The sequence below is a fragment of the Chionomys nivalis genome, chromosome 23 (assembly GCF_950005125.1).
Source record: "Chionomys nivalis chromosome 23, mChiNiv1.1, whole genome shotgun sequence".
Taxonomy (NCBI): Eukaryota; Metazoa; Chordata; class Mammalia; order Rodentia; family Cricetidae; genus Chionomys; species Chionomys nivalis.
Genome location: NC_080108.1, coordinates 12,307,992 through 12,443,775, shown reverse-complemented (window position 1 = coordinate 12,443,775; position 135,784 = coordinate 12,307,992). Strand labels below are relative to the sequence as shown.

At 46.5% G+C, this 135,784-nt stretch overlaps 1 protein-coding gene across 2 annotated transcripts; it reads left to right on the top strand.

Annotated features, from left to right (window-relative positions):
• Nucleotides 1-31,778: 31,778 nt before the first annotated feature.
• Nucleotides 31,779-135,213, top strand: Sh3gl3 (SH3 domain containing GRB2 like 3, endophilin A3). 2 transcript variants are annotated; one of them, XM_057756158.1, is made up of 9 exons: nt 31,779-31,944; nt 90,851-90,919; nt 95,608-95,680; nt 98,316-98,459; nt 101,618-101,751; nt 104,474-104,632; nt 114,589-114,692; nt 115,713-115,822; nt 132,189-135,213. In XM_057756158.1, the coding sequence occupies exons 1-9, from the start codon at nt 31,900-31,902 to the stop codon at nt 132,392-132,394; spliced, it is 1,044 nt and encodes a 347-aa protein (XP_057612141.1). In that variant the 5' UTR covers nt 31,779-31,899; the 3' UTR covers nt 132,395-135,213. The 2 variants fall into 2 exon arrangements, with proteins under 2 accessions (XP_057612141.1, XP_057612142.1); XM_057756159.1 differs by lacking the exon at nt 31,779-31,944 and having other exon boundaries at nt 90,871-90,919; nt 98,323-98,459.
• The last annotated feature ends 571 nt before the right edge of the window (nt 135,214-135,784 follow it).

Genomic DNA, 135,784 nt, shown 5'->3' with positions numbered 1-135,784 from the left:
CAACAATGCCAGTCCCCATGAGCCTATAGGAACTGTTTTCTTCAAACCACCAGTTTCCCTCTGCTTCTGAGTTTTACATTATTTAAGATTCTATGTGTAAGTTGAACAGTCCCACATCTGTCTTTCTGTGCCCGACTTCTTTCATTTACTCCCACACCCTTTGGGTTCACCTACATCATTGCAGATGCCAGGATGGCCTTCTTGGGAGGCTGAATAGCCATTGTCTATGTACCCCATTTTCATGATCCACTTGCCCGTCAATGATTCCAGTATTTCTATGATGGTAAATAATGCTAGGATAAAAATAGGAGATAATTTTTCGAAGAGAGAGTGTTGGTTAGACACGATTATCAACTCAAGTTGATTGACACATGCCTAGGAGGTGGGGCTTATGTAGGGGAAGTAGGTCACTGGAGACATTCTCTTGGGACTATATTTTGTTTCAACTTCCCTTAACTTGCTACTCTTCCCTCTACAGGTTACCTCCTGTCCACGACAGACTGAATCACCTCTGCCTAACGCTCTGCCTTACTTGGGTTCAAGATCTGCAGAGTCAAGAACTATGGACTGGAGCCGCTGACACTGAGGGCTGAAATAAATATTTTCTCCTTTATGTCAGGTGTTTTTGTCATAGTGACTGCCCTAGTTAGAGCTGATGTCACTGTGATGAAACACCAGACCAAAGCAACTGGATAAGAAAGAGGCTTACACATCTTACACTCCCACAGCACTGCTCACTGAAGGAAGTCTGGCCAGGAACCCAGTCAGGGCAGGAACCTGGAGGCAGGAGCTGATGCAGAGGCCATGAAAGGTGCTGCTTACTGGCTTACTCCTCATGGCTTGCTCAGCCTGCAGTCTTATAGAACCAAGAACCACAAGCCCAGGCATGGTACCACCCACAATGGACTGGTCTCTCCTCCCTCAATCACTAATTAAGAAAATGCCCTACAAACTTGCCTGTAGCCTGATTTTTTTTGCCTAGCAATTTGTTTTTATACTAAAAAATTGTTCTGCAGCTACATAAGGCCATTTTGTGCAGGTGTATAATGACTTTTTAAATTTTTTTTTCTCTCATACAATATACCCCAACTACAGTTCCCCTTCCCTCCACACCTCCCAGTGTCCCCCATCTTTCCTCTCCCCCAGCTTTACTCCTGCTCCATTTTCTTTCAGGAATGAACAGACTTTCCAGAGATCTCAACTGAACACGACATAACAGGATATAATAAGACTAGGCACAAACACTTATAACAAGGCTGGGTGAGGCAGCCCAGTAGGAGAAAGAAGAGTCAGAGACACCCCTATTTCCAATATTAGGAGCCCCACACCATCAAGCTACATAAGCATAGTGTATGTGCAGAGGACCTAGCTCAGCCCCTCCAGGCTCCGTGGCTGTCACTTCGGTCTCTGTGAGCCCCTCTGAACCCTGCTTAGCTGATCCTGTGGGCCACATTCTCCTGGTGTCCTCAATTCCCCTGGCTCCTACAACCATTCCCCCTTCTCTTCATCATGGATTTCCCTAGCTCCAAGGGAATGGACCCAATGGATATCTCTAATTCGGGATCTCCTTTCCACTAATGTCTGGCCATGGGTCTCTGTGGCTACTCCCAACAGCCGCGACAGCCTGATCTTACAGAGACATTTTTTAAATTGAAGTTCCCTCATTTCAGATGACTTTAGCTTGTGTCCTGTTGACATAAAACTATCCAGAACGTGACCAAGAATCTAATAAGAAAGTCTGGGAACTTTCTCTGGGGGCTAGATCTTGTTCTGAACTCTTTCTTGCTTGATTACCCTGTTTGCCACAGGGCCAGTAGCCTCTGTTGCATGCTTCTACTGCCCTGATGTCCTCTCTCACCATGAAACCAGAATCAATGATGCCAAGGACCATGAATGGAAACTCCTTGAAACTGTGAGCTGAGCAAATTATCCCACCCCCTTCTTCTGTGTGTGACAGGTATTGTGTGACAGGGTTGCAGAGGCTGACTCGTACACACAAAGACTTTATGTCTTCCAGACATTGGACAAGAAGTAAGATGGTCTAGTCACACAATGGTTTGTTGTTTACTTATTCACTTATTATTTATTTATTATGAGGGATTCCCTTTTGGTTTCCACAGTGGTTCTATCAATTTGTGTTCCCACCAACAGTGTGCATGGGCCCCTTTTGTGGGCATGTGAATCATACAGAGAGAGCTCATATACCACCACTCACCCCATGCAGGGCATCCTGACGGCCTGTGAGGGGAGGAACTCTCTCAGAATTAGATTAATTGCACTGAGTACCTCAGTCAACATAGGTGTGTGAACTTGGCCTCCTCCCTTACTGACAAACTCTGGTAATTTCTCTGGAAGCTAACCATTGCTGTTGGCAGCGTGGTTTTTCTCCCCACCTGGCTAATCAGGTTGGCTCCTGATCAGCCCTGATGAATTTCTCCTGCGCTGTGGAATGTAGGCTGCCAACGTGCTGCAGGAAGTCTGGTGGGTACACGTGCCATGAAAAGTTAAAGAAGACACTCGGGGAAATCAAGTACTCCTTTCCCTTTGTTCTGCTCATGGGATCTGGATCACTGTTAAAAGATTTAGGACACGTAGAAAATTGAGGGCAGACTTCATCCTGGGCAGAGTTTTAGTTAATAAAAATCTTTGTGAAAGTTCCCCTCTTTGAGAACCCGAGCCTGTGCTGGGATATTGCTGCCATTTGCAGTATGAGGGTCACACTGGGTCAATAAATTCTCCAGGACACCAGCCAGAAATATTTCTTTTTTCTAAGTTGCCAGAGAAATGAAGAGGCTATGGGTACTGGGGATCACATAAGAAGGAGGAGAACCCATCCTGAAGGAGATGGCTGACCCATTTACAGCTACAAGGTAGTGGTGTCGCTTGGCAATGTGGGGGTTGTGCTTATTAAGTTCTGGTGTTTTCCATGCAATGAATAAACATCTTTAATAGAAAAGCAACAGGCTCCGCCCCTTTCCCAACAGTCGGAATGGACTAAACCCTGAGGAAGTGGACAGAAACCCTTGAAAGTGTGTGTGTGGGGGGGAGCAAGGTTTGGTGATGTTTTGAGACAGGAGGAAGACTGACTATTGGCAGAGAGGAGAAGAATCGTGCCAGCTCACAGTGGATTCTAGGTGTTAGATTTTCCACTCAGCCTAAAGTTTCTTCTGGAACTGTTTCCCACTTGAGCGAGGAGCATTGAACCAGGGCCAATTTTCCCTTCAGTCCTCATTTGGGACACAGTCTGGAGCCAGGCCCTTCACTGCCACTGTCCCATGGCAGAGTGACGGTTCAGTAGTTCGTGATGGTCATGCTACTGGCCACACGGGTGGCTGTCTGTGTGCAGATTCAATTAAAGAGCATCTTCAAACAGTGTTTTAATGGCTCTCTATCCCGATTCCACGTTTTGAGCTTTACTGATTCCTTCTCCATGGAACAAATTCTTCTCTAAGCTGTTCCTACCCAAAGCCTACGTGATCAGACTCACCAGAACGGGTGACGTTTGTAGACAGTGCAATGTGCAACTCTCCATGGAAGTGCAGTCTGGGACTCATTTAGGGCACCAATAATATTATGCAGGGCGTTAAAAGTAAGCAGGAGTTTTCTTTATGTTTTAAAATGTTAAATCTTACGTAATAATTTACAAATTCTCTCAATCCTTTCAATGTCTCTATAGTAGCATCTCTGATTTCTAGTTGAAGAACAAAAATGAGAAATGTTAAGCAGGGCTGGAGCAATGGCTCAGTGGATAAGAGCACGGCTGCTCTTGCAGAGGACCCAGGTTCAATTCCCAGCACCCACAGGATGGCTCACAAACTCCCATAATGCCAGTTCCAGGGGGATCTAAATCCCTCTTTTGGCCTCTGAGGGCACCAAACACACACACAGAGCATAGGCATGTGTGTAGACAAAACATTTATATACATAAAATTAAATAAATAAATTTCCAAAGGAAAAATGTTACATAGAAGACATATGGTCCTGAGTAGACCTAGGATTTGACTGCACAGTGAATGTCGAATAATTAAGGCCCGGGGGATAGAAGAGATGGTCGCAAAGAATGAAAACACAGAACGCACCCTGGGAAGTCTTGATTTCTCATTTTGGGAGTGTCAGGAGCAAGAAGAGGCCACAGGAAAACCCGAGAAAAAGAAGGGAAAACTGGAAGTAGGGCAAACTGAACATTTCAAGAAACAATGAGGAAATTCAGTAGACAGAACGCACGGAACACGGTGATCAAATTAAAGCCCAGTAGCTCAGCTGTGATAAATGGAGATGTCAAACTAAAAGTTCAACCTCTTGGTTAAAAGTGTTCTCTGAATACATAAAATACTTCTGGTGCTATTTACAGGAGTCAGCTTAAGGATGATATAATATTAAAATATTAATGAAATAATGGAGAAATTATATCAGAAGAAACTTATAAAGATCTAGAATACGAACAGCAAAATGGAATTAAACAGGAAGATTATTAGTGGAATAATAAGAGAAAATTAAGGGACTGGAGAGGTGGCTCAGCGGTTAAGAGAACTGTCTGCTTTTTCAGAGGTCCTGAGTTCAATTCCCAGCAACCCATGGTGACTCACAACCATCTATAGTGAGATCTGGTGCCCTCTTCTGACCTGCAGGCATACATGCAGGCAGAATAAATAAATCTTAAAAAAGAAAGTCTAACTGGGCAGTGGTGGCACATGCCTTTAATACCAACACTCAGGAGGCATAGGCAAGTGGCTCTCTGAGTTCAAGGCCAGCCTGGTCTATAGAGTGACTTTCGGGACAGCCAGGGTTATACAGAGAAACCCTGTCTCAAAAAAAAAAAAAAAAAAAAAAAACCAAACAAAAAACAAAAACAAAAAACAAAAACAAACCATACATTAAATAATAGCTGAATAGAATTAATTTTTTAAATGAGCAGATTTGGAAATTTCTACTTTTTGTTTCAAAACTATCTGGAAGTTCCAACGCAGTCTCTCCTGTCTTCTCATTAAAATAGTTTGAAAGACAAATAAAAATGGAGGAAAAAATATCACCACCAACCATATCTTGAGAAAAAAAATGTGCAGAAAATTCAGTAAACGTGCCAATGTAAAGATCGCACTGCTGAGGAGACAGACACGACTGGCCCAAAGGCAGCCTGCAAACACCGAGCAGTCAGAGCTTCCGGAAGGTGCAGGTGGCTACATGCTATTGATTGCTGAGGCTAGTCGATTTAAAAGACAAGAGGTTTATTTATCTTACCGTTCTGGAGACTCAAGACCATGGCAACTGTGCTGATTGACTTCTGGTGAGAATCCATATTGTGCCATCAAACCTGAGTTCTAATCTCTGGCCCTGTGTGTGGCTGTGCGCGTCAGTAACTCCAGCTTTGGAAGGAAGAGACAGGCCGACCCCTGGACAAGCAGCCTAGTCAAAGGGGTGAGCTTTCTGTGCAGTGAGAGGCTGTATCAAGGCAAGAAGATACATAACTGTGGAGGATGGGGCTTGGTGTTCAGCTCTGGCCAATCAATGCATGTGGGAGCAGCAGCAGGTGCAAGTGCACACTCATATATACACCACACATACACACACCACACACACACACACACACTGACATATAAACGCACATGCACACACTCACACATATAAACATACACACATACAGTCATGTATACACCACATATACACACCACACGCATACACATTTATACACATATACACTCATGTATACTTCACACACATGTATATACATGCAATACTCATACATATATACACACTCAGACATATACACACACGTACACACCACACACACACATAGACATACACACACTCACATACAGTATACACACAATGCATAAACATGCAAAATAGTAGAAATGACAAATGTTGGGTAAATATAAAATACATCTTTTTATTTTAAATATAATTAAGAGAAAATAATAAAGATGTGGGTTGGGTTGGTAGCATACATATAAAACTCATGAGCTGGACATGGTAAGACACTATGAGCTGGACATGGTAAGACACTATGAACTGTATGATAAGACACTATGAGCTGGACATGGTAAGACACTATGAGCTGGACATGGTAAGACACTATTAGCTGGACATGGTAAGACACCATGAGCTGGACATGGTAAGACACCATGAGCTGGGCATGGTAAGACACTATGAGCTGGGCATGGTAATTCACTATGAGCTGGGCATGGTAATTCACTATGAGCTGGGCATGGTAAGACACTATGAGCTGGGCATGGTAATTCACTATGAGCTGGGCATGGTAATTCACTATGAGCTGGACATGGTAAGACACTATGAGCTGGACGTGTTAAGATACTATGAGCTGGGCGTGGTACTACACTCTGAACTGGGTAGGCGTGGTAATACACACTGTGCTCTCAGTGCCTTGGAGACTGAGGCACAATAGTTGTTGTGAGTTTGAGATCAGCTTGGGCTACATAGTGAGACCTGGTCTCAAAAGAAGAAAAGGGTCAATAACAAAGTAATATAACAAAACCACAAAGCAGAGCCATGGAAAATAAGAGAATACTGTAAGCTTCCTATAAAGATACAAAGTTACACAAAATGATATAGGAAATGAAGAAAACGGGAACAAAGAATCGACGGGAGAAATAGAAAAGTAGCCAACACCAAATGGTGTAAGAACTCCAGTTAATTACGCAGAGATGGTGGCTGGAGAGATGGCCCAGGGGTTAAGAGCATGTGACGTCAGACCCCAGCACCCACTGTAGACACCCCACAAATACCTGTAATTCCAGCTTCAAGGGCACTGATATTCTCATCTGACCTCTGCAGGCATCTGCTCTCGTGTGTGCACATAGACTCACACACACACTCACAAACACATAAATAAAATCTTAAAAAATAAAAGTCAGAGATTGTTCAGTTCAATAGAAGGAAGACTCAGCTGTGTTATCTATAAGAAAACTACAATTATTTATTTGTCTCTGTTTTATTTTAAGACAGGGTCTCATGTAACCCAAGCTAGACAAGAACTTGGGAGGGAGCTGAGGATGTCTTTGAGCTTCCGGTCCTCCAGCTGCTGCTTCCACACCCCAAGTGCTGGAATAACAACACATGCGCCACCAGACCCAGACTTCGTTTTGGAGACAGAGTCTCGCTATGGAGTCCAGATTGGCTTAGGACTCTAAATCCTACTGCTTCAGCCTCCCGAGTTGTGGGAACACATATGTGCCATCACGCTTGGCAAGAAACTACTTTAAAATAATGATTTTATGGGCTAAAACTAAAAGGTGAAAAAGGCCGTGGGTAAAGGCGCTAATAATAACCCAGAAGTTTGCCCCGTTGCCACACGGCCAAATGAGGGACAACTCAGTCTTGTGCACAAATTTGCGGTTTCCCTAGTAACAACAACAACAATAAAGTTGCAATGAAGTCATAGCCACTAATTTCATGGCCTCTTCTCTTGAGAATCCCCTGAGAGGCTCATGTCCTCTGTGTCACACAACAAAGGAATCAAACACATCCTCGGGTGACAGGCCATTCCCAGCGTGGGTTGCTTCCCAGCAGCCTCCAGTCCAGGGGTCACTGTTGTCTCTGGGTAATCAGCTTCCCTTCCAGCCGAGGTTAGTGCTTGGGGTGGGACTCCTCCCCTTGAAGATCGCAGGGTCTAACTGCCAAGGCAGGTGCCTCTTGGCTCAGGGCTACGATACAAATAGGCATAGCAAGATCGATCCTGCGCCGCAGCTCCACGGTCCCCAGCAGCTGTGCCCTTTTAACTCGGAAGGCAGGACGGGGCGACTTCCAGCCAGTCACACGCTGCGGCTTCTGCCGTCCTTCTCGTCTACCCTGAAGAAATTTTCACATCTGCAGGCAATTAGCAGGAGCGAAGCCGTGGTCTAGGCCCTCTCCGTCGAGAGCACACACATGCACCAAACACTTTAATACTCAGGAATGTCGGACAAATTCCTCTTCAAAATGTAATTTATTCTTGCTGAAGTTAATCTATGTATATAATTTTCAAAGTCAAATGACGCGCTGTGGCTTCCAGGGAAGTAAGGAGTCCCGTAGCCTCGCTTTCCTGAGCCGCTTTCTGTTCTCCATTCCCACTGCTTAGGAGTCAGGCTGCCCAAACTCTCTTGTCTTGGCCTTTTCAGTACTTAACATTTCTGCACAGCGTGCTTGTGCTACCACTGCAGTTGGACTGTAGCAGGTTCCCTGCTGGCGCGTGTGGTTGGACTCTTGGTCCTTAGCTGGTGGCCTTGCTTTGGCTGGATGTGGACCTAATAGGAGCCTGAGTCTAGTTAGAGGAAGTGGGTCACTGGGGCGCGGGGTTTGGGGCTTTAGAGCTGTACTTATTACTTTTGTTGTTGTTGTTGTTACTGTACAAAACACTGTGACCAAAAGTGATCTTTTGTGGAGAAAGAATATTTTGGTTTATGGTTCCAGAGAGAGACAGATAGACAGAGAAAGAGAGAGAGAGAGGGAGCGAGAGAGAGAAAGAGAGAGAGAGAGAGAGAGAGAGAGAGAGAGAGAGAGAGAGAGAATAAAGGTGAGGAGACAGGGAAATAGGTGGCAGCAGCAGGGAATTGAGAGGTGACATTGACATTTTTAACCACATGTAGAAAGCAGAGAGAGTGAGCCAGAAGTGGGCCAAGGATCTAAACTTTCAAAGCCTACCCCCTCCGTGACATACTTCCTCTACAAGGCTGTTGTTCCTAAGGCTTCTATAACAGTGGTTCCCAACCTGTGGGTCTCGGCCCCTTAGGGTCACACATCAGCTATCATGCATAACAGATATTTACATTATGATCCTAACAGTAGCAAAAGCACAGTTGTGAAGTAGCAACAGAAATAATTTTAGGGTTGGGGGATCACTATGACATGAGGAACTGTCTTAAAGGTTCTCGGCATTAGCAAGGTTGAGAACCACTGCTCTAGAGCCTCCCCAAACACCACCATCAACTGGGGAGCAAGCATTCAAATGGGGACAGTTCTCATTCACACAGCTACAATAGCCCCCACCCCACTCTCTGTGTCCTGACTTGGGGTGCGCTGTGACCAGCTGCCTCAATTCCTGCTGAGCCTTCCCCACCACGCTGGACTCTGCCCTTTCTTACTCTGTGGGATGGAACAAGCCCTTCCTGCCTTAAGTTGCTATTGTTGGACATTTTGTCACAGCAGTGAGAAAAGTGACCAATGCAATTACTCTTTATGATTTCAATTAAAATGAAAAGCATAAAACTTAGAAATTGCCCTTGACTGTCTATTACATAGTATAAACCACCATACACTCCTCCCTATGCTCTCAACTGAGTTATAGCCAGGGCTTTTATCCATTAATATTTATATTGTCATTGTGATTAATACAGATACTGTTCACAGCTAAGATGTGTGTTATGATTTTATTTCTTCTATCATACCATTTTAGTAATTGCCCAATTTGTATTTACTTAGTTTTATAGAAACTGCCATACATGTAGCCCCAAGCATTCTGGAAAAAAATTTGTCATCCCTCTTTTGCCGTCACAGACATCCGGTCACCTGGAACTATGCATTCAGTGGTTTTTCTTGAGAATGGCTATCCATAGTCTCAGACTAAGACATGGAGAATGGACGAGGACCCTCCTCCTGAGGATCCGGCTGACTTTCGCCATCCCATTCCCAGCCAGGATCCCTCCTGTCTTCTGAAAAGTGAGGGAGGGTCATTCCCTGGCTGTGCATGCTGGACCGAGAACCTGGAGTGTGGAGGCCCAAAAATGTGAGCCTATTTCCTCCTTAAGATCAGAGAGCTTAAACTTGTTCAAAGCTGTTGACAACAAGCATGGCTACACACCCTGACCTAGGGTGTGGTTACTTGGTGTTTTGTACTTTAAGATGGCCCATACAAGTAAATCCACTCCACCCTGACCAATGGTCAGGATATTCAAGTAAGTTTCTGCTCCTTCTTTTGAAATAGAAGGTTTGACCTAGGGAGGGGCTGCCTTCAGGATACTTGTTCTAGGGTGGTCACTGCCTGAACAACAGAATGCTAATGACTTGATGTCTCAAAATTCTGAAGCAAGTAACTGCTCCAGTTGTCCTTTCTATCATGCTAAAGAGGACTTTTGTCTTCTCCTCCCTGTTGTATAAAAGTGTATGGAAAATTAAACTTAGAAGGATTTCCGTATTCACTGGAACTCCCTCCCGGTACTATCCTATGCTTCTGTTGTATTATTTTCACTGGCGTCTTTGTTCTCTTATTTTTCTAATCCCCATGCCCCTACCCTGGTGAGTGGTATCTTTGCTGAAGCTGCTCTCCGACACTGGAGCACATCTGTGCCATGTCCAGGCTTTAATCCTGTCCTGCCCACACTTCTGCATGGCCTAACTAACCTATTCTTTCCCTTCCCCCTGCAGGTACCCGTGCCCCCAATACATACCTTCCTCAGGTTCTTGACACACTCAGCTTCCTTTGTGCAGTTACGGCTTCAGCAGATCATCTATGCTGGCATCATACAGCCAACTACTTTTCATGTTCTCAGATTATTTTGGACATGTTGAGTTTGTCATCTCTTCGCTTGGTTTCTGTCTTAGTCTTTAGCACCTTTTGTGTGGTTGTGGGCATAAGCTGGTCTATCTAGTTTTCTTGTTCAAATGAAAGCTTCTTCCAGAAGGACCGTAACCATGAGAGTGATGGAGTTGACCTGTTTGAAATAGAAGGTAGCTGGGAGGCATCTGCCCTGTTCCCCCTCCGCCCAGAGGAGGATTACTTGTGAATCTTTCCTTCAGTTTCTTTTTTTTCTTTTCTCTCTCTCTCTCTCTCTCTCTCTCTCTCTTTCTTTCTTTCTTTGGTTTTTTTTTTTTTTTTTTGGTTTTTCGAGACAGGGTTTCTCTGTGATTTTGGAGCCTGTCCTGGAACTAGCTCTTGTAGACCAGGCTGGTCTCGAACTCACAGAGATCCGCCTGCCTCTGCCTCCCAAGTGCTGGGATTAAAGGCGTGCGCCACCACCGCCCGGCTTTTCTTTGGTTTTTTGAGACAGGGTTTCACTGTGTAGCCCTGGCTGTCCTGGAACTCACACTGTAGATAAGGCTGGCCTTGAACTCACAGAGATCAGCCTGCCTCTACCTCCCAAGTGCTGGTATTAAAGGCCTGCGCCACCAACGCCAGGTTCCTTCAGCTTCTTACACATACTTCTGGGACATTCCTGCTTCTTGGTCTCTTCACTAGCTCTCCCATGCCTGTCTGCTGTCCATGAACAGAAAGAATTCCCAAGTCACAGATGCTTTACCTTCATCTCTCTAAAACAGTAGCCCTTAGCCAAGACCTTGCCTGCATGGCTGCGGTGTGGACCTTTGGAATGGACTTCCCTGCTTCACCCATCTGGGCTGCTGGAGAGATTCGGGAGCTTCAGACCCATGTGATAGAGAGGGAACTAGCCGCTGTGGCCATATGGCTTCCAGGTGGGTTATCCGAGACATCCCAGCCAGCCTGTGCTGCTGGCACAACTCCCGTATCTTATTATCCCGAGGAGTGCCTGTCTTCTTCTGAGAAGAAGAGACTTCTATTACCAGCAGCCTTTTCAATTATCTCAGCCTTTGGCAAGTGTGGGTCCCAGGAAGATGGGGGGAATCATAAAATTTAAAAAATGCAAACAAACAAGGTTAGCTATATTGATAAGTATTTTGTGCCCACACCCCATTATTTTATAGAATGAGCTTATATTTTAGCTTTTTTTTTTTTAACATTTATTTATGGGGAACCATAGTGGGCATGCGGAGGTCACAGAGCCACTGGCATGAATTGGTTCTCGCCTTCTACCATATGGTTCCTTTTGTCTCTTCTAACTATCTGGGCAGGTCTCCTTAATTTGACAAACCCTTTGTGTGCTATAATTTGTTATAGTGTATCACGTTCTATAAATCAAATTTTAAACAGTGAAGGGGGGGCACTTCAAAGACATAAATTTGATACCTTGGGTAAATTCTAAGAATTTGTCAAATTTGGCCTGAAAACATGAAACTAAAGTTGAGGGATCTCAGGAAACAGCTAAAGGATGCTATAAAAAGTGCGCAAGTAGACAGGCCTCTAAAGTTATCCAAAGAATCTCTGGGAATGGATGGGGGCCATTTGTGTAGGCTGTGCCTGGGACAAGGTGCCCCACTGAAGAGGGAAGATGTGCTCCCATCCTCAGGGTAGATTTGCTCCCCTCCTCAGGGAAGATTGTGCTCCCATCCTCAGGGTAGATTTGCTCCCCTCCTCAGGGAAGATTGTGCTCCCCTCCCCAGAGAAGATTGTGCTCCCCTCCTCAGGGTAGATTGTGCTCCCCTCCTCAGGGAAGATTGTGCTCCACTCCTCAGGGAAGATTGTGCTCCCCTCCTCAGGTAAGTACTCATGAGAATCCCACAGATGCTGGAAGGGCTGGGGCAGTTCAAAGGTCAGAGGCTCATTCAGCATGTGAACAGAGCGAAGAGTACAACTATGAATTTTAGAGAAGTGTATCACTAAGTAAATTGACCTTTTGTCTTTAAGGGCTGGACTTGGGCCTCCAGCATGGTGGAATCCAAGCCAGGTAGCACCTGGCACTTCCTGGTTAGCTATTTTTTTTGGGGGGGGGGTGGGTCTTGTAAAGGACAGAAAGCCAAGACCGGAGGAGCAGCACTCCGAGAATCTACTTTAGGGGTCAGAAGGTTCTAGGTAGTCAGAAGTAGTTGAGGATGTCAGTCCGTTCCATTGTTTGTAAAAGATGAAACATCTAACTTCGAAAATTACTGAAAGCCAGACCCATGCATGGAAACCAGGAGGAAAATACCACAAAAGCCCAGGGTCAGTTGCGTAGAGAACTCGGACTCCAGGGACAACATTCTCTTCAAGGTGTCTCCAAGGTGCAGGAAGAGGCTCAGCTTCTTTCCCCTGGCAGTCTGTGGGTGAAGAGGGCGCTCATACGTCCCTGGGGACAGAGACCAAACAGAGGGGAAGAGGAGGTGGGGCTCATTTTCCTTAGCATCAGAGGGAAGGAAAAGGGGAGACTAAGGGCTCCCAGATTGCACTCAAATAGAGATGAGGGGGCTGGAGGGAGTCAACACCAGATGGACTCAATTTTCTATATAAAAATCAGGTGAGGTCATCCCACGAGCGTGTGTGTGGGAGGGGTTGGGGCAAGAACGGAATGGAAACCAGGAGAGAACGGCTGTTTTTGAAGTTTTTAGCCTTAAATACTCTACACAAGGGTGGCCAGGATTTGTTTGTTTTCAACAGAAAGACCCATGAAGGGGAAAATTCAAGGTATTTGTTCATTGCCATGGATTTAAACATTTGGGATTTAATGTTGGTTTTTTTTTTTTTTTTTAATTGCTGCTACATGCAGTAAAACAATCGTTCAGAGTTAGGGGTGGTGTGGGATTCTTCTTTGCGTCCCGAGAAGCGCTCCGTGAACCTTCAGAAGTGCTCTGTAGACCTTCAGAGTTGCCCCTTGTGCGTCCCTGAAACCCAGGCAGAGAAGTCTATTCTCAGCGGGATCCAGAGCTCACCGTGGCTCCTTTAGTCTCGCCAGGCCCTCCCAGGGGAAGCCTGCATCCTGATTGCTAACAACCTCCAACAGTTTCCTCGCCTAAAACTAAACGAACTTTAATCTGTTCCTACTCAAAAAACACTTGGGTAAGATCTTGGGTTTTTCCTTTGAATTTTGCTTTCCAGGAGCCTGATCGGAGGGAACTCACAGGCTGGATGGGAGAGCAAGCGTTTCTGTTGCTCCTCCTCCATTATGTCAGCTCTCTTGGCCCCTCTGTTCCTCTGTATGGACAAGCAGAGGGAGTGTGGAAGCGAGGGTCAGATGTTAGGGAAAGGGTTGAGACAACATATTCTCACGACGCCATGAAAGCAATGAAAGAAGGGACACAGAACGGCACAAAATACTCCAGTCTCCAGATACGTATCTGATAATGCCGAAGGAATAGCTCTATATACATCTACTCAGCAGTGCCAGTGGCATCCATGCTGGACTCTGTAGACTTTGGCTGTTTAGCTTGTTGGTATTAAGCCATTGAAGGCTTCCGCGGGTTAATGCGCCATAAGGCTTAGCTCTGCTAGTCTAGCCTGAAGAACATAGTAGGTAATCAGCAGATGTGAGATATATATATATATATATATATATATATTCAATGAATGGACCCTGGCATATTTTATAGCAAAGGATTCTCAAGTTATCTGAGTTTTGAAAAGTGGGTTAATCATATTTCACTTGGTGAAGCTTATATTAGGTTTTTTTTTTTTATGGCTGACAAAATACCTGTCAAAAGGAAGGAAGGCTTGTTTGGGCCCATGGTTTAAGTGAGACACAATCCATCGTGGTGGGGAAGGCATGGTGGAAGAAGCTGATCACAATCCCTAGATAGTCAGGAAGCAGAGAGCTGGCGGGAAGTAATGCTGGATGACCAAAGCCCAATCCCTGCTCCCTCGTGAACAACTCCCTACAGTCAAGCTCTACCGCCTAGATGTGTTACAGCCTTCCAAAACAGCCTCGCCAGCTGGGGACCATATGTTCAAATACATGAGCCTATGGGGGGCATTTCACATTCAAAGTATGACATTCCGTCCCTGGGCCCCATGGGCTCATGGCCATCTTGTCATGCAAAATTCATCTCTTTCAAACGTCTCTGCAGCCTTCTGAGACTAGAGGTAATCTAGTAATGGCACAGGGTAAACATTTCCATTCCAAAGGAAAGAATGGGCAAGGAAGAAGCAGCGAGCCACAGCGAGACCAGCACCCACCAAACCCTCCAGTTCCATGCCTGGCATCTGGAGCTATCATGGAATCATCTGGGCTCCAAAAGTCTTGGCTATTCCAGGCCCCCCAGCTCTGTTACCTATAACACACTAAGTCTTTCTCTTGGGCCATCTCCACTTCATGCCTGTAGCTTTCTTTATTGGATTTCCCAGAGCCTTGGTGTCACCAACACCCTGGAGGGTCTCCACCTTCCCAGCTTCAAGCAACACATTGCCTGGGTACAGTGACTCTCTGGAACTTTGGTGCAAATCTCTATGAACCCCTTGCTCCTGCGTCTTTCAAGTGTCAAACAAACAAACAAAAAACCTGTACCGTGTGAACAATGTTGCCAAGCTCCGTTGCTGGCCCAGATAGAGCTGGCCCTGGAATGCAGATGTGGTGGCCTCTGTATTTTATCAACTGGGTCTGAGAAGACCCTTTCCTAGGCAGAGGACTCCTTCCAAGTCATTCTCGGCTCAACTCTCTCCTTCCAAATGAACCTGCATTTTTCGTAAGTGGGCTCCTAACTAGGCTTTTCCCCTAGGGAACTGGAAGCCAGTTCCCCCACCCCCAAGTGCAGAGCACCAGGTTCTTCTTTGGTAGGGCTAATTTCTTTAACAACCCCAGCTGCTTCATAGCGCCCACTCTGCCCACAACATTAAACATGCTAAACATGCTTATATTCTTCTCTACTCCAAACAGCTCATTTTCATGCTTTTATGCTTCAATCTCTCTCTCTCTCTCTCTCCTCTCTCTCTCTCTCTCTCTCTCTCTCTCTCTCTCTCTCTCTCTCTCTCTCTCTCTCTCTCTCTCTCTCTCTCCATATCCCTTCCTCCCTCTCTGTAGTCCTGGATAAAGAAGAGAGTGGTAACCACGCCAAAGCTTGAATTGTTATGTCTTTAAATTTCCTCCACCAAATTAGTTCACTGCTTTAACAAATGATTTTTATTGGCTTGTGGTGTGTGTGTGTGTATGAATACACGCCATGTGTACGCATGTCCATGGAAGTCAGAAGAGGACATTGCATTCCATGGAACTGGGGTCTCAAGGCATTTGTGAGACGCCAGACATGGTGCTGGGATCTGAGCTGGAAAGGCAGCGAGGGCTCTTACCTGCTGAGCCATCTCTTCAGCTTCAAGTCCATTGCTTATTTTAATTAACTTTACTGAAGTCCGCAGAATGTCGCAGAAGTCATCCAGATTCTTTGCCATGACGAAAGCCCAAATGGCCTCTGATCCAGTCCCCAGGAGAGCTCTTGTTCCCATCTTTACAGCCCAGGCCTCTACTGCCTGCATTTCTCTCAGCATCCTTGTTGCTTGAGGTTCCAGTCAGTATGGTCCCTCAGTCTCTGCTTACAGCCTGCGAGGGCTTTTCTAGCGCAGAGTTTGGAACTCTTTCATACTCCTCCCACAAACAAACAAGTTCCGAGGGGCTCCACGGCCAAGCTGATCAAAGTGACAGCCCAACTCCTTAGTACCAACTTTCTGTAGTAGTTCCTTTGCTTGTTTTGGGGACTGGCAGAAGCACGTAGGAAGGTTTTCTGTGGCTCACAGTTTAGGAAGGGGTACAATTCATTCTGCTGAGGAAGGCGCGGCCCTGGGAGCTTTATGTAGTGGGTCACACTTCTAACACAATCAGGTTGAAGAGACCGTGTCCTTTGCTTTACAGAGGCTTTTCAGTTCCAGAAGGTCCCATTTATTAATTCTCTCAGTGTCTGTGCTGCTGGGGTTCTATTTAGGAAGTGGTTCCCTGTGCCAATGCGTTCAAGTGTACGTCCCACTTTCTCTTCTTTAAAGTTCAGTGTGGCTTGGCTTTATGTTGAGGTCTTTGATCCTTTTGGACTTGAGTTTTGTGCATGGTGATAGATATGGGTCTATTTTTATTTTTCTACATGTTGATACCCAGTTATGCCAGCACCACTTGTTAAATACGCTTTCTTTTTTCCATTTTATATTTTTTGCTTCTTTATCAAAGATCAGGTGTTCGAAGATGTGTGGATTGATATCCGGGTCTTCTATTCAGTTCCATTGGTCCTCCTGTCTGTTCTTATGCCAGTACCAGGCTGTTTTCAGTACTGTAGCTCTGTAGTAGAGTTTGAAGTCTGGGATTGTGACGCCTCCAGAAGACTGGAATGGAAGTGAGCCCAGCTATAAATATCTCTCAGGTGACCCAGCCTTACACAGCAGTGCCCACCAGCTAGGGAACTGAGGTAGTTTGGATGTGAGAATCTCATAGGGACTGGCACAGTTAGCTTTGTTGGAGTCTCAGCTACTACCCCAGCCCATGTCTGCCTTCATGCAGCATGCTGTCCGTCATGATGATAATGGACTGATCTCTGAAACTCTAAGCCAGACACCCCAATTAAATGTTTTTACTTCTAAGAGTTGCCATGGTCACGGTGTCTCTTCACAGCAATAGAAACTCTACGATAAGTCAAGCATTCAGACACACGAGTTTACTGAGATGTTTCACATTCAAACCCCACACACGCCATATCTCTGAGTTTATTCCTGACTTGGTCACATGTATCTTAAAGAATGGCCACAGCAAGCATAGTGAGTCTGGCAAACACTGTGCACTCTGAATAAACTCTGGAATTCAGGGGGCCAATGTGGCCAAGGCTGTGGAAGGTGACCGTAAACCATCAGTTCAGTATGGGTAGAGGTCTGTCTCCGTTTTCTTTCCCGTTTTTGTTCATGGAGGTCAGAAGAGGGAATAAACTCCTCTGGAAAAAAAAATAACTTAAAGGAGAAAAGGCTGATTTAGCTCACAGCTCATGAGGAGAGTCAAGGCAGCCGTCACATCCCATCAACAGCCAGGACACAGCCTTGAATAAATGTTCAGTCCCCTTTCTCCATTTTACACAGTCCTTGCCCAGGTGACAGCCCCCTCGCACATTAAGATGGATCTTCACACATCAGTTAATGCGATAATACCCCGTGGGTAAGTGGCGAGACCTCCTACCCTTCCAGCTTATTCTACAGTCTGTCAAGCCGATAACCTTACCCTTAAATTCATGTTCAGAATCCTATGCCCACTTGAGTCAAGACGATAACAAACAGTATTAGCCTCTAAAGTTTACCAGCAGAGATCCTGGAACACAGAGAGTCTTCCCCCATGACCAAGGGACAGATGTACCCAGAGTTTAGCTCTGTTACCAGAACACAGGAGGACATGCGTGTTTACCAGCCGTCCAGTGAGCATGCGCTGATCTAGCTGCAGCTGAACCTCTGGGAGACTGTGGAGGAATTGCATTTTACCCCAGGAAGAGTAGACAGCGACCAGCGCCTGCGGCATGGCCTGGGAGCTTGTTGGAGACTGCAGAACCTCAGGCGTGGACCTAAAGCGGACCTAGGGGATCAGAACCAGAACCTGCAACCTCACCAGGCCCCAGGCAAGTCATCCACATGGCAAAGCTGGCGAAGCAAGCACCGCCTTAGACCTCTGCGGATTCCCCCATTCAACAGTGAGCGGCAGGGTGTGCCGGTTCCCTTTAAGGTCCCCTACTGCCCCCTATGGATCGAGTCCTACAGCAATGGACAAACTACACATCTATCTAGGGAATGATATCCTATACATTTTCTCTTTTCCTTGTGACTAGAAGCACATGCAGTTGAAGGGTTTTACACCTCAGATGCCAATCCTTTTTGCTTCATCTGTAAACACGGCCACATCCTGTAATTAAAGGAACCGCAGCGTTTTTATTTCTCCCGATATACCAGCTGGAGGATTTATCTGTCTATGGTTCAGAGAAACGAGTAGAGAAAGTATTCTTTTCAGCGTCAGGTATATGTTTTTTTTTTTTTTTTTGTCTCAAAATGGAAATCCATGCCATCCTTTTTGACTAATTTGGGAATGATTCAGAAATACAGTTCTGGAAGGATGGCCTTTAAACTCTGAGAACTGCTGTATTGAATGTGTCCAGCTAGCCTGTTTTATGTATGGAATCTGGCAGTTCCAGTTTGAGGCTGTAGTAGAGAGAGGAGGAAGACGAAGGCCCAACCTAGCCTTGCTGGGCCTGAGGACAGAACCTACTCAGCCAAGGACATCCCGGACTGGGGACGAGAAGCACAATTGAGCTGGGAATAGTAAGGATAACTAATGGGCGAGTCTCATGCATTTGACAGTTCTGTCCTGAGTCCTGCACAGCTGTGGGCTCTTTTTATCAACCCAGTAGCTCCCATAAGGAGCCAGGGTTTCCATGTGATCAGGCGCATACTCAGGCGGGAGTTTGCTAGCTCCATTAACACTTGACGTGAGCTCCTTGCCGGGGGTGTCTGTGGGAACTCCGCACTCAGCTGACCATCAGGGCACGATTAGACCAACCTCTGGCTGCAAAGCCAATTCCCATCATCCCATGGGGGTCAGTATTTGTGGGGCCTCTGTTCTCTTTACTGTCAATATACAACATGATGGTAGCACCTCACGCTGCTGGGCCTGCTATTCCATCCGATTTTACCATTTCTCCTTAAGCAGCACCCCTGACTTCCTAATAAATCTTATCCATCACTTCCAGTCCCCCTGCCCCGTTGTTTATTAATTCATTGAAGGAACACCTATGATTACTGAGCAGCTTAGGGACTTCGGTACCCTCTAGTATCACAAATACTGCCACCTGAGCAGTTGGTGGCAAACACCTTTAATACCAGCATTCAGGAGGCAGAGGCAGGTGGATCTCTGAGTTTGAGGTCAGTTTGGTCTACAGAGCAAGTTCCAGGACAGCCAGGGCTCTGCAGAGAAACCCTGTCTTGGAATGAAAACAAACCAACAGAAAAGGAATGTTGTGGTAAATAAAGCACAGTGTCCCCTTGACCTTCTAGAGAGGAACTTTCCAGCAGAAGCAACTTAAAAGACCTGTAAAGGGGTGATGGGTGTGCACTGAGGGGAGATGGTGTAATACAGGTAAAAGGAAGGTAGGGGAAAAATACTGAGCTCAGAAAGGCTTAAGCAGGGAGGGGTGGAAGATGGGAGTGAGACGGCAGGGGATGAGAGAACCAAACACGGGTGTAGGAAAAGCTGTGGATGTCTGCTGCCTTTCAACCCGCTTAGAATTGAAGAGGATCATAGGGTACATGCGACATGAAAGTGGGGGACGCTGGGAAGTGGGTGGGGAGGTGGGGCAAAGGAAGAGATGAGGGCAGGTTAACAAAACCTGAAGGATTAGTAAGTCTTGTGCAAGCTTACTAGTTTGTAAGTTAAGTAAGAAACAAAAAGCTTCAAAAAGGAGTTTGCACAGAGTCGTGGGTGCACAGCGCTATTCTTAGAAGACACGGGCTATTAGAGGAGCAGCTCAGTGCCGTACATAGGATACGCCTCTGAGTTATCAGTCAAGGAGGTCCCAGAAGCTCCCAGAACACTGCAGGGTATTTCCATGTCTCTTGGGTGGCCGCCATAACTAGATGGTAAGACTACACATTTTAGCTGTAGGACACAGAGAAAGTCAATTCCTCCCCGCTGGCTAGCTTCGTAGTGCTGAGAGGTGCTGGGGAATAAAGAATATCAATGGTGTTATCCAGCATTGGACCCTGCATGCTACAATACTAACCCGACAGGTATATGTCCTCTGATGCTGTCGTGGCTATATGATTGATAGGACGTTAACCAATCATCTTCTCCCTGGACTTGAGGCCAGTTACATAGGAGAGAACTAGGGAATTCATGTCTGGTACTGTAAGCTGGATTAAAGTCCCTGGCTAGGGAGGTCATAGACTTCAGGGGGAAAAATCTGCACCGCACTAAACTTGGGATGTCAGGATTTCAAGGTCATCCTCTGCTAGATAGCTTGTACAAAGGCAAACCGGGGCCACATAGGGCCCTATCTCAAACCTGTGAACCACAAACAGCTTGAAACTACCCAGTACCCAAACGATCGGGGTTCCCACTTGCGGCTGTCACTTCCCAGGACGACCACCAGATGGCAGCAGCAGGTTATGAACGCCGTCAGTAAGGCCCCTACCTCAAACTGTACGCATTTATTTGTTCCATAGTAATATGGAAATATAAAATATCCCCTTCAACGGACAGAGGGCAGTTACAGTAGGTCACAGACTTGGAACTGAATACAGTGTTCAGGGGACGGAAGTCCTGTGTTATATACAGATGGCTACCCTGGTCCTTTTATTTGCTTTACTGTTGCGATGAATTAAAATCCTTCAGGTGTTTTCTCTACCTTTTAAAATGAGAACGCTTTCTGGCCTTCCACTGGCTGATCAATTGGTTTCCCCCTCAGCTTCATGTAAAACAATAAGCAAAGAAAAAGTTATGCGTTTGTTCCTAGTCGTGATCTTGCAATTTCAAGGCGAGCTGCCGTGCTCAGCATCTGGGATTCATCATGTCGGTTCTGTTACCTCACTGATAGGCGCACGTCTTTCCCAGCTGTGTACAGAGGGACACGTGGTGAATGAAGGTTCAAGGAATGTGAAGTCTCCGTGCCCTCGGAGCTGGCTTGCGGTTAGACATGGGAAGACATTCGGCCCAGGAGAAAGCTTCTCCGTCTGATTTAGCTAAACATTTGGCAGGTGGTGGATCAAAGACCTGGGATGTCTCCTGAGAAGCAAGATGGGGTTGGGTGGGGGAAGCTTTTTGTAAGAAAAGGAGACAAAGGTAGGATTTGAGAGGTCATGGTTAAACTAGCTTTGTAGGGCTGATTTAAGATGTCAGAATTGGAACTCAATTTTCCATTGTGTTTTCCATTGTGGCCAAGAGCAGAAATTCTGAACATCTGTCAGGCCAGAGGTTGACCAATCTTTTAGTGTCTTGAATTTAGTTCAAGGAAAAATTATTTTTCTTTTCCTTTCCTTTTTCCTTCCTTCCTTCCTTCCTTCCTTCCTTCCTTCCTTCCTTCCTTCCTTCCTTCCTTTCTTCCTTCCTTCCTTCCTTTATTTTTCTTTGAGGTAGGTTCTTTCTGTGTAGTTGTGGCTATCCTGGAATTCAGTTCACTTTGTAGATCAGGCTGACCTCAGACTCACTGAACATTTCCTGCCTCTGCCTCCAGAGTGCTTAGAGCCATGTTTCTTTCTTCCCCACCCACTTATTACCCGCTTTCCTTCTCTAAATCACCATGTAATATGAGACCTATCAAAATGGCACAACACATATATGGGACATGAATTAAACTTAGAATTGTTCAAATACTTTGATGTCCTAATTTACATTTCAGACTCCAGCCTAAGAAATTCTACCTGGTACAGAACAAATATATTTTAAAAATGCTTAAAAGACAGTATTACTTGAATGGTGAACTTTTGGGGGATGGACTCTTTAGCCATGTATTAATAGAGAATGATTGTCATTTATTATATGCATATAATTGTTTTATGTTGTTGTGAAAATAATGTAGGGGGGCATCACCCAGATATAGAAAATGGAGAAGAAAAAATGCTACCTTTTGGTGGCGATAGTTATGTTTGAATTTTTCTCAGTAGAGACTATAAAAGGAAATTATTACAAAGTCTAGGGTGGTTGTTTAAATCTAATTCCAAAGGTATTTTCCATTTTTGATGGGAATTTAAACTTTCTTTTAAACTAGCTTATATATGTGTGTGTGTACGCGTGCACGTGTGTGTGTGTGTGTGTACACAACACGTGTGTGGAGGACAGAGGACAACTCTGGGAGTCACTTTTCTCCTTCCTCCATATGGAATCCTGGAATAGAACTCAGGACCTCATCGTTGGCCACTTACCCACTACACATCTACTGGGCCAGCCCATCTAAATTTAAGACGTTTAGACTGGAAAATGTATACTTATTGAAGCATCTATTTAGATTTAAAACAACTTAACAATTTTTTTATCTCAAAATTTCTTTTAAAGTTCTTCTTTGTCTCTCAGTCTTAAAACTAATTCCCTGAACTCCAGTCTCTATCTTGTTAGTTTGCTGTTTCAGACCCAAGAAGCTGATGATTCTGGCCTCCTTCAAGGCTGGGGAGGGGGGGGGAGGGGGAGGTCTTCTGGGATCTTTCCAGTCTGGGGACCAAAACTCGAGATTTATTACGGAAGGAGGAGTCCAGAGAAGTGGCTGCCTTGGCCAGGATGGTGAAGGACAGCCAGCAATCGAAGAGGCAGAGGGGCTTATATAGGACTTCTTAGGGGTGGAGTTTTCCTAGAGAGAGGATTTTCTGCTCAGGGATTGGTTAGTTTTCCTGCTCAGGGATTGGTTAGTTTAGTTGGTCAGGGGCAGAGTTGGCTCTGGTTCCAGGGCCAAATTGTGTTTCTTTCATTTGCCTTTTAAAAAGCTTTTTGCTTCTAGTTTTGGGGGCAGGGCAAATTTCTTTCACTGGTTCTGATTTCAGAGCCAAGGTGTGTTTCTTTGGTTCTGGGATCAGGGCTAAAGTGTCTCTTCCACTGGCTCTCGTTTTTTAGAGCCAGGGTGGGTTTCTTTGGCTAGCCCTTTTACCCTACAACATGGCTACAAAACAGTGGTTAGGTGAAACCCAGAAATCTGGGACCTCAGAATTGTAAGAGAGACAGACAACTGTAACGGTGGGAAGCCCATCGGTGGAGCTGGGGGTGAAAGACAGAACCTTGGAAAGGCAGAATTCAGTACCTTAAAACTGCAGCAGAAGACATACCTGTCATCTGGGTGCTGGGTAGGGGTCTCCTGCTCCCGTCTGCTTGGTCATGGGTGCTGGGATAGGCGGCTATCTTAAGAGAGGTCCTACAGTCTGATCTGAGGTTGGGGATATGGCTTAGCTAACCCAGTGCAGGCTGCATGGGGACCTTGAATTTGATTCTTAGCTCCCCCACCCCCCTTTTTTTTTTTTTTTAAAGTTGTTTTGGTGGCACACCTGTAATCTGAATACTGGGTGGGGTGGGGTAGAGACTAAAGAATCCTGGAGCTTAGATTATCAGAGCCAGCCTCATCTGAGAGCCAGTGGGTTCTGGAAAGCGAGAGACACTTTCTCAATATGAGGATGGCACTAGAAGAGAAACATCTGGGGTTGACCTCTGGCCTTTGTACCTGCACACTGGAATGCAACGCATGCACGCATGCACGCGCACACACACACACACACACACACACAGAGAGAGAGAGAGAGAGAGAGAGAGAGAGAGAGAGAGCTGCAATCTGATCTTGCTGGTGGTGTGGAGATCATCAACAATGCCTGCAGATTAGAAAAACAGTCTCCCATCTTCACCAGCTTAGTAGCTAGGCGCCCTAAAACAGTGGGACAATGGACTTGATCTTAGATTCAACCCAAATCCCTGGATGCAAGGCTACATGGTGGGAATACAGTGTGTGTTTTAGAGAGAAGCAGATAATCTTTCAAATCTGAGCTCTGACCCTTGGGAGCAGGGTGGGCAGCTGTGTGGATTCTTGCAGGAGCTGGGGTAGAGATGAGTATGGTGGGGCCAAGGAATCACCCACCCCCACCCCCTCCAAACCACCCTCATCATTCTCAGCACAGCTGCTTAGGTTTGGCTACTTTATCCCTGTTCAGAGGCTCGGAGACAATTAGAGGACACAGTACCATTGTTTCAGCTACTATGCCCAAGGCCACACTGACAAGAGTTCCTCAGGAAACCACCTCCAGGGTGGCCCGGAGAGGAGGCCATGGGCAGCTGATGCTGCCTCCAGGATCATCTTGAGCTTGCTGGTGGGAATCCACTCCTGCGGGGCATATCCACCTGTGCGGTGGCTTCACAGCGGAAGGAAGGGTGTTCGGGCCTGCAGTGGCTTCAGAACGGAAGGAAGGGTGTTTGGGCCCACGGTTTGAATGTACAGTCTATCGTGGCAGGAAGGCACAGTGGCAGAAGCATGAAGTGGCCATCACATTGCAACTGGAGTCAGGAAACTGGGAGCAAAGGATGCTGGGACGCAGCTCACTTTCCTCTATTCATTCAGTCCAGGACACCAGCTCATGGGAGGATGCTGACCACGTTTACGATGGATCTTCACACCTCCACCCAACCTAGCCACTCCTTTACAGACTTGTCCCAAAATTTGTTTCTAGGTGATTCTGGATCCCTTCAAGTTAATAAATGGTATTTACTATCAAATCTATTATATATATATAATATTATATATAACATATATAAACACCCATATATTGAATGAATAAACATCCATTTGATCCATTATATATATGTGAGTGCATGTATGTATGAATGCGTGTGTGTATATATATGACCCAATGGTATATATAAACATCCACTAACTCATTAACTGAGAAGAGAGAAGACATATGCACACTGCATCCCAAACATGAAGAGCCCCAGAACCTGGAGCCAGAGGCATGGGTAAGATGGGTATCTGTCTTTTTAACTGGGGCCTTTTTCTCCCCTCTAATAGTTTAGCTTTGGGTATGAAATACTGTATTTTTTGCACTATCTCATATTCTTTTTCCTTTCACTTCTAGCTTGTTTCTATCTTGCTGTCCCCCACTTTAAAATTACCTTATTAATACTACTTTCACATTTATTAACTTTTAGAATTCTTATTTTAATCTATGTCATTTTTGCCTTTTCAGTTTTACAAGGGTCTAGCGGATGTCTGTAGTTGTTTAAACTTACCTGTGTTGTTTTGGTGCTGATGGAGTCACTATGGTTTGTTTTCGTTGCTGAGTCTTACTGGGTCTTGAGCTCTCAAGAAAAGACTGCTAAGACAACTCTCATCAAAAGCAGAAGAGGAGCTGGTGAGACGGCTCAATGGTTAAGAGCATTGGCTGCTCTTCCAGAGGACCTGGGTTCAATTCCCGGGACTCACAGGACGGTCATAATCATCTGTGACCGCAGTCTGATGGGACTTGATTCCCTCTTCTGGCCTCCGTGGGTGCTGAAAGAACATGGTGCACAGATATGCGTGCAGGCAAAACACATACACGTAAATAAAAATAAAGGAAAAAATTAAAAATGAAATAGGAGAGCTATTCATATACCTCAAAAGCCATATAAACTACAACACAGAAATAGAATATGGAAAATCAAGGTAACATGCAAGAATATTTACAGTTGTAAAATGAAATACTGAATTTTTAACTAAACAGGGCTGGGAGAATGGCCCAGTCAGCGAAGTGTCTGCCACAAATATCATAAGGACCTGAGTCAGATCCTCAACACCCGTTCTAGAAAAAAGGTCAGGCATGGTCTCCCTAGTGCTGGGAGTGGATGTGGAGACAGACGGATTTCCAGAGCTTGCTGGTCAGCTAGTCTAGCCATTTGGTGAACTCTAGGTTCAGTGAAAGTCCCTGTCTTAAAAAGATGGGGATTAACAGAAGCCAACCAACACCGCCCTCTAGCCTCATATGCACATAGTCACACACATCCTGGTGCACACACACACACACACACACACACACACACACACACGAGATGATGCATTTCATTTTGTGGAAGAAGAAAGCTGCTAAGTTAGCAAAGCCCTGTGGCACAGGCATGAAGACCTCGGTCTGGACCTCAGGCCCTTATGTCTGTGTGCCGTAATCGCAGCATTGGGGAGGAGCAGTGTGGCACAGACATGAAGACCTCGGTCTGGACCTCAGGCCCTTATGAGTTTGTGCCTGTAATCTCAGCATTGGCGAGGAGCAGTGTGGTGCAGACACAGGAGGATGGCTGAGGCTTTGGGGCTAGTTCCTACAGCCAATCAGTGAGCTCAGCTTCAGTGGGACATCTTGTCTCAAAAAGTAAGGTAGACAGACTGGAGAGATGGTTCAGAGGTTAAGAACACTTGTTGCTCTTACAGAAAACCTTGGTTTGATTCCCAGCACCTACATGGTAGCCCACAACCATCCTGTAACTACAGTCCCTGGGGGATCCAAAATGCTTTTCTGACCTTCATGGGTACCAGGAATACACATGGTGCATATAAATACATGCAGGCAAACACATTCAAATACATACAATAATAAGATATATAAAAGTAATATAGATATCAATAGATACCTGAATTTGGCTTGTGGCTTCCATGGGCACATACATGAATATGTAATATGCACACACACACCCTCTACACATATGTACATATGCACACATATCATCTACACACATGTACATATGCACACATACCCTCTATATGCATGTATATGCACACATACCCTCTAAACACACATGCACAAAAATTGTAAGTTGAATTAAGCAGCACATTAAAAATACTCTATGATCAAATTGGGTTTAGTCTAAGGATGTAAAGCTGATTTCACCTACCCAAATAGATAATATACATCATATAAACATAACCAAGTACAAAATCATGTTATGTCAATAGATACATAATAGGCCTTTGAAAAATGTCAACATGCCTTCATAATAAAAACTAGAAAGAACTAGGAATAGAAGGAACATCCGTTAATATGATAAGAGCTCTCTATGAAGACCTATAGTCAATGTTACATTAAATGGGGAAAAATGAAGAGTTCAGAAATATGACAACAGCGTCTTCTATTTACTCTTGTTCAGTCTAACACCTGACTTCTTAGACAGAGCAAAGCAGGAAGGCAAGGAAGACATCAAAATATTCTTGTTTACAGATGGCATAATCCTCACCTACAAGACCCCAGAGACCCCACAGGTGCTTAGTCTTAGCAAAAACTTCCAGCAAAGTCACAGAATAGAGACCAACAACAGCAAAGCATTAGCTTCTCTCTACACCATTAAGGAACTCAGCGAAACTTGGAACAATTCCATCTCCATAGCTCCCAACATAGTAGGAATAAAAACGGAGATGGTGAAGGACCTCTATCACGACAATTAAAAACACCAAATACATTGAAGGACAATTACGCGATTGGAAAAACCTCCCTTGTTTGTGGATCAGCAGAAGAGTTAAATGGCCATGTGTAACTTCAAGGCTATTTCCAGCAAAATTTCAATGACATTCTTTCCAGAACTAGAAAATAAAAAACCCTGAAATTCGTATGGAAGCACAGAAGACCCCAAATAGCAAAAGTGATCTTGAGTGAGAAACAACGCTAAAGGCATCCTGGTATCTGGTCCTGCTCCTGTGAGGTTCACCATCTCCTGGTTTCAAGTTACAATACAGAGTCATGGGAATCAAAGTCAGCGGTGGTGGGTAGTGGTGGTGCACGCCTTTAATCCTAGCACTCGGGAGGCAGAGGCAGGCAGATGGATCTCTGTGAATTCGAGGCCAGCCTGGTCTACAAAGTAAGTTCCAGGACAGCCAGGGCTGTCACCCAGAGAAACCCTGTTTCAAAAACCCCCAAAACAAAAGCAGGATTATAGTAATCAAAAAACAACACAGCATTGAACAGACAGAGATCAATAGAATAGAGGAGATGACAAAAATAAACCCACAGAGATTCACCCACTTAATTCTCCAAAAAGGTAAGTATGTACACATATACATACATACACACACTCATAATGCACTGGAGAAAATATAGTATCTTTAAAAAATGATGCTGTATAAGCTGGGTGTCTGTATACTGACAACTGAAATTAGATATTAACTTGTACCCTGTTATGGTTTGACTATGAGCTGATCCGGACAGTGTTGAACTTAAGGTGCCCAAGCAGGTAGCTCAATTGTGTGAGGCAGCAGAAGCCTTAGGAGACAGGTCTAGCTGGAGGACGTGGGTGAGCAGGGGAGTGCTTTTGAGGGTTGACAGGCCTCTCCCTCACTCATTGCTTCCTGTCTACCATGAAGATGAACAGCATCTTCCTCCATGTGCGCCACCACCATTGTGATCATACTTTTATGTTGGTTTAATTTAGCGGTCCATACAATGAAATGTCTCTCATTATGTAGCTCTTCGACAGTCAAAAATTTCAAAGAAAACACAATAATATTCATCATCCAGACTCTCTGTGTATATTCCATCTTTACGTGGCTTATTTTTTTAACTCTATTACTTTTTCTACAAGTTTAATATTTATTTTATTATCTTTACTCTTTTAACCTATGACTGTCTGTACTCTTTTATATTACATTTACTGACTCTTTACTCTTTTTCTTCTCTTTCCCATGCCTATGTACATTTTTAAAATACACTGTGACTTGTTTAGAGTTCTTTTATGTCTGAATCTGTCTTTATTGTGTATCTGTAATCATTTTCGATCAGGACCCCTTCTTAAAATGCTAAGCGTACTAAGACTAAGGCTGCTTTGCCTTTTGGCTCTGCCCAGTCCAACATGGCAGGGTGGAGGTCTGTTTAGCATGAGCTATGTTCACAGCCCCATTTTCAGGCACACAGCAGGTCTATGTTGCCATTAAGCAAATTGTAGCACTCTACTCACAAACCTAATTTAAATACTTGACCTCCTGAAAGAACCTGAGTTTATGCTGGCAACACAGACCAGGAAACTGCAATTTTGAAAACATGCAGTTTTTTTTTTTCTTTTGCTACTACTGTTGAATTAGGAAGACCTCTCTTAAAGGAGTTGCAGCATACCACCAGCAAGCAGAGCCCATCTGTAAAAAAAGCAAATAAACTTGTTTTTTAGTGTCTAGAATTCCTTTTCAAGTGCTCTCAGGTTTTGAGATTTATTTAACTCACGTTGGAGCACCAATTTGTTGTAGGAGGCTGCTTGTTTGTTTTCTGGCTGCCCAGACTCCCCAAATAACCACACAGAAACTGTATTAATTAAATCACTCCTTGGCCTCTTAGCTCTAGCTATTCTATCATTGTCTAACTCTTGAATCTTAATTTAACCTATTTCTATTAATCTGTATATTGCCATGTGGCTGTGGCTTACTGACAAGGTTCTGGCTGTTGGCTTGCCTCTTTCTCCTCTGGCGGCTCCATGGCATCTCCCTGACTCCACCTTCTTTCTCCCAGCATCTGTTTAGTTTTCCCTGCCTAGCTCTGTCCTGCCCTGCTATAGGTCCAAAGCAGTTTCTTTATTAACCAATGGTAATCACAGCATACAGAGGGGAATCCCACATCACTATGTAGCTCTAGCTGTTCTGAAACTCACTATGTAGATAGGACTAGCCTTGAACTCACAGAGATCTGCCTGCATTGCCCCCCCCCCCCGGAGAATTGAGATTAAAGGTGTACACCACTGCTACAAAGAAGAAACAAAAAGAATGACCAAAAATTGTGCTTATAAAACATGCAGAAAATGTGTGTTGTTTATGAGAACAAGGCATAAAATCCAAGCCATTGCTAGTATTATATGTGCTGTTAATAAAATAAGAAATAAAATGAACAAACCATGCAAATCCTTTTAGTGAAGAAAACTATATATGAAAGATCCAAATCTTCAAAAACTACGAGAAACAATCCACAAGTCTGCACTTGAATAAACCCAGGAGATGGATTTACTAAACTTGACCAAGAAGGAAACTTGCATGTACTTATTGCATTGGTGGATTCCCATTGTCAACATGATGGGAATTGGAATACCCTAGGAGACACACTTCTGCATGTGCCCCTGAGAGTTTTCAGAGAGCTTTCATGGAGAAGGGAAAGACCCCTCCCCCAATTAGGCTGCTACACTCTCATGCCTGGGGTTGAGCACCCATCTCTCTGCTTCCCCACTGAAGACGCAGTGTGACCAACTGCCTCGTGCTCTCATGGCTCCCACTACCGTCCACACCCCCACCCCATGGAATGTTCCCTTCAAACTGTGACTTCCCCCTCAAAACAGAACAAAATAAAACAACCCCCTTGCAAACCTAATAAAACCGTCAGCTATGGAAAAATGCTAATCACCAGTGTTGAAACGGACCTGACTCCACAGAGGGTACAGGTTGAGCCTGTGCTATTTAAACTCCTTTTGGGTACCGAAGGGGTCAGCAGTAGAGGATCTATCTACTCAGCCATAGACTAGTTCAGGACAAGGGAGGGTCATCTTTCCCAGAACCTTGGGCTGGGACAGCAATGGGGACCTGTCATCTTGTTGGGCTATTATGATCCAGTGGACACCACCATCACATTTTCTACCATTGTCTGGTGTCAGCTAGTCCTTGGCCAGCTAGGTGCAGAGTCACACTCCTTAACCTCGTCCCAAGATGCCCATTAAGAAGATGTCCACATTTCCCACATCAAAGGAAGAACGCTATGGACTCTATACTTCTCCAGCCATTCCGGGCAAACCTAGGCACAGAGAGCTTTAGGTACTCACCCTGCCACAGTAGCAGGAAGCTATGAGGACTCAGGTGGCGGGGTAGGGGTGGGGGGGCTGGAAGCCAGGAGCTAAGAGTCCCGGAGAAATGCAAGAGTCAAATAGAAGCCGGGTGGGCACAGGTGTGAACCACAAGTGTTCAGGACAAGCAGGGAATGCTGGTAACCCTAGGCCAGATTTGGGGAGGGTCCATGGAGTAACATTTCTTTTAGGTAGAGAGTGAAAGTTGGGCAGTTTCAGTGTGAAACTCTGCTAGAGTGGATTACAGGCATTAGGGGCCACGGGGTCTTTGAAAGGCCAGGTGCAAGGAAAGTAGTAGACTCACTGGTGGCGGCATATGCATTGATGTAAAGCTCCGTTTCCGTGACTGGGCACCCGCTGTACAACAATGACCTCAAGACCCTGTGAAAAGGTCTTGTGTAGCAGACACACCTGGAGACCAATATGGCATCTTGCAGTAGTGTAGCTGACAAGGGGCTCGGTCATCTGTGAGACTAGTGTGAGTTTATTAGTAAACCTTACCACGTAACTCCCTCCCAGGGGCCCCAAATTGCTAGAGCACACCCCCTAGCTTCCCACAACCGGCTCCCGCCCAACTAAGCACAGAGCCCGGTTTCTGTAGTGTTTCTCTTCCTGAGATGCACACCTCAGCGTTCCTTCCTCATCTCACTCAGCAATCCAAAATTCGCGGGGCAGGGTGTGTGTGTGTGTTTGTGTGTAGGGGAGATGATGTTGCTGCCAGTGAGTGAAAGCGGGTTTCACACTAAGTCCCAGAAAAGTAGAGAGAAGACCTCGGATCCAGAACAGTCTCAGAGCCAGCTGCATCCCATGCTGATCTAAAGAAGTCCGGAGAGGCTCTCCGCATCCCGGGGACATCCATCCACTAGCCTCTTTCCTGGCTCAAGTGCTCCCGGTCGCCACGCAACAATGAGGCGTGGGCGGTCCCAGCGGCTTCATTTGCATGCCGCCGAGGCTCGGCCAATGGGCTGCGTCCAAACCTCGAAACGCGGTGTTGCTATCTGCGCGCGCGCGCGTGTGCCAGTGTGACAGCGCCGTGGCGGTGGCCGTGGCCGTGGGGCGCGCGGGGACCGCCCGGGGTGCCCGCTCCGCTCAGCGTCGCGGCCGCGTGGCCCGACGGAGCCCCGAGACCACCCCCGGGCGGGGCGCTGCCGCGATGTCGGTGGCCGGGCTCAAAAAGCAGTTCCACAAAGCCAGCCAGGTAGGGAGGCGCGCGGGAAGGGGACCTGGAGGCGGTGTCCCCACGGGGGGTCGCGGGCCGTGGTCCCGTCGGCCTCCCTCGGGCTGGGTTTTTGGTCGCCTAGGAGGGCGTGGGGGCGGGTAGCGGTCGCGCGCTCTGTGCTGCGCGCGGTGGTGCCTCCTCCCTTGAGTCTCGGGTCTCCGGCTGCGCCCTGGCGGTTGTAAATAGGAGCGGTTTGGCTGTGGTGAGGTCGGAGGTGGTGGGCTCCGGGATGAGCGCAGGGAGGAGAGTCACCCGGACCACGACCCAAATAGGCCTTCCTCCTGCCCAGGTATCTCCAGCCTTTCCGTTGGGGGTCTCCTCAGGACGTTGTACTAGTCCCCTGGCTGGGGCCCGCCAGTCTCTGCTTTGGCTTCCCTGGGGTTGGGACTCGCCGCTGTGGTCCTTCCCTTGTGGGCCCTCTTTCCTGGCTTGGCTCGAGCTTGGCATCAGGCTCCTGCCCTGGTGATGGGGAGACCCAAAACACACACGTAAACAAACCACGCTAGACACACCTCCGCGCTGAAGGATGGCAGGTGACTAGTGGGGGCCTCATGAGAAGCTGCCAGGAGGTGAAGACAAGGCATTTGGGGATTAAATACGAAAAGTAATTGTGGCTATGGGCTGTGGGAGGGAGGGCATTTTGAGCAGAGGAAGGTGGAAACAGGGACACAGGAAAAAAAAAGAGGTGTGTGTGTGTGTGTGTGTGTGTGTGTGTGAGAGAGAGAGAGAGAGAGAGAGAGAGAGAGAGAGAGAGAGAGAGGCAAATTTGCATTCTAACACTACGGTTTTCTAGCAGTGGTAGAGCCTCACCATCCCCAGCCTCAGTTTTGCTAGAACCCAGGTGGACAGACTGCCTTTAGAATCCCTGTCGGTGGCGATGCTCCTCCCTTACTTCTCCCACAAATCGATCTTGAGATTGCAGCTTCTTCTCTATTCCAGGCGGAAAGATGCGGCTAGCCCCTCAGTCCCAGCTGGTCCACAAGGAAACTGAGTGATGGCTGTTCCCAGCAGGGGACATAGGGTGGACAGTGGTACTATTCAGGGTGGTAGAAATCCTGGAGGAGGGGCCGTTTGGGCGAGGGCAGAGATGGTGGGTCCTCTGTTTGATCTCTAGTACTTACAGAAGTCTGCCGGATATTCAGTTGTCATTGGCCTTTGGCCGTGGATGAATCCTGCTGGGGGGGGTCTGGAACTGGGAGTATTGATTTGGGGGAAATTCCAATTAAAATGGGCATTTTAAAATGGGAGAGCTGAGCCCAGTGGAAACATACACAACAGTCAAAATAAAAACTCTAGGGGGCGCCACACTTGACCACTGCCTAGCCGGGTGCTTGCTGAGCTCAATAAATATATGTATGTAACAAGTGAGGAATAAATGAAGTTAAGGATTAACTAGAGAGAGAGAGAGAGAGAGAGAGAGAGAGAGAGAGAGAGAGAGAGAGAGGAGAGAGACGAGAGAGAGAGAGAGAGAGAGAGGAGAGGAGAGAGAGAGAGAGAGAGAGAGAGAGAGAGAGAGAGCAAGCGAGCAGATAGGCATTTAAAGGCTGAAGCTGTTTAAAGACTGAAGTGGTTAGCATCTACTTCTGCAGAAACACTGGAGCAGCCAGGAATCCCAGAGCTGCTTCCGGCAAGGCCGTGCTTGAGTAACTGTTGGCCACACTTGTAACATTGTCTTCCTTAGCAGGAAATGAGCCCCTTTACTTTTCATCCCCCTTCAAGGAGACCTAGGAGGGCTCTGAGTACATTCAGTCATCTTTGTCGTTGGGGTGAGTGAGTGCCTACTTAGGGTCTAAAGTAGTGGCTCTCAACCTCTGGGTCACATATGAGAGGTCCTGCATATCAGATACTTAAATTGCCATTCATAACAGTAGCAGAATTACAGTTAGGAAGTAGCGACAAAAATCATTTTATGGTTGGGGGTCATCATCACATGAGGAACCGTATGGAAGGGTTGTGGCACAGGCAGGTTGAGAACCGCTGCTCTTTCCATCCTTCCTCTGAAATTATTTGTACTTCATTGAAAAGAGAGACATCCCAGATTCTCGCTGAACTTCCCTGCATTCTGTGGTTAAAGTACTGTCTAGATATTGTTCTAGATGTTTCTGTCCTCCTCTTCTCCCCCCACTCCCCCAGTTCTTGTGTAGCCCAATCTAGCTCTAGCCTTGACCACACAGCTAAGATGATGGCAAGCTTCTGAGTCCTACTTCTCTCTCTCCAAGGCTGGGCTTACGGGAGGGCAGCACCATGAACAATTGTTTTAGGCAAAGCACTGTCCTGCCTGAGCCACATCCCCAGCTCAGTCCTAGGCGTCTATCTTAGAAACTGTGAAGTGTAGCCGTAGCCGGCTTGGAGAAAGTCGGTTGTGTTTAATTTATATGAGGGAGCAGCGCGGTAAGAAATGCCAGATGTTCTCAAACAACATTTTCACAGTGGGTTTTAATTCACTCCGAGCTTTCCCAAGGGCAGGGAAAGGGAGTCCCGGATGATGTCAGTGGCCAGTAATTCCCGGGGATTCAGGGCTGGCTCCTTGCCATGATCAGCTCTGCGACCTTGGACTTAACCCATCTGGGCCTCCTTGGCTACTCTCTCTGAATGACAAATGGCAAGAGGATTCTGTGTTGGGTCCCTGTGCTAAACTTGGCAGTGCTGTGTTCACAAAACTCGGAGTATACTAAAAACCACTGGACTGTGAACTTTTGATTTTTTAAAGATTTATTATTATTTTATTAATATTTTTTTGTGTGCACACGTGCGTGTGTACTACATTCTGTGTGGGTACCCAAGGAAGCCAGAAGAGGACATTGGGATCCCTTGGAGCAAGAGTTATAGGTGGTTGTCAGCCTCCCAATATGAGTGCTGAGAACTGAACTCAGGTCCTCTGGAAGAGCAGTAATGCTTTTAATCATTGAACCGTCTCTCTAGCCCCTGGATTGTACACTTTAAATGAGCTGCATGGTGTGTGAATTGTAAATACATACACACACATAGAGGTGGGGAGGAGTGTCTGTCCGTCCATCCATCCATCTAGATACTTTGTGTATATGTCTCAGTTCTAAACTTTTTTTTTTTTTTTGAGTTTCTCTGTGTAGCCCTGGCTGTCTTGGAACTCACTCTGTAGACCACCACACTGACCTTGAACTCAGAGATCCATCTGCCTCTGCCTCCTGAGTGTTGGGATTTAAAGGTGTACACCACTACCGCTGCCACCTGGCTGAAATTCTTAAGTAATTTACTTAACACTTTTAAAAGAGTTTTAAATAGAAGCAGTGATTCAAGCTGCTAGAAGTAAATTCAGCTAGCTGAGAGCTGCCACTGTGGCTTCTTTCAGCACAGCACAGGAGCAGTAAGATACACGCTGGCCGTTCCCCGACCAGACTGGTTATGCTTCATCTTATAGCAGTTTCTCTTGGCGGTAGTCACTGTTGATGAGGGAGGGCCAGGCCCTACCGTGGATGGATGCTCTGGCTGGGATGCTGTACTAATCGACATATTCTCTCCATCCCAGGACCTTCTAACCTCCTTGGGATTGGTGCCATATTCCCATGAAAGTCCAGGGACCAGTACCATCCCTTCCCTCTTCCTCTCCTAATTCTAACCACCCAGTGTTGTGGGCTCCATGTTGAATTTACTTTGTGCTTTTATGTGGCAATGCCCACAGCCTCTGTCACATGACCTGATAACACAGTAGGGAATGGGGAAGGCCTTAATATAGCTTTTTGGTAACCCCTTCTTTCTCTTTTAATGCATCAAGTTGAAAAAGGCCAGGTGGCCATGAGAGGCCCTGAGAAATGCCCTTGCAGACAGTTACTGACTGAGCAGGCTGGCCATCTATGGACAAATGCTTCGGGGAAAGATGGTCCTAGTGAATGATGAGCTTCTCCAGGGAGACAATGAATGTCTTTTGTTTCACTTTCTCATTAGAGAAAGGAGATAAAAACGCACTTTGCAAAATCTATAATGATTTATTTCTTTTTCCTTTTCGAAGCATTGGAAAAATATATTAAAGATGAAACATTCTTGTTGTCTTTCACACAGACTGTTTGACAAATTAATCCATAAATCTGTGCACTTTGGTTTAAAAGCCAGGGTCCTGGAGTAGATGTTCAAATAGAGTTGGTTTGGAGTTTTTAATAACTGAAAGATACAATATAATCCAAACTGTTCTTATGTTTTGTCCTATAAAGTAAAGCTATAACTCAGAAGTCCTTCCTATTAAGATTGGCTTTTGGGTTTATTAAGTACACCGAGTGCAAACTGTATCGCCCAGCACTGACTTTGTGGAGGTGTGTGTGTCACGTATATTGGGGACATGATGACGGGCAGGTTTTAGCCGGGAAATCAAGTTGTTAGTGAACAGAATGGATGTGGTACTTTAGTTTGAGCCTGTTGTGGATGTTGGCACTCAGAAGGGTGTGGGCAGTTTGAGTCTGAGTTCTTGAAGTCTGGCAAGAGCAGCATCAGCCTGGGAAGGAAGGGTTTTTTATGGGGTGGTGTTAGCCTCTAGCTGTTCCTATTCCCAGCTCCTCATTCATGTTCTCTCTCTCTCTCTCTCTCTCTCTCTCTCTCTCTCTCTCTCTCTCTCTCTCTCTCTCTCTCTCTCTTTCTCAGACAGTCTCATGTAGTCCAAGCTGGTCCCTAATTCTTTATGTCCCTTGAACTCCTGATCTTCCACCTCCCCCGTGCTAGGTATGGTTCAGGGGACACCCCTCTCCAGCACTGATAACTCCTGTGTGTCCTCTGTGGTGAATCTGATCTTTGAGTCATGACTCCTCATTCATGCCTCTCCTCTGGGTTGTGCTTCAGTACTCCACAGCGCCCCTGTTTGCTCATGTGTGGGTGTTTTACTGTGTCTCTTGGTGTACCAAGAAACAAAATACAGGTGGCTCGTTACTCCATGGCACCTCCAAGCCTGTCCCTTCTCATTGTCTTGACCTTTGCCCCCGTGGCTGCATCTCATTCCCATCCCCATGTAGCTAGGAGTTCTCTGTCTCTCAAAGAGAGACCTCCCTTGGCTGTTCCTCCCTCTCTTTTCCTTCTCCTTTATCAGCAGGTACACTGATGAAGTTAGCTCCCTTTCGTGGGCTTCTGTCAACTGCTTGATTTTCCAACCCATTCCAATTGAGTCTTCTCCTGTACTTTGAGGCCACACATGTGGGGGTCTTCAGTGTTCTTCATTCTGATGGCCACTTCCCCATCTGAACTCTCAGCAACATTTGGCCCGACCGCCACTGTCTAAGTGCAGCATCTGCCAGAGTTCCTCTGCGCTCCAGTCAGCCGGCTGCTCCTCCGGGCTCTGTTAATGGCTCTTCATCCCTTGACTGCATAACGCTGCACCACACTGGCCCTCTGACTCCTGTTTTTTAGACTCTTTTGAGGAGGCTTACCTACATTTAAGTACAGTATATGCACTGATGAATCTCAAAACTGTACGTCTAGTTCAACTGCTCCTCCTAGACACAGACATAAATCAGTTCTACCTTTCCGGAAGCTCAGCTAGTCCAGTTGAGATGCGCAGACCGGAAGTTGTTGTCTCCTCTTGCAGTTTTCTACTGTGGATCTCAAACCCTTATGTAAAATAAAATAAAAAAAAACAAGCCTAGGACTGGGCCTTGATGTCCGTCACATCATCAGTTCATTGGTGTGGTCCTCCTCCTGGCTCTGCTCTCAAAGTGTTTCCCTAATTCAGCGGGTGCTCTCCAACTCTGGCACGCTGGTCTGCCCTGGCCATCTTCCCTGCCCCCATGACCATAGTAGCTTCCCAGTCCATCACAGACCTCTGAGCCTGCCCTCCTCCATACAATCTGTTCACCCGCCATGGCCGATTACTTTTCAAAAGATACAGCTCAGGAAAGCAAAAGATTAAAAATGCTGGAGAGGAGAGGAAGTCCTCAGCCATCGGTTGCTTTTGGAATTATAAATTTAAAAAGCCCCTATGGAGAAGAGTGTGGAGCCCCGGGTTATCCAACTATTCCTCTCCTGGGTGTATAACCCTGCACACCTGTGTTTATTACTGTCACAAGAGCCAACCTGGGTGCCTCTCGGTGGATGGAAGGCTAGAGAAAATGTGATACACAATGGATTATTCTGCAGCCACAAAGAAGAAAGGAGACCCTGCCGATTGTAGTTAAAAAATACCTAACTATAGTATATTTAGAGGAAAACAAGTGAATGCTTTATATATCTATTGAAACACAATGTAAACTCCACTAATATGTACAATTAATACATATTAAAATAAAAAATGCATCTAGGCCATGCTGCTCTAGTGACTGGTCTTCACGGCTTCTAGTTGCATATAAAAATAAAATTCAAACTTAAAGTTAGGCTTAAACTTAAAGTCATTTCCACTGTGGTAGTTTTCTTTGCTCTAATGCCTACTTGATATTAATATAGCTAATCACTTTCACTTTGATTTCAGCCTTCCTATATTGGAATATTTGAAGTGTGTTGCTTGGACAGAGTGTGGTCAGATTTTATATTGATTGCTTTGCAATGACAAAAGGTCCCGCTGAGACAACGCAAGGAAGGAAAGCTTAATCTTTGGCTCACAGTCTCAGAGGGATTCCTGTTCGTCATGGGGGCCAAGGATTGTCGTAGGAGTGGTTCCATCTGTCGTGGTAGAGCTGTGGAAGGCAGCCACTCACAGGGTACTGACCAGGAGTGGGTCCAGAACCATAGATAAAAGGGACTTTCAAAGGCCCCCAGCGACCCCTTTCTAACAACCAGGCCTGACCTAAAGTGGCTAAAGTTGCCACAGTCTTCCAAACAATACTGCAATTTGGGGGTAAAGTGAGCCATGCTTCATTAATCCTCTCTTCCAGTCTGTTCTTTAAGTGCTGCATTTGGGCCATTTACATTTAATGTAATTATTGGCATGTTAGGGCTAACGGCTGCCATTTTAATTGATTTTTGTTGGCTCTGTTTTGAATTTCTTTTCACTTCACCTTTATGTGTGTTGAAGTTAATTTGATTTCTATGTGGAGTTTTCATATGAATGTTTTTATACAGATTGGTAGTGGCTATTCTAGGTATTATGATAAATGAAAGCAACTCATCACAGTTTACCAGTACTGTCATTTTAATGGTTAAAAGGAATGTAGAAGATTTACTTCCCCTCATCTCTCATCTCCTCGTTCACAGTCTCATTACATTAATTTAATCCCCTCCGCTCACCTAGATGCGCATGAAGCAGTGTTACAATCTGTGATTTAACCGTCAGAAATAATTTAGAAAGTTCATGAGGGGAAGCAGTTTATTGTGTATGTGGTTCTGTCTTCCTTTTCAATGTTCCAAGTTTTTTTTTTTTTATTCTCCTTTTTGTTTGAGAGCTTGTTTTTATATCCACTTTGTCAGTATATGGGGCTAGTGGCAAAGTCTTAATTTTCTCTCAGCCGAGAATGCTTTCATTTTTCCTTTGCCTAAACCTCCCCAAGACAAAACCACCAGCCGAGATCTAGTTGTTCAAAACCATGAGCCCTTGGGGAATATTTTCATTCAGACTACCGCATCGACTTTAGTTTTCGAGAGAGGGTCTCACTGTACCAGGGCTCATCCACTCAGCTAGTGGCCAGCTCCAGGGACTGATCTGTCACCTCCCTAGCGCCGGGTTCCAGATGTGCTTCTGTGTCCAGCTGTCAGCCCCCTCACGCAGCTCCTCAGGCTTGTGTGGCAGTCTCTACTGACTGAGTCATCTCTCCAGCCCAGGGCATAGGTGTTTACGAGTCAGATGTTAGTGATGTATGTAATATCTTTCTCAGAAAAAAAAAATCACAGTCTTGGTCAAATACGGCCTAACTTATAATACGGAGTTTTTATTTGACAAGGCTCTGATTTGCTCACTTAGGACTCTTTGGGGACGTTTTGGGTGGTGAGAGCAGACGGAAGGGAGGCAGTGAGGGAGGCAATGCACTGAGTGTCGGCGCCATGCAGAGGGAGCACTGGTGGAATGGTGGCTTTGTCTCTCAGCTCTGGTCCACCCTCTATGACATGAGAACATTTTATATGGCACATTTGAGAATCTCTGCTTAATATGTGGGTTGAAGGCATTTCTTCAACCCCTTCAAAGGTTTGACACCAAGGAAGACCCCCTGGTGTTTTCTTCCTGCTCTTCCCTGGAGGTGTGGTATAGAACTGACTGTGTCAATTGCTTTCTTGGTTGAGTTTCACAGTAAACAGACTTTGAACCAAGGAGTTGTGTGGATTAGGGTTTTGTTTGTTTGTTTGTTTGTATTCTTTCAAAGGTGACCTCAGGCCAGAAGGCAGGTGGGGAAGAGAGTCAGAGGGGAGGGCACACACAGGTGCTCTATTTAGTTACCTCTCATGGTGACTGGCACTGTTCCCTAGAGGGAGCAGGGGTGGACAGATAGCTGGGACCCTGAGAGGGTTACAGGCAGGTAGAAGCCGGTCATGGATCTTCCAACTGCCCTAACTGTCGTTGCTGAGTTAGTGGCGTTGGCAGCCATGGCATGTGGGCTCAAATTGTTGCTTTGGCTTGGGAGAAAAAAGCCTGAAGGGTGAGAGTGGTGGGTGCTGGCAGTAAATGGTCCCGAGCTTGTAGAGATTCGCCCCGCGGGAACGGGTGAGCAAGCGCCAGGGATGTTGGTCACACCGTGGGACCAGGCAGGTGCCGGGGATGTTGGTCACCCAGTGGGAACAGGTGGGCAGGCGCGGGAGATGTTGGTTACACCGTGGGACCGGCCAGCTGCTGGGGATGTTGGTCACACTGTGGGACTGGGCAGCTGCCGGGGATGTCGGTCACACCGTGGTACTGGGCAGCTGTTGGGAATGTTGGTCACACCATGGGACCGGGCAGCTGTGGGGGATGTTGGTCCTATCAGCTTCCCTCAGCAAGGGGATGCTCTTTGGTTACATCTCTGCTCGGTGACCTTGAGTGCACTGCTGTACCTGGTTTCCCTCATTTTTGAAATGGTAAGTCCTTCTCTTGCCGTGTCTAATATGGGTTCTCTGTGTCAGTGTGTGAGATGAGGTACTTAATGGTCCTGCTCTGTTCCCTCACCAAGTCTGAATTTATATAATTACCAAGTTTCTTCAGATTTTTATCATTGTGATTAAATTTACCAGAGTTATTAAGTGTTGTGAACTGTATCAAAAATAGCAGGAGGGATGTGTTCGACTTTAAAAGATGAAAGTTGTTATTCCTTTGAGCAGAAAATTATTTCCCCAAGTTATTTTATTTATGTATTTAAAACTATCATGTCTATCATTAAACTGCTATAATAGAAAATCAGAGTTTTTAATTTCTAATTGACACATTTGTGCATATAAGGAGGCTCTTTGATGCTTTCTTTGATGTTTGTATCCCCTGGGTAGGAATCAGCTCAGGGAATTAACACATCCATCCATCATCTTATTCTTTCATCATTTCTTCGAGGTGAACTCATTCAAATTCCGTCTTCTAAGTTTTTGAGATAGAGTATTGGTTCTAATTATATTCACCCTGCAGGCCACAGAACAAAAACCATATTCTTCCTATTAAACAACTTTGTATCCATTGATCCTCTTCTGCTAAGTGTCTGGTAACTATTATTCTGTTCTCATAGCATGAGATCAACGATCCATCTCACAAGGGACGCTATACAGCGTTTGTCTTCGGTGCCTGGCTTCTTTCTCTTAACATAATGTCCTTGAGAGCCAGGCATGTTGTCACAAATGACAGCATGTCTTGCCTCTTAGGGTGGCATAGTGTTCCATGGGGTGTTGGTACCATGCTGACCGGACACCGTGGTGCACGCAGCTGAGAAACTGTTCTTAACTTTAAAAGTTTTAATGGCACGGAGTCTGCATGGGTCTGCACTAGGTTCTCTCCATGTATGTTGTGGTTGTGTAGCATGGTGTCTTTGTGCAGCTTACAGCAGTGTGGGGTGCGTGTCTCTGACTCCTTTGTCTGCTCTTGGGACCCTTTTCCTCCTACTGGGTTGCCTCATCAGCCTTGTTATGGGGGATGTGCCTACCTTATTGTAACTTACGTGCTGTGTTCTGTTGCTATCCCTAGGAGGTGGAAATGGAGGAGTGGATCTAGGGGAGAGGGAAAGTGGAGGGGGGTGGCTAGGAGGAGTGGAGGGAGGGGAAACTGAGGTCGGGCTATATTGAAAACAAAAAAATAAATTAAAAATATTTGTGATAATTTTTTTTTGAGGAACTGGAAAGAGAGGAGAGAGGAAACTTTGGTTGGGGTGTAAAAACAAACAACATAAAAGTTGGAATTAAAATTTAAATGACCACCCTGTGGCCACTGGTTGTGCCAGGCCACACAGTCACTCTGAGTTCAGGGGCCAAATGCATCTGGTTTACTGTGTGCCCATGCCCAGCACCTGACACCTTATGGGCACTTTATACAGTGGAAGCAGAGGGAGGAAGTGTCTGGCAGGGGCTCCCCATGTTGCTGGGCCATGGGGTCACTTTCTGTGTGTCTGCTGAGTTGGAGCAAGCACCAGTCCTCCTCGGACCTACCCAGTGGTGTTTGCCAGGGTGTCTGTGGGTCTCACACAACCTCTCTTTCAGTTTTCTTATTTATTATCTGACTGTGCTCCGTTCTGGCCAGTGACATCCATCTGTCCCTTAGGAATTCTCGCCTGCCCTATCTCTTCCAGGATTTTGTCAGAGGTACTGCCAAGCAGTTGTGAGCTGCCCCACTTTCAAATCTGATCTAGATACTCGAATTTTATAGCCATCTGGTCATTCTGGGGGAGGGTTGGCCCTGAGCAGGGAAACATGACTCAGAATTCTGAAAAGACCCCGTTGTCACATTGCGTCCCTTTCACGGGCGTAGGAGATCTGAATGCAGAACCTCCACTTCCCACAAGTCTTTGCTCCCGACCTCACCCCCTTCAGCATTGTGAGCTCACCTCTCTCATCCCCTTTCTGCCAAATTTCCTTCCAGGCTGGTGGTAGTGTTGCCTCCTGGCTCACTATTTCCCCCAAAGTTGGCCTTAGTTCTCTGTGTGAAGCTATGGCGCCATTTTAGAGAAGAGGGTCCTTTGTGGTGGGCTGGGCTGGAATGTCCTTGTCTGTTCTCTGTTGAAGAAGCATTGTCAGTGTAGCTGTCTTCCGGCCCCCCACTTCCTCCCGTTACCCCCCCCCCGTTATCAGCCACTTCATCAGACCCCATTAACACCATTTCTAATTTGAGTAGTGGACCCTTATTAGTTTTTTCAAATCTTTAATAAATATTTATGACATTTGCTGAAATCAAGGAAAGAAATAGCCTTTTCAATCTTTTGGATACACAGTCTCAAATTTCCTTTTTTGCTTTTAGGGTTTTTGGTTGGTTTGCTTGTCTTCCTGGTAACTCTTTTCCTCCAGCCTGGCCGTTTAATCTGGTGTTGTTCAGTTTTGCTTTGATAAGCCGTGCTAATGGCTTCCCTCGTCTCTCTGTGTCTCTCCCCTCCTAAATTATCTTTACATTTCCATTAAGCCTGCTTTGCTTTTTGAGTTGATTTTTCTTCTCAGACACAAAGCCCACCTTCAAGTGTCTGTTTCTTGAAGGCTCTGCCATGTCTTTTCTGAGACTCTGCATATTTGAAACATCTCTTCGGTTGCCTTCTTCACGAACAACCATGTGTCTGAATATAGTAGTTCCTGCCAAGCTGCCTTCTGAGAATTTCCTTATGTATGGTTCAGGATTTGAACCCAGGGCCACATGTGTGCTAGGCGAATGCTCTACCTCTGCCTTCTCGTGACGTCTCTTTTTTGGGACAAAATATTGAATACTGAAGCCATTCTTGCTTTCATCTTCTTTAAAATATTCGCCCTCTCTCTACACCTTCCTCTCCCCCCGTATCCCCCTCTCCCGTCCCCTTATCCCCCACTCTCCTCTTACCCTCTCCCTCTTTCCCCTCCCCTGTATTCCCTCTCTCCCTTTCCTCTCTTCCCCTCTCTCCCCTCCCCTGTATTCTCCTTCCCTGTATCCCTCCCTCCATCGCTCTCTCTTTCAAAACCTTCTTTCTCCTTCTGAATTTTTTGCTTTTAGGTTTCACTTTGCAACCAAAGCCAGCCTTTATTTCTTCATTCTCCTGCCTCAGTTTCCCAGGTGTTGGTATTGCCGTGGCGTGTCACCACACCTGGCGTCTTCCTCTCTGAGTTCTCACGTGATGCCTTTCTTACTTATTCTTGGCATAAAGTGGGCCACCAGAGTATGTCTACCCGAATTTCCCTTGTTAGGTTTGCTAATATATGCTGAGCCAAGCCAAACTGCTCCACTTTCATCCTGGAAGTTCCTGCGCCAAGCGCTGTTTGCTGTCAGTGCCGCGGTTTCTTTCTTGAGGGTCCTGAAGTGATGTGTCGTCCTTCATCTGTTAACTTAGCTGCCACAAAAGCTTTGGGAGAGACTATGGGCCGTAGGAAGACAATCACCTGCACTGTCCTTTTGTCTTTAAGTCGTTTTCCTCCCATTTTGGAGGTATCTTTCTTCCTTTCTATTGACTCTAGTTTTAGCGTTGTGCAGTCTGGAATTTAATTTTTACTGCTTACCCAGTGGATTTTTCTTTTCAGCATGGGGTCTTGAAATCCAAAACTTCCTGTATGGGAGACAAGAGCTCTACCAATAAACTACAGGCCTAGTTTTTTATAAATTATTTTTTCTTCACTTTATTAAATGAAAAAATGTAAATATATAGAAAAGGAGAAGCAGGTGTTAGGAATCTGCCATCTTCGCTCCTGGCTTTTTTTTTTTTTTTTTGCGGTGGCGGGGGGGGGGGGGGGCGGCAAGACAGGATTTCTCTGTGTAGCCCTTGCTGTTCTGGAACTTGCTCTGTAGATCAGGGTGTTCTCAAACGCAAAGAGATTTGCCTGCCTCTGCTTCTGGAGTGCTGGAATTGAAGGTGTGCGCCACCACCGCTCGGCGCTCCTGACGTTGAGATTCACTCATGTCATCCCCAAATACTCAATATGTTCATCGAGGAAATCATAGCTTTTGCACTATTTAGTGGTGCTTCCGTTGTTACACCTAACAGTCACTCTGTGTCCTTCAGTAGTGAGCTATTTTCAGATCTCCCCAGTGCTCCCCATGTCTCTTTAGCTGGCCAGTATATACCTGAGTTTAATTAAAGACCACACTGCACTTCTGTTTACCTGTTTTTCCCGTCTGTCTGTCTGTCTGTCTGTCTGTCTGTCTGTCTATCTATAATTCTTTTTATTTTGAGACAGGACTCATCGGGCTGGTCTTGGATTGATTGATCATCCTGCCTCCAGCTCTCTTGTGTTAGTATTATAGGCTTGTACCATCGTGCTTGCTTTAGTTAGTACTAGGGTTCAAACTCAGGGCTTTGTGCATGCTAGGCAAGCACTCTGTCAACTGAGCCACATCCCCAGACCTTTTCCTTTTCAAAACAATTCTCATTATGCTATACGTGTTCCTTGTACATAGTATATTACAGTGACTGCTTCCACATAAGTATATTGTTACATTCATTGTACACAGTACTCAGTTACATATGGACCCCTCCAAACAAGTATACTGCTTTATATGTTCCCTGTATGTGGTATGTCAGCAGGGACTCTGAAATGTACAGCAGGTGCTTGTGCTGAGGGATCCTGGAGGCCAGAATGTGCTTTGGTGTGCTAATAGGCACCACAAGTGACCTTTTATCCCTTCTGCCAGTGATAAGGGGAATGCTCCCTTTGGTAAGGGAGAATCAGCTTCACAAGATACTGAGAAATGCTGACTTTTGTCCAACAGCCAGACTTTGAGGAATTGGAGTTTCCTTTGGGTCTCTGTCATGTGGACAGGGTCACACAAGTATGCTGTCATATGTATTCATTGTTCATGGTACCTTATTATGTGTAGATACTTTCATACAAGTATACATTCTATTCTGAGCGAGCGTATTACCCCCGCCCCCGCTAAATTCTTCTTCTCCCCCATTTGTACTCCTCTTATTCCCTGTGGTGGTTTGAAAGAAAATGGCCCTCAAAGGGAGAGGCACTATTCAAAAGTGTGGCCGTGTTGGAGGAAGTGTGTCACTGTGGGGGCGGGCTTTGAGGTCTCTTTTGCTCAAGCTTCCCTTACAGTGACAGTCAACTTCCCATTTCTTGCAAGATGTAGCTCTCTCAGCTCCAGTACCACATCTGCTTGCACCCTGCCATGCTCCCTGTCATGACGACAATGAACTCAACCTCTGAAACTGGAAGTGAGCCACCACAAGTAATGTTTTCTTTATAAGAGTTACCATGGTCATGGTCTCTTCTAGCAATAAAAACCTAACTCAGACAGTACCCTTCAGTCCTCAAGACAGTTTCACTGGTATTTCGTCTCATACCTGCATGGGTTGTTTTATGTATCTATGTAATATCTAGGCGTCACAAATGAAAGATAACATAGGAATTTGTTGCAAGATTAAATTATTAACTAGATATGTTGATCTCTCCTTGTTTCCACTTTCATGCAAATGACTTCTTCTTCATGGCTGGAAAAGTCCGTTGTGTATGTAAACCACATTTGTCTTGTTCTCCACTGTCAGACATCTAAGCTGCTCCCTAACTTAATCATTGGGAGTGACTATTGATACAGTACACATTGATATGCAAGTGTCTGTGGTATGTTAACATAAAGTCTTTGACCATTCATTTTCAAACAATGGAATTGAGTTGGATGTGAAGGCAGACCTGTAATCTCTGCACTTAGTGAACCAGGAGATACTGCAAGCTCATGAGTGCCGGCAGGAGCAGGAAGCTGAGTGCTTACATTTCCAAACACAAGCTCGCTGTAGAGAGGAGGGAACGGCAAGAGTATTAAATTCACAAGGCCTATCTCCCAGTGACACATTTCCTGCTGCACAGCTGTCCCACCCAAACCTCCCTAAATGGGAACCAAGAGTTGATATCTGAGTCTGGGAGGACACTTTCATTAAACTCACAACTTAGCATGAAATTAGCCATCTTAGACAAGTTACTCAGTGACATTTAGTATACATTCACAAAAGGGTTGTTTGCAAGCATTAGCTGTGTTTCCAAAGGATTTTACTCTCTTCAAAATGAAACTCATTAGCTGGGCTCACACCTTGGTCCCAGCCCTGGGAAGACAGAGGCAGGGGTGGCTCTTAAGTTCCAGGCCAGCCTGGTCTTCAGAGATAGCTCCAATCAGAGTTATACAGAGAAACCCTGTCTCAGAAAACAAACATTAAATCAAAGCTCTTTGATATTCTTTATGCTCTTCTTTCCCACCCCTCCACCCCCGTAAATCTTGCAGATTAATGAATCTGTCCAAGATGAAGGTCTGGCAGATTCAGTTCCTGGTAGGACCCTCTTTTTGGCCTGTGAATGGAAACCCCACAAGGTCCTTTTAGGAGTGGGGCAGGCGGTGGTAGGACACGCTCACCACTTGCTTATTCTGGGCTCTTATGTTATTCTAATGCTATTTTGTTGCCCACCCCTGTCACATCTAAACTCATTTCTCTCCCAAAGACCCCTTCCCACCTTCCAAACACGGCTCGTGAGGGATCTTAACATCTGCATATGAGAACAGTCTGTCCACACACTATCCACGCACAGTGGTACCTGGCGTCAACTATTTTGAGCATCCACTCATGAGTACAATTTGGGATCTTTCTTGAAATGTCCTTTAATCTGGAGGGATCCTTTCTGTTGCCTTAATCTACTGCTATCTCAGCCAGCAATTGCAGCTCCACAGTTACCAGCCTGCTTCTCCAGCAGTTATCCAAGGTTCCTCTGCAACTCTGAGGCATTGGTGCCTACAAGCTTTCAGAACTGTCCCACTTTGTCTTGGAAAAGTTCAGCAGTCTTTCCTTTGTGTCCTGGTTGTTCAGTTTATACAGTATGCTGCCAGCAGTTGGGGCAAGGACAGTTTCTTGCCCAAATGGCTAGCTTTGCCACAACAAAAGTGAGTTCCATATGGAGGTTCAGTGCCCATCATCCTTTCATGAAGCAGTTTGGTGCTGCCAGGAGCAGATATGTCTCACTATCATGAAAAACCTTAGGTTATTAAACATCTGAAATGCCATATTCTGTAGGTCTTTGAATTATTTGAAGATCACTTATCTATCTAAAATATACCTGTTTAACCTTGAAAACATATCTAGCATAACTACAAGTTTGTAAATTATAGATGACTAACTACTACCTGTATTTCTAAATTATACTTTACATTTTTAAGTGAGCGGTATAAGTACACTTTAAATAAGCACAGAAACATATATACAATATAACAAAATAACCTACATTTGTATCAATATACAAAATGTCTTAAAGAGTGGAAACATATAGAGTATGATCTAACAAAAATAACCTTAAATTTGTAAGGATATACAAAAATCCATGTAAAATATTTGAGATTAGTAGCTGCTTTTTAGTTTAAAATAGATTCAATAATCTATGCTTTTATTCTATCCTTTTCATATTCACCTTCTCTTTTTTTTTTCAGAAAGAGATTCTTAAATCCAACCTCCCTTGCTTAGTTTCCTCCCTTACCATGATCAGTAACAGTTTGCAACCAACTGCCCTAAAAAATGACTGACATTGATAACCCACAGAATGACCAAAAACCACCCACCCCATCTCTTGGGAATGTGAGCATCATATTCTTAAAGTTTACTTTCTGTTGTCTGGTGTGTGTGTGTGTGTGTGTGTGTGACAGCATCTTTAGGGGACCCTGAGAAAATTGGGATAATGTTCAAGTCCTGGGAGAGCTAGATGTATTATTTATTCTTAGGCTCTGTGTGATGGGAAAGTGTAGAGCTTATTTGAAGTCTTGGCTGAATAGTCTGTGAGGCTGAACCATCTCAGCTAGCAGCTTTGGAATTCTCCTGAGCAGCTGGTAGTTCAAAACTGGGCTTTGGGTGGTGTTTGTCTGCCTTACCACAATTTGGGCAGAATTGTCATTGTGGGGCCTCATCATCTTTTTGGAGACTTCAAAGGTCACTGGTAGAAATGATCACGGTTCACTGCAGAAAGCTTAAACATTTTGAATGTCATATGCAGCAGATCTCAGGGAGGTTAAAGGACCACAATCTATTAAGTATATCCAGGGTACAGAAACTTAATTCCTAGTTATCTGATTCAGACTCATCTGAAATCATGTACAGAAAGCTAGATTAAGCTAATTTCTAGAATTAGTTAGTACTCTATATGACAATTTATATCACAACATAAAAATATATGCCTTATATATTTTATATAACAGAAATTATATATTTTTATGTATGTTACCACATATATTTGCATATATAATAATTTTATAACTTTAGTGATAATATTTATATAATCTAAGTGACAATAGAATAGCCCCTTAATTTTGACTTTCTTCTGTCCCGTATCAGGTAGCTCTTCTGACATGAAACAGAGATTTTGTATTTTCCTTTAACAAGTATGCTTAGGTTGAGAGAAGGAGAGAGCATGCTCCAACTACAAAGCCAGCCTCAGTCTTTTAATTGAATTAGGATCACAAAAAGACCATTTGTCTTTTTATGCTTGTAGAGAGCAACAGAAACAAATATTTGGGAAGATTTATGAAATTTTATCCTGTTGGAAATGTACTATACCATTAGGTCAAGTTGCTTTTTTTCTTGGAACGTATTTCTCTGGACAATTCGTCCTGCTTCTTCGGATGACTCATTTGACTGTGGTCTTCAGATTTCTTAATCAAATGCTTGTATTCTCTTGGAAAGACAAAACGAAACCCTGCACAGTCCATAATTTTGGAGAGTTTCTTTTTTTTGTCAGGTTATATTTTTGTTAAGGCAAACTCTTTGGGGGCAACAGAAAAAGTATTATCTTTTAATAATAAAAAATTATTAGTTTTTTCTTTTTGATCAAATAAAAGGTATTTATTACCAGCCTGGTCTACAAGAGCTAGTTCCAGGACAGGCTCCAAAACCACAGAGAAACCCTGTCTCGAAAAACAAAAAAAACAAAACAAAACAAAAAAAATAATAATAATAAAAATAAAAAGGTATTTATTAGTCTTGTAATTTAGTTTGGATTGAATGACCAAGCTGTTTGATGAATTATAGCCTCTCCTAATCAAGAGGTCTTTCCTGTTTGAATCTAATCTTTATCAATCTTAATGGGGTCCATAGCTTTTCTTCTCTTCTAAAAACAAAAGCAAAACCTCTTTCTCAATGTAACACATATTCTGGTTTCCATTCTGAGGTCAACACATCTTTAAAATATATAGGCTGATTTTATTCGACAGTTTTTTCTATTATTCAATGTCTATCTGCAGCTGTTGTTCCTTTCTCATTACTATTTAAAAATTTAAAGTTAATAAAGCATTGTGTAATCTATCTCTGGGGATCTTTAGTACCTTTCTGTTTATTAATGTGTTTTTTTAAAGTGTGATTAGATCCTTCTATTGCTGCTTGTCCTGTAATATGCTTCACGTTGTAATATGTAAAAAGCTGTTTTACTTTACTGGAGACATATGTAGAGTCTTATGTCAGTCTTAATTTGTATAGATATCCCCATAAGGGTCTAATAAATGTGTAATTACAGAATAAGCCTTTTCAAAGCTTAAAGCAGTTGCCCATTAAAATCCTGAATATATATATATTTTTGATATGTTGCATATATTTTAATTTTCTAAACTCTGCAAAATGAAACACATCTATTTGCCAAATTTTATTTCTTTGAGTACATTTTGGGTTATTTCCTGCTGGTAATGGAGTTTGATTATACAAAGTGAAGCAAGATTAATAAAAACTCAGAGTCAGAAATTGGGGTTCAATTGGGGTTCAGAAAAGAAAAAAAAGCCAGTCATTGGTTCTTACCTTGACCTCAATCTGAAAAATGGAGATCCTGCCTCCAGGAAACCTGTGTCTGAGAGCTGTCTCCTCCTTTCTAATAATCCTCTCTAGGGCTGGCATTAAAGGCATGTACCACTTGGTTTCTATGGTATCTACTGTGGCTATTGGGATTAAAGGTGTGTGTTTCCACTGCCTGGTCTGTAAGGCTGAGCAGTGGGACTATTTTACTCTCTGATATTCAGGGAAGCTTTATTTATTAAAATACAAATGAAATGCCACTACAACAAAGAACAAGTAGGACATTTTTAAAATAATTTCTTTGATTTATTGCCAAGTGATAGCAAATTTCTTGAAAAACATGATATTTCTTATGAAATTCTAAGGTTTCTAGCACATTTCCTACCAATAGCTGATAAATTACATTGTTACCTTGTGCTAGAGGGCCAGGTAGACCCAATGGGATCTGATATTGTTATATACAAAGGATGATTTCTATTTCTGATTACTTGTTGTAGTTGAATAAATAGCAAAGTTAATTCTTAATCATCTGGAATAAGTTCAGCAGTTCCAATATGTAAAACAACTCTTTCTGCGTATTAGTTCTAATGGCTCTTATACAAAATAATGGTATAAGGTAGGGATGTTTAATATTCCTTGTGGGAGAATTTTCCTGTGTTACCTTTTAATGGGCTAGTAATTATTATAAGTAGTCATTGTGAAGGCAGATTTTTCTCTTATCCTGATCTTGCAAAGGTATAGTTAAAAAAAAGTCTTTTAAATCAATCACTATAATAGACGATCCCTTAAGTAATAATGAAGGCAATGGAGTTTCAGACTGTAAGAAATCATTGGCTGAATCACATTATTTATAGCTCTTAAATCTGTTAACATTCTCCGTTTTCTAGTTTTCTTTTTAATAACAAATATAGCAGAGTTCCAAGGAATGGTTGATTCTTCAATATATTGAGCATTTAAATGCTTGGCTACCAGCTGTTCTAATGCCTGTAAATTTTCTGTCATCAGAGGCCATTGTTCCACCCACACAAATTTATCAGTTAACTATTTTAAAGGAAGCACTGTTGGACCTTTTAAAGATCAGCAGCTGTTTTTCCATGCTTATGCACAACCTGAACATTTGGTGACTGTCTTTGATAATACCTTTAATATTTTTCTTAGAAGCATATGTTAATTTATAGTTTGTTTCTGAGATTGGAGGAATATTAAAATGGGATTGGAGAAATGTGTTTTCCAGTTCTGCATCCAATTGCGTACCCATAAATTTATTGTTATATTAGCCATATATGAGTTTAATTTTCCTGTCTTTTTCTGACCCAGTACACTCGCCCGTCTTTTACTTTATTTTGCCTAAGATAAGTTACAATCCCTAGAAGCTGAGCATTTACTTCCTGAAGAGATCAGTCTGGATGCCAAGACTTTGGTGAGATTATTGTTATATCTGTACCTGTGTCTACCAAATCCTCAATCATAATGTCATTTATTTGTATTTTTAGCTTTGGTCTTTGATCATTTATAGAAGTTTGTTAAAAATACTTGTTTTATGGCCTCTCCTGAAAATTTAGTTTTATCTACTGATGCTATTCTGTTATCCAAAGCAGTATGTTTTTAACAACAGGCATTAGGTCTTTTAATTGCTGTGGTGGAGTTTCCCCAATGCTGATAGGGAATGATTGGGAAAAAAATTGACTTTGGAGTCTGCAAGAGGCCCCCTAAAGCATTCCCAGTGGCAGAGGTTGCCTCTCTCTTGTTGATTTGCATTCATTAGTCCAGTGCTGGCCTTTGCCAAGCCTTCTGCATACTGCAGAAGGCTGGGGCCTACAAACATTGTTCTAGGAACACCTTGCCTACAGTCCATTTCCAGATGACCTGGTTTACCACAATTGAACATCTAACCTTTTGATTTTTTCTTATAATTCTTAGAAGTCAATTCTCCTATCAAAGTTTCATCATAAATGTGAGATCCAATATCAGGTATATTTCACATCCATTCATTTTTGGGTGCTGATCTTCCCTTTAAAGGTCTAATCACCCTTTTGCCTTCTGAGTTAGCATTTTTAAAAGCCAAAGTTTCAATTAATATTTGTTTAAAAGCTGGCTGGATCTGATAATCATTTTATTTACAAGTGAAGTCAATCCTTATAAATAATCAGTGAAGGCTTCTTTGGGGCCTTGTATAGTTTTAGTAAATGATTCAGCTCTCTTTCCTGATTCTTCAACCCTGTCCCACACATTCAAAGTAGCTCCACGGCACAGTATGAAGGTGTTATCACCAAACATAGACGGTCTTTGCAAATTGACATGCTGGCCCTCATGTCAAGCTGGTCTTGGGAAGTCTCGTGACCTCTAGCCCTACCTTGTTGTTCTATGACCTTAGCTTCCTTGTCTACCATGTTTTCCATTGTAACTGAGGACCAGCTTCCAGTACTGCTATAGCTAAATCTTTCCAGTCCTGTGGAGTGATTGTGTTCCTAGTGGTCCATGAATTTAACATCTTTGAATTCACAAAGGGTGAATGCAAACCAAATGAAACGATTGCCTCCTTAAATCTCCTCAACTCTTAACAAGTCTATAGGATTCCCATTAACTTCTGCATAGCCCTGAGGGTGCCTGTCATCTGCTGGTCATTCTTGTATGGTAACTGGATAAATTAAGGTCAGTGGTGTTCTAATAACCTTAGGGCTCCCCTTCCATTTCATAATGCAATTGTGTAGTAGGTTCTGCTCTAAATTCCTCTGTCTGATTTTCGTTAGTAGGTCTTTTGAAAGTTTGTATCTTATCAATAGTAAGTCCTTCTAAGGCTTGTATCTTATCAGTAGTTGTATGTATTTCTAAAGCTTGTATTTTATTAGTCAAATCATCATATTTGGCACAGTCAAACAACTTTTTAAAGGATAAAACTACCAAGCTGTCACCTGTGACTCCTGTTCAGACCCAGCCGTCTGTTTCCTCATTATTTCGGGACCTACCCACCAGTGAAGGTGCACAGTGAAGTCAGAGGGAAAACGCAGAAAACTGCCTCAAATTTCCATTATTATGACAGCTATCCCCCCATCACTCCCCACCCGTCAGTCAGTTTACTTCTCCAGGGCGCTTACTGCTTCCGCTGCTGAGGCAAACCCCTCTCCACTCGTTCACGTCACCTGTCCTTAGACAGTGAGGACAGTGGCGCACATGGTAGTCCAAAGACTTCAGTTTAGACTGTGTGATCTTGAGAAAGTCAGCCACATCCTCGTCAGAGCCCAGTGGCTGAATCGGTCTGTCCTTTCCAGTTGAAAAAGGCAAGGGAGTTAGGCCTGCCTGGGAAGCAGACATCTAGGTCAGCGTGGGGATGATGGTGACCAGTGGGTGTGCTCAGAGGGAGACAGATGTACAGACAGCAGGGAGTCATACCCTGTCTCTGTACCATTTTAAACAAATGTATTTAACCAGGCAGGGAGAGGAGGGGCATTGAGGACCAAATCATGGACGTGACAGTGGTCTGCTGAGACCTTGGGAAAGGCTAATACCTCACATAGAAACTGACCTCAGCGTGGCCAGTGAGGCAGAAGCCCTGGAGAGAGGGGGGTCTTCATGCCTGGCCATGTGGGCTGTCTCCTCATGGGTTTCTGCTGCCTTTGCTTTGCTGTCTTTTGCTTGTTTTTACGGCAGCGATGCCCTTTAATGGAATGCTTTTCACACTCGCTTTCCCAGGTGGCTTCTGTGTTGCTCACTGGTAAGGTGAGGGATCACCACTTGGTTTTTTCTGATCAATGCAGTGGGTAGAAACTGCTGTTTGTGGCCTGGAACTGTCTACTCTGGGCAGAAGAAAGTAGTGGGTGGGGCGCTCTGACGGCAAACAAGGAATGCGCGCTCACCACCTGTGATGTCACAATCAGCTTCACCTGTAACCTGGTCCAGCCTCTCTTAGCCAAGCAGGGACGTCACTCCTGGCTTTCTGTCTGGGTGGGATGGCCCCTGGAAGCCCAATCAGAACAATCCCAAAGTCCTTGGGATTTTGTTTACGTTTAGAATAGCTGAGCTGTGCCCCTTCTCAAGGTTTCTTTGTGGCTTAGTCCAGCTGGTCAGGAGGCAGCTGCCAGTCAGCGGGTCTGAGCTCTTGACGGCTGCCATTCCGGGATGATATTTGGAAATTGGCAGCATGGAGATGAAGAGGAAGCTCTGCCCACCATGGCCAGCACAGGCCCCACATCAGAGAGTCAGCAAGCGTTTACTGAATGAGGGTTGGATACTGTGGGTCTAGTGTGGCGACTTAATGGGAACAAGTGAGAACGAACTTGGTTAAGGTCCACACCTTGACCCACAGGAAGCAATGTTAGGCAGTGTCTTTGGGAGTTAATTTTGTCATTCCACCGGGAGCCCTGATGGGTGAGCGTTGTGTGGACACTGCAGTGTAGCAAGGCCGCCTTCTCCAGGGAGGTGCTGTGGGTGGGTTTAGGAAGCTGAGTGGGCTGCTGTGGGCTTTGTTGGAGCTAAGCGTGGCTCTAGTCACATAGGCCAGACTCAAAGTCGGAGATCTGTGTGGTACGTTCACTCTTTAAGTTGGTTCCCCAAGCTTCAAGTTTGAGGTGAGGTCTAAGTGTGTGTGGGGGGGTGGAGGGGGAGGTGATCCATGACCTCCTCAGGTGCGTGTTCTAGGATGCACACAAACCCGGCTGGAAATGTATCGACAAGGACTGACAGGAAGTCTGGCTTTCCCACCTTCTGTGTATCTGGCCTCTGAGGCCCTTGGTCTGCTGGAGAATATACTGAACTACTATGAACGGCTGGGGGAAGGGAGGAAGGCTTGGCTCAGGGCCCTTAAGCCCATTTTCCTGATGAGGAGCAGGAGGAAGGAAGTGGTGTTAAGACACAGTAGACTCGTGGTCCAGTCAATCTTTTATTTAGTTCATATAAAGCCCAGAAGATGGGGTCTGGAGAGGTGGCTCAATGGGTAAGATGCATGCCGCACAAACATGCAGCTCTGAGTTTGCATGCACAAGCATGCGGATCTGAATTTGCATTCCTATAGCCATGTAAAGAGCTCCAATGGGGAGACAGGAGGATCCTTGGCGTTCATGGGCCAGCTGGTGTAGTCAAACTGTGAGCTCTAGATTCAGTGGGAGACCCTGTCTTAAAAGATATTGTAGAGGGATAGAAAATGCTCAGTAGTGACCTTTGACCTCCACCCACAGCACATACATCCACACAGTATGTCCACACATGAACATATACATGCACATACAAACACATATAGATGCTAGTGGAACACGTTAACAGCATGATAATGGATTCTACCAGGATTAATATAGCAATTCTGACAGATGATAATTTCTTCCAGTGTTAGTATATGTGCTGCTGAAGGGAGCACAGACAAATTTCTTAATAAGTCACCAAGAAAAAGAGAAGTTTGAGAGAGAGGACTTCTAGGAAGTCTGCAGATGGCACTATCTTCCTGCCCACTCCACTTTCTTCTTGTCCTTTTTTCATCACTGGAGACCTCCCCACACACACATATACACACTCTCACACTCACACACTCTCACATACACTCACTCACACACTCACACACTCTCTCACATACACTCACTCACACACTCTCTCACATACACTCACTCACACACTCACATACACTCACTCACACACTCTCTCACATACACTCACTCACACACACACACTCTCTCACACACTCACACACACACTCACATACACACCTACTCACACAATACACTCACACTCACACACTCACACACTCTCACATATACACTCTCACATACACACACACACTCTCACATTCACTCACTCACACACTCACACACTCTCACATACACTCACTCACACACACACACTCACATACACACTCACACATACACTCACACTCACACACTCACTCACACACTCTCACATATACACTCTCACATACACACACACACTCACTCACACACTCTCACATATACACTCTCACATACACACACACACTCTCTCACATACACTCACTCACACACACACTCACATTCACATACATACACTCACACATACACACTCACACACAGGCACACTCGCACACATTCACACACATACTTACACACACACACACACTTTCCCATTGGGGCACAAAACCATCCATGAAACTCTGAGTGGCGTCTGGTGTGGTGTACACTCACACTCACACTCTGAGTGGCATCTGGTGTGGTGTACACTCGGTGCAGCCCCTCCAGGGTGAGCGCCTCTATCCACTGTTTCTCTTCCTTGTTTATGATGATAACATCCGGAGTCCTCTGTTCCAGCTTAAAGCCCCACACAGCACATTGTTGTCCTTGGTCACTGTGCCGTGAGACAGCATACAGCAATGTCCTCCTGAGAGCCCAGCCGCCAGCTTTCCTCCTCACCTTGTCCCTACTCTCCCACCCTCTCAACCACCGTTCTGCTTGGATTCCGCATGGAAGAGGTCCAGGGCAGTTGTCTTTCTGTATGACTGATCTCACTTAACACCATGGATAGAGTCACGTGTGGCTGGATGTTCGTTCTTTTTTATGGATGAGTAGTGTTCCGTTGTGCCCCGTCTCCTTTATTTGTTTATCAGCAGATGCACACTTGGCTTGTTTCCCTTTCCTGGCTGTTGTGACATGGGCTGAAATGATGTTGGCAGTGCAGCCGTGTCTCTAGCATGTCATCAGTGTCCTTTCTCTGGGCCAGATGGTGCCCGATAATGGAATGGCTGAATTGTGTGGTGGTTCTATTATTTTTGCCCTGCCACTTCTAATTCTGTGGCTTGCTGGAGGAAGGCTGTGCACTGGGGACACCTGTGACCCTGCCTTTTTCTTGAGGACATTTGTTCTGTTCTTTCCATTATTCTTGGCCAGCAAAGGAGGCTGTCAGGGAGTTCCTGGCCTTATATTGATTTCCCAGCTGTTATGGACAGGGAGCTAGTAAGAAAATTCCCCTGGGCTTGAAAAAGCTGGGAGGTGCCTCCCGCATCACCCAGAGCCCTCCCACTCATGACAGTGCATTGTGAGCGGCCTTCCCTCCTCACTCCCCTCCTGGTTTTACTGGGCGGTCCCCCCTGCTACCCCAAACTATTTCCAATAGGCCAAGCAGTGATTTAATTAATACAGTTTCTGTGTGGTTATTTTGGGATGCTGCCTGAAACAAATAAGCGGCCTCCTACTTCCCTTCCTCAATCACTTTCACGGTCTTCTCTGAGGTCAAGTCTGTTCTTACAGCTCTTCATGAGCATCCTGCTAGTCGGAGATGGTTAATGTGGTCATATACGCTATCTAAAAGCCTGATGATTTGTTAGAATAAATAATGTTAATTATATTAGTTCCCATGCAGATACACAGGGAGAGTTTGCTTCTCTCCAGGAGTGATTTCAAGTCCTTTGAAGGTGTGGTTATGTTTTAAGACCCAGGGACCACTGTGTATCTACATGATAGTCTTCTCACAGAGGGTGTACCTGTGGTGTCTGAGGTGCCCCGAGGTAAGGATCTATACCGGTGACTGCCTTAGGAGGAGTACTGAGTGTAGGCACAGCAAGGCCACCACCTCCACACCTAATTGCTCGCACATCCTGAGTTCATTTTGGGTTGGCCTTGCTTTGCAGATGTCTGTCTCCTGCATCACCCAGCTGAGAAGGACCTAAAGCTTATGTGCAGGCCTTGCAGAACTTGGCTTCTGCACATTGGTGACGCATTCATTCCTGCATGAGTGAATGAATGGGCAGGGGTGTGTGAGAGAATGGGGGAGTCTTTTTTTGCTCCCTGTCTTGGGCTAAGATCTATGTACAACCTTTGCTTAACTACTGAGCATCAGTATTTTTCTTAAGAACTTGGGCGATCTTCCAAGACATACACAGGCACAGACTCACACACAGACTCCCTCTCTCCTGCGCTCGTTTCTCACTCAGCAGTGGCTGTGACTGCGCGCCTTCATCAGCATACATAGACCGACAGCAGGATTTTTGTTGTGTATGATATGGGCAAACTGTAATTTATTTCAATAACTTATTTTTGGATCTTAAAGCCATTTCCAATTATTTTGCTAGTAATAATGATAACAATCAAATTTCAGCAGTGAGGGACCAAGACACACAATGATGTGCTCCAAGTGAACAGTGGTGTTGGCAGTGTACATCCTCATTAGAATGGTGAGCAGCAGTGAGCGAGTCTTTGGCTAATTTCTAGGGAGAGAATGAACTGGAAGTGTGGCTGCTGTAGACCAGAAATGGAACCCTGGAGATGGACATGAGGAGGAGGAGGAGGGCGTCCCTGGGGCCCTTTGAGAAGCGGGCTATGGTAAAATGGCTTCATTTGGAGGGTTCTAGAACATCTCTCCCTGAACATAAATGTAGCATATTTTTCCCTGTAAGAGAGAAATCCCATTTCCCCACTCTTTCTTGACATCAGAGAAAAGACTGCAGATGTTTCCTCACACAATAACAATTTTAGTTATTTTCTGCGTTGTTTGTTGACTCCGTCTGTGTCACTTGTCTCTGCTTTCCAAGAACCTTATCTTTCCAGACGGGTGTCACACTGTTGCAAATGGCTGTCCCCAGATGATCACTCAAAATGTAGCTTTCCTTTTCCCATTGCTGCTGTGGGCGTGTCGGATGCTCAGGACCGTTCTCATGAATGTTGAGTTTACCAAATGTTCAGACGTTAGCTGTGTAATGACAGGTTCGAGCCACAGACCCTCCCTAGAACTGTGCGTGGGTTCCTTCCTGAAGTTGGGCCTCCTGACCATAGGTGCAGCTACAGATTTGGCAGCTGGCCTCATTGTAGCCCCAGTGATTTGCCTGCTCTGGTTTTCACGCTTCTGGGCTCCTAGAGTAGATGTGTCAGGAACTCTGATGTGCATATGGTATGGCAGTTAGATGATAAACTCTGTTGGGATAAGAAAGAGCAGAGCTAAGCGGAGCTGGTTCAGGGTGCTGGGTGGGGGGCTCTCTGTTATGGGAGGGAGTCAGGACTTCTCAGAATGGTGCCACTCAACAGAGGGGGGGAATGAAAGCCCTGAATTAAAAATGTCCTATTTCTATTCCAGAGCCGTGGTATAAATGTGAAGATAAAACACTTGCTGCTTAGAGGGAAGAGGGAGCCAGGTGTGGTGGTTCCTTCCTGTGGTCCTCACAAGTCCGTTTGTTCAGGGTTGTGTTCTTTTGAGACAGGGTTTCTCTGTGTAGCCCTGGCTGTCCTGGAACTCACTCTGTAGACCAGGCTGGGCCTCAAACTCAGAGATCCACCTGCCTCTGCCTCTTGAGTTATGTGCCACCATTGCCCAGCTTTTCAGAAGTCTTGAGGCAGGAGGATTGCTTTGAGTTTTGGGTCAGCCTGGGCTACATAGTAAGGCCCAGGCCAGCCTGGGCTACAAAGTGAGACCCTGTTTAAAACATCAAAGCAGAAACAAAAGCGAGAAGGGCAAGAGAGCGAAGTTCAGCAAAGACGCTATGTTTGTACTGTTTCTGTAGCTACCCACAAATAGGAATAATTCAAGAAGCTGGCCGCAGAGTAGTTCCAGTATCTTTTGGGGCCTTGATGGGGTTTCGGTTACTTCCTGGAGATCCCCTGACCCCATTAACTTCACAAGACCTAATTAAAGTTTCACTGTTTCGGAAAAACTTTAACCCAAAACCTCTGCTCAGATGCTCCCCTTGGAGTGGAGTTTTGCATCTCCTTTACTTGGTCCTGTCTCCATACCCCCCCCCACCCACTGAGCATCTGTGTGGGGCATGCACAGGGCTGGGTTCAGAATGAATATATTAATGTATGCGTCTGCCATCAATGCCTTGTATTCTGGGGAAACAGAAGAGAGTGTCAGAGGAGAGTCGCAGGGTTTCTCTTTCCTTTTTGGCCATACAAAGTGCTTTTTGTCACCCTGTGCATGGGCTATGATTGGACGTCATGCAGAACGCATATCGGTTCTGTGGTGTGGCTCTGCCTGGCTCGGAATACCTCATCCGCGTAGCCAGCGTGTTGAGGAGCAAAAAGAATCTCTGCTTTATGCACATATGAATGCAATGTCTTTGTTCATGGAAAAGCGCCTTTGTTTAGAAGCTCTATGAATTTTAAATGTGGTTTGGGGCCCACTGTATCATATCTTTTAGGGGGAAAATTAGTTATGCTATGGGAGACTGGAACTGAATACCCAATCTGGGGGTATAAATGACTCTTGCTTACAAATTTTATTTATTATCATCATTATTTATTTTATTTGTGTGGGTGTTTTTCCCTCGTACATGTCTGTGTACCACGTGCATGCCTGGTGCCTTTGGAGGCCAGAACATAGCATTGGCTCCCCTGGGACTGGAGTTAACAGCCATTTGTGAGCTGCCATGTAGGGGTGGGAATTTGTGCCCAGATCCTCTGGAAGATCAGCCAGTACTGTTAAACTCTGAGCCATCTCTCCAGCCCCTGGTTATTATTACTAAGAGATGTTGTGTTTGCGGTAGCCATCGTCTGTCTGTGAGATGCCTTTGGCAACATTTAATGTACACTATTTGTAATCTTTTATTTCATATGGGATTTGAAGTAGCTTGGTAGAAATTTTCTCCAAGTATAAACTTTAAATAAGTATAATGTGCCACGAACAGAGAAAATATAAATAAGCTTAGGAAAAAGTCGAGGCTCTGGGAGGTGCCTGGGAGTAAGCGCACACATAGATGTGTGCACATAAAAAGATCATTGAGCTACGCTGTTGATGATGACATTGGATGCTGAGCTTCCTCGCAGCCAAGGAGAAAAGAGAGAAGGCGTTGGCTCACCTGTTCAAAGGGCTAAGCAGGGGTACAGTTGGGTTTCCCCAAGAGAAAACTGGCCAATCTGAAGAGTGGTTCAGGTAAAGACCTACCATGGATCCTAGCACCCCGGAGTCTGTACCTTGGGCTAACTAATTTTGAGTAAGAAGCAGAGGTAGGCAGAGTGGCTGGCATCTCCTGCATCTTCAGGCATCTCCAGAGGTGCCTGGTGCCTTCAAGCGCTCAATGGTTTTCAGCAAGGGAGAAAGGGCGGGCAGGGTCTTTCCCCTCTGAACCTACTTGATAGTCGGTGCTATGACGTGCCTGCAATTCGAGCATTAAAATTTATCTTAAGGAAATAATAGGGTATTTTGCAATTATTCACTCATGTGTGTGCATGGATGTGTGTGTGTGCATGTGTGTGGATCCAAAGACACTTGGGGTCAGTCTTCTCTTCTACTGTGTGAGTCTTGGGGACTGAACTTGGGTAGTCAGGCTTGGTAGCACGTGCCTTTACCTGCTGACCCATCTTGATGGCCTAGTTCTCATTTTCCTGGAGAAATGAAGAAGTGGAAATATTTTTTCCTACACAGTGCTGTCAGCCCTGCCATTGGTGTTTGTTGTCTGTAAATCCCACAAACATTATTTTCTTGGTCTTGAAGCCCTACCAGCTTCTCAGTTTTGGAGGAGTGCCTGGCCCCTCCTCTGTAACTGTCCTGGCATGAATGAAGATATTCTAAAGAGATGTCTGTCCCTACCGGCCGTGGCTGTCACACCATTGACACTGTGGACTCCAGAAACTGAAAATTCCCCAGGAATCTCATGTTTACAGAAGGGAAAGCCTCACAGCTGGTGCAGGCCAGAGAAGGACGCTAGTCTCCTCAGAAAGGATTTCACACAGTCTGACAACCTGTCAGACTACCTTGCTGGAGAGAGGAACTGAGAAGAGGATGGTGGGCGGGGCCACATGGTGGCCAGGATGCTTAGCTGTACCACTATGCCAACATCTCAGGAAACATAAACCCCATGCCAGCGGCTGGAACACAGCCTGTGGGAACAGGTGGGTCCCTGGGGCTCCCTGGGCAGCCAACCTAGCCTACTTGGATGAATTCAGGACAGGGAGAGGCCACATCTTAAAGGGAATGTGGATGGTTCAGTAGCAGTGTGACATTTGGTTTACACACACACACACACACACACTCACTCACACACACCTACCTTATGCTCCTAAGCCTTAGTTTTTGGCAGCAGCCTTAGCCTCAGAACCTGTCAGCTGTCAAAGCTGGTCCTGGCTCTGGGAAGCTGCTGAGCTGAGCTTTCCTCTGAAGCTCTGTCTCCATGCAGCCTGTGCATCTTCTCACTGCCCTGACTGACACCCCCCTCCCCCATTTCCCTACCAGCTGCCTCTAAGCAGGAGATGGTGTTCTGCAGACAACATTGGAGAGGGTACAGCCACAGAGGAGCTGCTAGTGTCTCTTCCCCTGCCGTTCCCAGGTTTAGAGGGCCGCATCTCTTTCCTCCTTAGAACAATTTGAGAAGAATCCTTTGGAATGTGTTTACATAATCACAGACACATGACAAATCCAGATGCCGTGTCTTCAAATGGTCTCATGGACTGCATGATGTGTTCATCGTAGCTGGACCACAGTTTCTCTTGCTTGCTGGAAACCTATATCTCTTCTGCAGGTCTTCCCCTCTGGTTTCCCACACAGCCGAGTTCAGCATAGCTTGGAGTCAGCCCGGGGTTGGCTGGGGGAAGGCATTGGGTTGGGGAGGGCTCTTTGGGAAACTGTTTAATTGAGGTAGAACCAGGTCAAGATTTTTAATGTTAAACTTATGGAATGTTAATTACTTGGCAATAAAAAGGGAACTCTGCAAAACTAGCCATGACTTGAGATATAGACCATGGAATTCCAGGAAGTAGTTCAGGCCTTTCCTGCTTCTGAAGGCTCCACGTGCTACTCATTCTCCAGAGTGTCTTTCCCACCCCTTCCTTTTGGCAAGTCTTACCTCCTGCCCAGAAATCCTCCCTTCCTCCTCAACTTCAATGCCCTGGACCTCTTCCTGTGGGCTGGGACTGTGTGTGATGGATCACAGGAGGCCAGAGGCCAAAATCTCAGTTTCTGGAGTTTGGGTTATAATGTGTGACCCTTTTGTGCAATATGATGAGAAGTGGCTCCTCCCCATCCCTCTTTAAAAAAAAAAAAAAACAACAAACTTGTCTCCTTTGAAAGTTTTGCTTTGAAGGATGTCTGTCTTAGAAAAATTCCTCCTAATCTTATTAAGAATGCACAGTGAGATGCTTAGAGGCCTTCTGGTCAGGGGAGGCTGAGTGGGGAGAGGGAGGTAGATGCCAAGTTCAGTGTAGGAGTCAATACGATTGAAGGCTTTGCAACATGATTGAAGGGTCTTTGTACGGCGGGATTCATGCAGAGTCTCCCTAAACCAGTCTTATAAAAACTAAAAAGCTAGCTGCGCGGTGGTGGTGCATGCCTTTAATCCCAGCACTCTGGAGAGGCATGGGCAGGCAGATCTCTGAGTTCAAGGCCAATCTGTCCCCAAAGTGAATTCCAGGACAGTCAGAGCTGTTACCCAGAGAAAGCTTGTCTCAAGAAACCCAAAACACAGAAAACAACTGGAAAACGTTTTTAATAAACCTGATTAATTGAATTCTTGTCCTCCTTAAAAAATAAGATGCTTTTTAAAGTCAATATTCTCCCTTGGTGTGGGCACCAATCACAGTGTACCGTACAACCTTGATCAATTCGTGTGAGCTGTGTTTTGGCTGGGTGTCCATGTGCTTGGGACTTCTTGATATTTCAGCTAAGTCTTGGGCCCATCTCAAATGATAGCTGTCAGAAGCTGGACTTCTCTGGCCTGGGCACAGAAGTGTGCACAATAGTCCCCCAAGGTGTCTATGTCCAATCGGCTGGACCGCTTGAGCACATGAGGGTTTTTTTTTTTTTTTGTGGAATTTTGCAGCCTGGGTTGGATCAAGGCTCTTAGGAGAGGTTATCCTGGACCGTGTGGTGGGTCCTTCTAAGACAGGCACAGGATGGAAGGAGAGAACCAAGGTGAAGACAGTGTGTGGCTGGGGCATCATGAACAGGTGTCTGCTCGTCGCCACTAGGGAACTTGAGACAAACTGAAGAAATCGCTCCGCCCTGCTACAGCTTCCTGAACCAGAGTTTATTGGGGTCGCTTCCAGGAGGAGCATGGGTGGTTCAAATGCAGCCGTATCACCAGAGTGCCTCGCTGGGGCTCCCCACACAGTGTGCTCGTGCAGCCAGGATGAGGAGCATGGGGCTTCTAGAAGGTGCAAGGCTGTGGCGATGAGGCTGTGCTGTGCTCCGTTTCCTCCATGTTGTGTGAACGGCTGTTCTTTCCAGACGGTCCTTGCTGAACGTTTTCATTTTACAAGCTGCTTTGGACTCCATTTTGAAGATGGAGGATGAGGGCTCCTGATACCCCAGGCTCATAGATAACTTAATTCTGGAAGCATAAAGGGTGCCGTCCTATAAAAATACCGGGAGAAATGGGAACTACAGGGGTACAGGAGTGTATTAAAATCATAGCAGGAAAACAGGCTGGAGAACTTACACATGAAAAAGAAGGACAACTCCCTCATCTGGACCTCATAAGATGTGGAAGGTCCTTTCCACCCTGCCACTCGCCCACTGGTGTGTGTGTGTGTGTGTGTGTGTGTGTGTGTGTGTGAGAGAGAGAGAGAGAGAGAGAGAGAGAGAGAGAGAGAGAGAGCGAGCAACAGGTAGAGAACCCCCTGCTGTCTCGGGCTTAGGTTTGACTCTGTCCCTGCTGCTAATAAGGCTTCCTCAGATCCTCTGCCTGTCTTCCTTTCCCATCTGGGCATGCTGTCTGTCTGTCTGTCTGTCTGCCTGTCTGCCTGCCTGCCCATTCAGCCGTCTGGACCCAGGCTTGCCTTTTTGCCATCAAGACTCACGTCTACAGCTTTGCTCTCAAACCCGTGAAAACCTCATGAACTCCTCTGTGACCTCTTAACCCAGCACATTCCCAGATATATACAGAGAGATAGAAATACGGTGTGCTTTGTAAGATGTGACACTAGTAATTAAGGTTGGATCAAAAGGGCCTGTATTTTCCTCGACCAGCGCTATCAAGGACAACAGGATACATGGTCAAGCACTGCCATTCAAGTCTGCCATACTTTGTAAATGTATATTGTTAACCGAGAACCTCTGGCAGTTTGAGAAAACAAACGGGTTCCCCTCCGTTTCTGGAGCAGCACGCTCAGGACAGCCTCCCGTGGCGCTCCAGAAGGAACAACCGTGATAACGTCTAGATTCATCTCTGAGAAAGGAAAGCTATTTCGTGCTGATTCCAGACACGAGTCTCCAGCCACTGGGGACCTGGGGACAAGGAACTGGGTGCTTCTGTGCCCCAGTGCTGCCCCAGCCTGAGCTCTGGGTCACAGCCATTTGCATTTCAAAGGACTGTCCCCAGGCCCAGATCTTCCCTTTCTGTCTTATGTGGTCCCCAGCTTTGATCACCTCCATGAGTTGGCATAAATTGTGCTTGAAAGTATCTGCTTGAGAGGCAAGCTGTGGGTTTGTTGTTGAAGAAAGAGAAGCAGGAGGGGCAGGAGTGGGCGCCAATTCCTCTGGAGCCTTCTCAACCCCTTGCTCAGAGACTGCTTGTGTTAATTTGAATTTAGTTTTGTTGTGTTAGTCAAACATGCATGAACACAGAGTGCTAACTGTAATCACAGCTCTACAACAATTATAAACTCCAAATTTATTTAAAGTTAAATACAAATGAAATTCCAAATAATTACTTTGGAGTTAATGCCGTGGATAGTGTTTTTGCTCAGCTAAATGGCGTTCCTAGTGTTGTCCGCATACACTGGCAAAGCTCTGCTGCATTAGCTTGGTTTCAGTTGAACTGTGTCTATTTTATGCAGGAAGGTATGATTCTTGAAGGGTACATGCCCGTCTCAGCAGTTAACCGCTCTGCTAAGGACAGCTTCCCAGCCCTAATGTCACTACTCAGTCATGTCCACTTATGTACAGACGAAAAAGTAGGTAAACGGGTGGCTGGTGACCCAGTGTGGGAGTCCAGGTCAGGGTAGTGGCGCCAGTGAAGGACTCTGCCTTGCTGGTAGTGTTTTGTGACTCAAAGTGATCCTCCTGCCTCAGGCATTTCTTGAGTTTGGTTTTTCTCTCTTGTACAGTGTTTAGGGGTACACAACACATCTGTAGATTATTAGGAAGCAAATGCTAGTGTATCCCCGTTGAGGACACGTGACATCACCAGTCCCTTCACTCCCCCTTAGTGGTCTTTGTGATTGTGCCTCCTTTCCTCCCTTACCTTGCATGACAATGACATATTAATTTTATTTATATTTTAGAACTTAAGCGTTTGTGTGCCAGGCTTTTCCTTTTGGGCCACCAGTTCCCAAATCATGACATGGGGACTTATTATTAGTTATGAATGCTCAGCCTAGCTTACGGCATGTTTCTGGCTCGCCCCTTTAACTTAAATTAACCTGTTTGTCTATCTTTTGCCTTGGGGCTTTTTACTCTTCTTTCCTTCTGTACATCTTAATCTTACTTTCACTGCTATCATGTGATAAGCTTGTGGTGGCTTCTTGCCCCAGGTGTGTCCCTTTCTTTCTCCTCCTCCTCTCCTTACCTTCTTCTTCCTCTTTTTCCTTTGCCTAGATTTCTCCTTCTACTTATTCTCTGTCTGCCAGCCCCACCTATCCCTCTCCTGCCTAGCTATTGGCCGTTTGGCTTTTTATTAGGCCAATCAGATGCCTTAGGGAGGCAAGGTGAAACAGCAGCACATCTTTACATAGTTAAACACACCTCCTTATATAGTTAAACAAATGCAGCATAAACAAATGTAACACACCTTTATACAGTTAAATATTTAGCAGCATAAACATGTAACACGTCTTTACATAGTTAAAATAATACTCCACAACACATTGTTTTAGTTAGCTTTTCTATTGCCCTGACAAAATACCATAACCAAGGCAGCTTATGAAAGAAATTATTTAATGGGGGCTGATGATTCTAGAGAGTTAGAATCCATGACCATCATGGCAAGCAGCATGGTGGGAGGCAGGCAGGCATGGCGCTGGAGCAGTAGCTGAGAGCTTACATCTGATCCACAAGCATGAGGCAGAGACAGAAGTCATTGGAAATACCATGGGCTTTTGAAACCCGAAAGCAAACCACCGGTGACAGACCTCCTCCAACAAGGCCACACCTAATCTTCCCCAAAGAGTTCCACTAACTGGGAGCCAAGCATGCAAATATATGAGCCACCATAGCGTTCCTGAATACCAGGGGCTATTTTTTTTTTTTTTTTTTGGTTTTTCGAGACAGGGTTTCTCTGTGGTTTTGGAGCCTGTCCTGGAACTAGCTCTTGTAGACCAGGCTGGTCTCGAACTCACAGAGATCCGCCTGCCTCTGCCTCCCAAGTGCTGGGATTAAAGGCGTGCGCCACCACTGTCCGGCCTACCAGGGGCTATTTTGTGTCCTCCGAAACCTAGCAAAACCACGGCCAGGTTGTATCACTTGTGTTTTAGACTTTCCATTGAAACTCAACGTTTTAAGGTTGATGCGGTGTTCTGTGAAGCTGTGGCTTCTTCATCACAGTGTATGATGTGTGACTGACGCAGCTGGGTTCCCTCTTGGCTTCCTCTCTTCCACCAGAGAATGAAGTGGACAGAGAAGGGGGGAAACCGAGGACTTTTATTTACACTGTGACAGACTGAATGGAGAAGCAGACATCCAAACTCTTGGTGGCTGGCAGGATGCCGTGCGGGGGCCATGGGCAGCACTGGGAAGTGTTACAGCTCTAAACCCTGAGCAACCTTTGGGATGCCAGCTGACTTACCCTGTGCTTTGGGAGGCCAGCTAGACTGGGCTTGCCAGCACGTGTTAGAGTTCTGAGCTCTCAAGCCTGGTACCAGATGAGAGCGATTATGGGCAAGTGCTATGTTGTTAAACTCTGTGCAGCCCTTGGGATGTGAACTGAGAGATGTCATTCATTGGTGTTGCCATTCTGGGCTCTTGGTGTGGTGGGGTGTTACCACGAGCAGGCTCCGAAGGAGTCTAGGGAGAGCAGGACCAGAGTGGGTGTCAGGAGCATTGGTCCTGGCGCTGAGCTGGGGCAGACCTTCCTCCTATGGTAGGTCTAGAGGGTCCACTGAAGACAGGCATAGCTTTCCTCTAATGACGTGTGCAGCTCTGCTTCTGAAGAACTAGGCACTGGCCAATCATAGCTGCTGGCCAAGAGCTGTACTCTGAAACAGGCTGCATCATGGGGTTTATAGAGATTCAGGTGGCCTGACGGACTGGGGCGGAAGGGGTTTCCAGAAGGGAAAACAAGGGCACACGCATCACCAAGGTTCCCTGTCAGGTTGCTCCTTTTCCCATGTTTCCCCTGGGAATGGTACCCTGCCATCAAGGGGCACGTGAAACACCCCATGTCCTGGGGTTTTAGAGTCCTGCTTCTGCCACCTGTGGGAAGAGCTCATAACCATCCCGAGCTTTACTCGTCCATTTCCCTCTGGTTAGACTTCTGGGCTGCTTTTAGGGTTTTGACGTTACAAATGCAGCTGCAACGGACAGTCTCCCACTGTCCCCTAGGGACATGGACCCAGGAGTCGAATAATTGTGTCACGTAGCATGCATTGCACAGTTTGCAGAAATGGCTTTACATGAAAATTTCAATTTTCATTTTCTTGATTTTTTTTTTTTTTTGAGTGATGTTGAGAGCTGTGTCCCTTGCTTCTTTTGCACTTCGGGTGCGCTTTGACTTCTGTTATTGTGGTGGGCCCATTTAGCTCATCTGCTAATTTTTCTATATAATTCTCTTTTCTTTTTTTTTGACTTATAAGCTACGTGGTTATTATGGGCATGCATTTGTCATTTCGTCTGGCAACATGTTATTTATTGCAAATACCTTCTTGTATGTGCACATGTGTACAACATATTTGTGTTGTGTGTGCACGTGTGCGGGGATGGAGGGTGGAGATTGATGTTGGGTGTGCTCCGCAAAGACTCTCAATCTTAATTTTTGAGATAAGGTCCCTCACTGAACCTACAGCTTGCTGACTTGGCTAGACTTGTTGACCAGCCAATGCCAGAGATCCTCCTGTCTCTGCTTCCCCAGGTTTGTGGTTACAGGTGTGTGCCACCATAACCTGGCTTTATGTGCATGCTGGGGGTCAAACTCAGACTCTGGTGCTTGTGTGAAAACATCTTCTGACCCCTCTCTCTGGCCTCACTCTTTCCCTTGTTTAATGAACTCCACTGCTCCATGGAACTTGATTTTAGTATGGACAAGTCTATCAGAACTTCCTGTCCTGTCCAGCAGTTCTTTCCTGATTCCAGGTCATGAGATGGTTATTTCTTTAATCTTCTAGGGTCTATGGTTTATTTTGCACAGTTAGTCAAGAACTAACTCTGAGATTTTGCCCTCCTTGCGAGTGTCATGAATGTGGACAAGAGGCCCAGGACTTCCGGCTCAGAGGCAGATGGATTTATCACTCCCCTGAGCAGCACCGCTTTATGCTGCTCCTGATCCTCGGCGCTCAGAGGCCCCAGTGAGCTGAGCCCCAGGTGGATTGTGTGGGAGGCTCAGAAGCCTGAGCCTAGGATCTGGATATTTATAATGGGCTGTAAGCTTACCTGACCTTTGCCACCAAGGGAAACATTGTCAGCTATATTGGATAGTCAGCAAACCTGTCTGTGCATTCCTTTGGGGAGAGACACTGATATTCTAAGCCTATTTCTTATATAAATGTCCCTGAATGGTCTAGAATAAAAGGACCAGAAACCCGAGACCCAGGGACAGTGATCTCCCCAGCGCTCTAATCTACTTGTTACTAATTTGTGTGTGGCTGGAGACAAAGTTTATTGATTCGTTGTATTTCCATGCTAATGCATAGTTATCCCAGCTTCAGGGATTGGGGGTGGGGTGGGGAATGCTGTCTGCTGAGGGACAGGTGACAGGTGAGCTACAGGCCCCGGCAGTGGAGGCGAAAAGTGTGAAGAGGTGGAACTACAGCCGCCCGAGAACTGCCAGGGCTCTCTGGATGGCAGAGAGGGAGAGGGTGGAGGAGGACAGGCCAGGAGTGAGTCTTTGGGTCTTAGAATATATGATGTTGGGGCGGTGGGCGGGGGTGGGGGGTGGGGATGACACAGTGGCTAAAGTGCCGCTGCACAAGCGTGAGGACCCGAGTTCAGATCCCCAGCTCCCACATAAAAGTTGGGTGTGGCAGTGTGCTATATTACCTGAGATGAGGGAGGGGTGGGAAGAAAAGTAGATCTCAGACAGTCCAGTTGAACTGGTGAGCTCCAGGTTCAGCAAGAGACCACGAGAGCGGTAGAGGAGGACAACCAGCCCTGCGCATCTGTAACATGGTCACACACGTTACACACACACACAACCAGCACTGCCCATCTGTAACATGCTCACATACATGTTACACACACACACTCACAACCAGCCCTGTGCATCTGTATACATGGTCACACACGTTACACACACACACACACAACCAGCACTGCCCATCTGTAACATGCTCACACACATGTTACACACACACACTCACAACCAGCCCTGCGCATCTGTAACATGGTCACACACGTTACACACACACACACACACACCCAGCACTGCCCATCTGTAACATGCTCACACACATGTTACACACACACACTCACAACCAGCACTGCCCATCTGTACACATGGTCACACACATGTAACACACACACTCACAACGAGCACTGCCCATCTGTAACATGGTCACACGCATGTAACACACACTCACACTCTCACACATACACACACACACTCTCTCACACACTACACACTCACCTACCCTCACAAGTACCCCCCTACATGCCCATACTCACACACAGACAATCTTTTGTACCCGTATGCTGTATAATGGAAATTTGCAAAGAAAAAAAAAAGTATATTTTAACTGTGCCCTGAGGTAATAGATACTGGTCTGACTGTAGAAATTTGTCTGTCTGTCTAAACAATGTATTGAACGCCTGAATAGATACAATACAAATCTATGCAGAAATCCCAAACCAAAGAAATGTAGTTTTTCTACTTTTTAGTTTGTTTTTGAGACATACTTTCACTGTGTCAGCCTGTCTGGCCTAGAACTCAGTATGTAGAATATTGCTAGACTCAGATCCACTGAGCTTTGCCTTCCGGGTGCTGGAATCAAAGGCCTGTGTCACTGTACCTGGCCTGTATTTAAAATTTTCCAAACATTCGCTGTATTTGTTTCATAGGAGGGGGTGTGGCTGTGCACTGTGTCCCAGTGTGCGTGCGTGGAGGTCAGAGGACAACGCTGAGCGATCGATTCTTTCCACAGTGTGGGTTCAGTGGACGAAACTCAGGTGGCAGGGTTGGTGGCAAATGCCTTTGTCCCACTGACCTGTCTCTCCAGTCCAGTATTTCTTTTTCCTGCTTAGGCATGACCTGAGCCATGAGCCCATTTAACCACTCAACTGTCTCACTGGCCATCTGTCAAGCATTCACTACGTGAGTGAATTTGGGTTGAGAACTTGGTTCCACGTGTCAGTGACCCAGTGTTGGCGTTCCTGCCTGCCCAGCTGTTTTACTGCCGTTTCCTCCTGCTTTGTTTATCCTTCTGTGACTGTCTGAGCGGCGTCTTTGGCAGAGTAACCTGTGGTGTTTTGGGAGCACAGCTACTGTGTGTAACAGATGCAGACACACCTAGGGCTAAGGTGAGTCTAAGTCAGGCTCCATCAGAGCAGAGCAGCCACGCTCCGCATCCCATAGAAAAGAGGCTTCATACTGAAATTCGTACTAGAATTTGTCTGTGGATGTTGACACCCTGAAAAAAATACAAATGTGTGATGTAAGCCCGAGATTAGAAACTCCCAGGAGCCCCTCCTGACTTTAGGTGCAGGGGACAGAAGGGGAGAGGTGACCACATGAAGCCTATAGCTCAGAGGCGGGGCTTAAAGGCTGCTTCTTCGCTGCTTCCCACGTGCCTCTTTCAGAGTGTAACTGGGAGCCACAGTTGTCCCTTCTCTGCTCTTCACGATGTGGCGGTACAGTGAGATGGTCTTGTTTGCTGTGCACCTCTGTAACATCACACAAGCAACAGAAGGGACAACAGAAAACGCTTAGTTACCTCCCTAAGACTTCAACTCTCCCAGAGACGTAGATGTCCCCAAATCTGAATTCATGTGTCAGATACTTATAAAGGGTGATTTCTGCACCCAACACCATTTTTTTTTTTACCCAGGAATTCTTTGATGACAATTTAAATTAAGCCAGTTTCTAAAATAAGTTTAAAATACATCTCGGACGGTGGAAAGCAGCTTCGCGTGGAACTTTCCACTGCTGTGAAGTGTTAGGTGAGGCCATGGATGTTTCCCCAGGAAGTAAAGAATATAGTGTCTGTTTCTACCTTCCCCTCTCGGTATCTCAAAATAGACCAACAGTAGGCTTGATTGTTGCTGGCTTTTCACTAGCGTAGATGACATCTCATTTGTCTGTGATCCTTTAGCCTTGAGATAAGATGACCTGGCACAAACAAACCAACAATGTGGTCCTGGTGTGCCAGGCCCTGGGGGAGTTTGGAAGGGCTGCAGTCTGGGGGAGACTGGGAACTTGGGGAGCCTTGGTTCCTGAGAGGAGGGGAGGATGGAGAAGAGGCAGGGAAGGGATTAGAGGACACTGAGTCTGACTTCTCTTATGGGGTGTCCTGTTGAGGGGAGCAAGCTCCTTATCCTTTTACGGAGCAGAAAGATCTCCAAAGTAGCTCCCCACCCTCGATATTTACAATTTCTGATGTTTTGCCTTCCTTCATGTGTCCCAGGCTTTCTAAAGTTTCTTTTAAGCTGAAGAACATTTGGTTTTGCATTGTCTTTACTTAAATCGTTGTGTGTTCAATGTGCATAATTCCGAGCTTCATAAGGACGTTTGCATATGAGTCAGAGATTTGAAGGAGCTCATAAGCAGGTTTGGGCTCCCTGAGACTGAGTTTGGGGGACTTTGAGGAAACCCTGGAAAGGCCCTTATGGCTAGATGGGGATTCAATTTGAGGGTAGCCTGAAATACCACTTCTTGCTTCCCTCTTCCCCTCTCTGTCTTCCTGTTTTATTCTTGTTCTTGTTTCCTAGTTGCTTCTGACCTCCAGAAATGATGACTGTGAAATTAGTAACCTCTCCTCCCATGAGGCCATTGTGTGGTGGAGAGCCCCTGTGATGGGGAGAGGGCAGTCTTCATGGGGTTCTCAGCTTCTTACAGCCAGCTGACCATGAAGAAGAAGCCTAGGAGAAAGATGAACGGCTCATACATTTTATGTGGCCATTTCTACTGCTCCTGGCCCTTGCTCCTGCGGGAAGATCCTCTGAACCCTGACTTTCTTGGAGTGAGTGATGTGAGAACCTGGAGCTAGGGAGCTCTGGCTACCCAGGCTGCCTGTGCGGGTTATAATCTGCAAGGCTTGGCTGAATCAGCCCTTCCTCCAACAGGCCTCGCTATCTACAAGTTCCTGACTTTAAACCTAAATCTGTATTCTTTCTTGCTTTGTTTAGTGTGAAGGGTGCATCTTATTGCTGAAGAGAAGTCAGATGGATCAAGTGTTTCTCTTGTGACATCCTGTTCAGGTTTTTTCATCCTCAGGATTGTCTTAAACTTTTATGAAATGTCCCAACATGTTTTTTGTAGAGTGATCTAGAAGAAAATTATTATCTTACTTATTTTAAACTCTGAACAATGAATCAGTCATCTTTCTTCTTTTATTTTTTTTTACCATTTCTTATTGAATGGTGAGAAATTTGTTTTCACTTTCTTCACTTCGCTGGTGACTCCTAGGCCAGGAGGCCATATGCTTAGAGACCATACAGCTAACACCATGCAGGCCAGAGGCACCCCACCCATAGCAGCCAGTCCTGCGCATCTAGTCTGTGCATCCTAGTCCGCCTTCTGTGGCCATAAAGAATGCAGAAGTTTACAAAGGCTTTATAAGTGGTGACTAATTTATCATGAATGAAAATTTATTCAGCTCATGGTTCTGGAAGCTACAGTCAAAAGGTCATATCTGGTGAGGTCCTTCTTGCTGATGATGACTAGGCTGAGTCTGTTTTGGGAAGGGCAGCACTCAGGAGCTGTTTCATAAGCTCTGGGTAGGAAGTTGACCTCTCATGGGAGACTGTCAGAAGCTCAGGGATGAGATGATGGTGAGCTAGCCTGAGCATCTATTCATGGGAGTGGAAAATGGACTCAGACTTATTTGGGATGTTGTGTGTGTGCGTGTGTGTGCATGCATGTGTATGGACCCAGAGTTGTTGGGATGTAGACTGGATAGGTTTTGTGTGTGTGTGTGTGTGTGTGTTGAGGGCTATATCAAAGAGAGAGGGAGCTCTGTAGAATCTTTCTGAGAGCTGCACCTGTATGGTACCCACTTAATGACTGCTCATTTTCCAACGAAACTCTTGATCTGTTTTGTTATGTATATATATTTGTCTTTTTTAAAGACAAGTCAAATATATCCACTCTTTCCAATTATGACTCTCTATTTTTTTTAAACGGGAAGATTACCTATCTACCTTTTACCCTCTTGCTTGCCTACCTATTTACCTATTGCCCGTCTATCCATCCATCTGCACTTATACCCTTAACATTTTGGTGAAGTATGGATTCCAGTTTGTTGGGTTTTTTCATCTTGGCATAGGCTGGGGCTAGTTGGTAAGAGGGTCCCTTCTTTGAGAAAACACCTCTACCAGATTGGCTTGTGGGCGGGTGTGTGGGGGTATTTCCCAAGAACATTTCCAATAGAGCACTATGTATGAAAAATACCCACATTCAAGAGACTTGAGGATTTTCAAGTCAGTAGCATATACACGTGGTTAGCTATACGTGGCTATAGAATCACAGCAACAGGAAGGCTGTTTAGGGCAAAGGAGATGCAGGAGGCAAACGACGCCACCCTGGCTGAGCAAAGAGCGGTTGCCCAGGTGACTGAGGGAAAGAGGCCAAGAAGAGTTTTAGGAGAGGCGTGGTCAGTAGAGCTAGAGCACCCCGAAAGGGCTGACTAGGGGCCAGATTCACCCTGGGGGTGTAGAAGTTGGGTGGTTCGTAGGGCTGCTCACGTGGAGCCAGGCTGTGCAGGGTGCCTTCAGGAGTGGCTACACGGGACAGAAAACGCAGCTACAGAGCTGGTTGACCTGAGCAGGCTTTTCTCCTGACGACACCCAGGAGTGGGAGGCTGCAGTGCCTATTCTACATTTGGTAATGTCAGGGGCTCCATCTTTGCTGACTGCCGCCGCCTCAAGGCATCTCATGTACAGCGTGGGGAAAAGAACAAGGGGCACTTGAAGCCAGGACACAAGGCTTTCCAGACCCCCCCGGCTGACTTCTGTTAGGGCTTTCCAGACCCCCCCGGCTGACTTCTGTTAGGTCTTTCCAGACCCCACCCGGCTGACTTCTGTTAGGGCTTTCCAGACCCGCCCCGGCTGACTTCTAGTTAGGTCTGATTAGCTATGAAACATGACTGCTTGCAGTTGGAAGGGGCGTTGGGGAAACTGTTTTAGCGTAGTGCTGTGTTGCCCAGACTGGAATGAAATCTGTCACAAGGAAGAGGAGAGTCTCATCACTGAGTGGGCAGCAGACAGAGCTGACGTTAGTTGGGTTGAGAAGGGAGTGGGAAGTGGGAGCATGGGGTGGAGGTGGGGCGTATGTGTCTGTTCTCCTCGGGAGGCAGCTCCGATAGATGTGGGTTGGACAAACTGGTAGCCAGTTTCATACAATATTACAATGTGAGCACCTGCTTGAAGTCCATCCGCCTTCCTCAGCTGGGGCTGACCTCAGGCAGCCTGTTGCCATGGGGAGGGCTGGTCCTCCTGAGGTTCTCCTACTTCCTGCCCTCTGGGTGTGTAGGGAGGTGGCGGTGGTGGGGCAGGGGAAGAGAGCGGGCAGGAAGTTTCTACTTGTTTGATGCCTGGGCCAGACTCTTTGAGCTGCACGGTGCTGGCAGGTGTGCAGAGCCAACTCCCTCCCTTTTCCTTGCTGAGCCTCTGGCGACTGTTTGGGATGCCTTTCAAGTGTTCGGGTGGAGCTGACCTTTCGGAGGCTCTTTGGGCTGGATAGCCTCTTAACACCTTGAGACCCATTCCTGGTCCCAGGATTTACTCGCATCTTGCTTGGTGTTGAGGGCATGAAGACTTCCTCCCTCCCTCTTCCTCCAGCTGGTCTGAGCCTCGGGCTCATTGTACTTTTGTGTCTGTCTGTAGATGGAGATTTTTAAACCAGTCCCCTAGATTTTTAGTACTCTGCCAATCTACTGGCCTGCTTCTGACGCTCAGGGGGTCTTTGGGCAGACCAAGCAAAATGAATGGGGAAGTAAAATCCACTGGACTTCAGAAAGAAATTAATTTTTGGTCTAAGAAAAATAAATTAAACACTAACTCCAAGTAATGAAAATAAAAGACTCTGGAAGATAGCTGATTACCCCCCATACTTGTTCTGAGTAATATTAAATGCCAGGAAGCAGTAGAACTCTCAAGGTCTCCAGAATACAGAGGAGAAGCCATAATCAAACACTCTTAGCTTGGTGTACAGAGATTAATAGTTTTAATTTCTGTTATTATTTTATTGTTTGGTTTTATTATTGTGAAGCAGGTACTGACATATAACTGCCTTCCTCTGGAAAGCTTTCAGACCAGTATGTCCAACTTATTTTCATAGTACAAAACAGCTACATTCCTCTTGTAGATTTAGTATAAAGTAAAAACATGGTGGCTCATTTTTGTCATCCCAGCAGTAAGGAAATGGAGGCAGGAGAGTCATGGGTTAGAGATCGGCCTGGTGTTGAGTTCCAGGCTAGCCAGGTCTCATAGCAAGATTCTGTTTTATAAAACAAAGCAAAACAAACAATACCCCCAAATCAAAAGAGAAACAAAGATAGAAGATAAAATAGTCCATGGCATTAAATTACATCAGGAGTGAAGAGAGGTTTGCCTAAGCCTCTAGCTAAGTCCATATCAATGTTTTACATCTTGTAGCTCTCAGTATTATCTCAGATCCGTAAAGTTACCATCTATGCGGAAAGAGCTATCTTAGGTCCAGGACTGGCTATATGTGTTTTTATATAAAATGAAGGTTCTTGGGGGCCATGATATTGACTCAGCAGGTAAAAACCCTTGCTGCCCAATTGTGACAACGCAAGTGCCACCCCTGGAACCCACTGGAAGGAGAGAACCGACCCCCAAAATTGTCAGTCTGACTTCCACACGGACTCACAATCCGTTCCTGCATCATGCCCGTGCTAGGCCCGAGAACAGCTTTTCTTGGTATCGTAGGTAAGATCTTCAGGGACTGGGCGGTCCAGAGCAGCCTCAGCTAAGAGGGGCTGAAGCCAGACCTCTTTCTGCTTCTCATCTCTTTCATCTGTCTTCCTAGGGAACATTTCCGATCTCAGCTTCAATAATTTTTAAAAAATATTTATTTATTTATTTATTTATTTTGTATACAATATTCTTTCTGAATTATGCCTGCAGGCCAGAAGAGGGCACCAGACCTCATTACAGATGGTTGTGAGCCACCACGTGGTTGCTGAGAATTGAACTCAGGACCTTTGGAAGAGCAGGCAGTGCTCTTAACCTCTGAGCCATCTCTCCAGCCCAGCTTCAATCATTTTTAGTTTGCTCTTCTGATGGTTCCTTTTTCACGGTAGCCTTTTCTTGTTTCCTGAGTATACTATCTAAACTTGCGAGCGAATATTAATGAAAAGGCCTCAGCCCCCATGCCCTGGCCAGCTGTTTCTTCTGCTTCATCCTTAGCTTCCTTGTAGACATGTTTTCCTCACGTCTGGTTTTCCTCAGATTTCTGTTCTTCCAGGTTGCCATTAGGCTGGAGGGTTAGGCTGAGACAGGGGAGTGGCTGGGGTAGGTTTTGCCTTTTTGCCCAATTGTGTTCTGGCTTGCACTCGGGTGGGTGCAGTGGTCAGAGTACGGATCAGTGAAGGCTGCACAGAAGGGTTTCACTCTGGGAATGCAGGGCTTTGCTCTTGGGCAGGCTGCTTTCATATTTTAATTCCTGTCTGTAGCAATGTTTGGAAAGACCTATCGCTTCTCTCTGATCCTGACATTGCTCTAGAGCCCACTCAGCATCAGGGGAGTTCACCCAAGCATGAGCGCAGGCTCCAGGCATACACAAGCACCCAGGGTGTCTGTTGCATATCAGGTCTGCTAATGTCTGCTCTTCAGTGAAGTTTAGTAGGAGATGTTGCTCTAAGCGCTTCCCAAATGTTAAGCCTGATGGAGCAGCAACTATGATCGCCCCCAGTGTGCACATCACAAGCTGAAGGAGCAGAGCGCTCCGGCTTTGGTAATTTCCCCAGAGTCAGTTACTTTACCAGTGAAGCGGGGATTAGAACCCAGATGCCCTAAGTACAGAATTTGCCTTTGGCTGTGGAAGAGATGTGGCCACAGAGTGGGAGGGGATCGTAGGTTTATTTATTATTTACTTATGAGTGTGTGTGATCACATGTGCACTGGTCTGCATGTGCCCTGACATGCATGCAGAGGCCAGAGGACAAGCTCAGTGTTGAGCCTCACCTTCCACAGGTCTCTCTTGTTCTGTCTGCAGCCTGGCTACCCTGAGGGAGAGCTTCCAGCCCTTCTCTCTGCCTCTCCTCTCCTGGTGGGGCTGTGCTGAGATTATAGGCTGTCGCTGGCTTCTTAATGACTTCTGGGGATCTGAGCCTAGGTTGTCAGGCTCCTGCTGTGAGTGTTTTAAACACTGAGCTGTCTCCTTAAGCCACCACACAGTTTTTTAAATGATCCCCACATTGTGCTTCGGGGATCACTCCTGTTCTTTTGATGTTTACATAATTTAGGCCCGGAATTTCCCCATATTCACTTTGATCTCGGGAGCTGTTTTCTGTCCTTCCTCCTCCAGCCCCCCCCCCCCCCCCACGTATATTGGTGATAATTTTCCTCTCGCTCTGATCCCATCTGCTCTCCATCCTCGAGGAATCCTCACACCGTTCATGGACTGTTGCTGGCACCTTTGCTGGTTTTCCAGCCCTGTTATGGGTGTGTCTTCTGCCTCTCTACCTATTTACACACTTAAAGACACCTGGTGGAGCTGAGACTAAGCAAGCTGTCTGCCATCTTGGCTCAATTTTGCAGTGTTTATGTCTACTCACGGCAGGGTTGCTGATTTTCTCTCGTCCTGCTGAGATGGTGACTAAGCTCACAGTAACTGTCAGGGCTCAGGGTACGTAGCACAGCACATCGGCTCCTGCAGTAAAGATGAAACCCCTTACTGTCCTCGTCTGAGTCTACCCATCAGAGCCAACCCGGTCTGTATTGCCAGGCAGGGATCTCGTTTCTGCTGTTGAGACAGGAGGATGACGCAGACCAGCATTGCTTGCCTTGTTTCCTTCTAGGCCGGTGTTGCCCACCTTCCTAATTCTGTGAGCCTTTAATACAGCTCCTCTTGTTGTGGCGACCCCTGACCATCAGATCCTTCCATTGCTGCTTCATAGCTGTAATTTTGCCACTGTTATGAACCCTAATGTAAGTCCGATATGCAGGATCCCTAATATGTGACCCTTGTGGAGGTCTCATCCCACAGGTTGAGGTTGCTGTTCTAGACAAATAAGTCAGAATGAATACAATGTATGTAAATGTAACATTGAGTGCAAGCGATTCACAGACACAGGAAGGGAGTGATAGCTATAAATCTATATCTTGGTATATTTTAATGAGTAATGTGTTCCTGTAATCAGTTCAAGGTATAGGTATTAGGGGCTGGGACATGATGCGGTTGGTAGAGTGCTTGCCACGCAGGCAGGAAGACCCGAGTTCGGATCCCCAGCACCCACACAGAAGCTCATACGGTGGCACATGCTTGTAATCTCAGAACTGGGAAGGTGAAAACAGGTGGTGGACTTGCGAGCCGCTGCGGTGGCTAAGTCAGTGGACCCCAGATTCAGAGAGAGGCTTGTCCAAAACAGTTCTGGGGAAAGTGACTAAGACACTCATCACTGGCCTCTGACTGTCACGTGCGTGAGCACCTATATACAAACATCACACCCACATACACCCTAAGGTGCCGGTGCCACCAGCACCAAGATGGCTTTCTTAATGACACTGATTTCTACCACTAAGTTCTAGTATTTTCTATTGAAAAAGATTTTGTGTTTTGAATGTTTTGCCAGCATAATGTACGTGTGCTGTGTCCAAGCTTGGTGCCCTCAGAGACTAGAAGTGGTGTTAGATCCGTGGAACTAGAATTACAAATGATCAAACCCAGGTCCTCTGTAAGAGCAACAAGAGCTCTTAACCTCTGAGCCCTCCCTCCAGTCCTATCAATTTAATATATCCAACTTTTGACTTATGTGACTAGAATAACGTGGCTTGCTCTCCTTTAATTTTGGATCTTTTATTATGAGACTCACAGAGTGTAAAGAGTCACCATCTTGGAGTCACTGTTGCTCTGATGAAACACCCTAACCTGAAGCATCCTGGAGACCCTCCAGTATCAGTCATCATTCAAGAGAAAGCCTTGCAGGCTTGCCTTCAGGCCCAGTCCTGTAGAGGCATTCTCTTGCTTGAGATCCCTTCTTTCCACACAGCCCACTCTTATGTCCAGTTGACATAGAAACGAGCTAGCAAAACTGACCCCTTGTCCACTCAACACGCAAGCCACATCTCCCATTTCTCGCTTATCCCCTCAATCTTCTATTAATTTAAGTATCACAGCATAAACAGTCCAAGTTTTAAAATCACTGTCATCTTTAAAAATCCAAATGAAAATCCATTAGTATAATGTGCCGTGTAAACAGACTGAAAGAGAAACCACATGATCGTCTCATGAAATGCCAAAAAAATCCTTCGACAGACTCCAACATCCCTTCATGATAAAGGTCTCGGAGAGAGCAGGGATACAAGGAACATACCTAAACATAATAAAGGCAATATATAACAAGCCAACAGCCAACATAAAACTAAATGGAGAGAAACTCAAAGTGATCCCACTGAAATCAGGAACAAGACAAGGCTGTCCACTCTCTCCATATCTATTCAATATAGTGCTTGAAGTTCTAGCTAGGGCAATAAGACAAAAGAAAAATAAAAGAAAAAGGAGATCAAAGGGATACAAATCGGAAAAGAAGTCAAACTGTCACTATTTGCTGATGATACGATAGTATACATAAGTGACCTCAAAAATTCTACCCAGGAGCTTCTACAACTCATAAACACTTTCAGTACTGTAGCAGGATGCACGATTGACCCAAAAAACTCAGTAGCCCTCCTGTACACAGATGATAAATGGGCTGGGAAAGAAATCAGAGAAACATCACCCTTCACAATAGCCACAAATAACATAAAACATCTTGGAGTAATTCTAACCAAACAACTGGAAAACCTGTGACAAGAACTTTAAACATTTGAAGAAAGAAATTGAAAAAGAAACCAGAAAGTGGAAAGATCTCCCAGTCTTGGGTAGACAGAATTAACATAGTAAAAATGGCAATTTTGCCAAAAGTAATATATAGATTCAATGTAATGTAAATCAAAATTTCAGCAAAATTCTTCACACACCTCGAAAGAACAATACTCAGCTTCATATGGAAAAAAAAAATCCAGAATAGCCAAAGCAATCCTGTACAATAAAGGAACTTCTGGAGACATCACCATCCCTGACTTCAAATTCTACTATAGAGCTACAGTAATAAAAACAGCCTGGTATTGGCATAAAAACAGTCAGGAGGACCAATGGAACCAAATAGAAGACCCAGATATCAGTCCACACACTTATGAGCACCTGATTTTTGACAAAGAAACAAAAAATATAAAATGGTAGAAAGGAAGTATATTCAACAAATGGTGCTGGCATAACTGGATATCAACATGTAGAAGAATGAAAATAGATTTGTATCTATCGCCATGTACAAAACTCAAGTCCAAATGGATCAAAGACCTCAACATAAAACCAATACACTGAACCTCATAGAAGAGAAAGTAGGAAGTACACTTGAACACATTGGCACAGGAGACCACTTCCTAAATAGAACCCCAGTAGCACAGACACTGAGAGAAACAATAAATGGGACCTCCTGAAACTGAGAAGCTTCTGTGAAGCAAAGGATATGGTCAACAAGACAAAACGGCAGCCTACAGAATGGGAAAATATCTTCACCAACCCCACATCAGACAGAGGACAGATCTCTAAAATATACAAAGAACTCAAGAAAGTTGACATCAAAAGAACAAGTAATCCAATTAAAGTGGGGGTACAGACCTAAACAGAGAACTCTCAACAGAGGAATTTCAAATGTCTGAAAGACACTTAAGGAAATGTTCAACATCCTTAGTCATCAGAGAAATGCAACTCAAAACAACTCAGATTCCATTTTAGACTTATCAGAATGGCCAAGATCAAAAAACTGATGATAATTTATGCTGGAGAGGCTGTGGGGGTAAAGAGAACACTCCTTCATTGCTGGTGGGAGTGCAAACTTGTACAGCCACTTTGGAAATCAGTATGATTATTTCTCAGAAAGTTAGGAACAATCTACCTCAAGACCCAAAGGATGCTCAGTCATGCCACAAGGACATGTGAACAAATATATTCATAGCAACATTATTCATAATAACCAGAACCTGGAAACAACCTAGACTTCCTTCAGTCAAAGAATGGATAAAGAAAATGTGGTACATTTACACAATGGAGTACTACACAGTGGTAAAATAATAACGAAATCTTGAAATTTGCAGGCAAGTGAATGAATCTAGAAAAAAACATATTGAGTGAAGTAACCCAGACCCAGAAAGACAATTATAATATATACTCACTCATAAGTAGCTTTTAGACATAAAGCAAAGAAAAACCAGCCTACAGTCCACAACCCTAGAGAACCTAGACAACAAAGAGGACCTTAGAGAGACGTACATGGATCTATTCTACATGGGAAGTAGAAAAAGACAAGATCTCCTGAGTGAATTGGGAGCGTGGGAGTCACGGTAGAGGGGAGAAGGGAGGAAGGGATGTGAGCAGAGAAAAATGCATAGCACAATAAAAACAATGAAGTAATTGATAAAAAAAGATGAATGTGACACTTCTGTGTCAGAAAGTTAAATATTGGTCTAATATTAATGGAGGAGTATCTAAATCACATAAAACCAATTTAAGGGGGCTTCACGGGCTAGATTATTAATATCTTCAACATTGGGGTAATCACAGAAACAGATTATAACTGGTGAATAAAATATGAAAATACACATCCACATCAATAAAAAATAAACATTCCAAACCCTTTAAAGTCTCTTTGAAACACCCAAAGTGTTTTTCATTTCTCTAATAAATATCTAAAATCTCTGTAAAATTCTGAAGTCTCTTAACTGTGGGTCCTGTAAAATAAATAGACGTAGCACATTATCTTGCTCCGAAGGGGAAGAACAAGGTCAAGGTCACATCAAATCAAATGAGAACCAAAACTCAACAGTGTTAGAAGCCCGTGCTTGATGCCTGGGACCCACTCGCCACCCTTGCCAGACCTACATCTAAGAGAATTTTGACTCATTGGCGCTGGCCGTCTCTTAATCAAAACTGAGTCTTCCGTCCAGCTGACGGTATCAGGTGTCTCAGAAAAACAAGTTTTATTTTAGTGGTTCTGGGCTCTAGTTAATCACAGCTGACTTTTCACCTCCAGGTGACCAACCAGATACCATGGATTTCTAATTCAAAATATTAAATGGCCCTGATAAAGTAAGGGACTTTCAAACTTCTTATTTTTTATGTGTTTTGTTTTATTTTTCAAGACAAGGTTTCTCTGTCTAGTGCTGGCTGTCCTGGAACTTGCTCTGTAGACCAGGCTGGCCTCGAACTCACAGAGATCCATCTGTTTCTGCCTCCTGAGTACTGGGATTAAAGGCATGCGCCACCACCACCTGGCTCAAACTTCTATCTGAAACGTCACAATCCAGGCCTCCGCCATCTGCTTTTCTCTGTTTTTTTCCTCTTTCCCACCTCCCACACAGAACAGTACACTGGGCTCTAAGCTCCCAACAGCCTTCTAGCCCATAGCTAAAAGGCTACCGCAGTCCTTCCAGTAAAACGATCATATCTGTTAAAGTGACGCCTCATGACTCAGCTCACATTTCTGTCTTACTTAGGGCTTCTGTTGCTGTGAGGAAACACCACAGCCAAAAACAATTTGAAAGGAAAGGGTTTTTAGCTTCAATTCCACATATCACAGTCCCACCCCCAGAGAAGTCAGGACAGGGCCTCGAACAAGGGAGGAACCTGGAGGCAGGAGCTGGTGCAGAGGCCATGGAGGGGTGCTGCTTACTGGCCTGCTCCTCATGGCTTGCTCAGCCTCTAATCTTATAGAACCCAGCAGTCCAGAGGTGGCTCCATCACAGTGAGCTGGTCCTTCTAACATCAGTCATCAACTAAGAAAAGGAACTGCAGTCTTGCCTACAGGCCAATACCATGGAGGCATTTTCTCTATTAAGATCCCTTCTTGCCATACAACCCTAGCTTGTGTCAAGTCCCCATGAAAAGCAGGCAACACAATGCATACCCTTGAACAGACATTTGCTTGCAGTCGACTCGTGGCCTGAGATCTTGTGTCCATAAACACGTGTGTCGTGCCGTATTGCAGACACAGCAACTGTCCTTTCGCGTGTCCACATTGGCCTTGTTTCTGGGCTAAGTGTTTTGAGCACTGCTGCTTGTATGGGAGTTTCTGTTGTGAGTTTCTAAGAGGGGAGCTGCTGAGTCACAGGGTGTAGGGATCTGTGGATTCATATACACCTCTCCGGTAGATGCTGCCAGACTGGTTCCAAAGCTGTTGAGGCAATGCGTGATCCTGCCGGTGCTGCGTGAGCGTTCTAGTTGCTCCGTTAATCGCAGGAAACACTTGTACTGATATTCATGTCTTAAAGGGATTTTAGCCATCCTGATAGCGATTTAGTGGCATCTCATCACGGTGTGATTTGCATTGCCACCATAATTGCAAAGGTGGAATATTGTCATAATGCCTTTTACCCGTTTGGATATTGTCTTAGTGCACCTGGGTTGCCGCAGCAAAAATACCACACAGTGGGCGATGTTGACAGACACTGGGTTTTGAGTTTTGTGGACTGTGGAGTTCATAGCAAAGGCAGGTGAAGTGTTTGGCCGGGGGCTGCCTCATGGCTCACAAGAGCCAGCTCTCTGTGTGCCCCTGTGGTTGGAGAGGAGAGGGTTTTCTGGGGTTTCCTAACAGAGATACAGATCTCAGTCCGAGAGGTTTTACACAATTAGCACCTCATCCTGACCCACTCACCCCCATGACCCCACCTTCTAATATGACCACACTGGACATTAGTGATTTGGTATGTACATTTTGAGGAGACACCTCTTTTCCCATCCCCTTTACCATCTTGTCTCATTGGACAATCCTCAGCTCCGGTTTTTGTCTCCCGATGGCTGTGGTAGTGAAATCTCTGGCTAGATGGTTAGCCTTTAGCTTTGTCCTTGTACTGTTTTCTTTAAGCCTCTCCTTGGCACCAGGGAGGACATACTCCAAGCACCGAGAGAAAAGGGAACAGCCTGTCAGGGTCGCTTCTTTACGCGTTTCCTTTTTTCCCGGAATTTTGGCCTCTTAGATCCTGGTTTCCTTGGTTACGGTGTGCTCTGTAACCTCACGGGGAGAGAGATGGCTGCTTATTCCAGGCTGGAGCTTTCTGTTCCCACTTTCTAGCCTGTGTTACAAGACAGAAACCCTCCCCCAAACTAAGAAGCACCCACATACCCCCCTTAAACACCCCTCCGCACACCCTCTCCCCTGTGCTGTTTCTTTCCTTCCATTCCTGGCCCCTCAGCCTCCGCTGCCCCAGCTCCTCCACAGATAGCTTGAAGTTCAGTTAGAAGCTCGTACACCCCTCTCGCTCATCGGCCCTGCTGGTGACGTGTCCAATCTTGCCATGTTTTCTGAGCTGATGGAAGCAGCGTTCGGCAGCTAAATGGCACAAAGACAGGGAGGCAGTAGGGAGGGTGAGCACCCTGGGGAGGCCAGGGTGTCTCCAGAGCACCGAGGAGGAGGCTTAACCTTTGCATTAGATGACAAACACTGTCAGTCTGTCCCACATGTCCCTTGCTTGTCTGGAAGTGCCTGTTTAAAAGCCCCTGAATGTGTTTTTGTAAAGAAATCTTTTTAATTTGTGTTTTTCCTGTCTAAGATTATGTAGCCTAGAGCTTTTCTCCGGCCTTCCTCTCCACAGAGCTCTGGTCTCGGACACACACTGGGAAATGATGCAGGAGCAATTTCAAAAGTCCCTACATAGAAGTTTGGCTGATATATATATATATATATATATATATATATATTTCTGAGATTTTGGTTTTATTGCTGTTTAGCCTTTTTTTTTTTTTTTTTTTTTTTTTTTTTTTTGGTTTTTCGAGACAGGGTTTCTCTGTGGCTTTGGAGCCTGTCCTGGAACTAGCTCTTGTAGACCAGGCTGGTCTCGAACTCACAGAGATCCGCCTGCCTCTGCCTCCCGAGTTCTGGGATTAAAGGCGTGCGCCACCACCTCCCGGCTGCTGTTTAGTCTTATAGAAAACGAAGAAGCAGAGCCTGGAGAGATGGTTCAGTAGTTAGAAGTGAGCAGTGCCCTTGCAGAGGACCTGAGTTTGATTCTCAGCTCCCACGCCAGCTCTCCAGCTCCAGGGGACCCAATGCTCTCTTCTGGACTCAGAACCTGCCCCCCTCAATTCAAAATAAAAATAAATCTTTTTTTAAAAAAATGGAAGAAATGGAGAAGTCAGATTTCTCTGAAAATGTATTATGCGCAGAGAGTGCCGAGGCTCTGGTGATATTGACCGTTAGCCCCTCATGCATGCGGATAGAAGGAACCCCGGAGCCCCTCCCCCCCCAGCTTTGGTTTCCCAGGTCCATCCCTTCCCCAGCGCCACTGCTCTGTTCTGGTCCTGGAAAGCAGCTTTCGTTTTCCTATTTCTGATATGACTGGCGCTGCCAAGTTGGAGCTGGGCACGGTTCCATCTGGTGATGGCCCCGGGCCTCCTGAGGCAGGTCTGGTTGGCAGGGTTACAGTGTTCGATAGTGAGCCCAGTGAGATATGTGATTTGTGGTGGGGACACATGAGACTGGAATTCCAGAACTGTCCCTTCGACAGATCTACATAGGTATCTGTCGGCTCTTGGATTGCCCTGCCGTCTGATTCTTCTTCGGGGCCTTCCCTATGATCCACTTCACTGTAATTCTGAAATTCAGATCTGTTCCTGCATTTACCTGCTTAAACTCTGCACTGCTCATGGTTAGGAGTGGCACATGACCTGCCTGCCTGTGTGACCCGCCTGTGTGACCCGCCTGTGTGACCTGCCTGTGTGACCTGTCTGCCTGCCTGACCCGCCTGTGTGACCCGCCTGCCTGTGTGACCCATCTGCCTTTGTGACCCGCCTGCCTGTGTGACCCAACCACCTGTGTGACCTGCCCACCTATGTGACCTGCCCCACCTATGTGACCCACCTGTGTGACCTGCCCCACCTATGTGATCCACTTACCTGTGTGACCTGCCTACTTGTGTGACCTGCCCACCTGGCCATCTGGCCCTTCTCCTTTGGGGTTAGTCTTTAGTATAGTCACGTTAATAATTCTGCCTTCATACTAGATAAATTAATGACATGGCTTTGTCTATACTTCCCTCTTCCAGAAATACCACATCCTTCCTGGTGAAGGACATACAGCCTGGGATCCTCCTTCTATCCTTTGCTTCATTCCATCTGGCTCCTAGTGACAAGTTCTACATCTGTCTGCCATGGACATGTGCTGTCTTGGCGTGTTATGTGTCTATCTCTGCCTTCTTCATGGTGTTTCTAACATACTATATCTACATCTGTCTGCCATGGATGTCTGCTGTCTTGGTGTGTTATGTGGCTATCTATGCCTTGATCACAGTGTTTCTGACATTACATTGGTACCTTTTGGCAGACTACCTAGCTTGGGCCATTAGATAAAGTTTGAAACATTAGGTTGCAGTACTATAGTTTTGTTGATTTACATTGATTTAAAGTACTTTCTTCTGTGTTTAATCTTTAAATGACTTTTGCTGCATTCCACAGGTTTTAGCATATGTATGTATGCATCTATCTATCTATCTATCTATCTATCTATCTATCTATCATCTATCTAATCTATCATCTACCTATGGTTCACTATGTAGTCTTGGCTGTCCTGGAATTCACAGAAAATACCCTGCTTCTTAAATGCTGGAGTTAAAGACCTTCCCAACTTAGGTTTGCTTGAATATCAATATTTAGAGTCTGGCAGGGTTTCCCTACAGTGAGGCTAGGTGACCTGTAGGATGTTTATGTGGCGGGGGGTGGGGGGTGTATTTGCTGGGGTGCTCAGCACACAGCAGGCGCTGACTGCTCAAGGCTGTTCAGTGATGAAGTATTGTGTGTGACTGTAGTTGTCACTGTTCTGTTCCCGGGATAGAGCACCGGGACTCAGGTAAGGGTTTGCCTTGGCTTATGGTTCTGGAGAGTTCCTAGCAGCAGGGGAGGAGTGGCAGCGGTGGCTGGAGCAAGAGAGATCACAAATGTGGAGCGGAGAGAGCAGTCTGGAGGTGGTTTGAGGCTATGAACTCTCAAAGCCCACCCCAGTGATGTACTTCCTCCAGCAAGGTATTGCCCAAACAGCATTGCCAACCAGGACCCTATGTGTTCACATACCCGAGTCTGAGGGAGAATTTCTCATTCAGTGGTCAAGTGTCTTAAATACCTAAGGTCATGTGTGTATTCCTATTTAATATCTCAAAATAGCTAAGTGTCCTGGGAGAATTCAGGTAAAGCAAGCGAATTGTTACAACTCTAACCTGTGACTGAAAACAAAACCAGGCATTATCTGTTTCCAGATGAGAAAGGAATGGGAATCATATTCATTTCTGGTCTCAAAAGTAGAAATACGCTGTGTGATGGTGGTGCACGCCTTTAATTCCAGCACTCGGGAGGCAGAGGCAGGCGGATCTCTGTGAGTTCGAGGCCAGCCTGGTCTACAAGAGCTAGTTCCAGGACAGGTTCCTCCAAAGCTGCAGAGAAACCCTGTCTCAAAAAACCAAAAAAAAAAAAAAAAAAAAAAAAAAAAGCAGAAATACTCCCTTTCTCCCTTTCTGTATGTCCCGCCATGCTTTCTGACAGAGCCGTTGTACTGGTAACAGCCAAGGAGAACTGACTGAGGAGGGGTCAAGACTAATTCTCAGTGCTAATAGAAGTGATAAGATCAGAAGCTGTGTGTGGGATTCTCTAGTTCCATGCCAGTCACCTATTACTGCATCCGAGGCTCACCCCAAACAAGGGGTGATGTCTATGAGGGCTCTGCTCCCCCATATGGTCATTCTCCTACAGGCTGGCCCGGGCCTTGATCACTGTGGATCTCAGAGAATGCCTGGAGTGTCTGCTTTAAGTGGTTCTCAATCTTCCTAACACTGGGACCCTTTAATACAGCTCCTCATGATGCGGTGACCCCAACCATAAAATCATTTTCATTGCTGGTTCATAACTAATTTTGCTAGTTATGAATTGTAATATATATCTGATATGCCAGGTAGATTTGTGATTTTAGGGGGTCATGACCCACAGGCTGAGAACCGCTGCTGGAGTATCTGAAGCCCACAGTGCAGCTCAGACTCCATCTTCTGACCAAAGGAAACAGGCAGAATGGGAGAGCTACAAAGCCGGGCGGCCACTTTTTGCAGTCTCCCATGGCAACAAGCCCAAAGGCCAGAGATTGTATAACTTCCATTAGAGACTCAGATGTTACCTCCAGGGTTAGGAGCCAGTACTTGAGGTGATTTTGCTTCCCGCTGTTGCTGTAGAGCATAGTCTCATGTAGTCTTCTGAGGGTCACGTCTCATTAAGGGTTGGGATGAGGCTGTCTGACCTCTGTCCTCAGTCTGAAAAGAGAACCCCTGGCAAGTGGATTCTCCTGTGAAACACCCCAGACTTAGTGGTTTAAAGCAGCACTGTTTTGGGGCTTAGGTTCTCGGGATTGAGGGCATGGTCAGCTGATGGGACCCTCCTGTGTGTTCCCTCAACTGTGTGCCAGCTGGGTGGCTCTGGTTCTGGAGAGTGAGTGGCCCTCTGTGTGCATGTGTGCGTGCACATGCGTGCGTGCCCACCACAGTGCACATGTAGAAGTCTGGAAACAACTTAGTGGGGTTGGTTCCCCCCTTCCCTCTTTACATAGGCTCTGGGGCTAGAGCGCGTGCCACCCGGTCTGCCCGGCAAGCCCCTTTACTGTCTTGTCGGCCCCTAATGGTTTCCAGAAAGGACCTAGTTTAAAATCGAAACAACAGAGCCAAGATACTTCCACGGTGTTTTGTTTTACTCCCTTCAGTGAGAGAAAGCACTTGTGTTTGTTTTTTTGCAGCTGTTTAGTGAAAAAATTAGCGGTGCCGAAGGAACGAAGCTGGATGAGGAGTTTCTGGACATGGAAAAGGTAAGGCTGTTTGAGACTGTGACTGGTGCGAAATGAGCTGTCCTGACACGTGAGAAAACCTCTACTGTAAGGGTTGCTACCTGGAGTGGAAATACAGAATGTTCAAAGACGAGTGTGGGGTGCCCAGTCTGGAAGGTGGGACCTTCGTGCTTCTCAGCCCTGGCTTGACTCACATCCAGTCTGGGCCTGGCGAGGAAGGAAATGCGATGTGACTAACGGGCTCCCTCTAGGGGCCAGAAGTCAAAATGCACAGAAGGTGGGCCTGGGTCGCAACTTCAGGGCCAAAGTAATTGTGCTCATGTGTCTTGGAGAGTCAAGGATTTCTGGGGCACGGCTTTTCCGATAGATAGCAGCTGATTAATCGCTCGGGAATCAAGGATGCTGTGCCCATCTGTTTCAGCAGCTGCACAGCAAATACTTTTCTGCCAGGGTGAACTCAGATGAGCTGTTTTATCTGTGTGCAACTGTGAGGCTTTCAGAATCATATATGCAGATGAAATAATTTAGAAGAGCATTGCTGGTTTGGCATGCCAATGATGGACTGTAACATGCCAACAGAGGATTGCAGAATCCGTCCCTTGCCATGTCCCCTGGTCACCTACCTGCAGAGTAGGTTCACTGTTGGCAGAGCTGGGTCCACTCCTCAGCTTCCTCCCCTTTGACTTGGGCCTTTGAGCAGAGTCTTGTTCTAATCATTAGCCTCCCCAGACCGGAGAGAGAGGCCTGGGTGTGGCCGGCAGGGCAGGTGCAGGAAGCCCAGCTCCAGGCAGTGGCCTGGGATGGTAGCCTCTTTAATGTGTGTTGGACCAGGCCAGCCTTCCTCCAGGATGGCCCTATTTTCTATTCAAGAGGACTATAATTTCTTGAAATGTTAAGACCCTAAGAAGAAAAGCTTCTTTTGTGTTTAATTTTTGAAAACAAGAATTAATCTCTGCAAATTGAAAATCATACCAACATTTTAACTTCTTTGACACATCTGACATTGATTTTTCAAAATGTCTTAATATGTAAGGATAGCTTTACCGTCAAGATTATTAAATTCAGATGTTCAATTTCAAAACAAATAACAGTGGTTTTGTTATCAGGGCTTTTAGAGTCCTGACAAGTTGGACTCAGACATCTGTCCTCAACAAGCCAGTTAGGGTTAGGAAGAGAGAGAGAGAGAAAGAGAGAGAGAGAGAGAGGAGAAAGAGGCAGGGAAAGCGGTTTCTTTGTATAGCTCCATCTTCACCAAGAAGAGAAGCACACCAGGAGCTCTGTGTGAAATGTGGTTCTGATTTCAGTGGTGCCGCTAGGCAGTGCTGCTCTGGGTGTGGCCCCACCTTTGACCTCTCTGCTTCAGTCTCTTCTGCAAAGTGGATCGTAAGCTGTCAGGACAGCATGAAACCTCCGCCTAGAGACATGGGGGGGGGTCCCCTCCCTGACTCTTCCTCCATAGCACAGCATCCTGGGAAATGCCAGTACTCTGATAACCAGTGGGGGAGGGACCAGACCCCTGCCTAGGCAGTTTTACAGCTTTAGCTGATGGACTGAGATCCCTTGTGTTTACTCCTGTGTTTTTCCTTTTTTCCTCCAAAAATCACAGACAGTGACAAGTATAAAAATAATATCTATGCTTTAGATATTATTATAATAATAGAGCATGTTATATTAATATATATAACTATAACAACATGTATAATATTACGATATATATATAATATGTAATAGAGAAGTGGGCTGTTATGTGACTGAACTATATATTGTGAGACTAAGGACTGTAAGGACTTTATGGAGGAAGATTAGACTCACCTAAAACATGACACAAAGTATCAGGAGAAATAACCCACGACAAATGCCAGCTCCGCAGAAATAAAGGAGAACAGCGTGGCACCAAAAATATATTAAATGGAAAACTTTTTTTTTAAAAAAAATTAGTCATTATAATGCAGTCTTTGAAAAATTCATACTTTTGTCTTAAATATAGCCATTTCCTCTCTCCACCTTTCCCCAGTCCCCCGAAAGAACTTAAGAAATTATAAAAATATGAAGCTAGTGTGACTTATCAGCAGTATGGGAATTATAAATTAGTTTGTACCACGTGACACCTTCTAAATGTGTAACGTCAAAGCTGTCAGGAATACACGGAGAACGGACTCAAGTCAGAGAAGACCCTGCCCGCCTCCGTTACAAGTAACAGATGGGCCAAAGGTTCTCATAGGCTCAGGGAAGATCTGAGCAAAATGTTAATGACTTTGGCTGTAAGTCAGTGAGAATTCTGAGCTTGATAGATGCTGATGCCTTGTGGTCCCATCCCTCCAGTTTACCACTTTTTGTAAACTTCATTCCTGTGTCTGTCACTGTTTAGTCTGGGATAGTTGGGTGTCACAGATTGATTGCTTCTTTTGACTGTGGGATCTCAGGGCAAGCTTAGAGCCTTCTTCCCAAGTCAACATCTTGAGACATTCTTCTCTCAGTTATTACATTTATAGTGTTTGCTCCATATTTCAATGCTACATATAGTGTGAATTATGAATCTCACTTTATTGTCAGCTGTCTTGATTAAGGTTACTATTACTGCAAGTAAACACCATGACCAGAAAGCGAGTTGGGAAAGAATGGGTTTGTTTAGTGTCCCCCGCCCCCCCCCCCCCATATTCCTGTTTATCACTCACACAGGGCAGGACTGGAGGGAGGAGCCCATGCAGAGACCACAGAGGAGTGCTGCATACTGACTTGCTCCTTCTCATCATAGATCTGCATTAGACCGCCCACTGATAGCCACACAGCACAGTCAATACCAGGCTGTTTTGAAATCTCCACTGTCGGTGCCATTAATCCAGAACTCTCTAACTCTCCAGCTTAGCCTCAGGCAGACTCTTCAGACAAGGGCAAAAGCAGCCGCATTCTTTGCCACCCTGCCCCAAGAATGCTCCCGAGGCCACTTTCTAATAGTCTCCCCTCTGAAAGCTGTTGAGCCAGGCCCCCACGGTTCGATCACCCTCAGCACCACTGTCTTCCGTGCTCCTACTGAAGCTCTGCTTAACAATATCTATTAGCACCTTAAATTCCAGCACTTGGGAAGCAGAGGCAGGCGGATCTCTGTGAATTTCAGGCCAACCTGGTTTACAAAGTGAGTTCCAGGACAACCAGGGCTGTTACACAGAGAAACCCTATCTCTAAAAACAATCAATTGAAACAAAAATGTTCAATCACCTTTTAATCCAAAGCCCAGAAGTATTCCATATTCTTCTAAACAAAAGCATGGTCAGGCCTATCACAGAAATAGCCTGATGCCTGGTCCTAGGTTCCGTCTTAGACGGTGTTTTAATGCTGTGAAGAGACACCATGACCATAGCAACGCTTGTAAAAGAAACCAGCTTACAGTTTCAGAGGTTTAGTCCATTATTGTCTTGGTGGGAAGCCTGGTGGCACCCAGGCAGACATTCATGGTGCTGGAGAGGTACCTGAGAATTCTCCATCCAGATCTGCAGGCAGCAGGAAGAGAAACAGACATTAGGCTTGACTTGAGAATTTGAAACCCTAAAGTCCATCCTCTGTGACACGCGTTCTTCAACAAGGCCACACCTCCTCCAACAAGGCCACACCTCCTCCAACAAGGCCACACCTACTCTAACAAGGCCACACCTCCTAATCCCTATCAAGTAACACCACTCCCTCCCTAATGACCAAGCATTTGAATCTCTGAACATATGGGGCCATTCCTATTCAAGCCCACCACATCAGCTTACCATGTTTTAACCAAAAGTTGATAATCACGATGAGATTTGATGTGCTAACTTGTGGGAAGGTTTATGTCATTCTAAAACTGTTTTTTATGTAGGAATGTGGAGTTTTAAATAGTCTGTTCTCATGAGGTTTATCCCTATTTAGGACACAGTTTTTGTACCGATCTTGTGAATGGCGTCTCCTTTTCCTTTTTTTGTGGGTTATTGATGGTTTATAAAAAATGGATGAACTCTGTATCATGGCTTTCCTGGATATTCTGTTAATTTTATGTTAACAACCAGCGATGCAGGAATGGCAGAAGGACAGGGTCAGTCTTAATGTTAATGTCTGACAGGGCATGGTGGTTGTGTTAAGTTATGATGGTGGTGGTTGTCTCACTATTGCCAGGGTAGCTTTTAGCATATTAGATTATATTATTATCAATATGTATCATTATATTTTGATACGTTAAGCATGGTTATTCAAGTTCACTCTGTAGGCTCATGTGAGTCTTAGTATCAAGTTCTCTATTTCTGTCCGTCAAATAGAGTCAATGTGGTGGATATTTCTAACTCTTATACAGAAGAGGAAGTCAGTGTTCTCCAGAGTCTCCAAGAAGACATGACTTCTCAGAGTCACAACAGAGAAAAGATCACCTCTCCCCAAGATGTTGAGAACTTCCATGCTAAAATCACCAGAGTAGGGCTGGAGAGGTGGCTCAGCGGCTAAGAGCACTGGCTGCTCTTCAGAGGTCCCAGGTTCAATCCTCAGCACCCACATGGCAGCTCACAACTGTCTGTAACTCCAATTCCAGTGGATCCAACACCCTCTCACAGACATACATGCATACAAAACACCAATTCACCAAAAAATAAAAATAAAAATAATCACAGTAGCCTCAGAAGGTAAATGGGTGGTAAAATTTTTTTTGTTGGTTCTGTTAAAACTCACTAGCCTTTCTGTTTTGTCTTTCTCTAAAGAAAGTAGATATTACGAGTAAGGCTGTTGCAGAAATCCTGTCAAAAGCAACCGAGTATCTGCAGCCCAACCCAGGTAATGTCAGAGCGTGTCTTGAAACATCTCCTTGCACGTCTGTGTTCATGGACTCTCCTGACCCCGACTCCTTTGTGTGAGGCTGACACATTTAGAAGCGACGCCTGTGTTCAAATAATGAAATTGAGTTGGGGAACCTCCAAGGACACAGTGTGGCTGTCGTGAGTCCTGGTAGATGGGGACACAGCCGCTTGTATGTGCTTTGGTGCATGGTTAGGATGGAGTGTTGATATAGGCATAGGCATCCCTCAGGGGACATCTCTGGACATCTGTATCCCTCAGAAACCCACTGCGCACTTGAAAAAAATGTTTTCTTAGTTATCTTTTCTTAATTAACAAGAAAGTCCTCTATCTTGTCCTAATGGATCTGTGTATTAATCTAAAAGGGTCTCACTGCGAGCCCCATGCTGAAGTCGAGGCATGCTCACATGACCAGCGATAGGCGTGGTATGGAAAATGCGAGTGTCGGCTTCTACACAGGCCTTCATCCCTGGGTCTTAGACAGTGGTTTCCACAGGCTGATGAGAACCAGCAGAGGACACCCGAGCCGTGAGGTTTTCCTCTTAGGATTTGTTGTGGGAGTCATCATGAGTCCTTTACCTGTAGGAATCAGGAGACACACCCACACTCTGAACATCTAAGAGCGTGCATTCAATCAGATCATCTTGGGGCTTTAAAGTCTCAAGATGGTAATAGCCTTAAAATTCCCAGTGACAAGGGCTTTGTCTATCCTCATCAGTGACTAGAGTGATGAGTTCCTTTCCTGATGTATTAGCTTATAAAATTTGATAAGCGTTGTCGCTATGTGAGAGGCTTTCTGGATTCTAGAATGCACAGTCAGACTCCACCCTCTAAGAACTGACGTTGGAATGGAAGAGGGAGCAGCTGGCTACCAGGGAAAGCGTCCCCTGGGCAGAACCTACTGGTTGTCAAGAAGATAGACTGATGTACCAGAAGCCTCTATTCCCATCTAATAGTCCTTACCCCCCACATACAGGATACTCACTCTGACAGTGGGGAAAGGGAACCAGTGTGTGTGTGTGTGTGTGTGTGTGTGTGTGTGATTGAATTTGTATGACTGGGTGATGCTTTAAGGTCTGGAGACCTGGAGGATAAGGACTTTAAGGCTGAGCTTGGCAAGGCTTGAAAGGCAGACACCATGATTTCTTCTCAAGAGTGTAGCCTGCAGCCCAGCAAGACTAGCTGCGAGATGGCTGTTCACACAGAGCCCTAGCTTACCCCAGACCAACTGAATCAAACTCTGCATTCAGCAAGATGCCCGAGTTGCCTGCTCAGTGGTCAAGCTTTAGAAACACTTGTTTGGATTACATTAAATATAAATGGCCTAGATATCACAGCTGGTGCCTTGGATCCTTAGCTTGGTGTTCAGTTTGTAGTCTCCATTTCCCAGAGACATTTGCCATTTTGTCAAATGGGACCACCACAGTCCATTGATTGCACAGTAGGAATTCCTGCTGTACTTTACTTGATAGACATTTTGGACTTTTTAGGGGTACCCTGAAATTTCCTGCAGCATCTTTCTTTTCTGGCATCACCCAGGAATTGATCAGAATCACGCTGTATCCTGCCACTCAGTAGCTGCAGTAAGGGCAGATGTTTTCTGGAGGGCTCTTGTGTGCCCACGCCAACACAGCATGTGGCCCAGATGTATTTATTACTTTCCTATTGCTGTGGTAACTGCCATGAGAAAGGCACCTGAGAAAAGAAAGTCTTCAATTGGGCTTCCAGTTTCAGAGGGTTCCAGTTTGAGGCTGGTGGAGCAAGGTCCTAGTGGCAGGAACAAGATGAGAGCTCACATCTCAACAACTGCAAGCAGGTGACAGAGCCCACACTGGAAATGACTTTGGAAACCTCCAAGCTCACCTCAGTGAGTGATGTACTTTTTCCAGCAAGGCCACATCTCCTAATCCTTACCAACTAGTTCCACCAACTGGGGAAATGGCCAACCGTCATCTGAGCCCGTGGGGGCTGTTCTTGTTCAAAACATCATGCGAAAAATAAAAAAATATCGAGTGCCCTAAGTTAGAGACAAAAAGAAGGCGAGAAGCCACAACTGCCCATTGCCCGGGGAAAGTTGCTGAGTTGCACTGGGAGAGGGGGAAGCAGTGCAGGTGACTTCACTGTGGTGTCATCTGCCACCTACCTCCATGCCCCAGCCTTCTTTTCTGACCTTACAAACCCTCCATTTGAGACATTTCTTGGGAGCAGAATGAGGATTTGATGACCAGCTGGCAGCTTGACAGCTGCCACCACAGCCCTTCCAGTCTTCACTGACATTGTCCCCAGCACGAGTGGGGACAGTGGCTACATAGGTGTCAGTGTTGTCACACATTGGAGGCTACCTTACCTTACGGCAGGTGCTTGTTAAACACAGCCTCCTGTGGTTTAGAGACAGCAGGGTCTGTTATGTCCGTGGCTGCTGTGGCTGTGCAGTGTGCCCCGCACCCATACCCGCCCCCCCGCAAAGGCTTTGGAAAACCATGTCAGAGAATGAAGGTGGTCACTGGTGTGTTGTCTGTGAGGACCTCGGTTTGGGTAGCTGTTTTTGTGGAAGGCAGTGTGCTGTCCTTGTACCTTGTGACTTTAAGGCATGACAAATGATAATGTTTTTAAGCATACAGAGCTAAGCTGGGGATGCTGAACACCATGTCGAAGCTCCGAGGGCAGGTGAAGGCCACCGGCTACCCACAGACGGAAGGCTTGCTGGGGGATTGCATGCTCAAGTATGGCAAGGAGCTTGGAGAAGAATCTGCTTTCGGTGGGTACCCCAGCTCGGCTGGCGCAGTGGGAGCACTTGATGGGCTTTGGGTGGGTGCCCCCTGCTCAGCTGGCGCAGTGGAAACACCTGGCTGGGCTTTTGGTTGCCCACAAAACCTTTATCTTTGCAATGTAATAGTTTTTAGATACTACCAGAATAGTGTATTCATTACAGGGGCTTAGAAAGCATAGTTAAGGAAAATGCTACTGTCTGTGATCCCATCTCCATGCGTAGGCTTAGGGAAGCTCTTAGATAGCCTTTGCATCTCTTGTTCATCCTCATGTATTTTAAAGATGAAAACACAGTATGTATATACACACATATATGTGCACCCCCTCTCTCTGTTTACTTTTAATGGCCCTCCTCCGCCAGCATGATATGGATAAGCCTTTTTGAATTCCCCTCCCCCGGTGTTTCCTCACCCCTGCTCCCTCCTCTGGTCCTTCTCCATCCTTTCTAGCATGCATTTTGTTACTGTCTTCACCCTTCCCACTTGAGATCTCTTTGTCCCCTCTATGGTCCCTTTACAGTTTTATGACCCCAACCCATCCCCCTTCTCTCTCCCCCCCACATCTATAATAAAACAAATAAAACCTAGGATCTGCATATTTGTCTTTTTTAATCTAATTTCCTTGGATATATTTTCCAGCATCACCATTTTCCCCCACAAATTTAATCATTTCATTTTCCTTTCCAGCTTGATAGAATTCCATTGTGTGTGCACACCACATTTTCTCTGTCCATCCATCTGGAGAGACTGGTTTTGTTTTGTTTCATTTGGGGATGAGATCTCATCTTGCATCCCTGGCTGACCTGCAACCCCCACCAGGGTGACCTCGAACTCTTGTACTTCCTTTTTTTTTTTTTTAACATTTTTTAATTTTTATTTATTATGTGTATAGTGTTCTGTCTGCATGTATGCCTACTCGCCAAAGGGGGCACCAGACCCCATTACAGATGGTTGTGAGCCACCATGTGGTTGCTGGGAATTGAACTCAGGATCTCAGGAAGAGCAGTCAGTGCTTTTAACCACTGAGCCATCTCTCCAGCCCCTCTGTACTTTCTTTTGATTCACACTTCTTTGCTTGCGTTCTCATTCTCAAGCTCTTAAAATCCTGCAGATAGGGGAGAATCTGTGTGTGTGTGTGTGTGTGTGTATGCGCGTGTGTGCACACACATGTGTGTATACCGTAGAGCAGAGATAAACTTCTGGCATCCTTCCTCAGAAGCTGCCACTGTGTTTTGAGATAAGATCTCACTGGAACTGGACTTGCCAACTGTTAGCCTAGGTTGACTGGCCAGGAGTCCCGGGGACCCTTTTATCTCCACCTCTCTAGTGCTGGGGTAACAAGCATACACTGTCACCCCTGGTATATACCTAGAATCCCAGAACTTGTAAGAAAGAGGCAGGCAGATTGTTAGTTCGAGGCCAGCCTGAAGTAACTGGAGGCCTTGTCTCAGAAAGCACCAAAGGCAGTTACTGAATCCCTAACAGAGGTTGTAGTGTCCTTAGAGCCCTGTAAATGGGACTTTTGTTTTATTCCAAGGTTCTTTGAAAAGAAGGTGCCCTATTTTTCTCACCGTGAAGGTGGCACCCTGGGCTAGAAGGACACTGTCGCTGTGCCCTTGGTCACGATGACAGGTCCTGTGACAACACAGTGAGCTAGCCACTGGGACTCCCGTGAAGGGAGAGGGCTGATTTCATCAGGGCTCTGGGACAGGTGAACGGTGGCTGTCCCCAGGGAGAGTCTGGTCTGCGGAGGCTCTTTCCTTTGGGCCTTTTGCTTGGGGCCCCACGCCAGACCCTTCTAAAGTGCAGGAACGAGGGCACGCCGTGCTAGTGAACAGTGCTGCTCTTCATGTGGAGGGGGAGGAAGATTGTGAGCTTGGACAGCCAATGCACAGGACCTCGTGCGTGTGCGCATGCGCAGGTGCGCCCGTTTGCATGTGGAGGCTGGAGGTCTTCATCAGTATCTTTCCGTTGTATATTTTGGGGCATGCTCTCTCACTGAACTTGGAGCTTGTTGATTGCTACGGTGGCCAGTCAGGCAGCGCTAGGGGTCCTGCTGTCTCCACCTCCCCAGCACTGGCATTACAAGTGTCCCTTGCTGGCCTGGGTTCTGGGGATCAAACCTGAGTCCTCAAGTGTGCACAGCAAGTACTTTACCGAGGGACATCTCCACGGTCCCCCAAGGAGGTGTATTTCAAACGCTTCTGTCATAGTCAATACCTGGGCTCTGGTGACAATGAATGTCAGGGTCACACAGCTGGACAGGAAGGAGAGTATCCAAATGAGGAAGAGACTTCCTTCCTCCGTGTAGGAATGACCCGGAATCAAATTCTAGATAGTTCAGTTCAGAACCCCCCCCCCCCAGCTGCAATGACACTCAGTGGGTTGGACTGGCATCCTGGCCAACCTTAATTTCCAGAGATGGTTTCCGCTTCTAACTGGCAAGGACCCAGCTATGAGTTTACTTTAAAAAAAAAAAAAATGAGGTGGGGCAGCCACTGCTCTCCCTGTCTTACGCATGAGTGAATTGTCCATGTTCTTGATTGACTCAAAGGTCAGGCCCTTCTGGCAGAGAGAACCCACTAAAGATGCTGTCCACATCCAGGAAATATTCCTTCCCAGAGCATGCTGGTCCCTCTGGTCCACAGGGCATCCCTGACACCTGAGAGCTTAGGGAGGTTTGCAGAACGTTAGAATTGTCTGCAGGGAGTGATACTCTACTGCTCCTGAAGCACATGAGCGAGACCTTATTTCCATTGTAATCTGTATTGGTTAAACATGTATCCCTAGGAATGAATCCCTTTACTGTTTACAAAGAGATTTTATCCCTGAACTCTAAGGAACCCCTGGTGCCAGTTTCCAGACCCGATTTTCCACAAAAGATCTTTATCTCCATCTAGTGGCCAAAGGGGGAAGTGCTTTGGTCTACCAGCTCTCTTTGAAGGGGAGGCGAGAGCACAGAAGGGAGGGGAGCACAAGCGGAAAACAGGCAAACTTTCTCCTTTTTCCTATTCTCTCTGAGTCGGGAAGTAGAGGCCTTAGAGCTAAGCCTTGTTGTACCACAATCCTCAGGTCTTGGAGAAAGAATTAGCATCACCTTTAACCTGAGTATTATTCTGAAAGGAAGCTCTGTGCTCTTTCGTTCAAGGCAATGCATTGATAGAAGTTGGTGAATCCATGAAACTCATGGCTGAGGTGAAAGATTCTCTGGATATTAATGTGAAGCAAACGTTTATTGACCCCCTGCAGCTCCTGCAAGACAAAGATTTAAAAGAGATTGGGGTAAGTCTTCCCCTCTGTCCTTGCCCGGTGACTTAAACCCGTGACAAGGCTGCACAGGGGTTTAGCCAGCATAAGGTCTCACCAGAGGGCTGAGAACCGGACTTGTTAGATGGCTCCCTGGGAGAGTACTGGGATCCATCATCTCTGGAGGGGAGGTGCAAACCAGCTGTCACGTTCAGGGCTTCATCTCTTTGCAGCCACCCACACGCCAGACTGAGCGTCACATCCCTGCAGCCTCTTCTCATAGAGCACGAAGACTTGATTCTCTGGGGTGTGGTTTTCATTGCTAATAGCACACCGTATCCGTTGTGAGCTTGGCTCCATTGCACTCGCAGTCATTACTTTCCATTCTTTCTCAAGGAAATCATTATCTAGGAACTGAAAGTTTCTCAAGGAAACCGGCAAGAAATGGTTGTCCAGAGTGCCCCTGGGAACTTACAGGTCATGTTCAGGCTGGCTGCTTTTGCAATCCCAGAGGCCAGACTTCTGCTCTGAAGGTCCAGGCCCCCTCTTGTGGCGTTGTAGAGAATAACTGCCTGCCTTCCAGCTTGATAGACACGCCTCCCTTCAGCAGCAATATCATTTGAACCTTGGGTCTGTCTTCCTCTCCTTAGGCCCGGAGAGTCTTAACAGGGTAGCCACAGAGATGGACTAGTTAGTGAGACACAGATGGAGCATATGCCCTTCGGGAGCACACGAATGTGCGGTGGTGGGACAGCCAGCAGTTGCTAATGGTGGAGAGGCCAGAGCAGGGAGACCCTGAGGAAGGGCACATCCTCAGCATAGCTGGGGAGGGAAGGCCTCCGAGGAGCTGTCCAGGCCACTGGGCTGGGTATATAGGCAGCACATCTTGCTGGAGGGCCAGGGCTTTGATTGCCAGGAGTCCAGAGCACAGGGCAAAAACCAGGGGACCATGGATGGTGGGGAGGCTGGAGTCCTGGGGAGCCTCAGATGCTTTTATCTGCACTTAGAGTCATTCTAAGAGCAAAAAGCACGAGGCAAGGATCCAGGAAGACTGAATGAGACATAAAAACTGGTTTTATTGGTACCCCTTCCTTATTTGGACACCCCGAGTCCACTCACCTGCATTACCCCTTCCATCCCAAGGAAAGCAGGTCCCCATTTCTGTGACAACCCAGCCCCCACTGGGCCCCAGGTCTGTCTGTCTCATCCCATCAAGACCTATGAACCTGCCTTGCTGTGTCTTCCTTCTTCCTGTTTCTGTCGGCTTCTGCCTGGTGGCTCTTAAACATGTCACTACAGCATGCTAGACTCTGGCCCACCTCTAGCTCTTAGCTAGAGGGATCTTCCTAAGATCCAAGCTCTCAGGAGCTGACCCTGGCCTTGTGTGAAGATCCAGCCCCTTCCCCTTCATCTGCCCCTGGGCCTCTGTGGCCTTATTGCTCCCCCTCCCCTCTCTGACCTCTGCCCATCCTCCCAGAGCCACCGCCTGTCCCCAGGTCACAGTTGGTTTTGCTCTTACTATTGCTGTCTTTTTCTCACTTGAGCTTCTCTGATCTCAACTTTGATGCTGTCTCTCCTGGGAAGCTCTCTGTTCCCTCTCAAGACTCTAATGCACTCCTGGGCTTCTGGGCCACGAGTGAAGTTGTCCATCTCTTTCCCTCACTGGGCAGTCAGTCTATCTTGCGTAGAGGAGCTATGTTTTGCCCTGCGTTGGCACCATGAGAAATGCATCCAGGTTGTGAGAATAGCAAACATCTTTCCCAAACACAGACTCTTGCCCAGGGATTCCGCCTCCATGGAATGGTACTAAATGTTGTATGGAGAGGTCCACTGGCTGCTGCTGCTCTTCTGTGTGGCCGGGTCAGCAGGGGTACAGCTGAGTTGTGAGAAACGGTGAGAAGCACACTTACTCTTAGCTGTTGTCGTGAGAAGCACACTTGCTCTTAGCTGTTGTTGTTGGGCGGCAGAAAAAATTTTCTGTCTCCTCCATTTCTGAGGTGGCCTGGGACTATTGCCCCTCGGCATTCGTTGACAGTGTTTTATGTGTCATATTCTATAATTGTTGGGAACTTTAGGAGGCTTCCTGGACATCCTAGTGGACACCAGACACACATGTTTTTATAGTCCGCCTCTTATCAAGGAACGAATGGAAATGCCTTTACTTTTGTAGAGTTAGTGTGGTCGGAAGCTGCCTGTGCGTGAACAGAACTGGGTGAGGAGGCCCTGTGGAGGCCCTTGGAAATGGTTAGCCGAGTGAGGGTACTGCATCCTTCCTTAGGTTCCACAAAATTCTCTTTCTCTCATCCACCCGTCTGTCCACCCGTCCGTGTCTGTTACATAAATATTTCCTGAGTGCTTGGTGGCATGGGAAACCTTCAGCAGGAACCACGGCGGGCAGAGCAAGCAGAAGGGTGTGATGGTTTCTTACCTCCTAGAGAAGGGACAGGGTAGAGGCGTAGGAGGTCCCACCCCTAGCTGAGGGCTGTCAATCAATGGCTTCCAAGGGAGGAAGAGTCTGATTTCTTCAGGGATGTTCCAGCAGATGGCTCCATGAGTGGGGGCGACGATGTTGTTAAAGGGGAGGGAAGGGGGCGTGGCTTTGAGGACCACGTACTCCTGTGTGAAATTCTCAAACCGTGGAAGGTGGAGTTTAGGCTGGGAAGTACCGAGTATTTCTGTAGAGATCAGGAATATGACGCACGCATGTGGCCGCCCGCCACGGTGTGTGTGTCCACAGGGATTTTCTTTCTCTTTCCAGCACCACCTGAGGAAACTGGAAGGCCGCCGCCTGGATTATGATTATAAAAAGAGGCGAGTAGGTAAGATACCCGAGGAAGAAATCAGGCAAGCGATAGAAAAGTTTGAAGAGTCAAAGGAGCTGGCCGAGAGAAGCATGTTTAATTTTTTAGAGAATGATGTAAGTATTTAAAGCAGACAGAAGCTGTTAATGTGCATGAGTAAACCATTGCTGTGTGAGCATGACTGGCGTGTGGAGAAACTCTAAGACTGTAATTGTGGAGACACTCTAGAATGTTCTGTAGCTCTCACCTCCTGCTGTAGAGGTAGTCAACAACCCCTGACTGAAGCCCTCGGGGAGACTTGCTTATCTCTGGGGGTGTCCTTGCCCCAGGAGACCAGCCTTTGCGTGTAAGCCCCAGCATTTGTGATTTGGAGCTGAGGTTGACAGATGCTCTCTGGGACAGATGTTTGGGGGTGAAGATCTCTGAGGCTTTTACCCGTCAGAGTTAACACTAGGATAGAGAAGCCTGGCCGACATGTTGGCTGGCTCACACGGGTGCTTGTGAACTTGGGGGCTGTGAGGGTCTAGGGCCACACCCTTGAGAAGCAACAGCACTATGGTGGGCGGTTTCTTGTCACCAGTAGTAAAGTGGAGCCGAACTAAAGGAACAGGAAGTCCTAGCTGCAGGCTGGGACCTGCCTTTTCTGCCTTGCTTACCAGGCATCGCTAGGTGGTTCTACCCCAGCATCTCCCCTAAATCCCCATCCTCAGACAGGTCCAGCATCGACACTGAATGCAAACGAGGACATTATTGTTCCAAGGTATGGATGAGGAGAAGGTTTTATTGTAAATCTGATAAGTACAGCCAGAGGCATCTGGAAGAGTCCAGATTGAATTGGACCATGTGGAGGGGGCAGTGAGTGAGAAAGGAAGAGAAGAGAGAGAGAGGGAGAGAGAGAGAGAGAGAGAGAGAGAGGAGAGAGGGGAAGACCAAGAGAGCTCGTGGCCAAAATGGCTGGGTGATGTAGGAAAGAGGAGCTGGGGAAGGGAGGCAAAGCCCTGGGCTGGAGAGCTTCGGGGTAGGAGTAAGGGGGAGCAGAGCAGAGAGGAGCCAGGATGGCAGCAGCTTGGCTGCTGAGGGAGCCCTTTCAATGCTGAGGGAGCCTGAGGCCAGCTTGTACTTTGTATGTCTATAGGCACCACAGTCGTTTGGGGCGACAGTCACGAGCTGGGATACTAGCTTTGGACACATTCGAAATTGCCCACCAGTGTAGGAAAGTAGGATTTGATTTATTCCCATGTTGTGCTTACAGTGGTTTATTAAAGGCCCACTAAGTCCTTGTGTCTTCAGTCAGGTCAAATAAAAAAACGTAAGGAAGGCCTTTCACCCGGCGGAAGGCATGGGAGACGGATGCGCAAAGCCGACAGCTCATTAAATGCCGGGGACGAATTCTCCCCGCTCTAGAGAGCAGTCTGGAATTTCTCTTGTCCATCAACCTGCTGATGCCTGGGAGGTGTTCTCTGTTGTGTTTTGCCTTCACATCTGTTCATCTTTTGTACCTTCTGGGGTATGCATGGGGGGCATGAAAGTGTTAGCTGTCTCTCCCTCTGTTCGGTTTTTCCCTCTGGCCATTGCCCTAAGCTCTGGGCATATTTGTTCTGTCTGGTTTCAGAGTACCACACTGATTCATCTGAAGTATTTAGGAAACATTTTGGTGGTCCTTGTGGACCATGGTCCTTAGAGACCCCACAAGTACTGCCATGCTGGCCCCAGGCCTGTGACAGGGACTTCAGATGCTGAGGACACAGCTTCTGTGTCAGATTAATAGCCCAGCCACTTGCTCTACCCATGGCCTTCACACATGAGCTTCCATGATGCCCCCTCCGCTACCAAGTTCTGTGCAGAAAGGCCACCTCAGCAGCTCTGGCTTTGACATTCGGCCTAAGGGACCTGAGCTTTCTCCCAGAATCCAGCAGTCAGAATTCAGAAACAACCACTCCATCATACAAAAGCAGACATTTGTCCATTCTGTGACAGCAATGGGGTCTCTGCCAGTCACAGGTTAGTCCCCCTCGAGTAAAAGTAGGGCCTAGTTTTTACCCCAGGGCTTCGGGGGGGTCCTGGAGTGGACCGAGTTCAGACATGACTGCAGCGTACCCAGGTGAGAAGGCACCACCCCTGTAAGTGGGGCCCCCCTTCTCCACTCCTCCTAGGATCCACAGTTTGGCTGGCACTGGAGGTACCCTATATTCTCTGTCCAATCCTTTGTCGTCGGCCGCTGACCACTGAGGTTAGAAGAGACCCAGGCAGCTAGGCAGCGAAGGGTCGTCCAGGCTGCCTCTGCACCAGCCTCCTGGTTCTTCCTTCACTGTCCCATCCCGGCCCCTGTGGTCATGGTGATGAGGACTTCAGTGGTGGTGGTGATGGCAATCGCCAGGACCGCTGTTTTTCCAGCATGCTGCGGCGGGGCTCAGATGTGCTGCTGATGGCGCCCGAGGACACTTGCCTCATCCTTTCCCGCTGCCAGGTTTCTAGCTAAGGATGGCCGCTGGCCGTGGTGTCAGCCAGTGAATAGTCTTCCTTCTCTTCTCGAGTGACAGCATTCAGACCTGGAAGGGGTCTCCTGGTCCTTTTCATGTCCCTGTGGCCTGGAGGTTGCTCTCTTGCTGACCAGATCAAGTATAAAAACCCTGCTGTCTCACAAGCTAATGCCAGCACTGCCCATTGCTGGGGGGCAAAGTGTGGGTGTGATCTGGTGGGCCGGGGAGAAGAAGTGCTGATACTGCATCCTGGGGTTGGGTGGTTTTTCTCTTGCTTTGGCTTTTACCCTTTTCTCTGTGAAGTCAAGACCATGGTTGCACAGTCCACAGAGTTCTGATACTTCTTGGTCACCAACTTCATGTCCCCTTTGTCACCCAGCCTTACAGCCGTGCCTGCTTCCTTTCATGATGGGGAAACTGCTTCAGGGTTGGTGGTGGCTAAGTTTTCTCCCAGGAAGTCATCGTGGCTCCAATAAAGACGACTGGTCCCTCTAATGCTCGTCAAGCACAGTCTGTCTGTAATCCCTGGCTCTGCCTGACGGATTCAGTGCTTAGACCCTGAATTGGCAGGGATTTTTTTATGCTTATTACTTGAGAGAACAACTTAAAAGGAGGGGTGGTGAACTTTGCCTCAGAGGTCAGAGGTCTTGGCTGTGGTCAGCTGGCTTCATTATGTCTGTCATGGTGACACGGAGCATCATGGTGGGACAGAGATGCTACCTTTGTAGTGATCAGAAAGGAGATTGAGGGTGGGAGTGTAGAAAGAGAGGGAGGGAGGGAGAGAGGAAGGTGGAGGCAGAGATGGAGCCAGCCCCAGGACACGATACAGAATGAGAGACAGCATTACCCTCTCCCTTATCTTATTTCCTCCAAACTCTAGGCTTAATCTCTTTAGGATCCATAAGTTAACAAAAATAGTGCCATTGTCTCTGGATCAAAACGTCAGTGCATGATCCTGAAAGGACAGTTCATATTTAAACTATGACAAAGTTAGCAATGCCCCTGTCAGACATTGGGGGACAGACTTTTAGAATATGGCTTCAGGAAGAACATGGTAACAGACAGCTGGAGATCCACGCCTTCCTCCAAACACAAGTGGATGTCTGTGCCGTCAGCTACAGGGTACACTGGTTTGGGTCTAAGGGAAAAGTTGATAAAGAAGTCAGGTATTTGATGTGATTATAGTCCTTCTTATCAACCATGTTGGAGGATATAGCCCAGGGCCACAGTCTCAGAATTTCAATTTCTACTCTCTGCAACCTTAGCTGATGGATGCCAGCCTGGCTCCTTCACCGGAACACCATGTACAGCGCTGACATTGGGTAAGGAGCCCTCACCAGGCTTCGGACCATGGGAACCAGCTATGGGACAGAGTAAGGCTCATGGAAAGGGCAGGCTCCAGTCTCATCCCTAGGAGAGAGCGGAACCAGCACTTGTTAGCAGCCACTCTAAAGAATGAACAGTGAAGAAGGCGAGAGGATGTGTGTGAGATGACGCTCTGTCCTTGGTTATCTCCTGCAGATGCTTCTGTGGCACCAGGAATTCCAGGGCTCAAACCTCACCCCCTGAGGGAGCTGGACCCTCTGTCCCTAGCCCTCATCTCCCAAGGCCCTGGGTTGGATATAGTAAGAGCCCTAAAAGACAGTTATGTGCGTGGATGTTTACCACGTGAGAGAGGCCAAAAGAGACCCCCGATCCTAGAGTTACAAAGGGTTGTGAGCATCGTGTGTGTGCTGGGAACCGAACCCTGGTTCTCTGAAAGAGCAATCATTGCTCTTTGAGTGTTGAGCTATATACAGTTTCACAGCCTGCTTTCTTGAAGAAAACAATTCAGAACCCAGGGTGGTTCAGGTATCCTGGTAGCTTATGGGTGCTCCCCCATCTCACAAATTAGGGTGCTCATCTACCTTTGGTGTGGAACCAAGGAAAAGATGGTGTGGAACTTGAGTTGTTTACTCCACCGTCCCTAAACAAACGTTACACGGTTTACTCATCTGTTCCAGGCAGATTTGGGGACGGGAAACAGGGGCGCGTGTCCTTTAACCCCACATCCCAGCCTTTGCTGATCTTGTTGGGAAGAGCTGGATTCAAGGCCCGGAGGACCCCACTTCTTAGCTGAGGCCAGGCGACACCATTACTCCTCAGGCAGCCTTTTAAACCATGGAATGGTTTTGGCTCCCTTGATTCTCAGGGATCTTTAAGGCCAGGCACACGACTGCCTCCTTCCGTGCCAGATTGTGACTGGCACCCAGAGTGGACCTCCCTTTGGAGAAGGGCCATGTGCCCACCGCAGTTCATGCTCAATGGGGCTGCAGTGGGCAGAAGGATGGTTCTGAGGGTTCACTGCCATTTCCTGGAGATTCCACCCCACTCACAGGTTGAACTTTTCCCTGAGAAGTTTCCTCCTTACAACTTGGCATGATTAAATGTCAGCCTTTGACCTTAAAAGAAACCAGACACATTATATTTAAAAATACCGATTTCAGCCCAGAGAGGCCAGGCTCTTGCAACATTCAGCAGCTGACAGCTCCTCCAGCGAGAGGCCTCCCTTCATCCACAGAACTAATGGAATTACTGGATTCCAGATTCCTTGGTTTCTTCTCAGTCGTCCAGAGAAGTAGTATTTTCCTTAGGTCTCTATGTGTGTGTCTGTTTGTGTGTATAACTGTCTCTGTGTGTGTGTCTCTCTCTCTTTCTGCGTGTTTGTCTGTGTGTGTCTGTTTGTTTCTCTCTGTGTTTATATGTATGTCTCTGTGTGTATCTATCTCTGTGCGTGTTTGTCTGTTTCTGTGCATGCATGTGTGTGGGTCTCAGTGTGTGTGTCTCTGTGTGATGCATGTGTGTGTGTGTCTGTCTCTTTGTGAGACTGTGTGTGTGTCACTGCATGTGCATGTGTGTATCTGTTTCTGTGCATGTGTGTGTGTGGGTCTCAGTGTGTGTGACTCTGTGATGCATGTGTGTGTATGTGTGTGTGTGTCTGTCTGTCTGTCTCTTTGTGAGACTGTGTGTGTGTGTCACTGCATATGCGTGTGTGTGTATTTGTTTCTGTGCAGGTGTGTGTGTGGGTCTCAGTGTGTGTGACTCTGTGATGCGTGTATGTGTGTGTGTGTACACGTGCACAGGTGGAGGCCACAGGTTGACTTTGGGTGTCTTCCTCAGTTACTCCCCACCTTACTCTTGAAACTTGGTCTCCCCCCAACCAGGAGCTTACTGATTTGATTAGTCTGGCTGCCCACCAGCCCCAGGGATCCCCCCCACCCCGTCTCCGCCTCTCCAGCGCTGGGATGGCAGGTGCACAGCACTGCAGCCAGGTTTTTGTTTTTATTTTACTTTATTATTATTTTTAGTGTGGCCTCTGTGGATCTGAACTCCGGTTCACTGGAAAAGGCATCTCTGTTTATGACCAGACATTTCCTTCCGCTCCTCTGAGGATTCCAGAAGAATGGCGATCTTATGCCCGACAGTGAGAAGTCACTTGAGTTATCCCATCTGAAACAGAAGATGGCTGTCATGGCGAGCATGGGCTTCAGCTGTGAAAGGGGCTTGCTTTCCAGCTTCCAGAGATTCGTGTTTCTTTATCCATGTCTGCCAATACACTGTGGCTGCCAGGCATCTGGGTTTCTTCTCAGCCACCCATTTCTATGGTCCTCTTGCAGACAGTTGAGCTAGAAGACCTTTTGTAAGCTATAGTCTTTGACCCCTCTTCCTTTGGGTAGACCCAGGTCCATTGTAGTTGGCTCAAATGGCATGATTCATGCTCAGATCCCACATGAGTGTCCCTGAGGTTTCCACAGTTCATTGTAGCGGCCTCGACGGGTTACTCTGTCTAGGGTTTGTAACCCGCCTGGCTGGCCAGTTATTCCAGGGTCACGGAGAGGCACCACCTGAAAGACATAGGCTGATAAGCAGGAAGGAGGCTAAGCGTATTTGTCAAAGCCTCCGTTTATTAGAGTCATGGTTACAGCTTATATAGCCCCTGAATGGGGAGCTTGGGGGGCTGGAGCACGGGGTCTTGCCACGTGGTCCACGCCCATCACGGAGTCTGAGAGGTTACGATGGGTCGGGTCACGATTCCTTGGTCGGGAAGTCACAAGGTGACACACCTAGTACTCTAGATAGTTTGGAATGTGAGGCAGGTTCCCTTAACAGAGGCTCTCTATTAACAGTTAATTTGGGTGTGAGATAGGCTTGGTCAATAAGACTATTCTCAATACAATTGGAAAGTGAAGCCCTCTGTAAAAACTCCTCACGGCGGTGCTTCCTGTAAATTTTGGGGGGACACGGCTCCTGACAGTTCATGATGATGCTAATCCCCAGGCATCTATGGGTTTGCCTCCATCCCCATGGCCACGATGCTCCAAGGAGTCTCACAGTCTAGTACTTAATGCATTTTCGCAGCCAGATAAAGGTTATAGAACTAGATGCATGCATAGGAGGCATGGGTTCTTAATGCAGCATTCATTGCTGGCATGGGACGGGGTGAGTCGGTACTGTCTGTTGCTTCCCCCAGACCAAGGATACATAGCATAGAGCTGAGGGGGCAGTTTGCGTCCATGAGTCTCAAGGCCACAGCTTCCATCCCCAGGAAATGGAGTCCCTAGCGGTGCCGCTCACCCCCTTAGATTTCTCTTGTTTGGAGAAGAGGAGAAAGCAGTGCTGTTCATTGTCTATGGCTCCTGTATCAAGCATCTGCAAGCACCGTGGCTTAAAGAATATCAGTCCGTTGTCTTCCAGTCTGGAGACCAGAAATCCGGTGATGCAGTGAAGGGATGGGGCAGGGGGCTTGGCAGGAGGCTGCTTTGTTCCCTTTCCAGCCTCCTTAGCTCCATGCCCCTAGCTTGTCTTCCTCCATCTGCAAACCAGCAGCAGACTGTCTGCAAGCCTCCCACTCTGGTGGTCTTGTTTTCTACTCTGGTTTTGTGCCCCCCTCTTAAAAATTTGTCTCACGCTCGTGTGTGTGTGTGTGTGTAAAAGTCTAGTGTAGTTCAGGCTGGCCTCAAACTTGCTCTGCCATAAGGATGACCTTGCCTCCCCCCCCCCCCCGTCCCCCTTTAAGTGCTGGAATTACTGTCACTACCTCTGGCTTAGGTAACCCTGGAATTTGAACCCTGGGCTCGGTGCATGCAAGGCCAGCATTCTACTGGCTGAGCTGTGTCCTCAGCCCCAAAGCAGTTCATAGTTACATCAGGCCAGCCTGGAAGCCCAGGACGCCACCTCTCTTCAAGATCCCTATGTAAACTGTCTGTCAAGGGCCCCTTGCTGTGTACAACATATCCTAACACAGTTTCAGCCTCCAAGGACATCTACTGGCAGTTCTTCAGATTCCTTGATGTGGCCAGTGGAGGGGGTCTTTCGCCTGGGCAGCCTTTGGCTTTTGCAGGGCCCGAGTTTGTTGCTTTAGCACGGCTCTGTCTTTCAGGGCATTTCATTTGAGTTGGAGCCTTGGAAGCAGAGACTATCGCTCCTGGTTCCCAGCACACAGCTCACATCCTGGGGTGAGGGTGTGTGTGGCGGGGGGATGCTGGAAGCTTCTGGTTCCTGACAGTGATAGATAAATCCAGTTTGGGTCTGACTTGCCTTTGCGCTCAGCAAGAGGAGCTGAGTTTAGCGACTACTGTCAGGGTTTTCCCTGGGGATCCACTGTTTGCAGGCACCACGGGGAGTGCTGCCCTTTCTCCCAAGCGTTTGGGGCCCCTGGGATCCGTTGCCTCCCCAAAGTCAGCTATCATGAAGCCTTCCAGAGAGAAACAGTGGGTGATTCGCACTCCCAGGTGCAGGAGGGTTATTCCTTTGGTTGCCTCTTGCTGTCCTTTAAGTCGCAAATGGCAGGCTTAGTTCAAAGTGGGTACAAAGGCTGCTGTTCCTAAAGACAGATCATGGCAGTCTTCCGTGAGCATGCAGCTCCAGCGTCACAAGGAGGCAGTGCTGTTTCCTTAGCAGAGTCTACTGTGGTCATGTCAGGCTGTGGCGCGGACCATATTCAAACGTGTTCTTAAAAGCCAAGGAGATGAAATTTAAGAAATGCTTAGGATTTTGCAGGGGCCAGGCTGTCTTTGTTTTGTTTATTGTGTTTTGGAAATGGAAGGCGGGTGTCGCCTTTCTAGCCACAGAGCATGGTAAAGTATATGCCATGTCAAGGCCGGCCTTAGTCACGTGCCCATGACATTCTTGGCATAGTGGGATCCATGTAGACTGTAGACGCACAGTAAACCCAGGTTCAGAATGAGTGGGCGACCGTAGTAAAGGGCGGGCAGCTGAAAGAGCTCTCAGTGGTACGTGAAAACAACATGGATCTGTGGAAGCCAGCGAGCCCTGGGGATGGCTGTGCCAGGAGAGAAGAGATGGCAGGACGAGGATACAGCCAGATCGTTCCCAGAGCTGGTTAGAATACTGTATAAGAAAATGCTCTTTGGCCAGTCCTGGGACGCATAGTTTTGATTTGTTATCTCTGTCCAGATCTGGAGCTGCAGAAGAGTTGGGCTGGGGGTACAATGGGGAATCACCTCAGTCCTCTGGGCCTTGCTATAGAAGGTTCTAGAACTAAAAAAATCCTTACTTGCTGTAGTGGTTATTCAACCCCACTGATAAACAGGAAAGCCACCTCTGCAGCTCTTTGGGGCTTGTTAGTTTGTGGACAAGAGGGATGGTGGAGACTCCACAGCCCATCACTTTCTGCTGTATGTTTCAGGGAAGATGCTTTGCTGGGTGGTGACAGAGACACAGGGGACAAACAGTCTCTGCCCTGGAGCAGGTGTGGCTGACCTGACACCCCTGCTTCTCTGATCGTGACTTCATTGGCTTTGCTTCTTGGTCTGGCTTAACCAGAAAGCACACAGAGACATTTCTCTAAGAAATCTCATTTATCAAGCATTGGCTTCATTTACAGTTGGGTGAGCTCTCTCTCATTGTGGGGGTGTGAAAGGAAATGGCTCCCAAAGGAAGGCACAGTGTGGGGAGGTGTGACTTTGCCGGGGCAGGTGTGGCCTTGTTGAAGGAAATGTGCCACAGTGGAGGTGGACTTTGAGGTTTCACACATGCTCAAGCCGTACCCAGTGTCTCAGACCACTTCCTGTTGCCTATGAGTCAAGTTGTAAGGACTCTCAGCTCCTCCTCCAGAACCATTCTGCATGCTGCCTTGCTTCCTGCCATGAAGATAATGGGCTAAACCTCTGAGCTGTAATTGAGCCACCACGATTACTTTCCTTTATAAGAGTTGTTGTGGCCATGGGGTCTTTTCATAGCAATAGAAACCCCAACTAAGGTGCCCACCATCTTCAAATCCATGATTTCTAGAGCATTAAAAATATATATAAGAATATCATCATCCTATAACTGTAAAAGAGTGTTTAATGGATTTCCAGCAGATTCATAACTACAAATCAATTTGACAGTATTTTTCCAGCCCCTCCAGCCCTATATGTGACCCTCATCATGATTGTAGGGCCCCGAGATGGGATGAGCTGGACTGGACCAGGGCTGAGGCGGTTGCCACGCTGCCCGGCAGAGCCAGGCTGCTGTCACAGGCTTCCGGTTTGCTCTGGACGTCCCGAGGGCTCTGGCCAAAATGGAGTAATTTTGCATTTCTGCCACAGGTAGAGCAAGTGAGCCAGCTGGCCGTGTTTGTAGAGGCAGCGTTAGACTATCACAAGCAGTCCACAGAGATCCTCCAGGAGCTGCAGAGCAAGCTAGAGTTGCGGTAAGCACCTTTGCCTCGCCTAGGCAGGGGACTGCAGAGTGCAGCCAGCACCTGTCCTCCAGTCCCTCCTGCCTTCTGTTTGGAATTCTCTCTAGCTGACCTTCAGGGTGGGCATGAGATGAGGCTGAGATAATAAACATGTAGGGCAGAACTGGGTGAAGGGCTTTCTCCTTTTTCTTTTTACCAATATCCCTGCCCCCTTTCTTGTGACCCATGTGTAGAGCATACAAGCATGGTGGCCTGAGAGGTAGCTCCCGTGGCTTCTTTGCTGACTTGCCAAAGGGTTCACTCTCTGTCTACCTGTTGAGGAGTGGAGTACAGGCTCCATCCCCAACATCTAGGGCTATGGAAAGAGCCAGGTGACACTCAGAACCCTGTAAAGCCCATGAAAAATGTGATCGGGCTATGATACCCGGCTGATTCTGAACACCAAAAGAGTCAATTGTAGCTTCTGAATGATAAAGAAACTCTGTTCCCTGCCTTGGGACTTTCACAGTCAATGCACCCCCTACTTTCTGCAAATCAGTAATATTATTTAGAGTTTGCACAGCAACCCTATTGATCAAATTATTGGGCTAAACCTATCCTACGTTTTGACTAGGCTTTATAACAGAACGTGGTTTTACATGGGATTATAGTCATGAATAAATTCAGCGAGATTTTTGCTTCAATCGGTGCTGTTGTTACTTAGGGGAGCCTTCCTGACGCATCCACTTCTGTAGACAGATGACCTTCTTCGAGGTGTCAGAGAGGAGAAAAGGCAGCTAGCCTAGGGCGGTGTCTGCTTTTGCTAAGCCTTGGGGACATTATAAGGACATTCTTCCAGATGAATGTCAACTAGAGACTAGAGTACAGACTGAAAGAACTGACACCCCGGGCTCTCAGAGGTCGGGGTTCACAATCCTTGCTCTCACAATCCCACTGGGTCTGGTGGTCCTCAGGAAAAGCAAAGGCCTGTGGACTAGGGAGCCTCTGCCGTCTGGGACGCAGGTCTGACTTGGCTTCCCATGTGTGTTGCAGTATAACGTATGCCTCCAAACTCCCCAGGCGAGATTATGTGCCAAAGCCTGTGAGCACGAGCCCCAGTGACATCAATGGAGTCTCCACCAGCACTTCCTCAAAGATATCAGGTAAGTCAGCGTGCCAAGCGGGGTCTCCAGTTAGGTGTGCTCAGTCTTGTGTTGCTGCGGCCCTTGGTGGGAATGCGCTGAGAAACGGGTGGACTTTTCTTTGGCTGACTGACGAGTCCCTCCTTCCCCAGTTCCAGTGGTCACGTGTTCAAATTTTGAAATCCAGCACCGGGAAGAATTATTATTGTACTTTTGTGTACTAATGCCTTCTAGTGTGTCCGTTGGACAGCCCCTTGACCAAAGGCCCGCAGCTGCTATGGTATCCTCTACGTTTAAAGGTCAACACCTTCAAAATAGCTTCTCAATTGTTAGGAGGGTTTGGTTAGCATTCTCTGAGCACCTGAGATGTGGCAGACGCCACCTCAAGTGCTGCACTGTTAGATTTTAAGTAGGATCTGGGGTAAAACAAACCAGGAAAAACTCAAATGTCTATTTTCCTATAGTCTCTCCATGATTTCCATCCGCATCAGGTCTCTTTCCCTAGACTTAGCCTCTCCTAAGGACTGAGTATGCTGTTGTCCTACCTGTGGCTGGCACACTTTACATATAACAGAGTCTTAATGTTTTGTTTGGTAAATACAGAACAAAAGCAACTGTATTGTTTTACAGTTTTGTTTCCAAAATGCATTGCTTTCTTGTAGTTATTTCCATCTTGTTCATAGGCCTCTCCCACTGTGTTTAGCAACTTCATGCTTTTGCGTGGCCCCTATTAACTGTGACAGTGACCACCCTTAACTCCCTTATCTGCCTCCATCTAGAGCTGAGCAAGACTTTCTAGAAATGAAACTGCCAAGTTGGTGAGGCAGTAAGGGTTGGCGGCAGGGATGTGCCTACCTCTGGATCTTCAGCACTCTTGAAAGATGGCTTTCCTAGCATCTGACTCTCACAGTCTCGGTGATTCTCAGCCTCGTCTGCTAACTCTCCGGCTTCAACAGGGGTAACTAACATACACGCACATCTTAGTTCTCCCCATCTTCTGTTTTAGGGTTCCTGGTGTGTAGTCTGCCTCCAAGGTTGTCTCATATAAAACTTAGACCAAATGCTTTGCTGTGACCTCATTGGCGTCATGGGCTCTCAAACCTCTTACATACGCGTTCTCGCCATTGCTGCCTTCTGAGTCATTGTCTCTGGTGGCAGGTTTTATTGTGCCAATGCCTGGCTTCTGGAAACCGTTTCTACACTGAGCTAATAGTAGCCACCTCTCCCAAGAGACTCAAGAAATGGATAGAAATCCAGGTGCAGCGTTTCTCCTTAAAGAGCTGAGCCTAAGTGACTCACATCACCTGCCTTCCATCCTGCTGGCCCGAGCTTAGTCACATGACACATCCAGCTGGAGAACCAGATCTTACCCATAGTTCTATCACCATGGAAGAGGAAGGGGCGGGTAGGCAGCGTGCAGCTTCCATATGCACGCCCTAGGAAGTTCCTGGAAGAAACTGTCTGCTCTGGTTCTTGTGACCTCCTGTTGGGCGCTGCAGACTCCATTTCTGTTAAAATGTGTCACTCGGGCACAATCTCACAAGCACTGTGGAGTCATACATTAGAATCACTGAGGTGTGGGCAGACATTTTGGTGGAGGGCCAGACAGTACATATGTTAGACGTATGGTCTCTGCAGGGTCGTGTGGTCTCCGTAACAACTACTGAACTTCATTGTTACGCCATTGAGCATGTCCATGGAGGAGTGAACGAGCGTAACCGGCTTTCATTCCTACGCTGTTCGGCTTCCAGCCCAGTTTGCCAACCCCTGACACGACCCATGGGAAATCACTAACTCTGGCTTTCAAGTGTCTGGGCGCTTCGCTGGCTTCATGCCTTGAAACACACCCTAAAGAAATAACTTAATCCCGGAATATTCTTGTATACCTGGTAAATAATCTCCGAGAAGTGGTATGTGGAAACAATCTGGTGGCTAGTTATTTATTTGTGGACATTTTGTCGATAGTTGGATAGGATAAACAGGTGTTGGCAGATTAAGTGAGATACTGTACATCTATTTAAATTCCCGTGGTGTGTGGGTTATACAGAACCACCGGCAGGTATGGAGTTCAGAAAGTTAAGTGGATCCCATGACTGCATGGCCGTAAGCATGGCTGCATTAGGCTATGCGAAGCTGTGGACAGTGTTTATCTGTTTTGAAGCTATCTTTAAAATTGTATTTCTGCAACACATATTTGAGTAAATGCAAACCTCCCGTTGGGAAAGTCAGTGGCTTTGAAGAAGCCATTCAAACATGGATGCTTTAAGGAAATGGTGCCCCCCTGTGTAAACATGACGCTTTCTCTGGCTGCCGGGAAGCTCGCCGCCCTTTGGGCTGTCTGCTGGGGGAACCTGCATCCTGCTTTGCGGGGCCGCTCTGCTGTCTGTTGCCCTAGGACCAGGCTTCAGTAGTGCCCGCCTCCCTGTCTCAGAACTCTGGTTGTTTGGGTGAAATGTACAGGCTTTGTCCATTTTATGATTTGCCGATTTCTGGCCTGAAGCGAATCTTTACTCTGAATCCAGAGTTTTCTGGACGCCATTTCAAGCTTTCTGTTTATAAAAATGGTGGCTATAAACAAGTGAGCTAAACTTTGGAAACGAGTATAATCCCAGCCCTCGCTTCCAGGGCGTCAGCTTTGGGTAAAGCAGACCCCAGTCCTCAAGCTACTCCTGGCCTCCCCTTCCTCCCTTCCAGCATGTACCCAGCAAGGGCTTTGTTCTTAGAGACAGGACTCCAGGACCTTGGATAAAGTTCCCCCAGAACGCCATCTCTTCCTGGCCGTGAGACAGACCCGACTTTCTTTTGTTCTAGTTGCAAACTGGCAGTGAGGAGACTGTTGAGTTCTGTGAGGAGTCAGATATTTGGATCAAATGTCAGGGACAGGCATAGGGCCCGTAACACTGCGGTGCCTGCAGTATGTGGGTGCATTATTTGTTGCTTTGTGCACGGGCCTCCTCTCTTCCTCATACCATGTCGCAGAGAGCGATAATGACGATATTCCACAGTAGTAGGAATGCTGGTAGCAACTACACCGCAGTGTGGCGTTAGGTTAGACAGTCTGCCACACACATGCATTCTCTGCTGCCAATGTACCCTCATTTTACATAAGCAAGGGGACTCTCAGAGTCAAGGGGGAGTTCTCTATCGGTCACCCAGTAGTCCGTGGGTAGCAGGAATGGATAGCTTCCCTCACAGATGGCCTATGTGATGTCATCAAGAAGGGATGCTTGGGGATGGAGTGATGGCTCAGCTGGTAAAACGATAGTCATGCTGGCCAGAGGACCTGCGTTCAGACCCTCAGTGCCCACATAAAAGCACAGGCGCAGCAGTGTGCACCCGTAAGCCCAGTGCTGGGAAGGCAGAGGTGGGAGGAATGGCCAGCAGATGTGCAGAATCCGTGAACTCCAAGCTAGTTCAGTGAAAGACCCTGCCTCAAAGTTAAGATAGAGAATGATAGAAGAAGACACATGACATTGATCTCTGACTTCCACATGCAGGTAAACACACACATACACACACATGCACAGACCATGTCCACACACCTACACGCTTGTAAGCATGCACAGACCACATACATACAAGTATACACAGACACACATGTGCACACACATAGACCCCCCCATACACACAGAGGAAACCCTGGCAAATGTAACAGAACGTTTAAGAGCATTCGGAATGGTTTGTTCCAAGGATTCATAATGACGGGGGGTGAGGCCAGTGTGTCATGGTCAAGGGCATATGCTGTGTGCACCTGGCTTGGCAGAGGGGACGTAGGACAGGACAAAGGAGCCCTTGGCGACCTCACGTAGGCTGCGTCATTCTGAGCTCCCGTCCTTTCTCCTTGGCCAGTAGCTCTGTCCCCGTCCCCAGGCAGATTACATGGTGAGAACTGTGCTGCTCACTGGCTTTTAGAAAGCCTGTGTCCAGAAGCCCAAGGCTGTGGAGTCTCCCTAGTACCGCTGTGGCCCTGTGCCTTGTGAGCCACTGTGTCACGTATCCGTCCCTGAGCTTTGCTGATTTGTAGGTGGAATTTTTGAGTGTAAGAGGGCCCCGTACTGTTTGTTTCCCAGGCACAGTTTCAAAAGAAAATAGCATTTTACAGCCTGCATTAATGGGAAATTACTTTCCATTAGGGTTCTGAATGATTTGCCTATAATGTTTATAAAGGAGAGGAAAAATGTCAAGCATTTCAGTAACAATCTTAAGCAAAGCTCTGAAGGCTCTGCCAGAAATGGGTTCCAAGACCATTTTCTTCATCGTTTCTTCTTTCTAGAGAGGGAAAAGGGCGGAGAGCGATGAAAGGGTGTAGGTCAGTTAGGCAGACGCCGCCGAGGGACTGCGATGGAATCGCCGATAGCATCGTTGCGCCAGGGCGGAGGAGGGGACCTGCGCTGTGGAAGGAGGCCAAGTTCAGACCCTGGCCAGGAGAAAGGAGGGTCTGTCCAAGCTCCCGTGCACGTGGTCACGCTGTTTCATCAGCTCAGGTTGTCCCTTTGTCCCTGAAGAGACGCGGAAGCCAAGGAAAGCCTGAGCTGAACTCTGTACCTGGGCAGTTCTCTGAAGGTCATGGGTTAGAAAACAGTGTGGCACCTGAGACCTGTGTTCCAGAACCTTCCTCACCCCTGGAATCCTGTATGAGGCTCCGAGTTATCACTCACTCTACAGTAAAGTAGAGAGCAGGTTGTAATTCACCTTTTCCTGCATGTGTATCTTAGCTGTGTTGGAGACATCAGGGGAAGGCTTTAATACATGAAGGGCAGACATTGAGAGAGAGGCATTTGCGGAAAGGTCAGGACACACCTCAGACACAGGCTCAGCATTCTCTGTCACAGCCTTACGTTTTTGGGTTTTGGTGGCATCTCTTTATGAGGCTTTTTTTTTCCTTCTCCTCTGAGATTTCTGAAGGTCCTAATTAGTACTGTGACAGCTAAGGGTTAACAGGCCTCAGGCTGAGGTCTGTTTCATGTGTGTGGAGAAGGCTGAGGGTTGTTAACAGATGTGTGCCATGGGCCGTCAGAACAGGCAGAATAAATCTCTCCGACGACTTGTGCTAAGATATTCTACTTCTCCTTGGGTATAAAAGAGACTTTTATAAATTTCTCGACAGTTTAAAGGCTGCTCAGAAATAGCTCGTAGAGCCCAAGTCATTCCTCTCATGGGCGCCAGTCTCCTGGGACTATATTGGAAAATAAACATGTATTCGAAAGGGAAAGGCAGGGCTCACAAGTTAAAAAAGACACGCACTATGCAATAGGAGCACACACATTTATTGACCTAAATTTCCAAAGAGGAAATTAAAATTTCACAGAGTCCTGAGGACGGAATTCGTTCAGTTAGCAGTCTGTCCTGCCTCCCCTTCCTCCACAGCCATGTCTGTAGCTCTCGGTGGTTCCGATAAGCCAGGGCGCAGAAGTCCCACACCATAGTTCAGATGCCGGCAATCAGGGCCAGCTCTGGGTAGGGTCAGCTTTGGGTAGGTCTCTCACCATCTCTGACGGATGTGGACTTATGTTGAATGAAGACATTGGACTTCCTATGCTGGGGTGCTCTGAGCTCTGAATGCTGCGTCTGTTATGTTGTCTCTGAGTCCCTGGCATTCTCAACATCTTAAACTGTTGTCAAGGTTGAGAATTTAATATTTCCGATATTAAGAAGTCATTATTAGAAAGCAGATTGTGAAGTGGTATGTGTGTCGGTCAGTAGCTGCTGGTGTGGGGAAGTAGCTGAAGCCCTTTGCTGTTTTTCCCAAGCTGAAGTAGGCGTTGGACGGAAAAGGTTTCCTCACTGTACAGAATAGGTCCCAGAATTTATCTACATTCTTTGTCACAGAAGCTTCTGAGAGCCACAAGACATAGCCTCTCTCTTAGCTTTGGGAATTTCAGTAGAACTTAGTGTAAATGGCTGTATGATATTATCTCAAATGCAGAATATCTTATAGTCACCTATGTATTTTATAACAACATGGCTAAGCTAAGCTACAAGCTAACATTTCAAAGGGCATAATCCAAATATTGATCGGTGCCACTATTTAAGAGAGAGTGTAGAAGTCCATTGTCTCTGGGGATTATGAGCAGGGCAGCTGTGTGGAACAGCTCCAGGGGACCATGTGAATCTACACCAATGACACCCTGAAGGGACGAACTGTGGCACTTCCCTTCCCGGAGAAGGAGAGCCCAGGACGAGCAGGCCAGTCTTGATGATTCTTAGAGGAACCCCCGAAGCCCTTTATTTGTGCAGAGTCTTCTGGTTTTCCCGCATTAGTGATTAACCCATGCTGTACAAAGCAGGAAGTAGCTCTGCCCAGGGCCATTGGCTAGCCGGTCCCTGTACCAGTCACCAGAAAATCACCTTTGATGACAGCCAGTCTTTCCCATTCCCCATGTCTCGGCAAAAACAACTCATAAACACTGGATCTCGTTCTAGTTGAGGGCCACCAATCGGGGGGTAACTGAATAGATTGTCACTTCTGCACAGAATCTGCACCGGTCATCCCAATTGACAGCTCTGGCCTTTGTCGTGATAGGGCACAAGCTCTTTTCATTAAACCCAAGTGACGAACCTGTGTGGATGGTGAAGGTTGGTGTAAGGTTAGAACAAATCACATGCCTTATGATGTGATGATGATAATGAATAAACTTGCATTCCCCCTATTAGGCATTTCAATAAATCACCTGTTGTAATAAATAGTGGGCTGTTATTTCATATATATATATATATATATATATATATATATATATATGCTTTACCTAGCAATTTACAATGGATTCATTATAGATTAAGATTTAAATTTTAAGTTGTATAATCCCAACACTTGGGAGGACCAGAGGATCAGCATAGGGAGTTTAAGGCTAGCTAGGATGGAGACTCGCTTGAGGCTTCAAGGAAATGGAGACCCTGGTGATCTGTGCCAGAGCCGGGGCCCCGGGGGACTGCTAGTTTTTGTCTAATCTGATGGATGCAGATTGTAATTTAGGCATGGTGAAAACAAACTTGTGTGTGTGTCAGAGTTATACAGCAATGTTGCATCTTAGTCTGCCATGGGAAAAGGATTAGCCTCCAAAGAACTCAGAACTAAACTCGGAGATTATAAATTTTTGGAGAGAGAGCCTGAACCAAATATGCACCTCCTAACTCAAGAGAAACAGATTGGTACAGGTTGAGCATGGTGCCTGGCCTAGGTCACACACTGAGCACACACTGAGCACACACACACTGAGCACACACACACTGAGCACACACTGACACACACTTGGTGGCTGTGCACAAGCCTGAGCTAGAAATAGACATTGGGGCTAGGTATGGAGCTCAGTAGGCGGAGCTCACACCTAGCTTGCCTGAAGCCCTGGGCTGGATCCCCAGTACTGTGTTAGCGGAGTCTAGTGATATGTTGTGATGGACCCAGACTTTGGGAGGTAAAGTCTAGCACATTAGAAGTTCAAGGTCATCCTCAGCTACTTAGGAAGTTTGAGGCCAGCTTGGCCTGGAGACAAGATGGGGAAGGGGGGAGACGAGTGAGGAGACAGTGAGCAGAGAAGAGAAGAAAAGGGGAGAGGAAGAAGACGTTGAATTGTGGTTTTGTCCCAACATGTTTAGGAGATAAATTATTGAGTCAGGTTTTCCAGGTATAGTCAGATCTTTACGGTGACCATCTCGTGGAAACAAAGCTTCCAGGACACTTGGGTTTCATTCCCCATTGCCATGTTGACCCTCTACTGGCCAGGCTCCTTCTCTGAGCCTTAGCGTAGCTTAGGTGACGTGGCAACACTGTTGAGTGTTTGGCCACAAGAAATGGGAGAGAATAGAAGACAAGTCACGTCCTCCCCCCCTTTCCCTCCTACCAGCTGCAGCCCAGGAGGAGGAAGGGGGCTGGGATTCAGAGAGATCTACAATCCCATCTCTGTCACTTTGTACTTCCGGGTCCCACTTCTGTCCTCTGTATGTAGAGCAGGGGTAGAGTTGTTCTAAGCATAACGTAAAGCATGGTACTTGCTACTGTGTAAGAGCCCACAGCACAGCCACTGTTGATACTACATAATCGGTTATCTGATTTCCCAGCCTACCACAGATTGAAGGCAACAGATTAGAAGGGCCTGAGGGACTGCTTCGGGAAGGTCCACTGGCAGCGGGAAAAGTGACAGGTCGCAACCCCGGCTACAAGGGAGGCAAGAAAAAAGCTATATATGTATATATTTAAAACAAAACAAAACCAAAACGGGAACAAAATCTCAAAAGGTAAAACAGTTTGGGGCAGTTACTAAGAGACCAAGAGCCCTTCTCAGGTCAGTTGCTTCCTGGAGATCCCATGCCTTGTCCTTCAGGACTCATGCTGACAGTGGGCGCTGTGAATTGTTCTCCACTCCCCCGACTCCCAGAAAGTGGGTGTGTGTGAAGGGATCCAATGTGCCTTCATTCATGTGCTTGGAGGGAGTGCTGCCTGGGTCTTGGAATCCCTGGAATGAAGGCCAGCGGAGGAGAGAGGAGCTCCTTTGGTGATCTGGAAGATAGTCAAGATGAGACGTGATGGACGATGGACACGAGCTTCCGCTTTTCCAGCTTGTGAAGAGAGCATCCGCTGCTCACCGCCCCTCAGCCTTCATCTCCCTCAAAGCCAAGCGTGGAAACAGCATTTGAGAGCAGCTTCCCAGCCTGAGGAAGGGGTGTGAGAAGAGGGAGGAGGGAGAGGGAGAGCAAATCAGGCGCTCTGCTCTGACAACAGTGTCCGTGTTGGCATCTAGCGAGTGGATGCTGTTGCAAATGGCAGGCCCCAGACACAGGAAGGGAGCACAGAAGCCCCTATAGGGAAGAGCATCCCTTGAGGGTGGGTAGAATTCAGGCACAGGGTGTGTCTTAGCTTTCCCAGGCCTCAAAGCTCCCTGGGATGTGTTGGGCTGAGGATCTCAGCTGAAGGGTAGGGATTGGCTCAGATAAGGAGAGGAGTTGAGACCTCCTGAAACCTGGAACAGGTTATACCTTCCCACTGCTCCTCAGAGATGGAGTGGTCCTCAAGCTGACCCTGCCCATGGGCGGGGTCAGAACTCGGCACTGCCTTCCCTGCCCTTACACTGAAGGGAAATGGTAGTAGCTACTCATTGGATTCAATCCACTGTCTCTGAGGCCGAGGGGCCGCTGTTGCCACACATACGGTAAATGCTAACACCAGGGAGGTTTGCAGCTGGGTAAGATGAGGCATTATGGGATTGGACGGCTACTGCATGAAAAATAATGTCAGCATGTATGTATGCCAGTGACACAGTTGGGTAGGAGCTGTGCAAATGGGTGAGGCTGAGGGGAGTGCCCGGGAAGGATTTTCCTGAGGTTAAGATGGGACCCTGTATCGTTAGAAAATGGATCACATCATGAGAGCCAACAGGGAAGTGAAGAATAGGTTTCCATCTCTATTGTGTGTGGCTAACAGAAAACACATTCTCATATTCTCTCTCTCTCTCTCTCTCTCTCTCTCTCTCTCTCTCTCTCTCTCTCTCTCTCTCTCTGTGGTTTAGGGCAGATCTTGAATGATAAATATTTAAAAGGGTTCCCCTCTTTTCTCTGTTCACAAAGACAAACTGTGTTTCCTACCTCTCCTCTCATGTTACGTTAAAACCAGGTCTCAGAAGCAAGAGAAAATAAACACAGCCTGCCGAGGGTGGGTGGAGGGGGCTGTGCCTTCCCCAGTGGACTCCATGGGGTCCTGGGTGTCTGCTCCCTGAACTAGGGCACACACCCTTGTGCTAGCTAGTAACAAACTCGTGTGCACGTTTTTTTCCACGGTTCTGTTTACCGACAGCTACATGCAAAAGCAGGGGTGAAAGGGGGCTTGGGGCTCTGAGACCTCAGGGGACAGAGGTGGGAAGCTGGCTGGGCGATCTGCTTGCCTGCCTGGAGTTTTGTGTCTGGCAGTGGGAAGCCAAGCATTTAGGAGATAGGTATCCCAAACACTGAGGAAGCAGAGATTGTTTTGGCTGACTGCAAGTTCCAGCTTCCGTGATGTGGATTTTGTGTGCTGGAAGGCCCAGCCACTTTCTCTCAGGTGGGCAGAAATTTTATTTCTCTAGCTGGCCTTGGTGTGAGTCTCCGTTTAGACCAGTGGCGGAAACAGCCTGATCTTTTTTCCATTCCACTCTTTGCCAAAAATGGAAAGAGGAAAAAAAAAAGAGAGAAAGATTAATCTTTTTTCCATTTCTCTTAATGGAAAAAGATGTAATCTTGCCATTCAAGGTAATTCAGTGTCTTCCAGTGAAGAGCACCGATGGCCCGGTTATTACTCACAGATTCAGGAAATAACTGTCGTTGGCTCAGAGATGAACCCCTTCTTGGAGCTGGTGGTTTTCCTTAGCTGTGTCCTCGTCCCCTTGTCCTTCCCAGGCTGTCAATGAGCGAGGGCCGCCTGTGGGGAGACTTGCTTCTGCAGGTGGCTGTCTGCTGATGGCTGCAGTCCCACCTTCAAGAAGCCAGGTTTGTGCGTGCCGAGCATCTGTGAGGTCCTGCAGGTGGCCCGTGGAGCCCCAGCCGTGCCTCACTCCTGCCGGTGCTTGGGAGATCTGTCTACATTTAGTGGGGAGCAGGTGGTGGTTACCTCAAGCCCCTCTTTGGTTTCACTCCACCATATTTTCCCTGGCTCAGAGCACTTTGGGAGCCTGCCTTGCCCCGCAGTTCCAGTGGGAAGTCGGGCTGACGTCATCCTCTGGGTGTAATCTAGGGAGTGATTCCGCCCTGTGGGCCACTGTCTTCTTTTCCAGGTCCTTCCCTCTAGGAAGTGCTTCTATCTCTTTCCTAAGTGACAAGAAGCAACTCGTCCATCTCCACGAATTGAATAAAATCTCTGGGCTCCGAGGTCTTGTACCCCTGGTTCTTTGGAACCGGAGTCCGCCTGTTTCTTACATCTTACAAAATGTCCCTGGCCTCCGGCACAGAAGCCGGAATGCCTTGACCCTCTCAGTGTCTCACAACCGAAACTGCAGTGTTCAGAACTTAGAAGCTGACATGGACCACTCCGTGGCTTCACTCCCAGGCTCTCTGCTCCCTCTGTCATAGGGAGGCTTACTTGGTAGAGCGCCCCAGGTAACAACGATGCCCCAGAATGAAAAATGTGTCAGAAGCATTTCAGAATGTCGTACTGCCACAAGGATAAGCCCGAGTTCTGATTGTTGTTCATGGACAAGTTTGTCCACATCCAAGGAGTGTGCTTGGTAGCAAGGCAGTGCAGAAAGGGCGCAAAGGGAGTCCTTCATGGGGTCTTCCTCGCGATCTCATGATGCTCCTTGTGTAGTGTCTATCCACTGGCGCGGCGATATGTGTGCTGGTCGCTGCCTCTCTGGGAATATCAAAGTGGGCAACATGCTGTGGCCTTTGCCTGTAATGAATGAAGTGAGAAGTGAGTCATGTGTCTGTTTCCTGATAAGTTTAGTGTGTGTGTGTGCGTGTATGTGTGAGAGAGAGAATGCACATGTATGCGCTTACATGTTGGCTTGGACAACTGTCTCCTACTCAGAGTGTGTTTTGGTCATTGCAGTGGCTGATACGTAAGTGGAAGGGAGAGCTAGCTAGTGAGCCCCACAGTGGGTGTGAGAACCCGCACAATATCTCAGCAGCATCATAGAGTGTGTGGAAGGTGACCTAGAGTGAGGTGGACCATGCATGGTGTGGGGTCTTAGTGAGCCCCACAGTGGGTGTGAGAACCCGCACAATGTCTCAGCAGCATCACAGTGTGTGTGGAAGGTGACCTAGAGTGAGGTGGACCATGGTGTGGGGTCTGGAACCTTGTTTGTTTCTGTCTGGCCTGATATCCGCCCCGTGACCTCTCCCAAAAGGGAAGGTTGGTGCAGGACTCGCTGCTTGCCTCCTGCCTGGACAGTGTTTGTGGAGGTGGCTTTCAGAGCCCATGGAGTGTGTTCTACCTGCTCTTCCTCAGTGGCAGGGCCATGGAAAGAACCTGGCTCTCTTACGAGCCACCCTGAAGAAGCAGTTGTTCCTCAGAGATGTGGACCTTGGCTCGCAGCCCCAGGTTCTCGGTGTGTGGCCCCGCCCACCTTCATTAGGAACTGAGTGACAAAGTCAAAGTGGAGCATCCCCTGTTGGAAACTTGGTTCCCTGGTGCTTTGCCATCACTGAATGTTACTCTTTAAAGTTTGAGACAATGAAGCTAAGCCCCAGCGTTTACATTAGTCCCCTTGGCTGCCATCAGGGTAACAAAAGGGATTTACTGACTGGCTGGGCTCAGGTCTCTCCAGGAAGGAGCCATCCAAGTCCATGAACATCCAGAAGGTCCAGGATGTCTTTGTGGATAGACCCGGATTCCAAGAGGCTGGTCAGCCCAAAGGGTGGGGGCTGCCTCTCAGCAGAAGGAGAGGCCTCATCACCTCTGCTTCCTCTTCCCCCAGCAGCTGAAGCTCTGTCCACTTCCAAACATGCAGGGAAGGCAATGGCGCTCATGGTTTTCAGTTCCCTCCCCCAGGCTGGCAGGATCTGGAAATTTGAAAAAAAATAACCTACATTGCAAGACCTGCTTAAACAGGTCCAGGAGCCATCCTTGGCCAACCACAGAAGTACTTGGATCATCCATTGCCATTCTTTCTCCTGGCTTTTCCTCTTGTTGGCTTTATGTGAGCCCCATATGTGAGGATGGAGCACAGTCTCTTACAGAGCCTCAACTCTCTGCACAGTCTCAAGGTTACTGCTCTATTGCTATGCAGAGACACCACGACCCATGGCAACTTGTCAGAGGAAACATTTGGGGCTTGTTTACAATGTCAGAGAGTTGGTCCATGACCATCGTGGTGGGGAACTGTTGGGGGCCGTGTACCCGGGTCCAACACAGATTCCCTAACTGGACTGGAATGGAACCGCGAGGAATAAACCGACGCAGCTTACACGGTCATCATAGAAGGGCAAGATCTCTGCGAAGATCTCTCTCTTTATTCTCCAAACACCTTATATATCATCACATAAATTGAGTGGGAAAACACATTAGACTGTCTCCTAGGTAACCAGGCGAATGGGCTCTTAGTCACGTCCGCATCTACCTGTATGCTAGCAATCACATAGGCCATGAATTAGCATCTCTATAAGGCTTCCTCCGAATTACAAAGGAATAAGCACCAAACATCCTGACCAGCTTCAGCCAACACCTCTCCTCAGGAGATCTACATTTCTAACAAAAGAAACTAGGAGCAGCACATCCTGGCTATTCTTAAACAGAGACAGCTTGTCTGCAGAGTTATGTGATCAGCTCAGACGAGGCTTATGGTTCTTGTGCCATACAGAAATATGGGCCTACAGGGAACATGGTGGCCGGCCAGCAGGCATGGCACTGGGACACTGGTGGAGAGACTGCATCACATCCTGATCTGCAGGCAGTTAGCAGAGACAGACAGACAGACAGACAGACAGACTAGGTCTGGCAGGCACTTCTGTAACCTCAAAGCCACCCACAGTGACACCCCTCCTGCAGCAAGGCCACACCTCCTGATCCTTCCTAAATAGTCCACCAACTGGAAACCAGACATCCAACTATGTGAACCCCTTTCAGACCACCACTGGCCTAACAGCAACAGGAAAAGGAAACAAAAATGGAAACCATAAAATTGAACGGCAGAAGGGAAGGTTTGTCAGAGATTTCAGTCGGGATATTGGAGATTGGTTTTGCTCTGGGAGCCCGTCCTTCTGGAATGATCTCTGCTGGCTCCGGGTTTAGGAAGGAGCCTAGGGGAACCTTTTATAGAGGAGGCAGCTATTGGTGGCAGAGAGAGTCTCCCTATCTCTTTTTGGATGGCTGATTTCCGACTAATGCCTATGGCCTTCCTTTGTGTGCAGTCTGGGCTGGGGTTAAGCTTCCTCCCATCCCATCCCTAGAGACAGCCTTGTCTCACCAGTGGTCCATGCTCCTGCCTTTCTCCAACCACTGCATCATCTTACTTGGCCAAGGCCCTTCAGCGCTTGCCTGTCATTACAGTTTCAGCTCCTCACAGGGGACTGTGGGAAACTCTGAGGTTCTGCAGTGACTCCCGAGAGCTGGAGTTCGGGAAGACATGTCTAACTTTAGACATGCTAAGTCCATTATCTTAAACTAGCCTGGAAAATGCCCTAGATTCACCAACTTATAGGCTCAGGGAATTTGTGGAAAATCTTTAGAATATCTAGGAAACAAAGAAGAAATATTCATCTCCAAAAAGTAAAATCAATGGTGTTTCCAAAGCCTGCTGAAGTCATTTCATCTTTAAGTATGGGCATAGAAACCTTAAAATAGTAGCAAGTGTGATACTGCCACAGAGTCAAAATGTGGTACTTGCATTACTGTGGCCTTTTCAAATGGCCAGTCATTTAAAAAAAAAATCTCTTAAAATTAATTTTATTACTACTCAGAGGAAAAAAACACCAAGTGTAATCCAGTCAAAATGGAAATTACACAGCGGCATTAACATTTACCTGAATGATTGTAAGACTAGCCAGGACATTCTATGATGGAAGAGTGGCCAGGAGCTTGCTGTAGTAATCATTAACATTTACTCAAAGCTATGATATGAAGAGAGAGAGTACAGTGACCACATGGATCAACTGAACTAAACTGAAAATCTCAAAATAGACCCCAGGCTCATGATAAATGAACGACAAAGCCAGGTGTGCTGGTATACACCTGCAATCCCAGGAGGATCCCTTTGAGTTCAAGGTCAGCCTGGGCTATGTAGGAAGACACTCAATAATAAGATATAAAAGCAGTGTTTCAAATCAGTAAAGAGAAAGGATCATTTAAAAATTTATAACTGCATTGGCATTATTAAAGCATAATAAACTTTCCCTCTTTTTGCTAAAATCTAAATGGATTTAAAACAAAAGTTGTAACATGAAAAGATTTGATTGAAATTCTCTAATAAAATTCTGTTCAAAGGGGGTGGAGAGATGACTCAGCACTTACGAGCATTGACTGTTCTTCCCGAGGACCCGGGTTCAATTCCCAGCACCCACATGGCAGCTCCAGACTGTCTGTTACTCTAGGGGTTTTCTGACACCCTCATACAGACACACATGCAGGCAAACCACCGATGCACATAAAATTCAAAGATTATAAAATTCTGTTCGTTAACCATACATGACTGCGGAGGATAAACTATGAATGAAAAGCCTCATTTATCCTCCTTTATTGTCCTGAAATTATATATTCTAAAGCAAAATAGAAAACCTACCACTTGCCCAGTTGCCAGCACAGACGGCAAAAATAAAACATACAGACAGATGAGAAGCTGGGAATAGTTTGTACCAGACTTGGCAGATAGGAGGCCAGTGTTTGGAGTATATGAGGGCTTCTAATTTGTTAAAATAAAGGTAGAATATTAAGTCGATGGCAAATGTCAAACATCTTGGCAACTTCATGTTCATGATGATCAAATCCTGTTCTAGGCAGTTAATCACACACGGACGTCTGCACTCTTTGAGAGTATGTCAAGAGATGTACCTGCCACTTTCTTCAGAGTTATCTCTCAAAGCCGAGAAAGACTAAAAGAGACAGGAAGCAGGAAGAGGGTGGGAGGTAAGAGTGAAGGACAGGAACAGGGAAGAGGAGCGGCGAGAAAAGATGGAAAGAGGCAAGGCAAGGAGACGAGGGAGAAGGAGAGAAGGTAGGAAGGGAGAGAGGGCCACAAACGTCCAATTACAGAGTCGTTAAGATCAGGTGTGCTCTGAACGGACCGGCCCTGATGGATGCCAAAAATAAAGGGAAATTAGTGCAGGTGGCAGCTGGCCAGTAGCCGTGTGGGGCCAGGTTCGCAGCATTACGTACAAGAGTGTTATTTAATGGAAGCAAATGCATGGAAATATATTGACAAATATATATTCATACACACCCTTGGTATTCACGGGCTGCACACTGGCTTTCTCTGAGTCAGTGAGTTAGAAGTGACCTGACCCAAATCCGCATACACATCTTCTCGTTTCCAGCGACCATGTTTTAGATTTTTGGCCACGTCAGTCGACTCTGTGGATGTTAGTGTTCCTGCTCTGACTGCTCTCTTCTTGTCCCCGTGTTACCGTCTCAGAATTCCTAGACTCGTGTCAAACACCGCCTCAACTTTGCCCTTTAGCCTTCCCGAGTCCCATCCGGTCAGCGCAAGGAGAGTCTGAGCATCCCAGAGACAGGACTGGGGCCTGGTGATTAGTTTTTCCCCTTGGGCTCCGGGACAAGCTGAGTGGAGGTGGGGTGGACTCGTATCTGCTTCCTCAGAGGACTGGGAAGACAGACACTGGGGACAGAGGCTTGCCCGAGGCAGCTGGAGAGCTGAGAGCAACGGAAGCCAGCACTGGGGTGGGCAGGGAGCAAGCACAGGCTCCTCCCCCATTTCTTGTTTCAGGGTGATTGTCGTGTTAACCTGTACTTTTTGTCTCCGTATCACATGGACAGGTACTCACATTCCCGCGGACCAACCCTGCTGTCGCGGTCTCTATGACTTTGAGCCAGAAAACCAAGGAGAATTAGGATTTAAAGAAGGGGACGTCATTACACTAACCAATCAGATAGATGAAAACTGGTACGAAGGAATGCTGCGTGGGGAATCTGGCTTCTTCCCCATAAATTATGTGGAAGTCATTGTGCCTTTACCTCGGTAAATGTGTCCGTTGGACCTGATTTCATAACTGAAATGAATTTGCACCAGTGTTCCCTCGGTGTGATGTTCTGTGACACCCTCCCTCTCTGGCCCACTTACTCACTTTTGTATGTGTGTTTTCTTTATAATGTATTTTGTATCAATTTAATTTGTTTAATCGATTTCTTTGTCCTAACTCATAAAGATAGTTTTCTTCTTGTTCTAAAAAGTCATTGGTTAAATGTATTTGCTTCCTGTTGCTAAGAAAAGTGAATTGCACCCATTACAGATACGTGAACGAATGGCCTGTCTGGTCCTTAGCTGCAATGGAGCGCACCCTTTGCGGCTAAGAAAGCTAACGAGTTTGTTTCTTGAGGTTTTGATGGCATCCCGTCTTTTCCTGTTTTAAGCTTACCTGTGAACAGCCCAATAAACATGACACACTGTGTTCATAAAAGACTATGGCTATTTTTTATGTTAAATTGCTTTTTAAGCATGGACTTCAGCACAGATTCCTCCTGTGGCCCCTTGGCCGACCCGGGGTCCCACGAGGGGTCCTTAGACGATGATTGTAGATCAGTGTCAGCAAGTGGGGGTGTGGCTCTTTATCTGCAAGCGATTTAAACGTGGTTCGTCCTTTCCTCAGCCCAAGACTGGAAAACCTCCTTGCCTAGTGTTAAGTTTATAAAACAGCCCACATCAGCCTTGTCTGCCGTCATATGTGGGCAGGGATGTTTTCAAGCTGTCCCATTGTGGATGCTGAGGCAGGAGCATGGTCTCTTGGGCGGAGTGTCCGATAACTTAGGTTTACAGAACAGCCTTGGCCTTACCCTGAGTATGACTTCATCACGTGCTGTGGCTCAGTGGAGTCCACAACAACCCTGCCGCACAAAGAAGAGGCAGCCATTGCTCCCCTTTGCAGAGTGGTCACCCAGGGTCAAACAACCAAATCGTGGCAGAAGCAGAACTTGAACTCTTGACTGTGTAGTGGATGCTGGCACCCGAGTGTCTGTCAGTCACTGGGACCTGCCCTGTTGATCCCTGGCATTTGTAACCAAAGCCCAGAGGCCAGATTGGTCCCCCCAAGAAGATGACCTAAGTTGTGTTTCCTAGTCTTCTGAGCTCCCTTTCTTAACAGGTTTGTGTGCGTATGTGTGTGGGGGGGGCGGGGGTGCATACATATGCACACACATTCCTTGTACATTCAGTGTCTACCGGAAGTGGTAATTCTGAACATTCACGGGATATTTATTATATGCCAAATGCTGCTCAAAGCAGCTTCTGCGAAATGGGCACACACCATGCTATGCTGTCCGCTTGGTGTTCTTCTTCAGATACTAGGATTGCGTCACAGAAATGCCAGGTCACTTTTCTGGTCACACAGTCAAGTGTCGGAGCTGAAATTTTAATTCACAGTCGTCTCCCATGCCCATGGTCTTCACACTTCCAGAATGTCTCTCGTGATATCTTTTCTCTCTGTAAAGTCACAAACAAGCCTGTTTTTCTACCCGGCTTTTATTCGTGGTTTGCTTTATTAGAAATTTACCATGAGAGACCCAGCGGCACTCCCCGTCCTTATAATTTACTGGAATAGCTTGTTTAGAGGAAATAAACGGTAATTGGACTTCATTGAGAGCTACAGATTAATTTCTAATAATAACTGAAAAAATTCAGCAATTTATAATAGATCACCTTAAAGCAATTAAAAATAGGACTTGGTTAATGGCCAGACAGCTGCTGAGGAGGGGGCAATGACTATGCCTGTGTCACATTGTGTCTCCCACGGGCTTTTGACTTCAGCTCTTTGGCAGGGTCCCCTCTCTACATGATGTTTGCCGAGAAGGCTGGCAGATAACATCTGGGGCCTGGCACAGGCTTGACACCAATTGCTTTGGGCCAGCTGTCAGAGAGAGCCTTTCCTTGTGAGCTCCTGTGTCAAGGAACTCACAGCTTTCTGAATTCTGCTCCTTCCTGGTTTGTTCCTAATGCTAAAGACTGTGAGCAAAAGCAAGCTGAGGAGGGAAGGGGTTATTTTATCTCACAGACTATCTAGTTCATCATGGTGGGATCAGGGCAGGAACCTGGGGCAGGAGCTGCAGCAGAGAACTAAAGGAAGGCTGCTTACTGACTTGCTCAGTCTGCTCTATTAAAGAAACCCAGGACCATCAGCCCAGGGGTGGCATTGCCTACAGGCTAATCTCATGTGGGCATTTTCTCAACTGAGGCTCCTCCTTTCCCGATGAGCCTAGCTTGTGTCAGCTTGACAAAGTAAGGAGCACACAGCCCGGCTTGCACTGAGTTTTCTGTTCTTATCATTAAGAAAGTCATGTGAATTTTCTTCTATTGGAAAAAGTATCCGTGACCTTTCAGAAGGCTAAACAAGTTTGAACATTAAATAGCATTATTTTTCTAATCATAAAAGGCAATGCAGATGTATTATAGGACAATTCAGGCTGTTGTTAAAGTTATAAAGGAAAATACCTTTGAGTGCACAACCCCAAAAGAATTATTGTTGTGGTGGTTTTTTACTGTGTTCTTCCCAGATTGCCCTTGTACATTTCTGGATTCATATGTGTACATGAACAGAAGTGTGTATTGTGTTTTCAACTTTGTATGTTACTTGCAGACCTAAGTCCTTGAACTAGCTATATAATATTTTATTGTGTGGGGGCATAAATTCTAACTAGGTTTCTGCTCTTACACATTTCCAGTTTTCTTGGTCAATTTTAAACTTACTTTACATGGAAATGGGTTAAAAGGACAAGCAAACTGAACTTGGATTTATGTTGATTTGGTGTATTCATTAATTATTAAATTATTAAAGTACCTCTATTTCCTGAAGGTTGTATGATTGTGCTTTGGTTGCCTTTCCATATTGCTTTCTATGACATTACGTCAGTTTACATTACCACCTAGAGTGTCGTGGCACCCCCTTTTCCAACCCCTCGTCACCTGTTATCACTTGGCTCTGATAACGTGAGGTGACAGTCATTTCCCCTTACTTCAGGAGATATGCCCCCCACACACACATGAGAGAGACATACGGAGACATAGAGACAGAGATACACAGAGAAAGAGACAGAAATACAGACACACAAACACAACACACACCACACACACAGACACACACACACACACTCATAGATTCCGCCTATGTGGTTGTACACAGACTCAGTGCCCTTCCATCTTTACTAACCATCTTCCATATACTGTGGCTCTCACGTCTGCAGTCTGTGGTAGGATGGTGAAGTAGTTTTGTCTTCACAGCTTCGTAGATTCTACCACAGATTTTTATCAACCTTAGCACATGATTAATTTACCTATTAAGAAGCTCCTAATTTTTGTGTAATTGAAACACCTTACAGCCTTTCCCTGGCATTTCCACCTTCGTAGTGAGGGTGTGTTAGGAGGG

Coding starts and splice junctions, on each gene's coding strand:
- Sh3gl3 (XM_057756158.1), top strand. CDS start 31,900: ATGTCGGTGGCCGGGCTCAAAAAGCAGTTCCACAAAGCCAGCCAG. Junction 101,752..104,473: donor AAGATTTAAAAGAGATTGGG/GTAAGTCTTCCC, acceptor TTCTCTTTCCAG/CACCACCTGAGGAAACTGGA. Junction 115,823..132,188: donor CACTTCCTCAAAGATATCAG/GTAAGTCAGCGT, acceptor TCACATGGACAG/GTACTCACATTCCCGCGGAC.